The sequence below is a fragment of the Meriones unguiculatus genome, chromosome 5 (assembly GCF_030254825.1).
Source record: "Meriones unguiculatus strain TT.TT164.6M chromosome 5, Bangor_MerUng_6.1, whole genome shotgun sequence".
Classification (NCBI taxonomy): domain Eukaryota; kingdom Metazoa; phylum Chordata; class Mammalia; order Rodentia; family Muridae; genus Meriones; species Meriones unguiculatus.
This window is the reverse complement of record NC_083353.1, coordinates 113,802,166-113,924,061: the sequence shown is the minus strand read 5'-3', so window position 1 is coordinate 113,924,061 and position 121,896 is coordinate 113,802,166. Positions and strand designations below refer to the sequence as shown.

The following is a 121,896-nucleotide window of genomic DNA, read 5'->3' as shown; positions in this document are numbered from 1 at the left end:
TCTTCTAAAGATTCATTTCGTGTGTGTGTGTTCTGCTCGCACATGCGCCTATGTGCCACTGTGTGCCTGGTGCCTGAAGAGGTCAGAAAAGGGCTTGAGAGCTCGGGAATTGGGTTCACAGACAATTTTGAGCCACCGTGTGGGCACTGGCAATCAAACCTCCGTCCTCTGCAAGAGCGACAGGGCTTTAAATGCTGAGCCGGCTCTCCAGCCCCCACCTTTTTCATGTTTTAAAATGATATTTTAGGTACTTACAGCAGTTTGTTTGTTAAAATACTATGATACAGCCGGTCATGGTGGCGCACGCCTTTGACCCCAGCACTTGCGGAGGCAGAGGCAGGCAGATCTCCGTGAGTTTGAGGCCAGCCTGGTCTACCAAGACAGCCTAAGGCTACACAGAGAAACCCTGTCTTGAAAACAAACAAATAAACAAACAAGCCTATGATACATTATTCTAAGGATCCAGAAAAGGAAAATATATTTATTCTCAAATATATGAACTAATAAATGTAATTTAAAAATATATTACAGCCAGGCGTGGTGGTGATCCCAGCACTCAGGGAGGCAGAGGCAGGCAGATCTCTGTGAGTTCGAGTCCAGCCTGGTCTACAAAGCAAGTCCAGGATGGCCAGGGCTACACAGAGAAACCCTGTCTCAAAAAAAAAAAAAAAAAAAAGAAAAAGAAAAAGAAAAAAGAAAAAAAAAAGAAAGAAAAGAAAAGAAAAAGAAAAAGAAAAAATATATTTCCTTTTTGTTTGGTTGGTCTGTTTTTTGAGACATGGTCTCAATATGTAGCCCAAACCAAATGACCTGGAACTTGAAGCAAGCCTGCTACCTCAAAGGATTATAGACAGGGGCCATTGTAATTGAAGTATATTCTAACTAGAATAGACATGGGGGGCGGGGGAGGCTTTTAGGTATGTTGAAGAATCTAGCTCTTTTCACATGGTGTAGATGTAGCCCTGGCCAACTAAACACAAAATAGAGCCTTCAGTGGCTCCCCACAGTGTCCAGGATCAAGCCCAAGTTCCTTGCTGGGCTCTAGCTCCGCTTTCCCTCCCATTGCACACGCCCCCGCACTGCCCCTCCTGCCCCAGCTAGGAGAACCACCTGCTCCCCACCAGCAGGCACTGAGCTCCTTCTTCAGGCCTGTGGTACAGGGACTGAAATCTGCCTCAAATCCATGATACTGAGTTTACACAAATGCTGTAAAATTACCTCCTTGGGCTTAGGATGTGGCTCAGTGGTGGAGTTGCTTAGGGTGTTTAGGGTCCTGGGTATCACCTCTAGCCTGGAAAACAGAAACAGATAGCAACAAGAATAACAGAACTCTCCTGCCGCTCAGTAAGAGCGGTTCTGCCCGTCAGCTTCACAATAGCAACTGTTTCCTTATACTGGCTGGACTAAGTACTTAACTGCAAACCCTTGAAGGTAGAGGCCGAACTAGACTATCCCTGGAGACTTGGCTCTCACAGCCTGGCCCAGGGTAAGAGTCTAACAAAGCATCCAATGTGCGTGCCCATTTCTTCTCAGATAAAACCACGCCCTTTCCCACCGATCACATCCTCCCCCGTGGGTCTTTCTCTTCCCCGTCGAATTCATCTCTTTGTTGTTGTTTTGAGACAAGGTCTCCCTGTGCAGCCCAGCCTAAGTAGAGATGGGGAGAGTATGGGGATGGGGGGAGCTAAAGTTCCCTCCCCCACCATCTGACCGATGTCTCTCTCTCACCAGCAGAGAAGTATCCTTACGCCTTGTTCAACACAGCTTGACAACATCCTCAGTGGAGAAGACCGCTCACACAGAGGTAACAAGTTCTGGGAATCTCCGACTGGACTGCTGGCTTGGTTGGCAGTACAGCTCCTTCACCTTCATCCCTGTGAGAGCGCATCTACGCAGTGGCTCAGGGGCCCCCAGGAAACACTGTTCCGCTTCCTTGTTAACCCTTTGAAGAAAATGGCTTCAAATCACCAACATTCTATATATGATTATGGTGACGATGGTGAAGGGAGGCTTTCTTGAAGAAGAGGTGGGGCTCTTGGCTGGGCTTCGTTTTCTTTCTTTCTTTTTTAAAGATTTATTTATTATTTACACAGCATTCTGCCTGCATGTGTGCCAGCAGGCCATAAGGGCACCAAGAAGATGGTTATGAGCCACCACGTGGTTGCCGGGAATTGAACTCAGGACCTTTAGAAGAATAGCCAGTGCTCTTAACCTCTGAACCATCTCTCCAGCTCCAAGCCAATGTTCTTAACCTCTGAGACATCTCTTTGGCCCCCTTAATTTTCTTTTAAAAACCTCTTAGCCAGTATGCTTAGAGTCCGTGCATGCATGGGTGCATGCGTGTGTGTGTGTGTGTGTGTGTGTGTGTGTGAGACAAGCAGAGGTTGACTTCCCTGTCTTTCACCTTTATTTTTTCACCTGGCTAGCCAGTGAACCCCCGTCTCTTCCGCCCCAGCCCTGAGGTTACAGGTGGACTCCGCAGCTGGACTTTGGCTTTTTAATGTGTGTGTTGGGGATCTGAACTTAGGTCCTTATTTATGTCCAGCAAGCCCGTTACCCTCTCAGCCATCTTTCCAGACCACAAAAAATGAAGTTTTTAATTTTTTTGGTTTTATGTTTTTGTTTTTTGTTTGTTTGTTTGTTTTGTTTTGTTTTTGTTTTACCTGCGTGCATGTTTCTATGTGTACCATTTCCACGCCTGGTACCCCAGGAGGCAAGAGGGGGGCAGTGGATACCTCACACTGCAGTTGTAGACGGCTGTGTGGGTGCTGGGAATCCAGCCTGCGTCCTCTGGAACAGTGGCTCTCAACCTTCCTTTTGCTGTGGCTCTTTAATACAGTTCCTCGTGTTGCAGTGGCCCCCAACCATAAGATTATTACGTTGCTACTTTATAACTGCAATTTGCTGCTGTTAAGGCTCATAATGTAACTACCTGATATGCAACCCCCTGGGCCGTTATGACCCACGGGTTGAGAGCGATTACTCTAGACGAATAGCCAGAGCTCTTAACTGCCGAGCCATTTCTCCAGCCATTCCCTCCCTCCAAATATCTTTTAGGAAAAAAAAAATTCCAACTCCGCTTCATACTGGCTAGCCCTGAGATTCTTTGTTTTTAAGTTAAGTTTTTATTTAATTAAAATATAATTACATGATATGTCCTTCTGTATCTCCTATGTCTCTTTTTCTAGTTATTCTTGTTATCTATCTATCTATCTATCTATATATATATATGTTTAGTGTTGCTTGTTCTTGTGTTTCTTGGGCTCACCGCCTGGCATTGGCTACCCGTTAGGAGTCCCCTCCCAGAGGAAGACTATTTCCTCTCAGTTTTTCATCTAGGGGCGGGGCCATGTGAGATGTAGTCATCGTTCAGTCCCTGCTTAATTTAAGCAGCCGTACTGTTGAGATTTCCTGAGGTAGCCTGAAATGACTTCCCTGTTGAGGCCCTGAATCCGGGGTTGCCCTGTGGTTCCTAAGGGATGAAGGGAATTCCTCAGACTTCTGAGGGTGACAGAATGGCTGAAAGTGGCTCTGTTCTTGTCCCCTTGACAGAGCTAATCATGAACTAGGGCTGGCTTAGGACTTACGGCAGTCCTCCTGCCTCAGCAGCCGAGTGTTGGGAAGACTGCATCTCCATGGCTGGTTTAACACACTCACTTCCACTAGCAAAGCACTTCACTTTCAGAGTACTTTTTCACTTACTCCTTTTGCCTCTAAATTCAGTGGTTGGGAGGCTGAGGCAAGGTTGCTGTGAGTTTGAGGCCAGCCTGGGCTACACATAGTGAATTCCAGGCCATCCAAAGCTACAGAACGACATTCCGTCTCAAAATATCATTTTTAATTCTTTTCCTCACAACAACGTCAGTACTGAGAATCCTGAGAGGAAGGGACAGAAATTTGTTTACTGAGGGTCAATGAAGTGCCCAAACATTTATATTGTTTTTGAAAACTCTCTAATCCTTTGAGGCAAATGTTGTTTCATTTTGAGCTAGCCTGGAACAGCCTCCTGCTTCAACTTCCAGAGACCTGCCATTTGCTGCTACGTGCCAGCCATGCACCATTCAGCAATATTGTTTTAGATAATGCAGGCCTGTGTGGCATAACCTGAAGAGCACACTGCTATTGGGGGACAGAGCTGTTTGGAACCCAGATATTCGTACTTTAACTATTTCCCCTGTTCCTTGACACCAAAGGAACAGATTTGCTTATTACTCCTCAAGCTAGATTGACCCAAAAAAACATTTCCTGAATTTCAGCCCACACATCTTCCATCAGACCCTTTGCAATCTTTAAAAAGATTTATTGAACTATATGTGTGTTGGGGGGTTATGTACATGAAGGCTATAGACACTGGATCCCCTGGAGTTAGACACAGTTATGAACCACCTTTTGCAGATGCTGAAAGCCAAACCTGAGTCCTCTGCAAGTGCTCTTAAACTATGGCGCCATCTCTCTGGCCTCCAACTTGCGTTTTATCTAAAGCATGTAAGAAGTTAATTAGTCCCATATCTTCCTGTGTTACTTAATTGTTCTATTTTCTTTTATTTTAAAGAGTAAGCACAGATATTCTGCCTGCATGTACACCTGCAGGCCAGAAGAGGGCCCCAGATCTCCTAATAGATGGTTGTGAGCCACGGTGTGGTTGCTGGGAACTGAACTCAGGACCTTTGGAAGAACAGCCAATGCGCCTAACGTCTGAGCCATCTCTCCAGCCCTTTTTCTATTTTCTTTAGATGGCACAAGATAGTATTAGCTGGGCATGGTAGCAGACACCCGTAATCTCAGCACGCAGAAAGCTGAGAAAGGAGGATAATGACCTCAAGACGGCCTGGCCTACATAGAGAGACTGCATAGAAAGAAATACAGCAACAGCAAAGACCCAGAGTAACTCAGCAGACTCCCGCCAGTTGTTAAAATTAAGTTTATTCTACAGAATCCTAGATAAATGCTTGTAGATCTGCCAAGACTCCAAGCTGGGCCTTTTCTTTTAACCTTATTTTTTAGATTTATTATTTTCTGTGTATGAGCAGTTTCCCGCATAGGTGTGCCCATCGTGTGCCAGCCCAGTGCGTGTGGAGATCAGAAGAGGGCAGGGCGTCAGCTCTCCCTAGATCCTGAGTTCGAGATGGTTTCTAGGAATGGAGCCCGGGGTCCTTTGGAAGAGCAGCCTGTGCTCTTAATCGCTGAGCCGTCTTGCCATCACTTGCAAGCGGGGATCGCAAGCCGGGACTGTAGACAGCTTGGCCCAGGCTTCTGCTCTGTCAGGCCACCTTCCGGGGTCTCCCAGGAAAGAACAAATGAGCCGAACCCAAGCAGCAACAGGTTCCATATCTTAGTATTTCTTGCTTCTCTTAGCGCCTTTCCCACTCATGTAGCCCCCTTCGCTTCTCAGGGATAGTCTTAAAGCACAATACCTTTGCACCGGGCATCTGGTCGCTTTAAAGGACTTCGTGGCCAGCCCGCCCCCTTCTCTGCGCTGCTGTTGTTAAGCGGACCATTGTTTTATGTCCGCCGACAGTTAACCCCGGGACTCCTTCCTTGCCTCCTCCAGGTTCCTGGGATTGGGAATGTGGCCTGGTAACCTGGCAACCACTGAACTACCCGCCGAGGGTGAATGTAGGGGCGTTGGGGTTTATGCTTTACGGTTGGGTTCCTCCTGGCTCTTAACGGAAGCTGGCTGCAAAGCCGAGCGTCCCCGCCCCCCCGTTGCCATAACAACAGTATACAACCCCCTGCAGCCTTGCTGCGTCTTCCCGGCCTCTCCTCACCAAGGTCGACTCTACAATTACTTCTAGAGGAACAGAGTCAGGGTCTGTGTCCCCTTCCGAAGCCAACCCCGTTCGTCTGGGAAGCGGTGTTAAGCAGAGAGGTCGAATTAGACCAGCAGGAATTGGGGGGTGGGAGGGGGAACCCGGGGATGAGGTGTGGGTAGGGGAGGAGAGGAGGATTCAGTAGGGGAGATTTTGGGAGAAGGCATAGAACTCTACCAAAGGGAATTCGGGAAGCAGGACACCAGGCTGCCGGGGCAGGGTTGGTGAGGGCAGGAGCAGGAGAGTGTCCTGAAGGAAGCAGGGGTCCTCCCAACAGAGACTGGGAACCCAAAGATGTCATCTAGGATGAGGACAGACTCCCGGGTGGGAGTTCAGACGTGACAGGGACTGCGGAGGGTACCTGTCAAGGGAGGTGAGGGCTGGGGTTGGGAGCCGAGGCCTCCCTCAGCACCAGGACTGAGTTTCACCTGACTCCAGAGCTCAGAGAGGAGAGAGATGTCGGACGAAGATGAGCTGGATGACATTGATGCAGATCAGTATGATCTGGAGAAAGAAGAAGATGAGAGGGAGATGGATGACTGGGAAGACTACAGAAAAGAAGGCGAAGAGGTCTCCGAGGAAGTGAGAGCCTGGAGGAGGAGGGGTCCCGGGACTTGGCGCTAGTGGGGGGAGCCGCAAATGCGTGTCTCTGTTACCCTCCTCTTGCAGTGGGTACCCACGCCCCTCACGGAGGCCATGATGAAGGAAGGGCTCTCTTTACTCTGCAAGACTGGCAATGGACTGGGCCATGCTTACATTAAGCTGGAGGCTAAGGACAGGTGAGGGCCTAGAGCCTTTCCCTCGCTCATTCCTGAGCACTCAGCTCTCTCTCATCATGATGTACTGGGAGAAGGACAGAATCTGCCTTTCAGAACTTCCGAGACTCACTCTCTGGTGGGCTGGGAGGGTAGCTCAGCGGGTAGAGCTTGTCTGGCATAGCCAACGCTCTGGATTCTTCCCCTGGTATGGTAAAACAGCACACCTAAGCTGCTCCGGGGCCTCTGAAATGTGTGTGAGAGTACTTTTGCTTCTGGTGCCCTTCATTGTGGGGTCTCTGCCCGGGCCTGGACGCGGAGCTTAGGGGTAAGGTGCTAGTTCCGATCCCTGCACTGAAGACCAAGAACAAAACTTCCCCTGCCCCTCTTCCCCCTCCCCCCCCCCCGTCAGCCCCTTACAAGCTCCTTCGGGGTTGCCCTCCGTTTGAGCACCTCTCCCCAGTTCTTGCTGGGTTCTTACCCTCCCTGGTGGACCTTGGCTCTGCCGTCTCCTAGGGACCTCACGGACATCAACATCCTGCGTGCCTTCATCCATCTCCGCTACGTGGATATCTCTGAGAACCACATCACAGACCTGTCACCACTCAACGGCCTCACTCACCTACTGTGGCTCAAGGCTGACAGCAATCAGCTCCGGAGTGCCCGGCTGAACGACCTGCCCTACCTGCAGATCGCCAGTTTTTCCTACAACCAGATCACGGACACTGAAGGCATCTCCCATCCCCGTCTGGGAAGCCTGGACCTTAAAGGTGCGTCCTTAGGAAGAGAAACCCCGAACGTTCCTTTCTAGCAGGGGGCGGCTGACAGAAGTAGGCGCTACATAATTCGCCCCCCCCCCCCCGGCTTAGCCACAAAGCCATCTCTCTGTATGCGTTCACTCATTTGCCAAGACATACGGAGGGCTAGTGATTGAATCCAGCAGTAAAGCCTCGCCTACACTCATACCAGGGTGTATGCCCGCCCCCCCCGCAAAGACACTTATTAAAATTCATCATAATATTATTTCTTAAATTTTATTTTTAATCAGATGTAGATAGATATGTGCAGGTGTCTGTGGAGACCCGAAAAAAAAAAAAGTGTTAGTTTCCCATGATCTGCCTGATGTGGTGGGTGCTGGGAACTGAACCCAGTTCTTCAGGCTGGAAATACGACAAGGAGAAAAGTCCAAAATCTCGATTTTAATGGAAAGTCCATTCTAGTTTAAGTTAACAGTGAGCATAATAAGTAAATGCAAGCCAGGCATGGAGGCTCACAACTGTAATCCCCACGTGCTGGAGGCTAGCACCTGATCGCTGAGGTTCAAGGCCAGCCTGGGCTTCACAGGGAGTTACAGGTCAGCTTGGCCTACAGAGGGACCCTGTCTAAAGCAGAACTCAAAGAGGAGAAAATGCTTTTGAAAAATAGATGGAGAAAGACCATTGTGAAAGGCACAGGTGACTGTCTGTGGCGTGTGTGTATGGCACAAGGGGTTGAACCTAGGGCCTTATGCATGCTAGTCAAGCACTCATCCACTGAGCCATATCCTCAGCTCTATTACAACTTCTTATTTTTCATAAGGTTTTTAAAGAGCTGGGCGCAGTGGCACACACCTGTAATCACTGCCCTTGGGGAGGCAGAGGCAGGCAGATCTCTGAGTTTGAGACCAGTCTGGTCTACACAGTGAGTTCAGAACAGTCAAGGCTATACAGAGAAACCCTGTCCCAAAACAAACAAACAAATGATTTAAAAATGTTTCTTTGTTTATGTGTTTTATGTATGAGCGCCTTGTATGTGTGCCCAGCATTGGATTCTATTATAGATGGACTGTGAGCCACCATGCAGTTTCCAAGAATGGAACTCAGTACCTCTGAGCAGTCAGTGTTCTGAGCCCCTAAGCCATCTTTCCAGTCCCGACTTACTTTTATTTATTTATTTATAAAATAATTTATTTATTTTTATTTTATGTGCATTGGTGTTTTGCCTGCATGGATGATCTTGGAGTTACAGACAGTTGTGAGCTGTCATGTGGGTGCTGGGAATTGAACCTGGTCCTCTAGGAAGAGCAGTCAATGCTCTTAACCACTGAGCCAGCTCTCCAGCCCCCTTATTATTTGCTTTTTAAATTTTATCCTCTGCATTGGTATGAAGGGGTCAGATCCATGGAACTGGAGTTCTAGACAGTTGTAAGCTGCCATGTGGTTGCTGGGAATTGAACCTGAGACCTTCAGAGGGGCAACTAGTGCTCTTAACCACTGAGCCATCTCTCCACACCCCCACCCGACTTACTTTGAATTTGGGGGCTTGAACTCACTTAGTGGTAGCCCAGGAAGGCTGTAGATTTGTGACTCTGCAGCTTTGGGCTCCTAGGTAGCTGGGACCATGGGTCTGAACCCCTGAGCCCAGCACAAATGACAATTTCAAACTGGTTTGAGGAAAACATCACCTGACCAAAGATGTGCAGGAGGGAAGGAGGTCGGCCTTGTGCATGGCCGAGGCATTACCAATTCATTCTCGAAACACAGATGGGCAAAGCCGGGCCCACTTGCCTCAGGGCTCCAAGGAGCTTCGTCTTGGGCTGTTCCTCTTCGCCTTCCACTCTGCGTTAGAAGGAGAGAAGATGCAGGGGAACACTGAACTTTGAGGAAGGACCTCTGAGCTCTCGATTCCCTCCTTTTCTGCAGGTAACCGCATCCGCTTTGTGACCGGGCTGGACCCTGAGAAGCTGGCTAACCTGCACACTCTGGAGCTTCGGGGGAACCAGATAGAAAGCACAGAGGGGATCAACCTTCCCAACCTAAAGAACCTCTACCTGGTAGCTCGCTGGGCCCTCGGGTGGCGCAGGGAAGGGAACGCGGCCTTGGCTTCTGGCAGGCTCAGCCACTAGTGGGCTTCATCACCATGGTGATTGGTGAGGAGCCCTCACGGGCCGTCTGAGGCTGTGGAAATAGAAAATTAAAACAGTAAGTACAGTGCTAGCCCTTGGGAGGCCGGTGAGGAGGGCTGCTGAGAGTGAGAGGCCAGCCTAGGTGACAGAATAACTCTTGTCTCTCAGAGGGAAAGGGTGAGAGAAAGGGGGGCTTCCAGCCTAGTAGGGCTATCATATATGATGCACGGAAAATGCAGAGGAGATGTTTTGATACAGGTTGTTGCAAAATGTGCTTTCCAGGTGCAGAGAGCAGGCTAAGGAGACCACTTAAATATTCATTTGTTCTTTTATTTATCAAGACAGGGTTGACCTGAAGTCACTATGTAGTTGAGAATGCCCTTGACTCCCCTGATCTTCCTGCCTCCCCCTCCCAAGTGCCAGGATTCCAGTATGTACCGTTATAATGCATTGTATTTTTTTGTTCGTTCGTTTGTTTTGTTTTTTTTGAGACAGGGTTTCTCTGTGTAGCCCTGGCTATCCGGGAACTCTATAAACCAAGCTGGCCTTGAACTCAGAGATCCAATGGCCTCTGCCTCCTGAGTTGTTTTTAAGGGTCAGACCAGGTAGCCCTGGCTGGCCTGGAAATCACAGTAATCTGCTTGCCTCAATCTCCCCAGCGCTGGGATTTGCAGGTGTGTGCCACCATATCTTGTTTTATTACTTTCAAAAAGTATTTATTTTAGCGAGGCAAGGTGGCACACACCTTTAATCCCAGCACTCGGGAGAGAGAGGCAGATGGATCTCTGTGAGTTCATGGCCAGCCTGATCTATGAGGCAAGTCCAGGACGGCCAGGCCTCTGTTACACAGAGAAACCTTATCTTGAAAAGCAAAAACAAAAATTATTTTTATGTCTGAGTGTTTCAGCTACATGTATGTATGTATGCATGTATGTATATAATATGTATGTACGTTTTTGTGTATGTGCGTGTATGTATGTTTGTGTAGCACCATGGGTGTGCCTAGTGCCCCTAGCTATCAGGAGGAAGTCAAATCCCCTGAAACTGGAGTTAGAGCTGGCTTTGAGCTGCCATGTGGTGCCGGGAACCGAACCTGGGTCTGCTAAAAGAACAGTAGGGTGCCTTTAACTGCTGAGCCACTGCTCTCACCCCAAGTCTACTTGATTTTTGAGACAGGATCTCCCTGTGTGGCATACACTGGCCTGACTCCTCGGTAGCTCAGACTTGTCCTCTTACCCATCCCCCACGTGAGCGCTGGGGTCACAGGTGAACCCTGCCCACCAGGCTCTAAGTGTCCATCCTTCTAGCCTGGGCCTGCTGAATTCTGGAATAGCACTGCAGCCACTTCTCACTTGGTGAGCGGGGCTCCTGGATCGAGGGCAGGTTCAAGCAGCTGTCCTGTAGGTCAAGGTGGCTTTGAGGGGACAAATAGCAGGAGCATACAGCCAAGCTTTTGTCGTGGTGGCAGCTTCTTTTTTCTTTTCCTTTTGTTTAACTTTTCTTTCTTCTTCTGTATGGGGGATTGAAATTAGTGCCTTATACGTGTTATAGGAGCGTTCTACCACCAAACTGCTTCCCTAGCCCAGGAACTATTACGTTTCTAGTTTCCAGTGACAGATTTATGTATACATTTATTATTACTGTTGTTGTTTTGGTTCTGGGAAATCTAGTCTTTGGGCTTCTCTCTCTCTCTCTCTCTCTCTCTCTCTCTCTCTAGCTAAAAATCACCCTACAATTATTTCTTATTGTATGTGGGGGCATGCACAGCAGGGCATGATCTGGAAGTCAGAGGATGAACAGCTGGCATTGGTTTATCCTCTACCATGTGGGTATGGGGGAATGAACTCAGGTTGTCAAGCCTGGCTGCGAGCACCTTTACTCACTGAGCAATCCTGCTGGCCCCTTTGTCTTGGTGTGTGTCTTGGGGCTGCGGGGTGGGGGTGTCATATTTGAGACAGGGTCTCACACTAGAGTCCAGGCAGGCCTAGAGACCCATGAGGTAGCCCAGACCGGCTTCTAGGTCATGAAAGTTCTCCTGCCTCTGTCTCCTCAATACTAGGATTTAGGATTTACCACATCTAGATTTGCACTTCCTTCTTTCTTTATTTTTTGAGAGAGGATTTCTCTGTGTAGCCTTGGCTGTCCTGGACTCGCTTTGTAGACCAGGCTGGCCTCAGACTGACAGAGATCCACCTGCCCCTGTCTCCCCGAGTGCTGCGATCCCAGGAGGGTGCCACCGTGCCCGGCCGTACTTCATTTATTTATCACCCTATCTCTCCCTATTCCCCTTCTCCACTCTCCCCACTTTATTTGGATTTCTTTGCCTCATCCTTTTCCAACCTCCCCTCTCTGCTCCCCTCTCTGGGCCAACGTACTGTACGCTGGGCGTAGGCTCAAAACATGCTGAAGAAGGTGCAAGGCCTGGAGAACCTGGGCAACTTGACCACCCTGCACCTGCGAGACAACCAGATTGAGACCCTGGATGGCTTCTCCAAGGAAATGAAGTCGCTGCAGTACCTCAACCTGAGGTATGGCTGTGCATCCTCTCTGAGACCCACCTCGCCCCCGCCCACCACCAGGAGCAGCGTCCGAGCCAGTCAGTGCTCCTCTCCCAGTACCTTGTCCTTCTGAATCCCATCCTCAGCCTCTCTTTCTTCAGCATTTGCTTTGAAGGGCAACACAGAGATCTTCTGGGGATCCCTGAATCCTTACAGTACTTCAATCTACGATGAATAAGAACATATTGTGTTTAGTAGGGCCTATGCTGTGCTTTAGGGACATCTTAAAGAATCAGAAGTAGTCCCTATTTCCTTCTTTTTCTTTTCTTTCTTCCTACCTTTCTTTCTTTCTTTCTTTCTCTTTTTCCCTTCCTTCCTTCCTTCCTTCCTTCCTTTTCTTGTTTTGATTTTCTCTCTCTGTCTTGCAATGTTCCCCTCCCCCCCTCCCACCAGCCCTTGGGTTGGCCCCAGCCTCCTGCCCCCTGGGTAGCTGAGGCTATAGGCATTCACCACTGTGTTGTTAGTTCCTGTTTTTAAGTGATTCACAGCCTCACTCCAATGCCCCTTCCCTGTCTGTATCCTACATGAATGCCCTTCTTTCTCCTTGGTCCCAATTACCCTTTCCATTTCTTGTGTCTTTTCTCCTGAGCTGAGTACTATCTGTGAAGGACAGTCCTTAACCTGTGATAATTAAACATAAGATGTAGCTGGCAGGGGGCAGTGGTGGCACACACCTTTAATCTCAGCACTCAGGGAGGCAGAGGCAGACAGACCTCTGAGTTCGAGGCCAGCCTGGTCTACAGAGGGAGTTTGAGGACAGCCAGGACTATACAGTGAAAGCCTGTCTCAAAAAACCAAAAACCAACCAAACAAAAAGCGTTAAGGCCAGATGTAGTATCACAACCCCGTAATCTGGGATTCAAAGGCAGGAGGATTGCTGCTGAGGGGGTAGCCAGATCCATACAGTAAATAGTTCTGTGCCAGCCAGGGGTACATAGTGAGACAGTAAAACAAACAAACAAATAAACATCAACAACAGAACAAACAAGGATCAAAACAAACCAAAACAATAACAGCAACAAAAATGTGGTGGCTCAAACTTACAATTCTAGCACCCGGGAAGCTGAGGCAAGAGGATTTCTTTGAGTTTGAGCCAGCCTGGGGTGCACAGCCATACCCTGTCCCCACCCCACTCCCACCCACAAGGAAGGCAGGAGAAAGAAGGAGATGGGTGGACACACCCAGGGTCAGGGGCATTTTTTCCTCAGCACCTCTTTCCTGATGGACAATTCTTTTAATTTTCTGATGGGTCTATCAGCCATACCCGGTGTGTGGAATATGTACTTTCTGACTGAGCCTAATAAAATGCCAGCAGAGCTCATGGAAATGCTTCATGAAGGCCAGAAACATCAGTTAAGATCAGGCTGGAACACTTAAAAATGGTTGCATAGATGTTTGAAAGCAGGAGCATACAGAGGCTTGGAAAGAAGTACGTCAGAAGACTGAGCTTTTTACTGTTTTTTTTTTCTTTTTCTTTTCTTTTTTTTTTTTTTTTTTTTGAGACAGGGTTTCTCTGTGCAGCCTTGGCTGTCCTGGAACTCACTTTATAGACCAGGCTGGCCTCAAACTCAGAGATCCACCTGCCTCTGCCTCCCAAGTGCTGGGCTTAAAGGTGAGCACCACCACATCAGGCTAAGACTGAGATTTTTATTCAAGCCGGTAGATCCCATCCATCCCCATCTCTGGGTTTCTTGCCAAAGGAAGCTCCACCACCACCACCCCCAGCACCCCATTCTTAGGTCCGATCTCCTCCTGCGCTGACCTGATCCTTCTAACACCTGTTGTGGTACAGCTGACACAGAAAGTGCTCCTCTCCAGATATAAGATGGGATGAGTGAGGCCTAGCTTTGCTGCTCCAGATTTTTAAGATGACACGTCACAGAGTTGGTGTTGGCATTTAGGGATTCCTTGAGGGATAGAGGGGCAATTGGGGGAATTGGGGAATCGGAAGGCTCCAAGCCTGGTCCTCAACCACCCTTGCTTCTAGGGCCCAGCGGGAGGCCTTTCTTAGGGAGCAAGCCCAGGGGAGCCAGCCCAGTCCCTAGCTGGCGATCAAAGCCCAGCTCCCTGGGTTAACCCCTTGTGTGACCCCATCCACAGGAATAATTTGATCAGTGACCTGGGGGAGCTGGCCAAACTTCAGGACCTGCCGAAGCTGCGAGCCTTGGTGCTGCTGGAAAACCCGTGTGCGGACGAGACTGACTACCGCCAGGAGGCCCTGGTGCAGATCGCACACCTGGAGCGCCTGGACAAAGAGTTTTTTGAGGAGGAGGACCGGGCGGAGGCCGACGAGATCCGCCAGAGGCTCAAGGAGGAGCAGGAGCAAGACCAAGAAGTAGACCATGACATGGAACCGTACTCGCCGACATTGGTTTAGTGGTTCTTTCCGCCTGCAGGGACAGTAAGGGTGATGCCAGGAAGGCCGCTGGGGGGATGGGGGAGGGAAGAGGTCAAAGGGGGGCACACAGGAGGAGAGGGCCAGGAGAACCCTTTGCAGAGACCAGAGTTAGGGGCCTGGAGCTACCTTAGGTATGGAAGAAAAGATCAGAGAGGTTCGGGAAGAGCGGATGAAAAGACGCAGGAGACCAGAAGAGCGAGAACCAGTGAGAACTGGGAGCGGTGGGCAGAGGACCCGCTGTGCGGCCGGGCCTGGCAGAGAGGCTGGGAAGGCCTGGAAAGGGTAGGCCATGGGAGCCCACCAGGGCAGGAGGTGGCCGGCGGTGTGTGGAGGACGTGGCTGAGCCAGGGAGAAGATCCCGCACTGAAAAGCTGAAGCTAAAAATAACAGAACAGCACGGGGTTGGGAGGCGAAAGGAGGGCAGAGAATCAGAGGGTCAGAGAGGCCTGGGGAAGGTGGGCATTTCGAGCGGTTCAGTCTTCACTTCTCTTCTTCCAGGAGGCCAAGGACACCAGCCTCCGGAACTGAGGAGAGCCATTCATTCCTAGCCCCGTCACAGGGAGTGGAGATGCTCCGTTTTGCCCTGGAAATCAAACCACATCCCAAAGGCCCAGGATCCGTGGCGGGTCCATCCCTATGTGGCTTGTTCTGTGTCCCTACACTCCTAAGCTCTCCCTGGAGTCTAGAACGGGGACGGCCGTCAGGCAGGTCAGGGGGGCATCCAGGAGGCGGACAGGGGCTGCCTGGAGAGGAGCTGAGGAGGTGGGCTGTGACGGGCCAGTTTGAGGTTTCAAATAAAAAGACGTTTCTATACTGTGTCTGCCTGAGCGAGTTCGTGAGCCCCCGGGGGCGGGCCTCTCCATCAGGCCGGGTCAGCACCTGCCGCAGTGCCTGGGCGAGGCGGCGCCTGCCCCCCTGGAGTTGGCCGGACTCGGGGTTTCCAGCTGGGGGGTGGGGGTGGGGGGCCTGGTCCTGGTTCCCCCCCACCCCGCTCCAGGACGCGCATCTCCGCCCGCGGCTCTTGACTCACGGGGGGCCCCCCGGGTCACATGCGACCGCCCGGCTCCATAGGCGCCGCCCCCTGCCCTCCCCTCCCCCCCCCCCGCCCGCGCTGGGAGCCGCAGCCGCCGCCGCCACTCCTGCTCTCTCTGCGCCGCCGCCGTCACCAGCGCCACCGCCGCCGGCTGAGCCCGCAGTCCTCGAGGTGAGGCCCGCAGCGGGCCGCATCCCCCCCCCCCCCCCCCCCGCTCGTTCCCTGCCGCGTCCGCTGCCCGCCGTTCCCGGCCTCGGCGCGCGGCGCGGGGGACACGCGACGTCCCTGCCCGTCACCCGCCTGCCTTCCCCGGCACCCTGCGTCCCCGGCCTCCCCGGGCAGCTCCCGGCTCTCCGGCTCTCACCTCCTCCCGGCTTAGGTACCAGCCCCCCCCCCCCCCCCCCCCCGACCCGCTTCTCTGCACGATTCCGCCCTCGCCTGCTCCTCCTCCCCAGGGTCCTGTCGATTTGCTCCTTAAGTTCGAGGTCCCCGTAGGCGGCGCGTGTTCTCCTGGCACCACCACCTTTTCGCTTTTGCGTTTGCGGAGATGCCCCCTCTCTTTTACCGTTCCTTGGCTGCCCCAGACTTGCTCTGGACTCACCCTTTGGTCTCCCCTTCTCTTCCCCCCTCTCTGACATCTTATTTTCTGCGATGGGGGAGGGCTGGGAGGAGTGAGAAATTGTCTGGGGGTAGGGAACTACCTCCCCACCTCCCCACCTCCCCACTGCAGCCGCCAGGGACTGGGGGGTCTGGTCCCCGGGACGCTGTCGAGGAAGAACTCCTGTTTGTGAGCGAGGTGACGACCCCCCGGTGTGTTTTACAGACCCTGCGGATATGGGTTGCCAAGTTGGGGCTCCGCCTGCCCAGACAACCCCTCTCCTTCGTGTTCCAAGATCCAAAGGGGGGGGGAGAAAAAGCCAGCCTGGCAGCCATCCCGCCTGGGGAAGTCTGGGGGAACCCCACTGGTCGGCGAAGCCGCTGAGGGGCGAGGAAATCGCCCTCCCCTCTTCACTGCGGTGCTCTCCCATCTTGTCGGGAGATGCACCCCGCCCCTACCGCAGTGACCTCCCCTTCCTCACTGCACTGACCTTCCCCCCCTCTCCACGGGAGAGGGAGAACCCCTTCCGCAGTGGCCGATTGCAGCTGCCCCTCCCCACCCGCTAACCCACTGCGGTAACCTCTCTCCCAGCCCTCCCAGCCTCTGGCCCCTCCCTCCAGCCCAAGGCTCCACCCTTCCAAGCCTCTCACCTCTCTCCTTCCTTCACTTCCACCCAAGGAGATCCCGGCCGTCATGTCTATAGAGAAGATCTGGGCCCGGGAGATCCTGGACTCCCGTGGGAATCCCACGGTGGAGGTGGACCTCCACACTGCCAAAGGTGATGGACTTTCCACAGCCCCCACTTGCCCTCTGCTGGGTCTGGCCAGGGCCGAGGGGTCTTCCTTCAAACCCAGAGACCAAGAGGTGCTAGACCAGGTTCCCAAGGCTGGATGGTGGGGTCTGATCTTCCTTGAGGCTTGGGGGGGTCCGTCTTCTCTTTGAGAGTGAGAAAGGCCCCATCTCTATGCCTGCCTGTGTGCCCGTGTGAGCACACAAGAGCACGTGGGCTCTGCCTCGCCTGGTGTGGTCTCTGTGGCCTCCCACTTGTGCCCGTGAGGCCTCAGTTGGGCAGATGAGGAGGCCCTCCGCGTGTAGATCTGTGTGTGGTGGTCGGGAACAGTCTGGGGAGGAGTCTGGATGTGGCAGGCAGGAGTTTAGGCTGGATGGCTCAAAGAGGAGTCCTTTTCCCCAGAGCGTCCTCCCTCCTCATCGTAAGCCTTCTTCCAGGTCTTTTCCGGGCGGCCGTCCCCAGTGGGGCGTCCACCGGCATCTATGAGGCCCTGGAACTACGGGATGGGGACAAACAGCGCTATTTAGGCAAAGGTGATGATGTCCCTCCCCTAGGCACCTTCCCCCTCCTCTCTCCGCTTACCTCCGGGCCTGACCAGTCTTCCTCTCTCTAGGTGTCCTGAAGGCAGTGGACCACATCAACAGCACCATTGCGCCAGCCCTCATCAGCTCAGTGAGGCCCGCTCTTCCCTGAGGGGTGGCTGCTAGGCCAGAATCCTCAAAGGAGTCTAGGTTCCAGGGAGGGACAAGGGGAGACATAAGAAAAAAAAAAAGCCCACTCTTTAGGAATCGTGGTTACAAAGGCGAAGGCGGGGCTTACCACCCCTGCATGAGTTTAAGGTCCCAAGGGCTGGCAGGGGAGGCCACGTCACAGGGATCCAGCGGGACCCTGCTCAGACAGGCGGTCTGTGGATGGAGGACCCTCTGTCTGAGCGCGCGGTCTCTGTCTTGGCTCTGGGTAATGGGGGCTCTGCCCACAGGGCCTCTCTGTGGTGGAGCAGGAGAAACTGGACAACCTGATGCTGGAGTTGGATGGGACCGAGAACAAATGTAAGCAGGGGCGGGGCTGGGAGGAATAGGTGAGCGGATGGAACCGAAGGGGCTGTCCCGGGGACACTCGGAGTGTCCAAGAGCCTTCTCCTCCCGGCCCAAAGCCACTGCAGAGGGAGGGGGTGACAGCAGACAGAAGGAAAAACTCCCTGAAGCCAAAAGACAGGCGTTGGCATGAAGCAGTCTGGAGGATGTTTAGGAAGAAGTGAGGCCTCCCCTTCCTTGCCACCTCCTCCCCACAACCCCAGTTTGTAGTAGAGGAGGAATGAATTGCTGCTGGGGGGGGTGGGAAGTCTCCTTGGGCTTTTCTGGGGAATGTAGGTGCAAGGTGAAGGATTTGCTCAGTGGCTTCCTCCTCGTGTAATCCCCCAGCCAAGTTTGGGGCCAATGCCATCCTGGGTGTGTCCCTGGCCGTGTGTAAGGCTGGAGCAGCTGAGAAGGACTTGCCCCTGTACCGCCACATCGCTCAGCTGGCTGGGAACTCAGACCTCATCCTGCCTGTGCCGGTGAGCGCAGCACTTGCCTAGCCTCTTCCGGGACGACCCAATGAGGGGTGAGGGCAAGAAGGGGGATGGGCAGCTGAGAAGAAAGGATGGGAATGTGAGACCTTGGGCCTGGCATACAGGGGGACCTCGGAGGCAGGAGGGAAAGGCTCTGACTACCCTGTGACTCCTTGACCATCTGTGGCTCCCCAGGCCTTTAATGTGATCAATGGCGGTTCTCACGCTGGGAACAAGTTGGCCATGCAGGAGTTCATGATCCTCCCAGTGGGTGCTGAGAGCTTTCGGGATGCCATGCGACTTGGGGCAGAGGTGTACCACACACTCAAGGGTGTCATCAAGGACAAGTACGGCAAGGACGCCACTAATGTGGGGGACGAAGGCGGCTTTGCCCCCAACATCCTGGAGAACAGCGAAGGTGAGGCCCGGAGCCCTTACTCCAGCTCTGTGTCTCACACTGGGAAAGGAGGTGCACACGGGTCCTGTGGGGTCCTCGAGCTTCTGAAAATCTCAAGAGGTGCCAGCTCTCAGGGTGGGGTCCAGGGAGCCTCCCGATTTCACACACTGGGGCTCAGTCTTTTGCCTGTCCAGCCAAAGCTGTTAGCCCTGGTCCCCACAGGAGCCGCTGACACTATCGGTAAGTGGTCTGGGTAAGGTCCACTTTGTGCTTTAATGCCACAGTCTCAGTTAGAAGACATCTACCATGCTCCAGGAAGGTAATTCCGCATTGGTACCATCCCCTTCCCAGCCCCTTAGGTAGCTAGGATCCCTACATTTCCTGTGCTGCGGGAGAATGGGAACTGTAAAGGTCAATGATTAAAAGTGCAGGCTCTGGCCAGGCAGTGGTGGTGTGAGCCTCTAATACCAGCAGAGGCAGGCTAATCTGTGAGTTCAAGGCCAGCCTGGCCTACAGAGTGAATTCCAGGACAGCCAGGACTGCACAATGAAAGCCTGTCTCAAAAAACAAACAAACAAACAAACAAACAAAAAGCAAAAGTGAAAGTACTAGCTGGGGGTTTGTCTCGGGTACAGCTCCTGCTCAGCCCATCTGAGGGCACCAAGCGACTAGCAAATGTACTCCTGTGTGCATGCACACACACGCACTGGAACACACGTGAATGTGCACACATGCAAACACATGCATATCCCTACGCCTTCGTACACAGACTCTGCTCTGGAATCAGATCACTTGCATTATTTGAGCCTCGAAGAGTTATTGGCTGAAATCCCCACCACTTGGGAGGCTGAAGCATAAGGGTTGCTATGAGGTTGGAGCCTGGGCTACATGAAACACTGAAAAAAAAAAAACATTATAAATGAAAGAAAGGGGAAGAAGAAAGAAGAGAGAATCATGATAAAGAATATACAGATGTGCTCTTTTTAAGGACCAAGCATTTGAGTAGGGCATGGAGGCGTAGAGCCTTCATCCCAGGTAGAGGCAGGTAGAGCCCTGAGTTCAAGGCCAGCCCTGGTTTACCCACAGAGTTCCAAGCTACCTAGGGCTACATGGTAAGAACCAGTTTCAAAACAAAACAAGATGAAACAAAAAGAAATAATCCAGGCTCTACAAGTGTCATTGAAGATTAAATGAGATAGTTATATGTAAAATGCTAACATGAAGCGGCAGCGAAGAGAGTTGCAATGAGGGGCTGGAGAGATAGCTCAGTGGTTAAGGACACTTGCTGCTCTCGCGGAGGACTCAGGTTTGGTTCTCAGCACCCGTATGGTTCCAGGGGAATCCAACGTGGGAACTAGCATGCGTACGGAGCATCTACATACGTGCAGGCAGTAAAACACTTAATACATATTAGACAAAAATAAATAAATAAACCTTTAAAGAACACACACACACGCTAGCCAGGCCTGGTGGTGCAGGTGTGCCTAAGCTACAGAGTGAGTTCAAGGCCAGTCTTGGCAACTTAGACTCTTTCTCAAAATGATAAGAGAAAAAGGGACACGATTTGGTCCAGTGGCAGAGAACTTGCCTTCAATGAATGAGGCCTTAGGTTCAAGTCCCTAGCACCAGGATGAGGTGTGGTGGAGTGTGAGTGTGGGGGAGGGGGCCAACACCCCTAGTAACAGAATTCCACTCCTCCATTCCTGGATAGCCTTTCTTCGCAGCCCCTAGCTGCACCTCCTCTACAACGATGCTCTTCTTTCCACGCTGCATTTCTTTTCTCTCCTTCTTTCCTTCCTACCTGTGTCTCCTGCTTGTAACCTCGCTGTGTTCGCCTCTAGCCTTGGAGCTGGTGAAGGAAGCCATCGACAAGGCTGGCTACACGGAAAAGATCGTGATTGGCATGGATGTGGCTGCCTCTGAGTTTTACCGCGATGGCAAATATGACTTGGATTTCAAGTCACCCGCTAATCCCTCCCGATACATCACTGGGGACCAGCTGGGGTCGCTCTACCAGGACTTCGTCCGGAACTATCCTGGTGAGAGCAAGGGATGTGGGAGACAGGAAAGGGAAAGAACCCAGACAGGTGGGGACCCTGCAGGGCAATAGTGAACTTCAGAGCTGAAGCCAGGTCATGTCCTAAGGAGCCTGAGAAGCAGGGAGACCGGGAGGGAGGTCCCTGCTGAGCAATGCTTTGGGTGTCATGTAAAGCACACGTAGCTGGGATGGGTCTCCTGAATCCGTTTCAGAACCTGGGCTCTAAGAGTTACTGGGTCCTAGGGAAGGGCTCTGAAAGGAGCCAGGGATGGGAGGAACGTGAACGGATGTAGCAGAACAGTGGCGGGCTTTTAGTATCTTTGGTTGGTGAAGGTAGGTACTGAATGAAGTTGGCACTGCTGCCCGGAAAGGCTCACTGAGGAACAGAGTTTCCATATCGACCAAGGAAGGCCTCCTGTCCCATTCCATGGTCCCCATCTTCCTGAGACAGAGCAAGGGGACATAGGTACCACTTGGGAAGGAAGGGCTTCCCAGCAGGAAGAACTACACGAAGGCGTGGGGGAAGTTTCGTGAAACGATGGGAATCCGAGCAGGCTTCCTTGGGAAGGTGGGGAAGGAGGCCGAGGAGTCGTTTCAGCTGGGAAGTCAAAGGAGGGCGTGCGTCCCTCCAGAGATCAAGCAGCTCCTCTCTGCTCCCTCCGCAGTGGTCTCCATTGAAGACCCGTTTGACCAGGATGACTGGGCAGCCTGGTCCAAGTTCACAGCCAACGTGGGCATCCAGATCGTGGGCGATGACCTGACGGTGACCAACCCGAAGCGCATCGAGCGGGCGGTGGAGGAAAAGGCCTGCAACTGTTTGCTGCTCAAGGTTAACCAGATCGGCTCGGTCACGGAAGCCATACAAGCGTGAGTGGCCCCCGGGCCTTCTCCCACCTGGCCCTCATCGCTTCGGAAAGTCCCCCTAGCTCCATTCTGCCCTGGAACGCTGAGGAAAGCTGGGTCCCTTCACCATTCTCTCACTTCTGTTCCCTCCGTGCTTTTCACGTTCTGCCCGCATTTGCCCCCGCGGTCATCGTTCCCCAGGTGTTTCTTGACCTAGACCAAGCCTGGGGCTGGGAGGAAACCGCTGCGCCTCGGGGCATGGGGTCAGGACTGGGTGTGTGCTGCAGGTGCAAACTGGCCCAGGAGAACGGCTGGGGGGTCATGGTGAGTCATCGCTCTGGAGAAACAGAGGACACGTTCATCGCTGACCTGGTAGTCGGACTGTGCACGGGCCAGGTGAGTAGAGCCAGTGTGGTGGGTCAGGAGTGGTCTTTGTGGGGTCAGTGGGTTTTAGGCTCACAGGGCTCCTCTCCTGACAGAAGATGAAGAGTCAGAGAACGGTCGAGAGTAGAAGTTTTGCCAGGCTCGGTGTCCCACACCTTTAACCCCACCCTTCAGGAAGCAGAGGCAGGTGGATCTCTGTGAGTCTGAGGCCAGCCTGGGCTACATAGTGAGTTCTAGGACAACCAGGGCTACGCAGAGACGCTCTGTCTTGACAAAGTAACAGGAAAAAAAAAAAGATAGAAGTTTTGAGCTGGTGAGATGGCTCAGCAGGTAGAGGGACCTGGTGCCAAGTCTGACTGACAGTTTGACCCCTGGGACCCCCATGTTGGAAGGAGGGAACCAGCTCCCACCAGTTGTCTTCTGACCTCCACGTGCACAGCATAGCACGGCGTGAGCAGACCCTCGGACGTATACACAGACACAAAATAAAGCATTAGTTTTTACAAATACAGAGTAGGAGTTTGAGGCTGGACGTTTAGCTCAGTTACAGAGTACTTGCCTAGTGTACATGCAAAGCCCTGGGTGCCATTAAAAAAAAAAAAGGTAGGGTATGATGGTGCACGCCTTTAGTCCCAGCCTGCAGGAGGCGGAGACAGGGGGGTTTCTGTAAGTTCAAGACCAGCCTGCTATACATAGCAAGTCCCAGAACATCCCAGGCTAGAGTAAAACCCTGTCTAATAAAACAAATAAACGAAAGACCCGGACTCGGTGGCACATGCCTATAATCCCAACACTTGGGGAGCAGAGACAGGATCAGGAGTTCAAGGTTAGCCTGTCACTTCGAAGCCAACCTTCATGAAACGATCTCAAAATTAAAAAACAAACAAAACAAAACAACAACAACAAAAACAGGCAGTGGTTAAGGTTGGGGGGAGTAGGGTTGTCCCGTCAGATGAGGGAAATCTTTTAAGCCGCATATCTCCTGGCATGTTTCAGATCAAGACTGGTGCCCCATGCAGATCTGAACGCCTGGCAAAGTACAACCAACTCATGAGGTGAGGAGGGTCCCTGAAGAACAAGAAATGGGCATCTGGGGCTAAACATCCCGGTAGGCCACCATTCCACGTCTAGCATCCAGGACCTGCTAGTAGCTGATGCCAAGAAAATGGTTTTGCTTAGTGGGTTCAGGGATGGTCTGACTGACAGATCACTGAGTCCCACAAAATCCAGGGAATGTTCACCTCCGGGCAGTCCTCAAAGGAGCCTGGAGGGACCCAGAGAAAGAGGCAGGTCCCTTCTGCTCCCCTGACCACTACCCTTCTGGATCATCTCTCAGAATTGAAGAGGAGCTGGGGGATGAAGCTCGCTTCGCGGGACATAATTTCCGAAATCCCAGTGTGCTGTGAGCTCTCTGCTTGCCTGAAGACTGGAACCTCCATCTCATCCTCCCGGAGCTGCCTTCCTGCTGTCCCGACCTGCCATAGTTCACCCTGACACCTCGAGCCCAAAGTCACCCAGAACGCCTCGGCTCGCCTGCTCCAGCTGCTCTTGGCTTCCACAACCCCTCGCTTGCCCCTGTTCTTCCTCTTCTCTGGGCCCCATTTCTGGGGATTCTTTCTTCTCACTTTCCCATCTATTCTCTCCTTCTTAAAAACAAACAAACAAACACAACAACAAAAAACAAAACAAAAAACTGGACATGAGAATGCAGACTAGAAGGGGGGTCCACAGAAGGGCCATCAGCTTCTGATAGGAGCTTCGGGATTGGTGTATTGGGGTGTCTAGACTGGAGCCATGTGGCACGTGTGCTTTACCGTTGTTTTTCTATGTTGTGAAGAAGCTTTGAACTATGCATAGAACTGGTGTTCGGGGAGTGCTTGGTTAAGTTGTGTGTGTGTGTATATATGTGCACTTATTTATTTATTTATTTATTTATTTATTTATTTATTTATTTATCTATTATTTCTCAAGCTGGTTAATCAGCCATCTCCCCGTAGCTCTACAGTCGGAAAGTGAGTGACCTTACTTGTCAGGGCTAGGCACCTGCGTTTTCACGTGGCTGCATCCCTCGATGACCTGGGATGGGAAGCTTTGCTAACATGGGACAGGCAGCAGAAAAGGGACTGAGCAAGTGTTTCATTTAGTGCACTGACTGAAGCTGGGTATTTTACGGGATGGGGCTGTGTGCCTAGGGGCGGGGGGGGGCTTTTCTCCTACAATTCTCTCCCCAGCCCTAGGTTTTCCTCGTCACTCTCCAGCAGCACCAGAACACCGCCTCACTCCCCCATGCCATGTTCCACACTCCTCGCCACCGTCTCTGTGGCTTTGAAATGAGCACCGCCATTAAAGTCTGAATCACAGCGCACCACACCGTGTCTGAGGAGTTTTACTCTCTACTCCGTAAGAGGGGAGAAGACAAAGGACTGGCAGAGGATTGGTGGAGCTAGATAGCAGAGCTGGGAAGGGCACCAAAAGAAAAAAAAAAAGGAAAGCCACTGAACACATGACCAGTTTGTGGGTTTGCTGGCTAGGTGGGGTCCATGTTGATTTTGGCTTTTTTGTTGTTTTGCTTTTCAAGACTAGTGTAGTCCTGGCTGTCCTAGAACTCACTCTTTAGACCAGACTGGCTTCGAACTTACAGAGATTCGTCTGCCTCAGCCTTTGAGTGCTGGGACTAAGGGCATGTGCCACCAAGCCCGGCTGAACTAAGGACTCTTAACCTGTGGTCCAGGAGTCCCTCAGATGTCAGGGGTAGAGTGTACCCGGGGAGAGGAGGAAGGTGTTCCTTTGACCGAAGAAGGAATAAAGCGGTGGTAGACTAAAAAGGAAAGTATTCCTGTACTGGGTGGCCTCAACAGAATCCTGGGTGGCTTTGAAATGACACAGGACTTCATGGAGGAAAGGGAGGGAAGTATGGCTTCAGGGCCCTGAGGAGTCTGACTTCTTCAGTAAAATGGATGCAGTGCCTGAAGTGCTCAACAGCCTCCCGGACTGTGCAGACTGTGAGGAAGACGTCAGCGAGCGGCAAGAGACCTCTAACTCTTCGGCTCCAGTGGGGCTGTGGTGTTGAACGGCTTAGCCTACCTTGGGGGACAATCCCCCTTACGTTGTTACGCTTCGGGTACTAGGGCTGGCATCTGCCCATGGGTAGAGGTGGCCACTAGGGGGAGCCCAAGTTCTGCAGGACGCCATACTAGATGCCAAGGTGAGGTTGGGGTAGGAAGAATTTCAAGGTTACACACACACACACACACACCCTCTCTCTCTCTCTCTCTCTCGCCTCTCACTGATCCCCTCAAGTTCTGGTCCCAAGCTCCCTCAGCCTTCCTTCCCACTCTAGGGCTAACAGAAACTTTCACTGGTGAATGGGCAGGGGCCAAATCTCTATTCCCACCCTTTGCCCTCCTGTATCCCTCAGCTGCTTTCAGTTCAAAGAACTTCTTGCCCCCTCTCCTGCCCTGTGCCTCTAGTTTCTGCGTAACCATCCTAACCATCCGTTGTTACCTTCTCTCCTAGCACCCCTTTATGCCTCGGATGGGGCTTGCTACACTTCTCTCTGCGGCTGCTTTCTCAGAAACACCCAGGCTGGCCAGGGCTATTGTAGCTGCAGCCACCTTTCCTAACCCTTGCCTTTTCTTCCCTCCATCCTAGCTAGGTGTCTTTCTCTGACAGCACTCCTACCCCCATCCAGGTACTGAGCTGGATTGGGTTACAGCTAGCTCTGCCTGGGCCTCCAAAGGCCCCTCTCTACTTTCCTTTTGTGCCGTTGCCTGGAGACCAGCGGATTGTGGGGGGCTGGGGCCAGAGAGGGAGCTGGGGTGAGGGATGGGGGTGGGGTGTATATATATGATGCTCCCAGCAGCTGAGCTATGAGGCTGGCCTTGGGTACCAGAAGGCCTAGAAGGTGTGAGGCTGGCTTCCTTTCCCAGTCTCATCCCGTCCTTACCAAGGCCTACATTTTTCTTTTAGGCTTATGTAAATTACCATCTAGGCTGTTTGCCCTCATGGTTTAAACAAGGAGAAAAGCCCAGTCTAAAGAAGATTTGGAAAGGGCTTGGGCCAGGCCCAGTGGGAAACTAAAGGAAAGAGAGAAAATGCAATGGGAAGGGGAAGAGGGAGGGGAAGGAGAGGCGGAGTCTCAGAGCAAAATGAGTTGGTGGAGGGAAGGAACATAGAGGAAAGGAAGCAAGGGTACAAGAGGACAGGGAGCTGGCCTGGTCTCTTGGAGGCCCTGGAAGGGGCCAAGATGGGCATGGGGGTAAAGTGAGTCCCTGCAGAGGAAAGGGATTTCGGCGTGGGTGATGGTGGGGAGGGTATTCGTTCCTAGATGGAGCAAGCATTCTTTCTGTTTCCCTAGTGCTTTGGAATCTGTGTAGAGCTTTTGGGTAAGTTCAAGAACTTGGCTGAATCTGGCCTAGGGAATGGGGACACAGGATCTACTAGGTTGCTACAGGGCCAGCCTTTCTCCCTCCTCCCCCAAAGGTAGCGAGCCCATTGGGTGTCTCCCACTCCACCATTGGGTTTGCAGCTAGACTGGCCCCACAACTACCCTACCCCCACTCCAAATCTAGCGAACTAGTAAGGGCTCCCAATCCAGACTCCAGCTCCGGCTCTTCCCATTTCCCAGCCTGTCTCCCTCCCTTTCTCTAGCCTTCCCAATTTCAGCTGCCAAAAATCACCCTGTCTCTAGTGTCCTTTGTCCTGAGAGATGTCGCTGCTGGTGTGGGGCCAGACAGGGAGCCCAGGAGAAGGCACTGGTGGGCTGATGGGGGTGCTGGACTCGTAGCTGTAGAGTGGGCATGGCTGGCAGACAGGAGAGTTAGGAAGAGTGTGCTAGGGAAGTGCCTCCATATTCCAACAATTGTTGTAGGAGACTAGGGCACCTATGGGTGTCTGTAGGCCCTTTCCATCTAATCCCCCCACTCCATCCCTTCCGGGACCACGACCAAAGATGCTAACAGACTTGAGGAAACCGGATACGGTAGCTCTCCTCAGTTACCTCTTACAAACCACGGCCTGCCGACCCCATTCTGTCACCTCTCCACAGTGCCCTCCTTTTCCATCTTCAGCCCTTCTCTTCTGCCATCCCTGACCCTCCCTCCACGATGCCACGAAGACCCTATTTATCGTGTATATTCCCTCCCAGGCTGCTCTAATTCATTCTCCTCCACTTCATTTGTCAAAGGAAACAGTTCTTAGTTGCACTGCAAGTCCCTACCCTCGGGCTTTACCAACCCACCCCAAACCAGTCTCCCTCTAGAATAAGCATCTGGTCCCACCTTTCCCCACCCCGCACCCCTCTTCTGACACCTCACATGCTTCCTCTCCCACGGAGGTGTCTGTGGGCTTCCCTCCACCATTCCCAAATTCTTGTGGTTTGCACAACACCAATCACCCCCTTCCTTAAACTCTCATCTCTTCCAGGAACACCATTCCTTTAGTACGTCTTCATCTTTTCATTCTTTTCCGCTCAGGTCCCCAAACTTCCATCGTGTTCTCTTCGAAATAGACCCTAAGCCTCCAGCCCCTCCTCTCCATCTTTCCAGTAAGCCCCATTATCCCAGTCTCTACTTCAGTATTCCCCAAACTCCTCCCACCTCACCCCTGCCACAGCCCCTCTCGTCCCCAAACTTCTTCAGCCTTCCCATGTCTGCCTTCCCAGTCCACAGCCCCTCCCACCCAGCCCTCTCCCGCGCGGGGCCCGCGAGCTCCCCACGCTCGGCGCCGCGAGGCCCTCTCTCTCCGCGCCCCGGCCGGCTCCGGCCAACTCGCCCGGCGCCTCCCCTTCCCCGATCCTCCGCCCCCGACCGCCGCGCGCTCCCTCCCTCGCGTCTCCTCCGGGCCCCTCTCTCCTCCGTTCCTCCGCGCTCCCTCCTTCTCCCTCTTCCTCCCTGCTCCCATCCCCCTCTCCCGAGCGCCCTCCCTCCGCCGTCCGCTTTCCTGTGCGAGTCGCCGGACGCGCCGCCCAGCCCGTCCGCCCGCCCGCAGCCGGGCGCCGGGCCGGGGCCTCGGGCCAGGACGCGTTTCGGGGCTGCTGGCTCCGGGGCGGGCTAGGGGCGCGGGGCGCGAGCGGCGGGAGGGCCGGGGGGTCGCGGGCCCCGCCGGGGCCGCGAGTGCGGGCGGCGGCGGGCGCGGAGGCGGGCGGCGCAGCGGGGGCGGGCGGCGCGTTCCGGGCGGGCGGGCGGCCGGGAGGGGAGCGCGAGAGAGCCGATCGGGGCTGCGCGGGGGAGCGGGGCATGGGGGCCGCCCTCCGGGGGGACCGGGGCCGCCCGCGCCGCCGCGGCGACGGCGACTGAAGCCGCGCGGCGAGGAGGGGCGGGGAGTGGCCGCCGCGGTCTCCGGGAGACGCCGGAGCCCGACCGCACTCGCAGCCAGCCAGCCAGCCGTCCGGAGCCGCTCGCAGGTAAGGTCCGCTGCCGCCGGCCCGGGCCGCCCGGTGGCTCCCCGCCCCCACCACCCGCCCCTCCCGGCCCCCCCTCCCGCCGCCGCCGCCGCCTCCATTTGTTATTTTCCCGGTCGCCTTCCCTCACTGCGGGCACGACCGGGCCCGAGCCTGGGGGCTCAGGGGGTGGGGCCGCCCGGAGGAGGGACGCGGGCCCGGGAGTCGCGAGCTCGGGAGGTGGGAGGAGGGGGGGAAGGGTCTCGGGAGGAGGGCTGACGGGCCGAGCGTCGCCACGACCAGAGCCTAAAGGGGAGGAACGCCGAGGTGGAGACTTGGCGGAGGTAAAACGGGGACTGCCGTGCGGGGTGGTTCGTGGAGATCGGAGAGATGGCAGCGAGGTGGGGCGTGAAGGCTCCTGAAGCCCCACAGGCCCAGAACCCGGGCTCCAGAACCCGGGGTTGCAGATCTTAGGGACAGAAGGGAAGTGGGAAAGGGGTGTGGTAGGTGCCGAGAAGAGGATTGTAGCAGGGGGTTGAACCTGGGGGATAAGGACCAGGAGAGGCCCTTCTTTGAGAAGCTGGACCTTTTCTGGGGTGGAAACGGGAAGGCCGAATCTTTTGTGACTCAGTTTTCTTTTCCCCATTCCAGGTCACCCCTGACCCTGTTTTCCTAATCTCAGACCTAGTTACTTCGTGCGGGGGTGGGGTGGGGGGTGGCACTGAGGCTTGGCAGTGTGAGTCGTCCTGACACTAACAAGAAAGGCAGGAATCCTGAAGGAAGAATTGGAAAGGTTGGGAGGATGGGAAAGAAGAGGGAATTGGGCAATCGTGTAGGCATTCCGAGGAACTGTGACCTCCACCCTCATCCCCAGAGCACTGGCAGCCCCACAGCTGGGCGCTATCCGGGAGGCCTTCGTTACTGCTTTGATCTCAGAGATCTCCCTTTGTGCCTGGGGCAGGTTACCCTAAAGCTCCCTTCCCTGAGGGTACTGTAAGAAGGTCGGAGTTGCTTTGGCAACTAAGGTGGTAATAGCGCCTGCCAGTTGGACCCCTGGGATGGTCTCTTGAGGGGCACTTTTTTCCTTTTTTTTTTTTACCCATGTTGTTGCCATGGCAGTGATCCAGTGGGAAGTCCAATAGTATGTAGATTGGGTCTCAGCCTGTAGCCATGTTCGAGGGGCCCTTGGTGGGGTTCTGAGAGCTGTCTAAGGGGATACACCCCTTCTCCCCCAGAAGTATGTTGGAAGAGGTAGCCCTGTTGCTTTCAGGTCATGCCTGCAAGCTTCCACCTGGCTATGGTGGGAAGATGAAAATATTGCTGTTTAAACTATGTGGTCTTGGGGTAGCTCAGTAGTATTGTTATTTCCTAGTATGCATACATAGGGCCTGGGTTTGAGTTTCAGAACCAAACAATTAAAAAACCAAGTTATATCATCATCATTCTTGTGTCCTCTGCCACCTGTATGTCTTGCAAATGGTTGACTCTTTGAACTGTTTCATTTTCTTGAATTCCTCTTTAGATCTCCTGTCTGTTCTCAGGGTGACCCCTTCATTCAGCTAACCCTTGGCCTTTTACTTTTCTGAACTTGCAGAAATGGCAGGGCTCTCCAGGTGTGTCTCAGGTGAGGGTGGCCCAAGGGAGAGGGCTGTGAAAGAGCCTAGAGCAGAGCAGGATGCTGTGGAACAGGAGCCAGGAGACTGAGGTGTGCTTCTGGCTGGACCTGTATGACCTTGGGCAAGCCATTTCTCTCGTCTTTGAGCTTCACCTTCGCTGTACGGTGAGATGGCCTCTGTGGCTCCTTCAGCAGTCCTGGGTTCCAGCAAGGCTCAGGATACCGCATTGTTGTTGCTGGTCTGTGCTTCCGCTGTTGGGCTGGCAGGTCTAAAATGATAGAGGCTTGTCGTTGATGCTCAAGTCCACCCCATGAGCTCTTCCCAGGGAGTCTGTGATGTGGTCTTTTTCTGACATTCTTGCTTATTTGGGAAAAAAAATTTATGCTTATTTTGTGTATGCAGTGATGCACAAGTGGAAGTCAAAGGGTAACTTGTGTTGAGTTGCTTCTCTTCCACCATGTGGGTCCCATGGTTCCACTCAGGTCATTCATTTTGAACTGGCTACGTAGGGAAATGACCTTGAACTTGTGATCTCCTTGCCTGTACCTCTGAAATCCTGAGATTGCAGGCATGTACCACACCCTGTTTTATAAGGTCCTGGGGATCTAACACAGGGCTTCGTGCATGCTAGACTCGAACCACTGATCTACATCCCTTTCCTCTGCTCACGATGGGCTCTTTCTCTGCCTTACGAGTTTGGTCTTCCTTGCTTTTCTTTTGCAATAAGGTAATGAAGGCCAGTGTGTGCAATGTGTGCTGTTGTTGTTGTATGTGGCAGATGCTTTGTAAGAGTTAGCGACAGCCTCTAGGCAAGATGGAGTGCCACTCGGTGTTAGAATACCACCTTACCTATCTATGTTCAGACTTAACTATGATCTGACCCCAACCTCAACTCCATCCCTTCCTCTCCCACTGATGACTGCTTTTCTCTTCCAGAGCTACTCATTGCAAAATTTATCAGATTTCAGCTGATTAAAAAGAAAGGCACACAGTGATTGCTCTGTTCTCCAAGGAACTTTGGTGTGTTTTTGACCTTTCGGATCTTTTAGGATCCAAACTGACTTGGCGAACAGGTTCTGTGATGGGAGGGGGCGGGGCACCCTGCTCAAGGGGGCTGATAAAGAGATCAGCCCCAGGAAGTCACTGCTGGTGCCGTTCTTGTTAAGTTTCTTCTGCTTGGTGCTGTTCTTTATTTCCCCTCCACCTCATTTTCCATTTGCAGTTTTATTTTTTGAGAGCGGGTTTCATGAAACTTAGACTGGCCTTGAAATTGCTATTTGCCAAGGGTGGCTGGTGCTGCCTTTACCTGCCAACTGATGGATTTACAGATATGTGTCACCAGGCCTGGTAATGTGTACCATTCTAAACCCAGTACACAAAACAGCTAGAAAGTGTGGTTATAGCTGTAGTTGAAGTAAACAGCTCTACTGGACAAAGCAGCAGTTGAGAGTTTAGACTTAGGACTCTGTCCCATCCATTTTGTGGAAAGGCTAGACTCACTCATTCCTCACTGCCTACCTCCATATGGTTCAGGGAGTTGGGCAAAAAGTAATTACTCTGTATTCCTTAGGGAAAATACATGTAGAAATGTCATTTACATTCACCTTCCAACTTAGAATGAGTGGGTAAGTTGAGTCTGTTCTCATGGTTGGTATGAGGTGATTCAGAGGACCTGCTGAGTCCCGGGGTATGCCTGTAATGCCAGCACTTGACCTCTTCCTACCTCAACCAAACAGTAACAACCAAGAAGACCGGCTGGCATTCACTTGGTTTAAAGGTCACTGACAACAGGACACTTGACTGGGTGAGGTGCTCCTGCAGAAGCTGAGATGGAAGGATCCCGAGTTTGAGGCTTGTACATGGTGTACTGTGTGACCCTGTCTCAAATAACGACAACAACAGACCCCATATGTGTGTGTACACGATACCAGAAAAAAGTATGAAAAGGAAAACTATGAAAATAGCTTTTTTTTAATTTGTATTTTTTGTTCTTAAAATATCTTACAGGCTAGGGCATGGTGGCACATACTTTTAATCCTAGCTCTCACGAGGCAGAGGTAAGCAGATATCTGTGAGTTCAAGGCCAGCCTGATCTACATAGTGGGACCCTGTCTCAGAGAAAGGGATGAAGAGAGGGAAAGGGGAGAGAAAGGGGGCTGGAGAGATGGCCTAGTGGTTTAGAGTACTTGTTCATGCAGAGACCAAAGTTCTATTCTCAGCTCCCACATGATAGTCATACCATCCTAACTCTAGTTGCAGGGTATCTGCTATCCTCTTCTGATTTCCACAGGGACCAGACACACACATGGCACATATACATGCATTCAGGCAAAACATCCATACATAGAAAATGAAATTTGAAAAATGTATGGGTAGTATTATGGAGTGGTTTGACTCTTAGCAAGAACTATAAACAAGTACAAGGGCCTGGAAATACAGTTCAGGCTACTTGCTTGAGGTCAAGTAAGCCTGTAATCCTAGCGCTCGGGGAGTGGAGGCAGGAGGATAAGGAGCTAAAGTGCAGCTAAAAATGGCTGGCTATGGAGACACAGATAGATGGCGATATCCATGTTTGTACTGCTAGACACAGGCTATTGATGCCAAGTGAGAGGACAGGTTTAAAATTTGTAAATCTTTTTGTAGTTTTAAATTATTTTGAGTTGGGCCAGGCGGTGGTGAAGCACACCTTTCATCCCAGCACTTGGGAGGCAGGCAGTTCTCTGTGAGTTCGAGGCCAGCTTGGTCTTCAGAGTGAATTCTAGGACACAGAAAACCTTGTTGGGAAATGCCCCCCCCCCAAAAAAAAAATTGAGTTCTGGTGCAATGGCTCCCTGGGAAAGGCACTAGCCATAAAGCCTGACAACTTGAGTTTGGTCTTGAGGTCCCAGAGAGAAAGGAGAGAACTGATGCCCACAAGTTGACCCCTGACCTCCACACATCATGGCATGTACATACCCTTCCCCTCAATCAGTCAGTCAATTTTGGTTCTGGCCATTGTGAAAGCTTTGACATTCCTTTTAAGCACAAGAAACAGCCATGTAGTCATCCCTTGGTATCTGGGGAATTTGTTCCAGTGCACTCCCCATCAAAATGAACATGTACTCAGGTCCCCCTGTCTGTTTATACCTCACATACTCTAACATGTTTTTTGAATCATCTGTAGATCAGGTACAGTAATCAATTCCATGTAAATGTTTGATAAAGTTTACCTATTCAAAGCCAAGGTTACAAACCATTGTCGCCCTAACTACCTGCCGGGCAGAGAAGGTAAACAATGGTTGGATGGTGAAAGCTGAAGAGGGGCAGAGGGCCTGTGAAAAGGCTGCACCCACACTTCATTTCATGCTTGTAGATGGAGCCAGGTAGTGGCAATGTAGCAGATTCAAATTTTGTTTGGAACTTTCTGCAATTTTTCTTCCAAAATCTTGTCAATCCAGATTGGCTGACTCTATGGGCAAAAACCTGGTTAAGTGGAGCCAGGCAGTGGAGGCACACACCTTTTATCCCAGCACGGGGAGGCAGAGGCAGGTGAATTTTTAGGTTCCAGGCTAGCCTGGTTTACAGTAGGAGTCCAGGACAGCCAGGGCTACACAGAGTGGAAAAGGACAATGACTAGATAATGCATCCTTCTGGGGCTGTCTAAATGTTCTGCAGTTTTGAAGATACCCAGGTTTGGGGTTGACGTTGGTGAGGCTGTGCTGCTCCTTACTGTAGATGGGACAGGTTTCTGCATCATCTGATGTGAAAAAAAGACTCTTATCTGTGTGACTAATCTAGGCCTTCTTAGAATTCTCTCTTGACTTCTGAGGAAAGGTTAGAAGAGCGAGCCTGGCCTTTGAAGTCGGATTGCTGAGGGCTTGGCTCTGGGGTTGTTGTCAGTGTTCTTCCCTGTGGAAGGTGGGGAAGGTTACGATTCTGAGCCTTGGGTCCCTTTCCTTTTAATGCCCACCTTAGAGTATGTTGGAGATGTTACATAAAATCATTATGTGAAGGCCTTGACACAAAGGAGATATTCAGTAAACTAACACTTCAGCCTCATTTCTTCCTGCTTCTTTGGAATTTGTAAGGCTCTGGAATTCATGAGTACACAAAGGTTTTGTTTTGTGTTTTGAGACAGGACTTGCTGTCTAATTCAGCCTGGCTCTGAATGTGTGATGCCTATGCTACAGCCGTCTGAGTGCTGGCATTACAGGCACCTACTGCCGCACCAGGCCACAGATCCCCTTTAGGGCTTGTGAAGGGCAGAATCCTGCTGTGTGTTAGGTCGGGCTCACAGGTACATCTGAATTTTCTGTCTTCCCTAGAGATAAAAGCGAGTATACTGTAAGATTTTTCCTTCCCTTAGCTGATGTAGCCTGTGCAACATGTCACAGCCTCTTGTGGTCCATGCCTCCTGACCCCAGTGCAGCTGACTGTCCCTACTGTTTCTGCTATTGGTGGTTTTCCCTAACAGATTTCACTGAAAACACCCTGCAAGAACCACGTGCCTACAACTGCTTCCAGCTTCCCAGGTCACAACTGCGGGGAGCCTGGAGTAGAGCAGATACGTTTCTGTATTCAGCTGCCCAGGCAGAGGAGAATGGGGTCTCCACAGCCTGAAGAATGAAGACACGACAGAATAAAGACTCAGTGAGTAGAAGCTACCGTAAGCAGTATGGCAGCTGCAGGACAGCGGCAGAGAAGCTAGGAGGAAGGACTTAGAGTGGAGTACAGACACAGTGTGTAGCCTGAAGTTAGGTGCAGCGTAAAAACACTACTTGCAGCTGGGTGTTGTGGTGAATGCCTGTGTGATCCCAGGAGTCTGGGAGGCAGAGGCAGATCTCTGAGAGTTCAAGGCCAGCCTGGTCTATAAAACAAGTCCAGGACAGCCAAGGCTACACAGAGAAACCCTGTCTTGAAAAAACAAAACCAAAAAACACTATTTGCATCCATCCTGCCCTCAGATGTCAATGAGGAGTGGACGGAAGAAAGAGGCCCCCGGGCCCCGGGAAGAGCTGAGATCAAGGGGCCGGGCCTCCCCTGGAGGGGTCAGCACATCCAGCAGTGATGGCAAAGCTGAGAAGTCCAGGCAGACAGCCAAGGTATTTTGTCCTCTGGCCCCGTGGGGTAAACAGCAGTGCAACTGATGGGGTACTCTGGGGGCTTCAGGTCTGGCAGAGACCTGAGGTAGAACGAGGTAGAACACAGGAGTGTTCTCTCTAACAGAAGGCCCGAATAGAGGAAACCTCTACCCCCAAGGCCAACAAGCAGGGCCGGAGTGAGGAGATCTCAGAGAGTGAAAGTGAGGAGACCAGCGCACCCAAAAAGACCAAAACTGAGGTGAGAGACCTTGTAGCTGCTGTGACTGTTTTCTGTCCATTCTTTCTTCAAACTTCTTTTGTGCACCACTCCTGCTCTGATCTCTGCCTAGATAGAAAAGTCCTGTCTTGGTGCTTGAGTGACCCTGTCTATAATATGGCAGACAGCTCGTTTCACGGTAGGGCGGTAGGTGACAAGGCGGAGCCAAAGGGGACTGGCTGGGTAGGGAAGGTATCCTAGCCTCCTTTGTGGAAGGAACAGGTAAGCTGTAAGGATGCAAAAATGGGGCTGGTGGCTTTACCTAGTGCTAGTGCTGAGTCCAAGCACATCTAAAAGCTGAGCATGGTATTGAACGAACATCTCTTATGCTAGCATTAGAAGGCAGAGGTAGAAAGATAAAAAATTCAAAGTCAAGCTGTACAACAGGGAGCAGGCCTTTAATCCCAGTACTCAGGAGGCAGAGGCAGGTGGATCTCTGAGTTCAAGGCCAGCCTGGTCTACAGAGTGAGTTCCAGGAGAGCCAGGGCTACACAGAGATACCCTATTTCAAAAAAATCAACCCCCTCCCCTCAAATAATCCACACTCATCCTGTGCTAAATGGTGAGTTGGAGGTCAGCTGGGCTGTCTGAAACCGTATTTAAGAGGTGGGGTGGGGTGGGGGTGGAGGGCTTGGAAAGATGGCTCGTGGGTTGAGTGCATTGGCTGCTCTTCCAGAGGAACCTGGTTCAATTCCCAGCACCCACGTGGCAGCTTATAACTGTCTGCAGCTCCAGTTATAGGGGCTCCAACACCCTCACACAGATATGCATGCAGGCAAAACACCAGTGCACATAAAATAAAAATAAGTCTTTACCCCCCCCCCAAAAAAAAAGAAAAGAAAAGGAAGCCTAGCATTTGGAAAAAGCTAAAGGAGGCCTGAGGTGAGTGTGTACATGTGAGGTGGCGAGGGTCTGCAGTTAGTGGTGAAGGGACAGAGTTTGAGATGGGCACTTGAGAAGGAAATATGCTGACTATTAGGGAGCACCTGAGATGTGGGGAGGGAGATGACAGGCTTTGAGCAAGCCTCCCCATCACACTAGCACATCAGTACCGTGAGGAGGAAATGATTGTGGGAGGTAAGTTCGAATCCTGGGAAACCAGGAAAGGAAAGGAAAGTCAGCTCTCTTCCCTGACAGCAGGAGCTCCCTCGACCACAGTCTCCCTCGGATCTGGACAGCTTGGACGGGCGAAGCATTAACGACGACGGCAGCAGTGACCCTCGAGATATAGATCAGGACAACCGAAGCACATCCCCCAGCATCTACAGCCCTGGAAGTGTGGAGAATGACTCCGATTCATCTTCTGGCCTGTCCCAGGGCCCGGCTCGGCCCTACCACCCGCCTCCACTCTTTCCTCCTTCCCCTCCACCACCACCAGACAGCACTCCCCGGCAGCCAGAGTCTGGCTTTGAACCCCACCCTTCTGTGACACCGACTGGATACCATGCTCCGATGGAGCCCCCTACATCTCGATTATTCCAGGGCCCACCTTCTGGAGCCCCTCCCCCACACCCACAGCTCTATCCAGGGAATGCTGGTGGAGGTGTTCTATCTGGACCCCCCATGGGTCCCAAAGGGGGAGCAGCTGCCTCCTCAGTGGGTGCCCCTAGTGGAGGCAAGCAGCACCCCCCACCCACCACCCCAATTCCAATATCAAGCTCTGGAGCCAGTGGTGCTCCTCCAACAAAGCCACCCAGTGCGCCAGTGGGTGGTGGGAACTTGCCTTCTGCTCCGCCGCCAGCCACTTTTCCCCACGTGACACCAAACCTGCCTCCTCCGCCTGCCCTGAGACCCCTCAACAATGCCTCGGCCTCCCCTCCTGGCATGGGGGCTCAGCCAATCCCTGGGCATCTGCCCTCTCCCCATACCATGGGGCAGGGCATGAGTGGACTTCCTCCTGGCCCAGAGAAGGGGCCAACCCTGGCTCCCTCACCCCACCCTTTGCCCCCAGCTTCTTCCTCTGCCCCTGGGCCCCCAATGCGGTATCCGTATTCAGCCTCCAGTAGCTCGGCAGCAGCTGCTTCTAGTTCCTCCTCCTCCGCCTCCCAGTACCCAGCTTCCCAGGCCCTGCCCAGTTATCCTCATTCCTTCCCTCCACCAACAAGTATGTCTGTCGCTAACCAGCCGCCCAAGTATACCCAGCCCTCTCTCCCATCCCAGGCCGTGTGGAGCCAGGGTCCACCGCCGCCTCCTCCCTATGGCCGCCTCTTGGCCAACACCACCACCCATCCAGGCCCTTTCCCTCCTACTGGGGGTCAGTCCACAGCCCACCCGCCAGCCCCCGCACATCATCATCACCAGCAGCAGCAGCAGCAGCAGCAACATCATGGAAACTCTGGGCCCCCTCCACCTGGAGCGTATCCTCATCCCCTAGAGAGCAGTAGCTCCCATCATGCGCACCCTTACAACATGTCACCATCCCTGGGGTCTTTGAGGCCCTACCCACCAGGACCAGCACACCTGCCCCCACCTCATGGCCAGGTGTCCTACAGCCAAGCAGGTCCCAATGGTCCCCCGGTTTCCTCCTCTTCCAACTCCTCCGGCTCTTCCTCTCAAGCCTCCTATTCATGCTCACACCCCTCCTCCTCCTCCCAGGGGCCCCAAGGGTCATCCTACCCCTTCCCACCAGTTCCTCCAGTCACCACCTCTTCAGCTACTCTTTCCACTGTCATCGCCACCGTGGCTTCCTCGCCAGCAGGCTACAAGACGGCCTCACCACCTGGGCCCCCTCAGTACAGCAAGAGAGCCCCGTCCCCAGGGTCCTACAAGACAGCCACCCCGCCTGGATACAAACCAGGGTCACCACCGTCCTTCAGAACAGGGACCCCACCTGGCTATCGAGGCACCTCTCCGCCAGCAGGCCCAGGGACCTTCAAACCAGGCTCGCCCACCGTGGGGCCCGGGCCCCTGCCACCTGCGGGGCCTTCGAGTTTGTCGTCTCTGCCTCCACCAACCGCGGCCCCGGCTACAGGGCCGCCCCTGACTGCCACGCAGATCAAGCAGGAGCCGGCCGAAGAGTATGAAGCGCCCGAGAGCCCGGTGCCTCCGGCTCGAAGCCCCTCGCCCCCTCCCAAGGTGGTGGACGTGCCCAGCCACGCCAGCCAGTCAGCCAGGTGAGCACCCGCGGGCCCGGGGGCGGGTGGGTCTAGAAGCGGAAGACGGAAGGGGGCGGCAGGGGCCTTGCGTTCGTGTTTCACCGCGCTACTAGACTCGGAGGCTGGCAGGGGCCTGCTTTCGAGGCTCGGCCTCACAGTTCCGCCCCCGGCAGGTTCAACAAGCACCTGGACCGTGGCTTCAACTCGTGCGCGCGCAGCGACCTGTACTTCGTGCCGCTGGAGGGCTCCAAGCTGGCCAAGAAGCGCGCCGACCTGGTGGAGAAAGTGCGGCGCGAGGCCGAGCAGCGCGCGCGCGAGGAGAAGGAGCGCGAGCGCGAGCGGGAACGCGAAAAGGAGCGCGAGCGCGAGAAAGAGCGCGAGCTGGAGCGCAGCGTGGTGAGTGCGTCACAAGGTGCGCCGCGCGCCTCTCCCGCTGCCGGGCTGAGCGGCGCCCGGCGCTTCGCCACCTGGCGGAGGGGAGGAGCCACTGCAGCCCAGGAAGCTCAGGTTTCCAGGCAGAAGGAAAAGAAAGCCGGGGTGGGGTGGGGTGGGGTGGGGTGGGGTGAGGTGAGGCATTTTGGTTTTGGACCACTGACTGACACAGAGGGGGGTGGGGTGGGGTGGGGTGGGGTGGGGTGAGGTGAGGCATTTTGGTTTTGGACCACTGACTGACACAGAGGGGCAACCTGGGGCCAGCAACTGTTTCTGTATCTGCTATTTTGACTCCACTTCTTTCTGTATCCCGCAGAAGTTGGCCCAGGAGGGCCGTGCTCCAGTGGAGTGCCCTTCTCTGGGTCCAGTGCCCCATCGGCCTCCCTTTGAGCCTGGCAGCGCTGTGGCTACGGTGCCCCCCTACCTGGGTCCTGATACTCCAGCCCTGCGTACTCTCAGTGAATATGCTCGACCTCATGTCATGTCTCCTGGCAATCGCAACCACCCATTCTATGTGCCCTTGGGGGCAGTGGACCCGGGGCTTCTGGGTTACAATGTCCCAGCCCTGTACAGCAGCGACCCGGCTGCCCGAGAACGGGAGCGGGAAGCCCGTGAACGTGACCTCCGTGACAGGCTCAAGCCTGGCTTTGAGGTGAAGCCCAGTGAGCTGGAACCCCTACATGGGGTCCCGGGGCCAGGCCTGGATCCCTTCCCCAGACACGGGGGCCTGGCTCTACAGCCAGGGCCTCCTGGCCTGCATCCTTTCCCTTTTCATCCGAGCCTGGGACCCCTGGAGCGAGAACGGCTAGCGCTGGCAGCCGGGCCAGCCCTGCGTCCTGACATGTCTTATGCTGAGCGGCTGGCAGCTGAAAGGCAGCATGCAGAAAGGGTGGCGGCCCTCGGCAATGACCCACTGGCCCGGCTGCAGATGCTCAACGTGACTCCCCATCACCACCAGCACTCCCATATCCACTCTCACCTTCACCTGCACCAGCAGGACGCCATCCATGCAGGTAAGACACTCCTGCTTTGGACTATGGCTCCACCGTATCCCTTAACGTTCTTCCGTTCCTCTGGCCAGAGCTTCCCCCTCCTAGTCTGACCTCAGTCACACTCTCCTGAGAATACTTTTCTGATCTTTGCTTCCTTGACTTTTCCTTCAAACCAAGCTGGAGCCTTTTGAAGGACGACCACCTTCTCTGTCTTCCTATCCTCGTTCTCCCAGCTGCTCGCATATCAAAGTTCTTGTTTCTCTGTGCCAATCTTGTTTGTTGCCAGCATCTCCTTTCCTCATCTCTAGGGGTCTTCTGTGTTTCTGTCCATCTGTAGATTTCAGAACCTTTTAGGAAAGCCCATATAATTTTGGTTTGGGTGCCATAGGCAATATTGAACTTTATGCACTGTCTTACTAGCTCAGAACACTTATAGCTCAGAACACTTCCTGGTTGGCCTCAGACTTGTTCGTTTTGAGTTCTTTGTTTCTTCTCATCTTCCTCCCTCGTTAGAGCATTTATTTATTTACTAAATATACAAAACAACAGGCTTTTGCTATTTTTGCTTTTGTTTTTGAGACAGGGTTTCTCTGTGTAGTCTTGGCTGTCCTGGACTTGCTTTGAAGACCAGGCTGGTCTCGAACTCAGAGATCCACCTGCCTCTGCCTCCCAGAGTGCTGGGATTACAGGTGTGCACCACCATGACTGGATGGCTTTTGGCATTTTTATACATTGTCCTCTGTTTATATTCAACCCACTTCTTAGTATTTCTTCCTGTTTCACTTCTTAAACTTTAAAGAAAGTTTTCCTAAATTTATTCTTCATCCCTTCAGAGTAATCCACTCTTTTCTTTGTTCGTAAGAGCTGTCTGCTAACTGTAACCTCCTGTCTTCCTCATCTGTGGCTCCAGAGTTTCTTCTGTCCATCTCGGAGGGTCTCTATCCCTTCTGTCCTGTCTTCGTTCTGCTTTGGATCCCTAGTGTCTGTCTCTTCGCAGGGGGAATCCCTCCACCCCGATGCATGCTTGTCCCTACCCCTGCCTCCTGGTGACACCATCCTCTTCTCTGCTCTCCAGCCTCCGCCTCGGTGCACCCTCTCATTGACCCCCTGGCCTCAGGGTCTCACCTTACCCGGATCCCCTACCCAGCTGGGACCCTCCCTAATCCCCTTCTTCCTCACCCTCTGCACGAGAACGAAGTTCTTCGTCACCAGCTCTTTGGTAAGGATGGAGGTTGGGGTGGAGAGGCTCAAGTGAGGGAAGGCCAGAACAGAGGGACGTGGGTGGTGGAACGGGCTGAGTGGAGTTTGGAGAGAGGCGTGTGCAGCTAAGCTAGAAACAGAGAAGCTGAGGTCTCTGTCCAAGAGCCTCGAGTTCTAGGGCCAGGCAAAGCGGCTGGACTTCTGATTTCGTCCCACCACTGGCAGACTGGGAATAGGTGGTGAGGCTTGACGTTTTAGCCTTAGCTTCCTCTGTCTGCCCCTGCCCGGAGAGTGGCCGGCTGGCCCCGCCCAGCAGTCATACTCCTGTGCTTTCTTCTCACAGCTGCCCCTTACCGGGACCTGCCGGCCTCCCTTTCTGCTCCCATGTCAGCAGCTCATCAGCTGCAGGCCATGCACGCACAGTCAGCAGAGCTGCAGCGCTTGGCGCTGGAACAGCAGCAGTGGCTACACGCCCATCACCCCTTGCACAGCGTGCCGCTTCCTGCCCAGGAAGACTACTACAGGTACTGGGGTTACCCCTGGAGCACAAGGGGAGGTGGGTGCACCATGGCACGGCCCTTTCTCCGTCTCATCTCTGTGATGTGCTGCCTCTTGCCTAGTCACCTGAAGAAGGAAAGCGACAAGCCGCTGTAGAGCCTGCCATCCAGAGAGCACCCGCTGCTCCTTCATCCAGACCTTGGAGGACCCTCCCCCAACCTTTTGACCTACCCCCACCCACCCCAGCCGAGGAGAGGGTGCTGCCCGCCTGCAGAGTGTCTGCAGCTGAGCAGAGGGAGGGAGGGAAGAAGGGACAGACAGGGTCAAGGCCCTGGGTTGTGTGCAGAGGTGGGAAGTGGCAAGGGTGGGGACGGAAAGTGCACAGTATCTTGGACCGGATCCCTCTTCCCATCCCCTGCCTTTCTTCTCCTCTATGCCCGATCGTCGGTGGCCACCGCGCCTCCCCTAACCCGTTGGTGTGATTATTTCATCTGTTAGATGTGGCTGTTTTGCGTAGCATTGTGTGCCGCTCCTACCCCATCCCTGTGTGTGCACCCCTCGGCGATGCGTGCCCCCTGCCCGCCCCACATTAATAATTTATATATATAAATATCTATATGATGCTCTTTAAAAAAAAACATCCTGACCAAAACCAAACAAACAAAAGCATCCTCACGGTTCCCCAGGAGTGTGTCTGTGGCTTGTTTTTTGGGGGGTGTGGATCTGGCGGGGTGGGAAGGGCGAGAGAGCTCTGGTTGTCATGGGGGAAGTGGGGAGGGATGGGGTTTTCTGATGGGAACTGAAGAGCTGGATCCTCAGCTGTGCTTATGGGGGTGCCCCATACTAGGCCCTTGATTTCTACCCAGATGGCGAAGGGAAGGCAGCTGAGGTCTTTCAGGCCCACAACAAGCATGGCCAAATCTAAACACTGCTCAGACCGCGGAAGTACTTACGTCCCTGAGCTAACGTGCCACCAGAGTGCCCCGGAAACAAAAGTTTCAGGAATCTGACTCCATTTCCACGGCATCGCTAGATAAATGGTTTTGAAACAGTTGAATTTGCATCATTTCAAGTAGGCCAATATAAGATTAATACTCCTTTTGTCTTCCAAGATTTATTTTTAATTATGTGTATGGGTCCGTATCTGTACTCATGAATGCAAGGGCCCAACGGAGGCCACAAGAAGGTGTGGGATCCCCTGAGGCCTGAATTACAGCAGTTGAGAATTGCCAGGCAGGGTGGTTCATTTTTGCAACTCTTTTTCTTCTCGTATTTCGAGACAGGGTTTGTCTCTGTGGCCCTGGCTGTCCAGGACTCGCTTTGTAGAATAGGCTGGCCTCGAACTCACGTAAATCCGCCTGCCTCTGCCTCTGCCTCCCCGAGGGCTGGGATTGAAGGCGTGCATGCCCGACTCCCTTGATTTTTAATGAGGTGGGGGGTGGCCCTCAGAGCATTGAACTTGAAGTGGTTCAAGGCCTGACGTTCTGGAGTCCTCGCAGTTTGCGGAGGAGATGGGTGGGTGACGAGAGCCGGTAAGGATAAGAACAAGAACATGGGGCACCGGGCCTCACCGCCCACGACTCCAAGCTTTCATTACCGCGAAGCCTTACTTTCTCCCTGAACAACGCGGCAACTGCGATTGGCTGCTCTCGGCCAATCAAGCGCCGGCTCATTTGCATAGCCTCCATCCCGGGGTCGCAAACTCAAGAAACGACCGGTTTTAGCAGTCTTCCAGGATATCATCCACCGGGCCGGGTACCAAAGTGTGCCTCGTCGCTCACACGTTAGCAGGAGACTGGGGAGACGCCCCCCCGGGTCTCACCCTCACCGAAAGTGGAGTCCGGGTCGGCCCCGGGCTCGCCCGCAGCGCCACTTCCGCAAAGTGTTACAGCTCTTTTAGAATTTGTCCAGCAGGTTTTCTGACTCGCGTCGGAAAACCCCTCCACCTCCCTGTGTTCAAAAAGCAGCCAAGGGGTGCGCAGCCGGCCTGGGCCTCCCCGGGGTCCTCGGGGAAGCGCGTGTGTATGAATGTTGTGTGTGTGTGCGCGCGTGTCAGGGCCGCGCTCGCCCAGCCACTTCCGCCTCCCTCCTTTCCGGCAGCCGCTCCGGTGTTCCCACGACCCGACCAGCATCCCATGGCGTCTGCCTCGGCCCAGCCCGTGGCCCTGAGCGCAGAGCAGGCCAAGGGTGAGGAGCCCAGCCTGGGCGTGGGCCGCCTCTAGGGGGAGGGCGCAGTACTGTGCTTCCCTTCTCCAAGTGGGGTCCCCTCGCCCAGCAGGGACAAGGGTCGGGAGGACGAGCTTTTCGGGTTGCGGGCGAGGCCTCGGGCCGCTAACCTCCAACCCACCCCTTCCCTCCTCCCGCCCGCGGCCCTCTCCGGGATGCTCCCGTCTCGCAGTGGTCCTGGCGGAGGTGATCCAGGCGTTCTCGGCCCCGGAGAACGCCGCGCGCATGGACGAGGCCAGAGACAATGCGTGCAACGATATGGGCAAGATGCTGCAGTTCGTGCTGCCCGTGGCCACGCAGATCCAGCAGGAAGTTATTAAAGCCTACGGCTTCAGCTGCGACGGGGAAGGTGGGTCCCGCATGGCATGGCGGAGGGACGCACTGGGGGTGGGGCGCGTGATTGGGGGGAGGAGGGGACCCTGAGTCGATCTCTCTCTCGCCACAGGGCGGCAGTCACAGCAAACGCTGGCACTCGGAGCCTAACCTGAGCATTTTTTTTTTCTTCCCTCTTTTAAAGTTCTGCCTCTGAACCCAAAGCCTTCCGTCGGGCAAGCTCTCCACGACGGAGCTACATCTATCTACCTAGCTTTTGAGACAGTGTCTCACTAAGTTGCCCAGACTGGCCTTGAACCAGACACTCTCCTTTATCTGCCTTTTGAGTAGGTACTGTTACAGGCTTGACTCACCAAGCCCCGGCTCTAACCTGAACTCTTGTCTGCCTGTCAGCAGGCTTCTGCAAGGAATTTTGGTTAGTAGTTTTGGTAGTGGAGGTTGAGTTCTCTCTTCCCGAGGACATGTGTTCATTGGTTGATTTGGCCTAGCTAGCCAGGGGCTGCTTGGGACTACCTGGGAATCTCCTTCAGATTCAGACCGCTGTGACTAAACTGCTAAACATGGTTCACCTGAGAGTGAAAATCGTAATTTTTTTTTTTTTGTCCGAGACAGAATTTCTCTGTGTAGCCCTGGCTGTCCTGGAACTCGCTCTGGAGACCAGGCTGGCCCTGAACTCACAGAGATGCACCTGTCTCTGTCTCTCAAGTGCTGGGATTAAAGGCGTGTGTCACCAAGCCCTGCCGCTTTAGGGCATTTACACATTGTGCTCAGATGTGCCTAGTGAAAACTGGAGAGGGGTTGACCGAAGTCACGCAGGACAGCGGTGTGGACTGTCTTCTTTTGCAGATGGCCGCCTGGTTAAGAGACGTACTCTGGGAGCCGGAGAAATGGTTCAGTGGTTAAGAGCACTGCCTGCTCTTCCAGAGGACCCGGGTTCAATTCCCAGTCACCCTCATGGCAGCTCACAACTGTCTGTAACTCTAAGAGCTGACACCCTCATACAGACATACATGCAGGCTAAACACCAATGCACCTTAAGTAAAAATAAATAAGTAAAAAGAGAGAGCGAGAGAGAGAGATGTACTCTGAGGAACGTTCCTTGCCTTGGGACGCTGGTCTGCCCCAGCGTGGGTTGACTTGCTTCCTCTTGCAGGTGTCCTTAAGTTTGCCCGCCTGGTCAAGTCTTACGAAGCCCAGGATCCTGAGATTGCCAGCCTGTCCGGCAAGCTGAAAGCCCTGTTCCTGCCTCCCATGACACTGCCGCCCCACGGGCCTGCTTCTGGCAGCAGTGTGGCTGCCTCCTGACCTGGTCCTCCGAGTGCCTCTGCTAGGGAAGAAGCCCCTGTGTCCCCAAGGACAATAAACACAAACCTGCTTGTGACTAAGCTTCCGTGTCAGTCATTTGTAGTCCCGACTACCCCCGCTGGTGGCCGCCAGAGTCCCTTTGACCTTTCCCCTCCTTCAGGTCCTTGGTAAATACTCTGCTGGGATCCACCGCTCTTATGAGCCCCAGACTCCTCTCCGTGTGGGAGGCTAAATGGGCCCCTTGGCACCCTGGGAGGTTTGCTCGCAAAGGTGGTACCTCCTACAAGCAGTGGGCTTCAAGCGTTTTTCTTTGGGCCTTCTGCTCTCCAGGCGCTCTGCTGGGGGCGGTCCCTTGGCTAGGGTTACTTCCTGGTCTCTGCCTCTACCCGCCCTCCTGCTGCTCTGTCAGGTTGAACTCCAGGTGGAGCAGCAGGGGGCCCCTCCCTTCCCAGAGAAGTAGGCCCTGGCAGGCCTCTGGGGAATCTGGCTATGGTGGGCCGTCTCCGGCCAGCCCCGCCCCGGCTGTCCTTCCCTCAGAGACCCGCTGTCTAGGGGCTTGCCCTCAAAGTGCCATTGGTTGGACAGACTACTGGACAGAGGAGGAAGTGGCTGAGCACCGGAATATTCTTCCTGAAGGTCTGGATCCCTGAACAGCTGTGCCACTCCAGCGGCCCCGCCCCCCACCGCCCTCAGCCTGCGACTTCCCCCACTCCTCCCGGGAGATGCTGTCCCGAGGGTAAGTCCCCTGCACCACCTGTGTCCTCCAGACTCCTGTTAGTCTGGGTGGAAGGGCATTCATTATTCACACTCTCCACCAGCATGCCGCCATAAACATTCTGCCACCACCGTCACCCCCTGCCCTGAGTCGACTTCCTGTCCCTGCAACCTCTCTATACCACAAGATACGGGACCTCCAGGCCCATTCATATCCCTCTGCCTCGTCTTTCTCCCTCCTGCCCTCAACCCTGGATGTGTATCTTTTCTCACTTTTAGCCACTGGCCTGTGGTCTTCTGCTTCTGCCTCCTGCCTAGGACCTGTCCCGGCCCTGGTTAGTTGGCATCACCTCAGACATGACAAGTCTGAAGGCATATCTGAGGAAGTTCTCCCACTCGCAGGCAAACCCCCTCCCTAACTTCTGAGCCTTGGTTCTGTTGTGTCCCTTCAGGGAGCAGGCTTTGCAAGACAAATGGTGAGCATCCACGGGTGGGTGGTACTGATGATAAGATGTTGGTATATGAGCCTGGATGAGGCAGACATCTCTGTTCAGAGAGCTCACGCTCTAGCCGGAGATGACAGAATGAATAAATAGGCAATCAATAACTAGGATTATTGTAGCTGGCTGAAGTATTAACTAACGCTCAGAAAAGGAAACGGCTTAAGGCGCTAGTAAGGGATGTATGCTGGAGATGTAACTGGCTGAAGGTGGCAGGGAGGGCTTCCAGAGGAGGTGCCATTTGAGCTGAGGCCTAGGGCTGACACAGAGGCAGCCATGTTGTGCTCAACAGTCAAGCACCACCCCAGGCAGAAATAGCAAGCGTGAAGCCTTGACTTGGGGCTGAATTGGCAAAGGACGGTGTGTTTACTCCAGAGGGAAGCCGTGGGGATAAAAGAGAGCCGTGACGGCCTAGACTTTGGTGAGGTTTTGATATTGTAGTGATTCCGTGGGTTGTTTGCATGGGAGACTGCTCGAGTGACCCTTTCTGTTTGCACTCTTCCTCCACTGTATACCTTGTCGCTGTCATCCTTCGGGGGTGGTCCTGAGTCTTCCCATCTGGCTTGGCATCTCCCAGTATGGAGCCTTTCTTGGTTCTTCAGCCTAGACTTGCAGGACCTCTGCGGCTGGGGTCCACTCCCCTTGTATGATTTGGTTCAGCTGCATTGATCGGCTCCCACTGAGCAAACCAAGTGCATGTTATGCATGCCACCTGCCCATGGGGGTTACCGGCTCCCTCCATCTCCCAGCATGCTTTGCTGGGCCAGACATCCCCTTTCAACCTGCTCTGGCAGGGCTGGAGAGATGGCTCAGCGATTAAGACCACTGGCTGGTCTTCCTAGAGGTCCTGAGTTCAATTCCCAGCATCCACACAGTGGCTCACAACCATCTGTAATGGAATCTGAATCCTTCTTCTGCTGTGCATGGAAACAGTGTTCATATATATAAAATAAATAAATCTTAAACAAAACAAAACAAAAACCTGCTGTGACAGACAAATCTCTGGCCCCAGACAGCTTTGGCTTTTTTTTTTTTTTTTTCACCTTCCCACTCACCACTCACTCAAAGCTTGTGACTTTGGACAAGTTACTTAACTTGTCTGAGTTTTCACTTTTGTTTCTAAAAATGGTATAGTAACAAGCAGTATTGTCGTGAAAATGAACAATAATACAATTGTCTCAGCTGGGTGTAGTGGCACATGACAATACTAGGGAGGCTGAGTTTGAGGAGCTTGAGTTTGAGGCTAGCCTGGGCCACATAGAAGCTCCTGTCTAAATAAACAAATAACAAAGACAAAGATTAGGGTTATTGCCTAACAGGCAAAAGTCCTGAGTTTGATAGGGCAGTGGTGTGCACACCTGTAATCCCAGCACTTGGGAGGCAGAGGCCGGCGGATCTTTGAGTTCGAGGCCAGCCTGGTCTTAAGAAAGAGTTCCAGGACAGCCACAGCTACCTAGAGAAAGAAAACAGTCATTTGTCAGTCTCCATGGGGGACTGATACCAGATCGAAAGCAAACTGTCCAGATGTATTTGCATGGGACCTGCACATGTATTAATGCACATTTCCTCATCTCTGCATGCCTAATACAATGTAAACGCTATGCAAATAATTACATTGTCTTATTGAGGAAATTATGGTGAGGAAGAAAGGTCTGCACCTGTCCGGTAGAAGTATGCTTTTTGTCTGTAGTTGGCCGAACCTGCAGAGGCAAAATCAGAAGTCATGCGATACTGTAAACGTTAAAGCTGAGGACATGAGACCATCCCACTTAAAAGTTACCTTAGGTGGGGGTGAGCTCACAGTGCCGGCATGGGCCACATTTGGCCTTTTGTCCCAGGGTTTAGCCTCCTGAATACTGGGGTTATAGGCCTGAGCCACCACACCTGGTTGCATTACTAGCTCTTTAGGACTGAATTTAGGAAATCTTGTGACGCCCACTGGTCAGGTGGCAATTGCAAGGCTCAGAGCAGTCTAATAGCTGTATAATGGTTGTATGTCATCTTCGGTAACCCAGGACCTGTCTTCCCTGCATCAGGATTGATCTCGATGTATTCTTTTATCTTTTGCTTCCCAAAGGAATTTCTTTCTCTTATACACACCAGGCATTTGTGTTTAGGACTCTCTGCCTCCTTGAGCCTGCTTAAAACAAAGACAGAAATCCTTACACCCATAGGTGGTGAAAGGCTCAATCGGGATTGTTGTGTATGTTGTCCTAATGTTCTGACGATTCCTAATGCTCGAGCCTCACCTCTTGGAGGGTTGTCATTATTTTCCTGCCAGAGGGCAGGAAGAGTGCTCCATCATATTGGAGCACCTCGCTTTCTGGCTTGACACCCTTTAGATACACTTCAAGGGTCGGGAGTTTGAGGTGCCACCATGAAGGCTTAACTCTGGTGTGAGGGTCCTGGTCTCCTGCAGTCAGTGGGGTGCTAAGCGGCTCTCTGAGACTTCCTGTGGTCCCTGTTGTGCTGGGGTTCTGCCCCAGCAAGGCGTACATACGAGTGGACTCAGAGGATGGGGTGCTTGGGAGTTGTGCTTCTCTAACAGGTCATGCTTACGTGTGTCTGTGTGCAGGGCAGACCTGGAAACATACACGTAGCCAGGCCTGTGTAAGTGTACATGTGAGTGGTTCACCGGGCGCTTCTCTGGATTGGACCCTGAGGGTTGGGATGGGGTCAAGCTAGGGTGCTGATGATCTCCCCTGCTGGCACCAACTGTGCCTGTGTGCCTCCTGACCCTCAGGGTGATCTGAGTCCATGGCGTTCCAGATATTTTATAGTGTAATATCCAAGCATACAAATTCCCCGATGGTATTAGCAAGAAGAAAAAGCCTAAAGGGGGGGAGGGTGAGAGGGAGGGAGGGAGATAGATTAAGAGATATTTGATGTTTTCAAGAATGATAAAGTATTTGTCGTGGAGTGTTAAATTTTAAAATAATAAGGATAGTAAAAACCCACCAGGGTCTTGCTGTGTATCCCTGGCTGGCCCAGAACTCTTTATGAAGCCCAGGCTGGCTTCAAACATGTACTCATTCTTTTGCCTCTGTCTTCAAGTGCCACTGAACCCAGCAAGACTGTTGGGATGAAGCCCAGGGCTTCCTAAGAACTAAGGAAGAACTTTACTCAGAGCCGCACTGTAGCCCTTGCCGGGTTTTTATATTCTCTTGGTTTTCCTATTTTTGTTTGTTTGTCCTATTTTTTTGAGATATGACATACATATACACTGTGAATAAATATTAAGCATACTACTAACTATACACTTACTCATGAATTTACTGGGTTTGTTGCAGAGACAGAACCAAGGGCTTTATGCTACCCCTGAGCTACACCTCAGGCATCATACAGTTTTTAAAAGGGGTAAGGGAGCCAGATGTGGTGGCAATGCCTATACTCCCAGCTACTGGAGAGGCCGAGGCAGGAGGATTACAGGTGCAAGGCTACAGAGCGGGTTCCAGATTAGCCTGAGCAACTTAGCAAGACCCTGTCTCAAAATGAAAAAGGAAAGAAAGAGATGGAGATGGAGCTCAGTGGTAGAGCATTAGCCCAGCATGTTTGAGGTCCTCGGTTCAGGCCCTAGGACTGCAAAAATCTAAAGGGAGTAAAATGAATAAGAAAAAGAAATAGGATGGAAGGTGTGCCTCAAGTGGTGCTTGCCATGCATGTTTAAGGGACTGGGTGCTCTCTCTTTGGAAACAGGGTTTCACACTATGTAGCCCTGGCTGCCCTCCTGGAACTCACTCTGTAGACCAGGCTGGCCTCAGACACACAGAGATCTGCCTGCCTCTGCCTCCCAAGTACTAGAACTAAAGGCATGCACCATCACACCTGGCTAGGACCAGGGTTCTGATTCTAGTATGACAAAAATATCAAAAAACCCTAAAGGCTATAAGGGACTCTGTCTTAGCTCTGTTCTCCAGCAACCAACGTTCCTCCCTAAGGAAGACACGGACAGGAGTTTTGAGAGTCTTCTGTGGGGCGGCTTGTTTTCCCGCCGGTCTTGGCCTGGTAGTGTTTGCAGTTTTTGTATCCATACTGGGGATTACATACACAGGGCATCTTTGGCCTTTGGGGGCTGAGAGCTGCTAAAGGCTACCATCCCTGTGAGCATCTGCCATTGTTGCAATCTTGGCCACCAACCCTGACCTCCAGGAGATAACCCTCAGCTCCACCCCCACCTCCACCCTTCACCCCAACTCAGGAGTCAAGAGTATAGGAAAGAGGCCTATAAACAGCTAGTCCTACAAGTGAAAAAGGCCCACAACTGACAATGCCATGTGAGTTGTGTTGTAGGGGCCCTCTGCTGTGTTAGTATCTCCTTTGGACAAGGAGTCTATTGACTACTGTTCTTTGGGTCCCCAGGATTATCAGGCAGTCCTTAAAGATCATTGGCTTTGAAACTATTTAGGTCTGAATACTGCACCTTACTAAGTGTAAGGCTTCTGGGGGGGCAATTCCTCAAACTTCTCAGCCTCAGTTTCCTTGCCTGTAAAATAGGGATAAAGACAGTGCCTGCGTAATGGTAAGGAGGCTGTGGTGAGGCGGTGTGTGGCACAGGAGGCATGCAAATGACCTTGTAACAATGAGTCTGGCATGTGGCAACACTCCATTAAATGACAGTGTCCCTGCACGCCACCGTTGTCAGATCGTGCCAAAGGATGCTGAGTAGAAGCAGCTGGTGGAGGAGGAAGGGATGACCTGATGACCGTGGAGATTCATGGGGTGCGAATCTTGACCTGGAGGGGCCGAGAGGCACACGCAAGTGTCCTTGCTTCTTGAGTGGCGAATGTACAGTACCACGCTCCTGTGCCTTTGATGGCACACTGTGGGAAGTGGACCCTCCCCCACCCTGCCACCCTTCTGCTTCTCTTCCCTTGCTCTGAAAAGAGAAGTACATGAGTGAGTTCCCCCAAGGGGTCGGCCGCGCCCCTTCCTGTCTCCGCCCTGCTGGCTGCCCCAGGCCAGTAGACTGGTAGCCCGGGAGCAGGACAGCAGGTTGGCGCTGAAGGAGGCCTGGGCTCTGAGAGCCTTCCTTGAGGCTCAGCCCTAGAGTTTTTCGTGTGCCTGCCCAGACCAGGCTGTTCCCTCCACATTTTCTGCAGCCAACCCAGCAAGAGCCCCAGGATGGTGAGGTAAGGGTCGGGGACCCCTGGAAGGTAGGAAGCAAGGGTGGCCTGGAGCCCAGGGGACATTACCTCATCACCCTGTGCACCCATAGGTGGTTTCACCGCGACCTCAGTGGGCCTGATGCAGAGACCTTGCTCAAGGGCCGGGGAGTCCCTGGGAGCTTCCTGGCCCGTCCCAGTCGCAAGAATCAGGGGGACTTCTCCCTCTCAGTCAGGTGTGTACCCCTCCCTGCGCTCCGGCAGCTCATCGCGTGGGTCCTGAGCATTCTTGGGGTCCCCGGGGTTGTGTTGCCTCCTCGTGTTGTATTGCTTCCCTTCTGTCCCTTGCCTGTAGCCCTGGCATGTCCCCGTGACTGCCTATGCCCACCCCATGCCTTGGTGCCCTCATGTTCAGGCCCCTGTCCCCAGCCCACCCCATGTATGCTCCTGGGCCTGTTACCTTTCAGGGTGGATGACCAGGTGACCCATATTCGGATCCAGAACTCGGGGGACTTCTATGACCTCTACGGAGGGGAGAAGTTTGCGACGCTGACAGAACTGGTGGAGTATTACACCCAGCAGCAGGGCATCCTGCAGGATCGCGACGGCACCATCATCCACCTCAAGTACCCGCTGAACTGCTCGGACCCCACCAGCGAGAGGTGAGGGGCATTGCAGGCTGGCCCTCTCCTTTGAGATAAGTGTAAAGGAGGTGAGCGCTCAACCCGGGTGACCTTCTGCTCACAGTCCGTTCCTCATCACCTCTTTTCCACTCCTGTTCTAGCCCAGGCTCTGAGCCTTTTTTCCTCCATAGCCTGATGACTCCCGTAACTAACCAATCCCCTGTCCCCTTGAGGAAGCAAGGGAAGGGCACCCCTTTGCTTTTCTGCAGGGTTCCTGCTGCCTAGCAACTTGGTCCTGAGAGTGACAGAGGCACCCCTTGTGGCTGGTGTTCCCCATCAGGTTGGCCCTATTACTAGAAAGCTCTTTCTTCTCTGGAACCCTGTTTCCTTCCTCCAGCTCTCCACACAGTCTGGGGCTCCAGGTGCCTGACATTAATAGTTAATAAGGTCTCAGAGGCCCTCTGTTCCTGGGACCCTCAGGGGCTTATCTCAGCAACACGCTGAAGTGGGGCTGGACAGAGCTTGGTTGAAGCAAGGTCCCTGCTGTGGTCACAGGGATAGAGGGACCCAGGCTTACCTGGCTCAAGGAAACAGGACACCCCCCCACCAGTGCTACAAAGACATAATCCCTGTAGCTGGGCAGGCTGTTCTCATGTAGTCTCCTCAGAGCATGAAGGAGGGGTAGGCACTTAGATAGAAGTCCCTCCTTCCACTGAGGCTCGTCTGTGCAGCCTGGTGACTGACAGCTCCTGTTAAAGTGAAGGGCGGTGGGACGACGCTGGGGCTTTTTTAATGGGCTCCTGAGGGCCCATGCCAACGTGTTCTCGTCCTGTATTTATGTATTTATTGCTGAAATGATTCTAAACCTCCATCTCCCCAATCCCTTAGGCCTTCGCTGGGGCCGTGCTTTGCCACTGAGTTTCCAGGTTTTTGTTTGTTTGTTTGAGATCCATGCCTACAAGCTTAGCTCAGTATTTTTGTTCACACGTTACTGACTGAAACTTAGAACCGAAGGTCTGTGGACCGTGGCCCAGTTGGGAGAATGCTTGCCTACCGTGCATTAAACACTGGGGTCCATCCCTGAAATGCAGAAACCTGGGGTGGTGGTGCACGCCTGTAATCCCAGGCGGAGGCAGAAAGACCAGAAAAAGGTCAAGTTCATCACCAACTACACAGCGAGTTTGAGGCTAAATTGGGCTACGTGAGGAGACCCTGCCTCAAAAAACTAAAACAAAAAAGGATGGTGGTGGCGCATGCACTTAATCTCAGCACTTGGGAGGCAGAGGCAGGAGGATCTCTGTGAGTTTGAGGCCAGCCTGGTCTATAGAGAAAGTTCTAAGACAGCCAGGGCTACTCAGAGAAACTGTCTCAATAAACCAAAACTAAGCTGGGTGTGATGGCACAGCATTTGGGAGGCAGAGGCAGGTGGATCTCTGTGAGTTCAAGGCCAGCCTGATCTACAAAATGAGTTCCAGGACAGCCAGCCAGGGCTATGTAGAGAAACCCTGTCTCCAAAAATCAAAACAAACCAAAAGAGCAAAAAAAGCAAAACCAAACAAACAGAAACAAAACAAAACAAAAAAAAACAGCCGGGCCTGGTAGCACACACTGGTAATCCCAGTGCTCTGGGAGGCAGAGGTGGGTAGATATCTGTGAGTTCGAGGCCAGCCTGGTCTACAAAGTTAATCCATCTGGGACAGCCAGGGCTATACAGAGAAACCCTCTCTCGGGGGGCCGGGGGAGAAAAAATGTAGAACATGAAAGACTGAGGCAAAGACCCCGTGGTTCACTTTTGGAGACCCCTTTCCAGCCAACATGAAGAAGCTGTTTTACACTTCCTCAGAGGCTCTCCTCTTCTGTTGGTGAAAGGGGAGGGAAGGCACTCCTCATACTGCTGCTTCTTCCCCACCTCCTACCTGCAACCACCCCAGGGCGGTTTGGCCCCTCAGATTCTCCTTTACCTCCCTCTTTTCCCATTGTTGCTGTTGCTGTCCCCAGGCAGGATCCATCCTGCTGGAGGGGACAGGCTGTGGAGGTAGGGCAGAATGGAAGCTGGTGGGGGTGTTCCCTGTGATAGGGGCAGGAGGCGAGGCAGGAGCTGAGCAGCTGTCAGGAGAACAGGATAGAGCAGCTGGGGAAGCTGAGGTTATGGGGAGGTTATGGTACACTACCTGGACGATCCGCCACTGACGGGGTTGTGAGTGACTCTGAGAGGCACTTTGGATAACCAGTTAGGAAGCTCAGTTTCACTAGGGATGAGACTGAGGTGGGTGGGTGGGTGGGTGGAAGCCATGACCCAACTCTCCTTGTGTCCTGGCCCCTCCTCTGCTGGGAAATTTGCATTCGTCCCCTCCATGGTGAAGCCTCTCTGCCTGTGGTCAGTTAACATTTGCATGGAGACTTCCTCATCCTGTCCCTGAGGGAAGGAGCCGAGCCCCCTCACATTGCTGGGGGGCCCTGGCTTATCCCTGAGATAGGCCGGGGTGGCCCAGGAGGCGTGGGTTTGTTTAGGGTAGGAACCTCTGAAGGACCCTGAGCTATGCTGCCCAATGGACAGAGTTGAGAAGGCTCAGGAGGACTGAGCCCCGCTCCCCCCCACCATCCTTGCGGTTGGAAAATGCTGTCCCCCCCCTTCCCTGAGCTGAGGAAACCTCACTTCTCACTCTCTCCCCAGAAGGAGTTTTGTGTTTTTTCCATCACGTGGTTTCCTGTGAGGCTAGGCATTGTGGGGCTACGGTTTCCTCTTGGGAAGGGGGTGCTTCACGGAAAGGTCCCTAGTTCTGCTTTCTGCCCTGCAACCTCTCAGAACCCCTTGGAACCCCTGCTGCCCCTGGATCCCTGAAACTAGTCTCTCCTCCTCCAAGTGTCTGTGCCCCGCCTCCCTGAGGCCGTTTCCATCAGTCTGTCCTGACTTCTGTCTCTTCTGGTGCCCACTGCCTTCCATGGTTTGGGTCCGTTATTCTGTCCCTCCCAGTCTGTTTCATGGGACACCTCATTTTGTCCCCCCTCAGATATTCTGGATATTGACTTTCTTTTTGCCCTGAATGATCAGGAAAGGCTTCAGGTTTTGATTAGAACGAACCCACCCTCCCTCCCTCCCTCCCTCCTTCCTTCCCTCCCTTCCTTCCTTCCGTTTCTTCCTTCCTTCTTTCTTTCTTTCCTCCCTCCCTCCTTCTTTTAGTTCTTTCCTTTCTTTCTTTCTTTTTTGGAGATAGAATCTTACTATGTAGCTCAGGCTGGCTTGGCACTCAGTATGTAGACTAGGCTAGCCTCAAACCTACAGTGATCCTCTTGCTTCTGCCAACCCAGGGCTGGAATTTCAGGTACGTGTTACCATGCCTGGCTGTTGTTTTGTTTTTGAGATAGGGTCTCACTGTGTAGCTCAGGCTAGCCTAAAACTTACCATGTAGAGCAAGCAGGCTGGTCTCATCAAAGCAGTCCTTCCGCTCAGCATACTGAATGCTGGGATTATCAAAGTGAGCCGTCATACCTTAGATGTGTGCTTCTTCATTTATTTATTTTTACAAGAGGGTGAAGCCTTAAAGCTGTGTTCATGCAGATCATGCTGGCCTCAAGTTCACTATTATCCTCGTGTCTCCTGAGGAGCTGGGATTCTCGCTCCAAACTGGGATTCTAACACTAAGTCTGGCTTTTTCCTGTCAGCGTTTTTGTGAGACAGTAATGGATCTGATTGTAGTGGTGGAATTGAAAGCTTGTAGCTCAAGCCTGGCAGGTGGCAGGCTTCAGTGCTTACTCTGGGACCTTTCAATGTGCCTTCTCTAGGTGGTACCATGGCCACATGTCTGGAGGACAGGCAGAGACACTGCTGCAGGCCAAGGGCGAGCCCTGGACGTTTCTTGTGCGTGAGAGTCTCAGCCAGCCTGGCGATTTCGTACTCTCTGTGCTCAATGATCAGCCGAAGGCCGGCCCCGGCTCCCCACTCAGGGTCACTCACATTAAGGTTATGTGTGAGGTAAGTCAACTGGGCTGTGGGGAAGTTCTCACGCCAGAGCCGTCGGGAAGGTTTTCTCGGATTGGCTTTCAGGATAGGGGTGCCAGCTCGGGGGATTCAGCTCTGAGGGGTGGCCCTATTTGGTGTCCTTCAGGGTGGACGCTACACCGTGGGCGGCTCAGAGACCTTTGACAGCCTCACAGACCTGGTGGAGCACTTCAGGAAGACGGGGATCGAGGAGGCCTCGGGGGCCTTTGTCTACCTGCGGCAGGTGAGAGGCCAACCTGCTTGCTTCTTCCCTTCCCCTGAGCCAGCGGAGGTGTGGCCTTCTGAGGTCTTTCAGCCACTGACTTCCTGCCCTCCCTCACCCCAGCCTTACTATGCCACTCGGGTAAATGCAGCAGACATTGAGAACCGGGTCTTGGAACTCAACAAGAAGCAGGAGTCAGAGGACACGGCCAAGGCTGGCTTCTGGGAGGAGTTTGAGGTGTGTGCCCAGGACAGCAGGACTGGGATAGATGGGGTGGCCTGCTCTCTTTCTGTGCCTCTGGGCATGCGCCCTGGGGCAGGGGGCTCAATTCTCTCACGTTTCAGAGTCTGCAAAAGCAGGAGGTCAAGAATTTGCACCAGCGCCTGGAAGGCCAGCGGCCGGAGAACAAGAGCAAGAACCGCTATAAGAACATTCTCCCCTGTGAGCACCAGCAGCCCGGCCCCTCCGCCTCCCACAGGCTCCCACCCCAACCCACCCCCACTGCCCAGAAGAGCTCAACTCCCCCAGGGAAGCCTCTGCCCTTCCCAAGAACCTCCCTATAACTACTAGGCAATAATCCCCACCTTGCCCGCTCCTGCTCCGGAAGCCTCTGCCCCAACCTTAGCTACACCTGTCCCTGCTGGCTGTCCTGGAGGCAAGAATGGCTGTTAGCTTGGGGAGGGTCTGCCCCGGGAGTGGCCCAAGCCAGTCCTTCTCTATCTAACCCATGCCAGTCGACCACAGCCGAGTGATCCTGCAAGGACGCGACAGTAACATCCCTGGGTCTGACTACATCAATGCCAACTATGTTAAGGTGAGTTGGGTCAGCCGTGTGGGAGCAGATGCTGCTCTCCGAGAGCTCCCAGTGTCTTGGGGTCCCTGGGTACCTATGCCTCTGGGGAAAGTTGGAGCTGGTATTTTACGTGGGGCTGACAGTAGGTGGTTCGGGCACGCCCCACGCCCAAAGATTCACAGCCCTGGGTTTGAATCTCTCTGTGCTTATCCCCAGAACCAACTGCTAGGTCCGGATGAGAACTGTAAGACCTACATCGCCAGCCAGGGCTGCCTGGAGGCCACGGTCAATGACTTCTGGCAAATGGTCTGGCAGGAGAACACCCGCATCATCGTCATGACTACCAGGGAGGTGGAGAAAGGCCGGGTAAGGTGGAGCCCCACCTTCCAGAGCTCCTACATTTCCCTCCTCAGTCCTTGCTCACCTCCAGACACGAGGAAGATCAGGGGCTTCGAGGGTTAAACGTGCTTGCCTCCAAGCCTGACATCGTGAGTTCAATCCCTGGCCCCTCATGATAGAAGGCGCGAGCTGACTTCTGCAAGTTATCCTCTGACTGTCACGTGCATGCTACAACACATGTGTATTCATACACATGCATTCATATAGAAATAAATCTAATCTTATGTGCACATACACACACATACACACACAAAATGTAATTTTTTTTCTTTTCTTTTCTTTTTTTTTTTTTTTTTTGAGACAAGGTTTCTCTGTGTAGCCTTGGCTGTCCTGGACTCACTTTGTAGACCAGGCTGACCTTGAACGCACATAGAAATCTGCCTGCCCCTGCCTCCCAGAGTGCTGGGATTACAGGCATGCACTACCATGCCAGGCTCTGTAATTTATTATTATTATTATTTTTTCAAAGCAAAGAGCAGGTGCCAGTATAGACTAGGACCTCAGTGACAAAGGCCCAGTGCCTGCTGGGAAACTAAGGCCTGAGATAAAGTCTCCACTGTACACCAAGACTCCTGGACGCCCAACCCCCCTGAGTGACATTTACTCAGCTGTGATGATCTAGCCTAGTGGTGGAGCACTTGCTCAGTACGTGAACCCTGGTCCGATCCTCAGCGTCACAAAAGTCTCTAATGCGTGCGTCCCAGGGCAAACATTCCTCATAAGTCCTCCCGGACCCTCCTCTTGTCTGCCTCCAGCCTCCTGCCAGCAGCCCCTTCCCACCAGGCTTCCCCTCGCTCAGCCCCCTTGTGCAGTGTGAAGCTATCGGAAGCTCACAGCATCTGGCTGCTGTCTGTGAAAACCCTCCTGTGGCTCCCGGATGAAGAGCTGTTCCTTCAAGCCTGGTGGCCTCCCTCCAGTCCTCATGCTTCTCCAAACTGCACGTCGCCTCTGCTGGGCAGTTAGCTTCTGAAGGCGCTAGCTGAGGTTTTGCTGGGAACTGGCCTTCCTGGGCCTCCGTGCTTCACAGAGCCTGCGGTTTGGATGCTGCTTTCTCTGTGAAGCTAGCTTGCATTGCTTGCATTGCTTCCATAGCCCCGGGGGGAGAACTGGCTTCTTCCCTAACTCGGCTCCTCAGATGTGCTCTGTCTGTCCACGTCACCTGCCTGTGTGTCACCCTGTATTCTATGACATGGACAGTGTCTGACTTAGTCTTCTGGGTTTTCTTGTTTTTGGTTTTTCGAGATAAGGTTTCTCTGTGTTGCCTTGACTGTCCTGGACTTGATTTGTAGGTCTTGAACTCACAAAGGTCTGCCTGCCTTTGCCTTCCAGAGTGCAGGGATTACAGGTGTGTGCCATGGTTCCTGGCTGTAGTGCTAGGGATGGACCTCTGGGCTTTGCTCATGCCCAGCTCAGCTCTCTTACTGGACTGTGCCCATCTTCTCTGCCTTGAGTTTGAAGCACAGCTTGTTGGGTACAGCTTCAGTGGTCACTGAATGGACTGTGTGGTTAGATGGTTGATCAGGTCCTACGTAGTCGTGGTCAGCCGGAGGCCAGATCCCAGGTCTGATTATCAGCTGACTCATCTATTCTTATGACAAACGCCCAGACCAGGGATGGGAAAAAAGCTCAGTAGTTAAACATTTGCCATGACTAGAGTCGGCATCCTCAGAAACCCTTGTACATTCTGGGTGGGCACAGGACCTTGTGCCCACAAGTCCAGCTTTGGAAGAGGGTGCATGGGACCCTGGCGAGGACTGGCCAGCAAGATTTGCCCTGTCTATGAGCTCGGGCTTTGACTGAGACACCTGCCTCAAGGAATAAGGTGGAGGAGAGCTCCCAGCATCATCCTCATGCTGCCATGCACACACGTATGCCCCATGTATGTATACACACACGTGCACACATCCCCCATGTATGTATACACACCCATGCGCAGCGTCCCCATGTATGCATATACACACATGCACACCATCCCATGTATGCATACACATTCACACATGGTACACGCATGCACACCATCCCCCGTGTATGTATCTACACACACGTACACCATCCCTCCTACGTATGCATCTATACACACCTTCAGAAACAAAAGCGAAGCGTTTGGGGGCTCAGAAAGAGCCGGGAGCCCGCGTCCGTGCTTCATCCTCCCCTCTCTGCTTGCAGAACAAGTGTGTCCCATACTGGCCAGAGGCGGGCACGCAGCGCGTCTACGGGCTCTACTCCGTGACCAACAGCAAAGAGCACGACACCGCGGAGTACAAACTTCGCACCCTGCACATCTCCCCGCTGGACAACGTGAGTGTCGCAGCCCTGCCCACCGGGAGACTCTCCTTGATCTCTTTCCCAGCTGGGTGGGTGGGGCAAGCAGCAGGCACTGACTCCGAGTCCTCGGTCCTCGGCCTAGGGCGACCTGGTTCGGGAGATCTGGCACTACCAGTACCTGAGCTGGCCTGACCATGGGGTCCCCAGTGAGCCCGGCGGTGTCCTCAGCTTCCTGGACCAGATCAACCAGCGGCAGGAAAGTTTGCCTCACGCGGGGCCCATCATTGTGCATTGCAGGTGAGAGCCCGGGTGCAGGTTAAAAGCAGCAGCTGGGGCTAGTGATGGCTCAGAGGATAGGAGCCTTGGCTGCCCTTCCGGGGGATCTCGTTTGATTCCCAGCACCTCCATAGTGACTCATATCCTCTGTGACTCCACTCCCAGGGCATTCAATACCCTCTTGTTGCCTACACATGTAAAATTAAAATAACAGCCACCGACAGAAGAACAGTGCTGAGTCAGCACCTTCAGTCACACGAATAGGGACTCAGTGACTGGGCCCCCTGACCCCAGTTTCCGGGCTCGCTCATGGGTCCAGGCCTGGGGGCAGGCCTGGCTTGAAATAGCCTCATTGCCAGCCCTTGGCCTGGTGTGCCTTTCCCAGAAGCCTCTCTAGCGCAGCCATCTAGTCCCTGCTGCCCGGTAGAGGTGCAGAGACTGCCCCACAGCTGACCTGGTCATAAGTGGTTAGCAGGGCCCAGATATGGCCGCTGTTTTCTTCCTCAGCCAGCTTTTCACAACTTCCATCTGGGGTCACTGTGGGTCTACCACCTCCCCTTTCGACTCTTGTGGCTAGGTAGGAGGAGGTGGGCAGGGAAGTCAGCACGGGAGAGCTCCTCCATAAGCCTCGCCAGGTGGCCTTGCCTTGGTAGGTGGGAGACAACAGGTAAAGGGGTCTTAGACAAGAGGCTGCTTGCCTTTACCAGCTGTGTGTCTGGTCCTTGGGATTCTCCTCTTACTGCTCATCACTGGGTATGGTGGCATAAGCCTCTAGTGCCAATATTTGGGAAGCTGAGACAGGACGATCATGACTTCCGGACCATGCAAGTGAGACCTTGTCTTTGTTTGTTTGTTTTTCTTCTTTGAGACAGGGCATCTCTTTGTAACAGCCCTGGCTGTCCTGGAACTTGCTTTGTAGGCCAAACTGGCCTTGAACTCACAGAGATCTGCCTCCCTAGTACTGGGATTAAAGAGCTTATCTTAAAAAAAAAAAAAAAAAAAAGATAGGTGTTTGTGTGTCTCTGTGTATGTCCGTGTGTGTTTTCTGTGTGTGCACCATTGATGGCTCCTTATGGTCAACGTGGGGAAACAGGAACCAGTTTGGTCCTCCTCCTACCGCAGGCCTGTGGGAGCTTCAGACTTCCTCCTCCCTGCTACTAACCTATGACTGGGTTGGAAGTGCCGCCCTATACTCTCTTGGGGGGTCAAATTGTGTGCTCTGCCATCTTGGAGACACCTCATCTCCGAGACCCTGTCTGCCACCCCTCCCCCACTGCACACTTCTTGAAATCCCCATGGCCTTTATTTAGAAATTACAGGAAGGAAGTGGTATGGGGGGTTTTATTTTTGACAATCTGGGTTTGAAATTAGACAGCTCAGCTTATGGTCCCAGCCACATGGACTAGGCTATAGGGGGTCTGGGGTCTGCACCATCTGTTTGCCCAGGGGTGGTGGTAAAGGACATGGGCAAAGGGAGGAGGAGCAATACTGTATGTTCTCCACTGTGTGTGTCCTGGACCAGCCCCTTCCTGCCATGTTGAAGAGAAATGAAGTTCCACAGGAAGGCCAAATACCACCTCCTCTGGGTGTGTGGGTGGGTATGTATGTGTCCCAGTGGCCTGGAACTTGCTAGGTAGACCAGGCTGGCCTTGAATTCACAGATGTCTACTGTGCCTGCCTCCTCAGTGCCGGGATTGACAGCATATACCACACAAGACTTCCCACCTTCTTTTTTGAGATGGGGTCTCTCAGTGGTCCTGGAGTTTATCATTTCAGCTAAGCTGGCTGGCTGGCAGTGAGCTACAGGGATCCTGTTTCCACCTCCCCCAGCCCCCTGATGATAGGGTTATATGGCTACTGTGCCTGGCTTTTTTTGTATTCTGGGGATCTGATATTAGGTTCTCATGCTTGCATGATAGTCATTGAGCCATCTAGCCCATCCTGAATGTAACCTTTTTTTTTTTTTTTTTTGGCTCCATGTCGACAAGGCTGATCTGAGTGCAGAGATTAAAATCACATGCCACCATGCCTGGCTCCAATTATAACTCTTTTTGTTGTTGTTTTGTTTGTCATTTGAGACAAGGTTTCTCTTTGCAGCTTTGGCTGTCCTGAAACTCATTCTATAGACCAGGCTGGCCCCAAACTCACAAAGACCTGCCTGCCTCTGCCTTATGAGTGATGAGATTAAAGGTGGACGCTACCATTACCCAGCTCCAAATGTAACTCTTGAAGGCAGGATTGAGGGGTGGGGAGCCCAGGTACCCCAGGGACAGGCAGGACAATGGCTGGGTGTAAAGTGCTGTCTCCAAGGGCTCGGGGTAGCCATCAGTTGGGAGGAGTGAGAAGTAGGGGCAGGAAGTGGAGGACAGATGCTGGGGAGGAGGGAAATGGTGTCTGCACCCCAAAACAGACCCTGCTTGTACATCTGTGACTACGCGCAGGGCTGGGTACAACCCGCCTTTGCTGGCCAATGACCTGTGCACATTACTCACTCCTGTGGCTGGAGCTTTGCCTGGTGTTGGGTTTAACCCCAGAACTCGCCATTTCCTGGGGAGGGCCAGGCCTCTGACGGTGCTGCCTTCTCTCCACAGCGCTGGCATCGGCCGTACAGGTACCATCATCGTCATTGACATGCTCATGGAGAGCATCTCTACCAAGGGTGAGGAGTCCTGGGGAGGGCAGGGTCACGTGGGAGAGGGAGGCAAGCAGTCCCTTGGCCGTGGCCTAACCCTCAAGTTCCATCACCACCCTCGTCCAGGGCTAGACTGTGACATTGACATCCAGAAGACCATCCAGATGGTACGGGCACAGCGCTCTGGCATGGTGCAGACAGAGGCACAGTACAAGTTCATTTACGTGGCCATCGCCCAGTTCATTGAAACAACCAAGAAGAAGCTGGAGATCATACAAGTGTGTCCAGAGTGGGGCTGATGGGGGGTAGGGGAGAGTGGGCATCGTTGAGTCTTGCTGGTACCACCATCTTCCCACCACACCTTTGCCCACAGTCCCAGAAGGGCCAGGAGTCGGAGTATGGGAATATCACCTACCCTCCCGCTATGAGGAGTGCCCACGCCAAGGCCTCGCGTACATCCTCCAAGTGAGTGCTCCTGCTTGCTCTCCCAGGATCTTCCCTCTCCTGCCTAGCCTCAACTGTCCTTTCTGGAGAGGGCTACTGTGGAGGTTGGAGAGACCCTGGTTCGAGGCCAAGCTTCCTCCCTCTCTCCTTAATTTTTTTTTTTTTTTTCTGAAATGCCCATTATGACCATGTATGGGCCTGTGCTATGGACAGCTATGGACAGCTGTGTGAGATGAGGTGTCCGTCCCTGGGACCTTTGGGTCTAGTGTATGGACAGTGAGCTTTTTATCCTGCTCTCCTGGCTTCGCACAGCCAGAGTCTGGCAGGGCTGCCAGGGTGCTGGGTTACCCTGCACAGTCTCCAGATTGTCTTCTCACCCCTGCCATCCCAGACACAAAGAGGAGGTGTATGAAAATGTGCACAGCAAGAACAAGAAGGAAGAGAAAGTGAAGAAGCAGCGGTCCGCAGACAAGGAGAAGAACAAAGGTTCCCTCAAGAGGAAGTGACCTGGGCATTCGTCCACAAGTGGCCACGGTGCGGCCCCTTCTGCGTGGTCTTTCCACGCCCCCACCTCCCCCCCACTCCAGTTGAGACGTGCATGGCATGGTCACGGTCTCATCCTACCCTGTCTGGGTGTTCCTGGATCTTTTGTCCCCTCCCCAGGCCCCAGATAGCCTCTGACCCACTTCCTCTCTTTTATTGCAGCATCAGCCTTAACCCCTGCAGAGGCCTCCACTGGACAGATCAAGACCTGCCGCCCACACCAGAACCTAGGACCACCCCCATCCTCTTGTAATTTAAGTGACTATGGTCCTCTGAACCTGTATATAGCTCAGCAAGTCCTCAGGCAGAGCCAGACCCTCCTATTTTTGTAAATAAAGCCCCCGGACCACCGTGTGTTGCCTCCAACTCTGTGCCCTGTGTTTCTGGGGACTCTGGACAGGGCAGGCTGGGAGGTCATGTCTGGTTTCATAAAAGTCAGCCTTCTGGGTCAGACGGACCTGATTCTGGATGCCACCTCACACAGCTAGCTGCCTGTGGCAGTCCTGGGGCTTAGATTGCTCCGAGTTCTCTCTCTCTCTCATCCATGCTGGGGACAGAACCTAGGCAAGTGCTCCAGTCTTCTTACAGCAGAGGGTGACCTGGGCTCCTTTGCCCTCCTTGGCTTGGTAGTGAAGATCGTTGAGATAGTGAGTGCCAATAACAATGGCCCCTGCTACATTACGCACTGGCAACAGGCCCAGGTACTATTTGAGAGACTACAGAATTAATTCTAGGCAATGTAGGTTCTGCTTTATTTATTTATTTATTTATTTATTTATTTATTTATTTATTTATTTCTGTGGTGCTTGGGACAAAGCTCAGGGCCTCTCACCTGCTCCGTAGGGAACAGGTCTCTCAATGAGCTACCACCCCTAGCTCTCAGTCTGGATAGCTTTGTCATTGTTACTGGACAGTGGAGAAAACCGAGGCAGAGATCAAATTAACTTGCTCAAGGTCACAGGACTACTGGCCTTCAGAGCCCACCTCCTCATGACCCAACAGATTCAGCATGGTCCACCCCAGAAGGATTTCACCACACAACAGGGCGGATCTTTATGAGGATCCAGTCCAGCCTTCCCCGCTCTACAGTTCCCAAAGCACGGGGGAGCATCCCACGGAGGCTGCTGAGGCTCTCATCCTCCACTGGAGAGCATTTTATTACTCTGCCCCCCTTCCTACCTCTGTGCCTAGACTTGGGTTCTTCATATATAACCTGAGTCTCCTCACAGTGGACGGTACCAGCCATACCTTGGGAATGGCTGGCTCCCACCATGGGAAAGGCTAAGGATTGTACTTTGGCCTAAATGCCCGCTGTGTTCCGGGTCCTGGGGCCGTGCTGGGGGTAGCTGAGGGTGACAAATGAGTTTATCCTACTCAGGAGATGTTGGAGAGACCAGGCCACAAAAAAAAAAAAAAAAAAAAAAAAAAATTAACTGCAACGGAAAAGTAAGGAGAACAAAGAGGAGGAAGAAAGGTACAGCTCGGGGATTGAGCAATACGATCGCTCCCTGGAGCTATGGCCCTCCAGGGGGTGTATGGGTGGGGCCGTCACCTGTGTGCCTCAAGGGCCCCTCTCCCAGCAACACAGAACCACACAGAAGAAAGGCAGGGCCTGCTCCTCTAACCGCCGAGAGGCCACCTGAGAAGAGGGCTCGCTCGGCTGAGAGGTGGGTGGAAAGCACCATCCATCCCTCCAGGCCTAACAGCAGGAGGGCTAGACCCCGAGGGGGGTGGGGGTGGGAGTTAGGTGGGCAGGAGAGGGGTGACTGTTTTGACCCGGACAGGCACTCCAACGTCAGGGTAAAAACAAAGATCCGGAGGGCGTTGGGGATCCACAGGTCTGGTAGGGCTTCTTCTCTTCCCAGTTCTCAAGGGGTTGCCCAGTTCCGGCTGAGGAGAACACGGGGACACAGACCGGTGCCTGCCTAGCTGACCCCACACTGACCTCAGGGATGATCCTCTGACTCTGGCGGTGGGCATGGTTGGAGAGGCCTCAGAGAGGCCTGAGGAGAGGGGTTTTTAGCTTGGGGAAGGAGCCGCAGGAAGGAGATCCAAAGATGGCCTCTCTCTTTATTCCTTTAGAGACAGGGAAAGACTAGGTTGGAGAAGAAAGGCCGAAAGAAAGGGCGGGAGGACTGGCGGGGTGGCCAGGCCTCAAGAGGAGGCGCCCAGGGCTGGTGCTGGGAGGGAAGGAGTTAAGGCGGAGAGGGGGGCAGCCTATGGCAGGAGGACACACCTGTGCGCAGGGCAGCAGGCGGGCGGGGCCCAGGTGAGGCGCCAGCGCTGCCCGGCAGGTGAAGAAGGAAGAGCAGGAGTGGAGGCCAGGCTGGCGCGAGGCGGCTGAATCCGGGGCGTTGACACCCTTTTTTTTTTCTTCTTCTTCTTCTTAACTTCTGCACCACTCTAGGGGTCAGGCGGGTCTGGTACCAGGTAAAGGCCGCCGATCGAGAGGGGTCCTGGGGCTGCGCTAGGAACCGCAGAGCGCAGTGAATTGGCGTGTTGGGGCCTGGGACAGGCTGTGGGACGGTAGGGGGCTGGTTCGCGGGCGGACAGTAGAGGAGTAAGGGAGGCTGCTGAAGCTGGTTTCGGCCTCAGTGATGGGCAACTCAGGGTACGCCTGGTGGTGGGCAGCAAGGCTCACCCGGAAGTGTCCCAAATGACGCGGAGGTGGGGGATGGGGGCCCGGAGATCTGCGGCGTCTCCACCGGGCTTGGGCTTAGCCAGGACTGAACTTGGAGGTGGACTGGTTGGGTAGGGGCCCTCGTCTTACCCAGCAGTGTTTGGGTGCTGCTTGGGACTCTCTAATACTGCCGGGTAATGATGGAGGCCCTGTCCCTATGTCAGCGTCGTCCACTGCTTCAGGCCCTTTGGCAGCAAGCCCCTTCCTCCCCCACATTACCTGAAAGCCCCTTTTGCTGAGTTACGGGTGCTGTAGAAGTGCCTCTCCACTTGGCCGCTTGCCTACCGGAGGAACACAATGGCCCCAGCCCCTCCCCCAACCCAGTGTGATTTGTCATCTGGTAGATCCAGATCCTACCAGAAGGAGACCTTGGCCTTGGGGTTGTCTACGAACGCAGGAGGCCTCAGCCAGCCAGCCAGCCAGCCAGCCAGCCAGCGGCGGCTTCCCTCTAGCACTTCATCAGCGGCCGTCCGGTGTTATGTTGGCTGGCTCTGGGTCCATCTTCCAGTGCAGTGTTGGATGGTTGAAGTAGGAAGCCCCTAACACTGTCTGGTAAAGATGGCCCCCGGGTCAGTTCCCTCAGCAGACCCTGTTGGAGCTTTGAAGACCATGGAGGCCTCCGGACCAACAACCTCTGACCTTTAACCCTCTGGATGGGGTGTGTATGTGTGAATCACTTGGCAAAGGGAAACAATGGGAAAGAGACAAGATGGCTGCCTTCAGAACCACGGCAAGGTTTGGAAACACATTTGGTCCCAGGGCACTTCCGTTGGGCCAGGAATGCCGGTGGAAACACGGGGTACTGACTCAGGGCCATTGGCTTGTCTATCTTAGGCTTCCTAGACATCAGGAGAGATCAATCTACTTCCTTCAAGAACCCTGAAGCTTTGCCACACCCTCTAGCCCAGTTACAGTTCACCTCTTCCCCTACTGCATTGTGTGTTTCATGGTTCCATTTCTTGGCTACCCAGAAAAGGAAAAAGATGGCAAAGGTTCTGGTTAGCTACACACATGAACAGTGGCTTAATTTTCTCAGCACCTGACACTCAGTGTCTTTGGAAGAATGAGGTAATCTGTGGAAAAATAGGTTCTTGCTTAGTTGGACTCCCGGGACCCCACCTCCATAGGGAGAACCCTCCATGCAACTAGCTCGTTGCACCTGGTGGCAGTGTGGGGCTTTGGAACACTGCCCTAGGGAGGAGCACACACATCTCCCATCGCTACCCAGAAGCTGGTTACCAAGGAAGCAGCTCCCGTCGGGGTCATCACATTTTTAGTTTGGCTCAGCAAAGCCACAGCTGCTCAGCTTTACAAAAGATGTTATTAAATCAGCTGGTTCACTTGGTAGACGTGTGGGTGGGGTGGAGGGCGCAGTTGAGCCTTTGGTTCTTAAGTCTACTGCTCTCAGTTTAGTCCTGTAGCTACAGCCAGTCTGCTTATGCCCTCTGCTGGCAGAGACCCAAGGGTGCATGTGAACAACTGCCTCCCTGTAACCTATCTGATGATAAACACACTCAGATGCAAAACCTGGTTTCAGTTTAAGTAATAAAAATTATTTATTGAGAATTCCTGGGATGGTGGTTATCTCGCCCCCATTCTGAGAGAGGGACAACACTAGGAAATCACAAAGAAATCACTGTCCTGGCCCCCCTGAGCCAATACAGGGAGGGGGAGAACCCTGTGAAAGGGCTGGTCTTCAGGCTTCCTAATCCCAGAGGGCAGATACAGAGGAATCCATCGCGTGATGCTTGGGTCAGGGTGGTGTGCTTGACCCCTCGCTGGCTCCTTCTTCCCTAGTGGAGAAGGAGATGCCCCTCCTCTGGTGGTATTCTTGCCGTCCACTCACTTCTTGCCCTTTATGAGGCTGTCACTGTACAACAAAGAAAAAACCCCTCATGTTATTAGGGATGTAGTGTGAGATGCAGAACACCCCAAACCATCCCTTCTTCCCAGATGAAGTTCTGACTATGGGGAGGTAAGAAGGGGAGGTTTAGGATAGGTCCAGGGAGCAGACAAGCCCCAGGACCCTATAGCAAGGATGTAGTGACTTACCTTCCCCTGTGGCCAGCATGTTGAGAAGTGAGCAGGAAACAGAAGAGAAATATGTGTTACTGATTAGTCAGCTTCAGGCCCCAGCTGCTCTAGACCCTTCTCTGACCCCCAGTGCCGATGAAGGCTCTCTTGGCCACCATTTCTGCGGTTCTAACACACTGTCATTACCAGCGAAGCAGCAGTTCTCAAGCAAGGACACCATCAGCCATCACTTTTCACTTAATTATTTAAAATAAAGTGCCTTTTCCATAAGACAACCTATTTTGTTTCATACAGTCCTAGAGAATATAAGAAGGAACTACCAAAAAGCCAGACACCCATTTTTCTGATTTTAGTGGTCAGAGAAACTGTCAAGGGCCCAGTGACTATTGCAAGAGAATCCAGAGCCTGGGGAACAGTTGTAGCTGCTCTGCTGTCTGCACAGCGGCACCTCTTACCGAGTGAAGCTTTCATCCTGTAGATTTAGCACAAGGTTGTCAGCAGTGAGATAGATGCGGTTCTGTGATGTGGCAATCTGCATGACAAGGAATGGATGCTTGTGTTAGCAGAGCCCTTGAGTCTCTGCGATCCAGTGGGCAACCCAGGAATGAACAAGAGGACCCTGCTCTGAAACAACGATCCAGGCACTGAGAAGCCTTGGTGTTACAGTTCCATACAGCCACAAACGTGGTCTGGTGAACACTGCGGGGTCACTCTGGGGGAAGAAGGGTACCAGAGGAAGCTGCCATGGTGTAACTAGAGCCGAATACTTCAATCCCAACGGGAAGCCCTACTGAGTGAGACCCTCCACTCACCGTCTTAGAGATGTTCTGAGCCGCCCGGATCTTTCGGAGTTTGATATAGCCAGGATTTTTGCTCAGTGCTTCTCCAAGGTGAGCAGCCAGGGTTAAGGGTTTATCTAGGCCAGGTTAGATCTGTGAGCAGAACACCCTTACCCCACCACGCCTCACCAAGAAGTCCTCCAGGCTGTCAGATTCAAGGTTGCGCTCACATGGCTACTCACACTTTGGCCACCCACTGTGGGCCTCCCTGCAGGATGCTGCCAGAACTATGGTGACAGCAGACATGAAGGCAAGGCCAGCAATGCTGTTGATCTGGCCTTACAGTAGGGAGCCAGGCCTCAGGCACCCCCACCAAGATTTCAGATCTCATCAGTCAACCCCTCACCCCAGCCAAGAGTCAGTAGGCAGTCGCATTCGCCTTAGCCTCATCAGCCAGCCCATGAGGGAGGGAGGGAAACAGGGTGTCCCAGGGGCTAGGCCAAGCTCTGCAACAGAAGGATATCATCTTGGCAGCCTCAGCCTCCCCCTCAGCCTGAACAATCTTCTGTCGCTGCTCCTGCTTTGCTTTCTCCACCAAAAACTGGGCCCGCTGGGCTTCTTGCTGGGCTGTGGTGGCAAGTGAACCGATGTAAGACTTGAACACATGCAGTGACCCCTTCTCCCGTCTCCAGAAGCCCAAAGGCCCCACCTCCTGGGACTTACCCACTTGTTTGGCTTCTACAGCAGCTGTGTACTCTCGGCTGAAGCTCAGCTCTGTGATAGCTACGTCATCCAGGATGAGGCTGAAGTCCTTGGCTCGCTCTGTCAGCTCCCTTCGGATCAAAAGGGACACCTGGCGGCAAGGGTGGGGAGGGGAAGGGATGGGTGGTTTGAGGGGGTCAGAGAACTGGAAGGAAGGTGATGTTGTTGTAACTATCAGAGTACCAGAGCTCCTGAGAATGGGAAGCAAGCCTGGCACTTAAGTCCTCAAACATTCACTAGAGAAAACTTGGTTCAATCTCTTCGTGTGACAGATGAGGCAGCACCAAACGGGTGGCATGGCCGCCACATGTCACAATGACACCTAATCTTCCCTTTTGTAAATGCAATATGTATCTCCTTAGCCTCCTACCAAGCAAGGAAAGAACTTCTTTAGAGATGTGGGTAAGATTATATTGCCATTGTTTTCTGCTGCACTTCCTTCTTAACACCGACTGGCATCAAGTTCTACAGTTGTTTCTCCATATTTCCCACAGTGACAGTACGGCTTTCCCACGTCAAACTGGCTATACAGCCAAGGATAACCTTAAACTTCTGATCCTCTTGTGTCTACTTCTTGAGTGCTGAGATTACAGGCATGTGCCATACCTGGTATAAATAATGCTTGGGAATAAAGGCAGGGCTGTACTTGCTAGGCAAGCACTTACCAACTGAACTACAGTGGACCCCCTCATCTTAAAATGCCTTTTTTAGGACCCAGGACCCTGGACCAGGGGAAGCCATGCAGACAGGGACGGGAGTCAGACCTGAGCCCGCTGGGTAATCAGCTGCGAGGCATTGAACTTGGCCACCACACTCTTGAGCACCTCATTGACGATGGACGGCAGCACTCGCTCCTCATAGTCCAGCCCGAGGCGCTGGTACATGCTGGGGAGCTCCTGGGCATTAGGTCGAGACAGCACACGCAGGGAGATGTTCACCATCTGCAGGTCTGAGGGAGAGGTCAGCAGTGGCTGGCTCAGGCCAACCCCCCTTTCTAAGCATTATCTAGGAGTGCTCCCCACCATGGCAAGCCTTACTGAAGGGCAGCCCAGCACTTCTCTGGGAACAGGGGACAGCAGAGGCCAAACAGATCCTGTTCACTGTGAAATCTTTCCTACAGGCCTTTCACTAGTATAGTTGCCTTCCCCCCCGCCCCCCATCTTGCTACTAGACTTGATGTGACCTCCAAAGTGGACTCCACCAACAATCATGGGTTTTCCTCCAGACTCTACGGGCTTGAGAACCAGAATGGTTTCTTTTCAAGGCCTATGGCTTAGTGAATGGATAAAGAACACCTCCTGGAAACAGCACAGAGAAGGACATCACAGTGGCTACTGGGCTACCTGCCTCAGTGTGTACATGTGAAAGAGGCAGAGGCCTGGGGAAATTCAAAGACAGGCTTCTGAGATTGGTCTACAAGGAAACAGCTAGTGAAGAGGAGGAACCTTCTCCAGAGTACAGATGTAATCAACAAGCTAGCAGAAAAAAGGGCCTAAGAAACGCTTAAATCTAGGCAATAGGGAAGCTCACGAAGGCAATTCTGATTCCAGAGAGAAACATGAAAATGTGCAGGCACACCAAGTGCTGGAACGCTCTGCTTTAAGGCACGAGGCATGCTCCAGGTGTAGAAACAAAGACTACCATTCCTGGCGGCCTCGTCAGGTTCCTTTTACGTCTGCTTGTTTCCCCACCTACCACGCTGCTCTCGTTGCCCACACTTACCTTTGGAGCCTGTGGGGGAGGAGATTTTTCGGGGTCTGGCCCGAATGTCATAGATGATGGGGTACTGGAACCAGGGGATCCTGGAGAGGAGAGGTAGGGGACAGGAATTGGGAAACTGCAGTTTCACTGATTTTGCAAAGTTTCCCTCACCACTCGTCCTTGGGCCTGTTCCTCCCTATGACGACTACGGACAAGGAGAACAGCCCTTTATGCAAGGCTGGAGTTTCGGAGCAGCAGGAGTGAGGAAGGGGAAAAAGCAGCACTGGAATCCTGCTGAAAGTCTGGCTCCAGCCGTCAAGGGTGAAAGGTTAGGGCCCGTTTGCGCGGCCCGCCATTACCTGAAGTGAAGGCCTTCGGCCAGGATTGTATCTTGTTGCACGCCACCGATACGATTAAAGAAGATGGCTCTATGACCACCTTCCACTGTGGAGAGAGGAGTGGGAATGAGGACAGGCTACTGCTCGAAGCACTGCTCGGCGCAGTGGCCCGGGGACGAGCGAGCAGGTAGGCGGGGACACCTGGGGGAGGCAGGCCAGTGGGTCTGGGGGCTGCGAGGTCCGGCCAGGGGAAGGCGGTTTCTCACCGGTGAACACGGATTCGCGGACGCCGTAGGCCACGGCCCCGGCCCCCAGCAGCAGCTTCAGCGCCGTGCCCATGCCCCGAGGCCCAGCGGGCAGGCGTCCCGCTAAGTCCTTCAAATTCTGGGCCATGTCTGATCCTCCTGAAGGCAGCGGCACCAGCGGTCAGGAGGGGTGTGCCCGCCAGCTTCTACCCCACTCCAGCTTCCAGACCTCGCCTTGCACACGAGGATTGGGGGCCGTGGTGCTCCCGGGAGAAAGGGCACCGGAAGTGCGCTTTCTTCTGAGCCCTCCCCCTTGCCTAGGCGGATCTGAACTCCGCGCACAGGAATGGCGCGTCCGGAAGTCCCGCCTCTTCTGGAAGGAGGCCATCCTGGAGAGGCTTCGGTAGTTCAGGACCACGGGTATCGCCATTTCCAAGCGCCCTCTTTCAAAATGGCAGCTAGAAGGAAGTTTGCAGTGAGGGCGGACGCGAAGTTCTTACTTAAGGACCTCAGCGCCATTTCCGGTCTGCTTACAAGATGGCTGCGCCCAGTGGCGATTTCCAACCTCGTGAGCGGCGTTTTGCAGTGCAGGAACAGGACTGGGAAACTGAGCCGCCTAAGAGGCCCCGGCTTGGGGCAGGAAGCAGGAGCGGAGGCCGTAGGCTCATTGTGGTGCTGGAAGGGGCCAGTCTGGAGACAGTCAAGGTAGCTTGGACAGAGAGTGTGGAAGTAGTAAATTGATTAGATCTTGGGGGGACCAGGGATACAGAATGAGTGGAAAACTGAGCAGTAAAATTTCTTTTGAAGGATGAACTGCTTTTGTAGGATATTGGCATCCTGGGTTGGATGCTCTTGACTCTCATTCCCATAGTTAGAAAACCTGTTTCCCCCTCCCCCCCATCTATTTTCACTAACTGATCAATTAATCAGATTTCTGATTTTCTGAAGTAATTGATATTTCCAGCCTAACTGCAGGCTTTATGTATTTCTAAGCGGTTGCCTATCATCATCGTTATTGTTTAAATATTTATTTTTTTAAATGTGCATTGGTGTTTTGCCTGTATGTATGTCTCTGTAAGATGCTAGATTCCCCTGGAACTGGAGTTAAAGACAGTTGTGAGCTGCTCTGTGGGTACTGAGAATTGAACCCCGTTCCTCTGGGAGAGCAGCCAGTGCTCTTAATTGCTGAGCTCTTAACTGCTTAATCTATCCAGCCCCTATTATTATTATTATTCTTCCACTGATATCTGCTTATCTCTACCTTCTTAGTGCTGGATTAAAGGCATGCACCACTACACCTAGCTGCCTATTAACCCTTGAGTGTTGATTTTGACATTATCAGACTAGCAATCCCAGAATAACTTGCAAGTGTGAAAACCTTCTTTGTATCAGTGTTTGAGAACGCAGATACACTGGCTTGCTTCCTATATGCCAGTTGTGACATAGGCAGATCAGTTCACTTAACTGAAATGGTGGAAGGAGTAAAGGAGTTACTATATTTGTTTAGAATAATGTCTAGTACTTGAAATAAATTAATATTACTTATTCCAGGTTATTTATTGAGACATCAAAAAGGCTATGGCCAATTAAAATTCCTAGAGCAAGACTAGAGAGATGGCTTGGTTAACAGCACTTGCTCTTGCAGAGGAGTTCTCAAATCTAGTTTTGGTTCCTAGCACCCACACTATGGCACCCAGTTTTCTGTAAGTCCAGGTCCAGGGGATCTGATAAACTCTTGGCCTTCATAGGCACTGCACCCAGGTGGCACATACATAACAGGCAAGCAATACACCCATACATATAAAGTTATAAAAAATATAGGGTCTGGAGAGATGGCTCAGCTGGGCCCAGGTTCAATTCCCAGCACCCACATGACAGTTGACATCTGTCTGTAACTCCTATTCCAGGGTATCCAACACCTTCACAGACATACATGCAGGCAAAACACCAGTGTACATAAAAATAAATTAAAAAAAAAATAGCTGTGTGCAGTGGCACACACCTGTAATCCCAGTACTCAGGGAGGCAGAGATAGGTAGGTCTCCATAGTTCGAGGCCAGCCTGGTCTACAAAATGAGTCCAGGACAGTCAAGGCTATACAGAGAAACTTTTTCTTGAATAAAACTAAAATTAAAAAATGTTTGTGTGAATATATACGTATTTATACATATATTTGTATACACATCATATATAACATATAGTGCATATACACATACATATATTCTAGCACCTGCCTTTCATCCCAGCACTTGGGAGGCAGAGTCAGGCAGATCAAGGTAAGCCTTGAGTTCAAGGCCAGCTAGGTCTGCATAATGAGTTCCAGGACAGCCAGGTCTCTATGAATTTGTCTCAACAAATATACACACACAAATATGTATTAAAAATTATTTGCTGGGCATGGTAGTGCACACCTTTGATCCCAGCACTTGGGAGGCAGAGGCAGGTGGAACTCTTGAGTTTGAGGCCAGCCTGGTCTACAGAGTGAGTTCCAGGACAGCCAGGGCTATAGGGAAAACCCTGTGTCAAAAAAACAAAAAAAGAAAAATGGGGTGAAGGGGAGAGGAAAAAAAAAAAAGGAAAGAAAAATTCTTGGAGCATATATATTCCAGAATTTTAGCCCAGGTTATCATCAGTGGTATTTCAAAGCTGATCAAAAGATAGCTGGTTGAGATTTTCATCAGACTATATTATCTTTCCTTTTTTTCCCCGTCAGTACTGGGGATTAAATAAGTATTCTATCACTGAGCTACATCCCCAGCCTCTTTTTACTTTAATTTTGATATTCAGGGTCTGTCTTTGTTGTCAAGGCTGTCCTTGGCTTCCTCTGTAGCTCAGGTTGACCTTGAATTGATACTCTACCTCCTGGGTGGCTGGGATCACAGGTCTCCAGTCAGTCCCAGCTCTAGTGTTCTGTCTTCTTTGTCCTGGCTCTGGTTGTTTTGGCCAGTCTTACTTGGGTCCACTCTGCATTATTCTTACACTCTGCCTCCTTTAATTTCTTTTGAAAACTTTGTATGTGTGGGGTCTTGTCTGCATATGTGTGTTTCTGCACTGTGTGCATGCCCGATACCCAGGGAGGCTAGAAGAAGTTGTTAGATCCCGTGGGATCAGAGTTACAGGTGTTTGGGAGCCACAGTGTGGAATCTTGGGAATGTACTGAGGTGCTCTGGAAGAGCCGCCTGTGCTGTGCTGACCATTGAACCATCTTTCCAGCCCATTAAGTTCTCTTATCCCTTAAGGCCATTGAATATTATTAACTGCAAGCCCTCCTTAGAGTGTTTTTGTATTGCTAGCCACTACTTGTTTGTTCATTATTTTCTGAGACAGGGTCTTATCGCACAATCTAGGCTTGTCTAGTACTTGCCATCCTTCTGCCTTTCCCTTAGCCTCCTGAGTGCTGGAATTGTGTTGAATATCTGTTGCTGTTCTGTTTACTCACCCTATACGTCATACTGGCTTGGCACTTGGTGGCCTCCTAAAGGTGTGAGCCCCCACATCCAACTTGGGATGCTGCTTCCGAGACACTGGTTGTCCCGGAACTCACTTTGTAGACCAGGCTGGCCTCAAACTCACAGAGATCCACCTGCCTCTGCCTCCCGAGCACCGGGATTAAAGGCATGGGCCACCATGCCCTATCGATAAAGAACTCTTATCTCAGAAAATAAGAGAGTAATGGACACCAGACATCAGCCTCACATGAAAGCACATGCTCGTGCGCGCGCGCACACACACCGCGCACACACACAATTGTACCTATACATGCACGCTACACGCGCACACAGGAATGCACACACACAAGCCGATGTAGACATATAGAGAGGTGACAATGGTATGACTTCCTGTATGCTTCCTGCTCATCTATTAACCATTTCCTGTTCATCATAGTTTGTAGAATCATGTGATGTTTTACTGTTTCTATAAGATATCAAAACTTCTATATTAATAATTTCCAATAACTGTTAGTAATAGTTTTCATTCTGGTCATTCTAGAGTGTGGTTTTCAGATCAGTACACATATTCCTGTTTCACAAACCGTCATCACTATTATTGTTCACCATTACTGTTGTTTTCTGTTGTGGTTCTGGGCTGGGCATGGTGGTGCGCACTTTTAATTGGAGGATTTGGGAGGCAGAGGCAGGTGGATCTCTGAGTTCAAGGCCAGCCTGGTTTACAAATCGAGTCCTCCTGGACAGCCAGTGCTGTTACACAGAGAATCTCCAAAACTCCAAAAACCTGGGTCTGGAGAGATGGCTTAGTGGTTAAGAGCACTTGTTCTTGCAGAGGACTCAAGTTCAGTTCTGAGCACCCATATGATGGCTCATGATCATATGTCAGTTGAGTTCAACAGGATCTGATGCCTTCCTTTCATCTCTGCAGGCACCAGGCATATATGTGGTGCATATGTATACATGCAGGCCAAACACTCAGACATGTAAAATTAAGTAACTCTTAAAAAAAAAATAAAGAGCACAAAACCTCCAGTTTTATACTACTAATGGGTTGAAATTGGATCATTAAAAAGCTCATTTTCTCTTATGATTAAGGGTGTCCTAAGGACTTAGTTTTTTGATCATTTGCTTTATTCTGACATTCTTTTTTTAAGATTTATTTTTGTTTATGTGTATGTGTGTTATACCTGCATGAGTGTATATGTATCAAGAATTCAGGTGTCTGAGCAGGTCAGAATTCTCCTGGAGCTGGAGTTACAGTTGTGAGCCACCATGTGGGTGCCGGGAACTGAACCTGGTCCTCTGAAGAGCAGTCTGTGCTCCTAACTGCCGAGTCATCTCTCCGGCCCCTACTCCATTTATATGGGGCTGGAGAGATATGATGGCTCAGAGGAAGAGCACTGGCTGTTCTTCCAGAGGACCAGGTCCAGTTGCCAGCCACCTGCATGGTAGCTCACAGCTGTAACTCCAGCTCCAGAGATCTTTTAGCTGCCACCGGCACTGCATGCATTTGGTCAGACATACATGCAGGCGCATATGCCCATAAGATTAAATAAAGGTATTTATTTGTGACTGTGTGTGTGTGTGTGTACCGTGTGTCTGGATGCCCTTGGCAGCCAGTTTTCAGATCCCCTAGAGATGGAGTTCTAGACCACCTGACATGGGTGCTGGGAAATCAAGTCTGGGTCCTCTGCAAGAGTAGTATCTCTCTCTTTTTCTGAGACAGGGCTTCTCTGTGTAGCCTTGACTGTTTTGGACTCACTTTGTAGACCAGGCTGTCCTTGAACTCACAGAGACCCGCCTGCCTCTGCCTCCTGAGTGCTGGGATCACAGGCATGTGCTACTGGGCCCTGGCTGAGTAATCTCTTAACCACTGTGCCATTTCTTGAGCTTCTTGATATTCTTGTTTCAGCTGTTTGGTTAATCCCAAAATTTACATCCCCCAAATATCTTGAAGTGCTACTGTCACTTTGTCTCTAGACATAAAAAGTTCTAGTGATACACAAAACAGACTTTGAAAACCTGTGTGCACATAACACTATCGTTTTACACTTAAAAATGTTCCTAGCATATGTGTTCATTCAACCTGAGGCGGCAGGGGTGGGTTCTCTCCTACCACGTGCATTCTGGGGACTGATGTCAGGTCAGGCTTGGCAGCTAGTGCCTTTACCTGCTGACCTACCTCTGAGGCCATGTTTATAGACTTCTGTGTGTGCTGTGTGTACTTGGGTATGGGTGTGCAGGTCAAAGGACAGCTTGTTGGTTCCCTCCTTTCTCCATAAGTCATGGGAATTGAACTCTAATGTCCCTTGAGATCTGAAGTTGCAAACGAGTTATTTCAGGGTGCAGCCCTGAGCACACCTCACTTGCCGTTTATGGAATACATAACCCTGTCAGAGTACTTCTCAGATGTCGAGTTCTTCTGACACTAGATCTTTGGCTCTTTGCTTATGAGGATTCTTAGGTTAGAAGGCAATTTCATAGATAATCCTAGTCCTCTAGTGCCCCCCTTTTTATTCCGACTGACTGTTCATGTCTTCATTTTGTAGTACTGGGGAATAATCCCTCTGCCACCGAGTTGCACAGTCCACCTGCTTTTTCTCAGTGGTTTGCTTATGCCAAATTCCTTTGTTTGAGGCAGGTTCTTGCTGTTTCCTAGAATGGCATTTCCTTAGCATACTGCTCTTGTGACTAGTCTTGTTCATGACCCCCTATCTGATTTGAGAACTTCTGTGACCTTGCTTGATAGTTGTAGACCTTAAAAACTAAATGTGCTGACTTGTGCCCTCCTTTTTTGCTGTAAGGTAGTTATTCTATGTGTAAATGTGGTCTTATGGTAATCCCCTGAAAAGCTTTCTGGCCCCCACTTAGTGTTTCTGGCTTAGGTGTCAAGTGGGCTTGCATTTGTTGTGATGTTTGTTCAGGCATTGCTGTCATCATGTTCTGTTCTTCAGGTAGGGAAAACTTACGAGCTACTCAACTGTGACAAGCACAAGTCCATGTTATTGAAGAATGGACGGGACCCAGGGGAAGTCAGACCAGACATCACCCACCAGGTATTTGTGGGGGCAGAGCTAGTGACTCTGAAGGCAGCAGGTGCTGTTTGTCAGGCTTCACTGTGCTTGTTCTCTCTCTGTCTCTCAGAGCTTACTGATGCTGATGGACAGCCCCCTGAACAGAGCTGGATTGCTACAGGTTTATATCCACACACAGAAGAATGTGCTGATTGAAGTGAACCCCCAGACTCGGATTCCTAGAACCTTTGACCGCTTTTGTGGCCTCATGGGTGAGAAACCTTAGGACCTTTAGGTTCTGAATGAACTGGCAAAGTGAAGAGAGGAAAAGTGATTCTCAACATACCCAGTCCTTCAGTGGTAGGGAGTAACCGCCAGGACAGACTCCTGGTGTTGCTTCGTGTTCACAGAAATTCAGTTCCCCTGTTCTCTTATGTTTCTGTGTGAGGGCAAGGCTGTCTTGATCTTGTCAGTGGTATCAGTGATGTACTCGACAGGGTTCCTGTGAGGCATCTTAGAGAATAGTGTGATCTAAAGGACACAGAGCCCAGTTTCCTCAGGGGTTGTTCTGCTTAGGTCACTGGGCAGAAGAATGTTGTCTCTTCTTACTACTGAAGTCCTTTATCCCCCTTTAGTTCAGCTTTTACACAAACTCAGCGTCCGAGCAGCTGACGGCCCTCAGAAGCTTTTGAAGGTGAGCTGGTGAGACCTGTTGGTGGGCCCTGGGGCCAGTTCTGAGGCTGACTTTTCTTTCTGTCTTTAGGTAATTAAGAACCCAGTGTCTGACCACTTTCCCGTTGGCTGTATGAAGATTGGCACTTCCTTTTCTGTCACAGATGTCAGTGATGTGCGAGACTTGGTGCCCAGTAGTGACCCAGTTGTTTTCGTGGTGGGGGCGTTTGCCCACGGCAAGGTACAGTCTGGGCTCTGTGCGTAGTTCTTCATGGCAGGGTTCCAGGAGCTGATAGCATCTTGAAAATCTCTGTTCTTGCAAACTGGAAGTGCAGGGCATGAAACAAGTGGGAGCTGCACTCCCGCCTCAGCGTGCATTCTCTGAGGACTCTGCCATGTCTTTAGCAGTTTTGTAGGATCTGATAATGAATCACACGCTGCTCAGAGATGAGCTCTCCCATGCTTTTCTGCCCTCGAAGTCTGAACCTGGCACAGGGTGAGGGTGGCCTGAGCAAATCCTTCTCTTCTCAGGTCAGTGTGGAGTACACAGAAAAGATGGTGTCCATCAGCAACTACCCGCTCTCTGCTGCCCTCACCTGTGCTAAACTTACCACAGCCTTTGAGGAAGTTTGGGGCGTCATTTGAGAAGAGCAGAGCCTGGTTCTCAAAGAGGACTCTTGAGTCTGTTGGCTCCTAAGCTGTGCTGGAAGATAATCTTCTGTAGCAAGACGGCCGAGCAGGGAGCCCACACTGTATATTAGTTATTTGTTTTTTTCCTATAAAGACTGTTTTGTTTTCAAACCTGATTGTTTTGAGTTCTTAAACTCAGCAGTACATGGTAGTGTAAACTGTCCCCCTTAGACTCTGGTGTTGCAGACTTTGAAGGTTCCTGATTTCCTAGATTCCTGTGCTCTCAAGGAGAGGCCCTGATGACCTCAGCTTTAGCAAGCACAGAGCACATGTATGAAAGAAAGCAGTCTGGGATGCTAGCAGTGAAAAACTGAATAAACAGAAGTGACTTTATCTGGTAATAGTTCCAAGATAGAAAAAGTGGAGCAGGCAGGGCCTTGTACCCTTCCCTCCCCCCCATAGGGGGGGTGGTGGTATCGGCACATATACAATCGTAGTAGATTGGCAGAAGAAAAACAACAGATTCCTGGCTAGAGGGAAGAGATAAGGCAACGTGCATGGGGGAGTCCAGGGGTGCAGCCCCTCTGCTCCTCCCACAAGAGCTTCCCCTTTGGCCTGGTGAAGACTTGGCTGTGGCAGAGGCGCAGCTGGGGGCGCGGACTTCCAGCTCCTGGCGTCTCTGCTCTGGGGTGAGGAGTGCTGTGAGAAGGGAGACAAGTAGTTTCTGCACCAGTCCAGCTCTCGGCCACCTACAAGGCAAGCGTGTGCTTAGAAGGCTGGCCAGAGCAGCACCCCACAACGCAATGCACCCCACAACCCCGAGGGCCAGGCTACGTTGAAATCCACCTGAATTTCCAGTGCCATTTCTTCCCCTCGACTGTGGTTCTAGCCCATAACCTGTAGCTATTTACTCACCAGGGAAAGAGATCATTCCCTTTTCTTTAACTTTTCTTTTCTTGGCACCATTGCTTTGTGAATATAAGGCAACACGAATAGTAGGCTCAAGAAGAAGACGTGCCCGAGGAAATAGACGGATCTGTACACCTGTGGAGAGGCAGAGACCACTGAAACAGATGTAAGGCGCAGGTTATCTCATGCTATTGAGGCTGTAGTGACCCCCCGGCAGCCCAGCAAGCAGGGCTTCATTACCTTCAGCCATTTGTCCCATGTGAAGAGGCAGAAAGCGGTCATGGAGTAACCCATGAAAAGCCAGTGGATGGTCTGTTGCACCAGGTAGTAGAAGGGCTGCAGGGCAGTGATGGAGGCCAGGTTGCTCAGGGTCGGGCTCTCCTGGATTAGGCTGGTGACCTGGGGAGGAAGGAGAGGCCATCAGTGTTGTCCTCCTCCCCATTCCCCCTTTCCTACCACCTTTGAGCCATACCTGCTTTTCCACAATCACAATGAGGAACTCCATTTGGAAGCAAATCAGGTATCCTGAGTGCAGGCCGTGCCAGAGGGCCAAGAACAGCAAGGAGAGACCTTGTGAGAGTTCTTTATTTCCAAGAAACTTGAGGCGTTTGAAGATGTAACTAGAGAAGAGGGTGGGTAAGGATGAATCTCACACTTGACTCCTGCTTCTGGGTCTCTGCCCTGAGGAGTGGAGTGCTGACTGGCTCCCACTTGTGGCCACTGAGGGTACAGGATGCAGCGCTAATAGGACGGCTTGAGAGGGAGGAAAACTGTCGGAGTTCAGACACAACAGAGACTCCAGGCTTAGATGGGTAAGTGGCTCAGCAGCCTGCCTCCGCAGGCAGAAAGTACCTGCTGAGTGTCTGGCAGCAAAGGTGCTATGGTGCGAGGATACGTTCTCAGGCTGCTTACGTGCCAGCCTTGTAAACAGCACACGAGGGTGACCTAGACAATGGCAAGACGGGGCTTGCAGCCAAGGCTTGAGGCTCTTTTACAGATTGTGTGTGTGTGTGTGTGTGTGTGTGTGTGTGGTGGTGAGAACAAAAGCTTAGAGTGATGAGGAGGAAACAGACAGAGGTGACGGAACATTCTTGCCCTCAAATGTAGTGCAGGAGGAGCCCGGGCCTCAGTGCTTACCGGGATACCCAGGCATTGGTATTGATGTTGAAAGAGGCAATGGTGCCATTGAAGCGAGGAGTTGTTTCAAAGAGCCACACTTTCATGTTGGCACAGGCATCCCATTTCGCGGTCCCATCTTCTTTAAAGCCATTAAAGCCCAGCCCCGACAAAATGCACACTCCTTCCTGAGGAGAGGGACGCCTTAGGGTTCTTGCCACTCCGCCCTCCCAGCCTCCCCAGCTTGTCTAAATGACTTTCCTACTTACCGTGACCAGCCAACAGGTGACGTATTTGTACAGCACAAACTTGCCCCAGACTAGCATGTACATGCAGCGGAACCAGAATGGGTGGTTCTTGAGAAGAGAACACACAAGCATTAGGGATGCACACGGGCATGGCACGAGTCTCTAGACGTTATTCTCAAACTTGTAGCTGGCTCCTTCCCTCCTATCAATTCCTGATGTTGCAGGTGCCATGACAGTGCAGCCTTACTCGTCTGTAACCAGCCAAGAGGTGCCAACATCCATCTACCTCCTCCTTTGCAAAGTCTGTGCGTCTGTACGGTTAATCCAGAGGGGCCCTGCATATCCACAGTCTGTGTTAATTTTCAGAGGAGTCTGCCCAGAATGGCTATGAAACCACTGTAAGCTTTTCAGCGGGACTGGAGCAAAAGCCAGCTTTCTCTTCCCTCTTGAATCATGAACTAATTCATGAGTGATTCCCTAATTCACTCAGTTAAAAGAAGCAGGCTTCAGCGGGCTTCAGAGCCACAGTTCCTGCACTCCAAGAAGTCACCTACCTGGCACAAAGCAAGGAAAGCTGTTTTTTTTGTTTGTTTGTTTTTGGGGGGTGTCAGGGAGTGCTAAAATGTACCTGGCCCTGTTCTGCACCCAAGATTTGTTCGTGCAGGTGATGGTCTGAGTGGCACATGCCACTTCTCATAGACCAGAACAAAATCCACATGCATCTGTAGATTGCACGGCCTACTTCTCTGTCATCTGTAGGGCTCTTTGCTTATCTCTGAGATAGCAGCACACTGCTGACAGCCACTCACATCATAGTCTTCAGTGAGGAGATAGTCTTCTGTGATGTGAGGGCTCAGCACGGTGTAGCCCACCAGGTAGACCAGGCCCAGACTCAGGCGCTTGAGAGCAGGGACAGTGCTGGAAAGGAACAAGTAGGGTCAGAGACAGCAGGGCCTCACCCTAACCCTCTGACCTGCAGTCACGGAGAGGAGCGTTTCAGGGTGTGGAGACTGTGTGCAGTGGCACAGGAGGCCTCTGCCTAGAGCTATTTCCCAGAAAGATGGCTCTGTGTGCTTGACTACTTGCAAACTCAAGTTACAGGATCGAGGGCAGGAGGGAGCAGTGTGTGGGAGGCCTTAACCCTCAGCATGCTACTGAGTTCAGAATCTCTCCAGGATTCTCAATCAGTGGTAAGGCTAAAAACCCCACAGTTAGCACATGCCTTTAATCCCAAGGCAGAGGCAGGCAAAGAATCTCTGAGTTCAAGGCCAGCTTGGTCTACAAATTAAGTCCAGGACAGCCAGGTCTGTTACACAGAGAAACTGTCTTGAAAAACTAAACCAACCAACCAACCAACCAACCAACCAACCAACCAACCAACCCAACCCCATGTACAGAAAGAACTAGCAATTTCAACTCATGTTGAAACTCAGGGTACCAAGTTCCTAGTGAGGGAATTGCAGTGGCTTTTGAATTATCTCCTGTTAAGTACATATTTTTGTATATTGAACAGGGTCTCTATATGAGAGGTGGCTTTGAAGAGAGGGGCACAACTGAGGCATAAAAGTGAGTCTTTACATTTGTTTGTACTTCAGGGTCAGCATGAATGGCTGGGGCCGTCTAGGCTGAGGAGCACGTCGACTTGTCCACATGACACTGTGCCGGTCAGGCCGGGGTGCAAGGGTTGGCCTTCAGGGAAGTCACTTCAGAAGTGGCAGTGCTGGGTGGGCTGCGTACACAGAGGTGTTGGCTGGGAGGGGCGGTTACCTGTTTGGCATCCTCCCTGGTGTGTCAGTCAGCTGTCCCTGCACCAGCTTCATGTAGTGGTTCATTGAGAACTGGGGTCCTACCAAGAAGGCTCCATAGAAGTAGGAGAAGCCAGCAACTTCCAGCAGGGAAGGGACACCCCGTATGGCATATTTCTGTTGCTCAGTGGTCAGGGAGTTCTATGCCGGGAGAGAATGCACAGTTCAGGATCGCCTTGACTCAAGAGCCAGTCTGAGGGCTCCCAACCTGTGCCCCACTGCCTGGAGCTCTTTGGTTTGGCTTCTGTTTGGTGGGGGTGAAGGGTGGAAAGTGGCTTCATGTGAGAATGTGTGGGGTAGCTTAGCCAACAGCTGCCCGTGGCTTCGTGACAAATGCCTTGCTGGCACTGGTCTCTGAGCTTTGTGCAAGAGCTGGACCTGGACAAGTCACCCTGGTTCGTCCTTGCTCGGTTGCTATCTGCTTTTAGATAGCTCATGGAGTAGGGGATGAGGCAGAGGCTACGCCCTGGTGGCACAGCCGGTCTTTTGGTAACAGGTTTTCTCCTTCCCCCTGGTTAATCCTTAGCCTCTGCCACAGAGTGAGTCCTTACCCAGTCTTTGCCTCCATCGTAGTAGTCAATACACAGACCTAAGCAAAGAGAGAAGGGGAGGGGAAGGTAGACATGAGGATGTGCTCTGCTGGTGGACTGTAGCCAGGAGCGTGACAGGAGCACAGTATGGTTTATTTTGGCGCAGTGGGGGAGACCCAGCTGTAAAGGAGGAAGCAGTACCCTTCCACTTACCAATTAGCTTCAACGTCAGGACACAATGTGGCATTGTCCACTTGATGTCATAGTCACCAGTGGCTGTGTAGTAATATCCAGCAAGAAGGTAGGCCTAGGAGAAGGGGTGTCTTCACCATCATCATACCCTTCTTCCTCCCCCCCATTGGTGGTCTATGGTTTCCCACTCATAATCCTGTCTTAGCCTTCCAAGCCTGTGCCAGCATGCCTGACTTCTTGATTTCCCCCTTTTAGTGAAATCCCTTGTATTCATCTTTCATTTTCCCTTTCTTCTGGTCCCATCACTTAAGGCCTTAAGTAGTTCCTACGAGCCAGGCTTGCTAGTGCAGACCTAGAATCCTGGAACCTGAGACAGACTAAAGCCAGCTTGAGCTACAGAGTTCAAAGGTGCCTCAGCTACATAGTGAGACCCGTCTCAGTAAATAAATAAATCCTACAAATGGGGCATTAACACCTAAGCAAGGAGTGGTTTGCTTAGGGCCTCAGATGGACACTTACGAGCTTAGCTTCCTCAGCGTGTTCTAAGTTGGTTTTCTGCCTTACTTTTGAGTGACTGCCCTCATGGGCAGTTGGGCTAACCACGGTGAGAACCAGGGAGCCCTGCTGACACAGTCCAGAGGCAAGTAACGAGTTACCGCTACAGTCTGCCTAGGGCCTGTGATGAACTGCCCGGCCACAGGCAGGCAGCTGTGTGTTGGCACCCCTGCCTTGCCCCTCCCACACCTGCTGTCAGATGTGACCTGAGCTGCTACGAGAAGAATTTACCATCTGGAAGCAAAGGGTAGTGAGAATGGCAGTGATGGTGCGGCCCGCGAGTCGCAGGATGAGGAACTGAAGCACAACACAGAGCAAGGAGTGGTAGAACTGGTGGCCTGGGTGCAGAGAAGAGAGCAGCGTTTAGGACCTGTGTGCCCATCCTCCTGAGCTTCCCAACCACAAAAAGGAGAACAAAACCAGTGAGCAACGTTGGAGGGTGGGGTGCCATTCAGCCGGTAGAGTGCCTGCCCAGTTCAGTCCCCAGCTATACAGGAACAGGCACAGTGTGCCATGCCTGCCATCCAGAACTTGGGAAGTAGAGGCAGGAGGATCAAGGCTGCCTTCTTCTGTACAGCTCAAGGGCAGCCTGGGCTACACGAGACTGTCTCAAAACAAACAAATATGTGTGGGTGGGTATACCATGGTAAGTGTGGAGGTCAAAGGGCAGTGAGAGGGATTTTGCTACCTTCATCCACCACGTGGGAAGAGCATCAGACTTGGCAGCATGTGTTCTCACCTGCTGAAGCATCCTGACAGCTCCTAAATAACCCTAATTATTATCATTGTTCTTAACTCTGTGACAGGGTCTCACTCTGTCGCCCTGATTAGCCTGGAACTCACTACATAGACCATGCTGGCCCTTCTCTGCCTCCTGAGTGCTAGGATTAAAGGTGTGCGCCACAATGCCTAGCACTAATTTACTCCTTAGCTCGTACATAAAAATATACATGCTTATGGGGTACCAAGTAATGTTTTGATGTTACCTTATTTTGAATTATTTAATACACTGTTTTCAACATGTTTAAAAATATTTGTCGTTATTTCTGTGTGAATATATGTGGGTGTGTGCATGTGTGTGCCCATGTAGCCAGAGGAGGGCATCAGATCCCCTAGAAATGGGGTTACATCTGGTTTTGAGTCACCTGGCATGAGTGTTGGACTGAACTTGGGTCCTCTGGAAGAGAAAACACTTTTAGCTGCTGTGCCACCTTTCCTGACTCTCAAATATTTTTTTTTCATCAGTAGGGGAATGTAAAGGAAAACAATAAAAAATTAAGCATGTTCCTATTGATTCAGTCCTCTTTTTATTTAACATTTTTATTTATGTGTAAGAGCACTCTATTTGCATGCATGTACACCCGCACGCCAGAAGAGGGCATCAGATCCCATTATAGATGGTTGTGAGCCACCATGTGGTTGCAGGAATTAAACTCAGGACATCTGAACGAGCAGCCAGTGCTCTGAACCACTGAGTCATCTCTCCAGCCCTCGATCCTTTTATTGTAAAGATGAAAACGTTTTAAAAACTAAAACTTATTAATCTGTGAGTTTCTTTCAGGGGAATTTTGTTCTGGTCTGTTGCTCCGTAGGTTTCTTATAGCAGTGTCCTTGCTCAATCCACTCACTTACCAAAATTGAAATAAGCAATTGAGAGGCCTGTCAAAGCGTGGAAGAGATGGATGAGGTAGCTGTCCTTGTAGAAAAGGTAATGCCGGTAAAATAGAGCCAACGGATAGCCTAGATGGGAAAAAAATAGAAAGAAGGTTACTTGTGCCTTGTGTCAGAAAAGGGAAAACATAGGATTAAAAGAAACTGATTATTTTGTGTGTGTGATGTATACATGTGTGTACATTTGTGTTACAGTGAACATAGTGCTGGAGCACAACTTTTGTGGAGTCTGCCTTCTCTGTCCACCGTATGTGGGACTCAGGGAGCAAACTTTGGTCTTCAGGCTTACTTTCAAGTGTTCTTTATCCCCTGAATCATCTCACTGGCCCTCCAAAAAATAAATACACTCTATGGATGCTAACAGAGAGGACAAAATAGTGCCCCTACAAAGCAAGGTTTTGTTTTTCTGTTTTTGTAAATGCACAGTTAGAACTGCAAGTATTTTTAAGTAAGGAAGGCAACATAAAACCAAATCCTTTCCTTTATATCTACCAACTGTGGAGGAAATGGTGTAGTGATGAACACTTGCAATCTCAGCACTCAAGATGCTGAGGCAGGAGAATCTTAAAGTCTGAGGCCAGCCTGCACTACACAGTGAGTACCTGGCAGGCCTGAGCTCCATGGCAGATTCTGTTTCAAAAAACCTAACAAGGTCTAGGGAATCTCCCTCAGTCAGTGGAGTGCTTGCCAGTATTCTAGAAGCCCTGGCTTTGATCCCCAGTACCACATGAAACCGGACACAGTGGTATACACTTGTAATCCCAGCACTTGGGAGGTGCAATCAGGAGGATCAGAAGTCCAAGGTTACCGTCTATATACAAAACGAGGCCAGCAGGTGATGCACAGGACCCTGTATCAAGCAAAACAACTACTGCTAGGACGTTTTCTCTTCACAGTATAATAATAAATAAAGACACAAGTCTTGGCATGGTGGCACAGGCCTCTAGTCTTATCATTTGAGAAGCCAAGAAAAGAGATCTTGAGTTTGAGGCCAGACAAGCACCTATGTAGAAAGAAACCTGCGTAAACAAAGCAGATGCAAACAAAACAAAAACCCAAAGAAAAGAAAACATTCACTGTGCTCAGAAACGGTGCTTTACTCTTTGTGATCCATCCCGTGAGGACAGCAACCTCAGATTTCTGAGAAGTGAGATGTCTTCCAAACTTAGTTCAGGGCATGATCCAAGGGCCATGAGCAAACTCTTTGGGGAGCTCGGGGCCACTGAGGTCTACATGGCCAAGCGTTGCTCACTTAATCAGAAAGGGCCAGTGCATTTGGTATCCCTGAGTCAAAAACAGCACAGGCAGAGGCTTTGGCTCAGACTCAACGCTCTATTAGTGTCGAGTGTCACATGCCTGCACTTGGGTACGTGTGGAGAGCCAGTCTTCCTCTTGGCTTTCTGGAAGGAAGCCTTACCTATCCTGTCACTGTAGTGGTTTTGAGCTGGTCCTGGTTTATAGTGGCTGTGTTTCTTGCTCTTAAAATATAAAACATAGGGTGAGGGAGATGGCTGAACTGGTAAGGGCACTTGCCACCAAGCCTGAGAGTGTGATCTCTGAGGCCTACATGGTGGAAAGGGAACAAACTCCTGCCAGCTGTCCTCTGGCCTGCACAGGCATGTGTGGCCGCGTGCACACACAAATAATCAAATGTAATAAAGGAATTAAAATACAAAATGCAGTTAGTTTATCAAGCTTTGAGCTTGTAGTAATTGCTTTTTATTGTTGTTGGTTGTTTTTTGAGACAGGGTTTCTCTGTGTAGCCCTGACTATCTTAGAACTCACTTTGTAGACCAGGTTGGCCTTGAACTCACAGAAATATCTACCTGCCTCTGCCTCCTGACTGCTGGCATTAAAGGCATGCACCACAACAGCCTGGTGGTAATGGCAATATATTTTTTATACTTTGTTTATTTATATTTTATGTATGAGTGCTCTGCATGTATGCCTGCTGGGAGTTGAACTCAGGACCTCTGGAAGAGAAGCCAGTGCTCTTAACCACGGAGCCATCCCTCCAGCATCCGGTAACTGCAGTATTTTTAAAGAGCATCAATCCGGGAAAGAAGCTGCTTGGTTATGTTTTCATTTGCAGTATAAGTGGCTGAATGAACCTAGAGCCTCACACATGCTCGAAAAATACTACAGCACTGAGTTATAACCCAGTCCTGTTTTTACATTTCATTGTTCTGAGACTGGGTCTCAGAAAGCTGCCCAAATTGACCCTAAGTCTCTACAGCTTAGATAGGCTTTGACCTTGTAAGCCTTAGCCCCAGAGCGGCTTCACCACCACTAGTTGTCTTTTTTTTTGGACAGTCTCTATGTAGCTCTGGCTTCGAACTCACAAAGATACTCCTGCCTCTGCCTCCAAAGTGCTGGAATTAAAGGCGGCGCCACCATGCCTGGCTCCGGGTAGTTGTGTTTATACAGCCTAGGCTAGCCTGGAGCTCACTTTCTCGCTTTGATTTCCTGGAACCACATAAACCAGACGTGGTGGTACATACATTGCAGCACTTAGGATGCGGAGATAGGAGGGTCAGGAATTCAAGGACATTTCTGGCTATTCAGCAAGTTCAAGGCCAGTCTGTGCTGCATGGAATGTGCCCCTCCCCCAACAAACAAACAACACTTTAAACTTTAAAAATGTATTTACTTGGGGGCTGGAGAGATGGCTCAGTGGTTAAGAGCACTGTCTGCTCTTTGAAAGGACCCGGGTTCAATTCCCAGCACCCACATGGTAGCACACAACTGTCTGTATCACCAATTCCAAGGAGATCTGACACCTTCACATTAATGTACATAAAATAAAATTAAATAAAATTATTAAAAAAAGGTATTTACTTGTGTGTGTATGCATGCTACGTATGGGCGTGAGTGCCACAGTGAGTGTGTGGCGGTCAGATGGCTGCTCTGTGGAAACCGCTCTCTTCCACCATTACACAGATCCTCAGGGTTGCACTCATGCAGGAGGCTGAGCCAGGAGATTTTAGTTGTCAGGGAGTGCTCGGAAATCCTGGATACGGAGGATTTATCTTTCTGAGTACTAAAACCTTTAATCATGTGGGATGTCCTACAACTAAAGAACATAATTACTCTGCCCCCTACAGTTGAGAATTTAAAATTTTCTTCTTTTTTAAAGCTAGCACTTCATGTATCCCAGGCTGCCCAAGTTTGCTCTGTTGCCTTGAATTCCTAATCCTCTGCCTCCACCTCCTGACTGCCAGGATCACCACCATGCCTGGATCACACCCAGGGCTTGTATTCTCTCCAGCCCTAATTTAGCACTTCTTGATATTTCAGAGTTGAGTCATGGTGACTCCTTGGCCTCTGGGGTGTGAGAAGCTGCCTGGACTCTACAGGACTTACACTGTCCTGAATCCTGAGTTCTTGTATCCACTTCTTACAGTTTTTCCTGTCCTTTCCCTGGCTATTCTAGGATCGATAGTTACTTCTTGAGCCTTCTACAGGGCTGCCAAGAATAGTTCCTCTCTGTATTTCTAACTCTCCACAGAATTTAGAACGTATAATTTTGTAAGACCAAGAAAAGATGCATGACAAGAGCCAGGGTCCTGGCTGTGTTCTTGCAGATTTAGCATACAGGCCTGTAGCTCTGGTTCTGGCTGCTTCAGGGGCCCTGTCTGCTCCCTCCTGGTTTGGGAACTTTGGAGGACTGCAGGTTGTTCAGTCCCACACAGGTCAAACTGAGAGAGTGTCAAGAAGGAACGGAGCAAGCCCGTTTACCAAGAACACTGAGACCACACTCAGAAGGGCACAGTCTGAGGAAGCCGCTGAAGGAAACGGGATGAAATGTGCCGGTTGAGTTGCTGTGACAACCCAGGCCTGTGGTGGGTATGTAAACAACGAACCTTGCCCTTGGCTGCTGCCCAGCTCAGCATGCTTCGGAGCCTAGTGGCTAGGTCAACCCTTCCCAGAGGAGCTGTTTTTAGGGAGAGTGGTATCCTGCAAGCTGCTTCCCAGTCTTAACTCCTTCTTTGTGGGAACTGGTGCTTGCCAGAGTGGCAACCCTCACCTGCGAATGTCAGAAGCATCAAGCATCTCGCACCCACTTGCCCAGCCGTCTAACTGCCAAGGGTGTGTACTTTGAAAAGGCGCTACAATTCTGTGAGCAGCTAGGCTTCAGTACCACCTTGCTAAAATCCTGAGGGTGAGCCCCGAGAATGGAATGCTCGGCTCAACAGATCACTGTCTTTCTTCAGTCGCACCAAACAGGTTGTAATGCTGTCGACCCAGGGAGTCTGAGAACCGTGGCCGTGCCCAGTCCTCCTCCTTTGTGATCGTTAGAGGAGGTCCTCAGCAGGCCAAGGGAAAGGGGAGTAAAGTCCAGGATGTGCTTGGGCTGTGACAGGCCGCAGCTCCGCACAGGGTATGAGGGTACAGCATGTGAACAGCACTGGGAGGCGGATTCCCTGTGGTCTGTGTGCTTCAGACTGAGCTGTGTCGAGACCAGGGATGTCACACTGTGGGTGCTTCCTTAGCTCCTTCTTTCCTGCACACTCAGACAGTTACTTATTAACCTTAAAGTTGCAAGGCTTCACTTGAAGAAAACAGAAGTGAACTGTTTCCATTAAAATCTGATGCATTTTGTCTTTCGTCCCTGTGGCCATTTGTGAACTCTGCAGGATTATGATATGGCTCCATTTGGTCAGTAGATCACATGACCTAGGTCAAGGAAAATAAGCTGTGTTTCTCAAGTGTGAGGAGGAAGGTGAAACTCCAAGTGCTGCTGGGCCAGCTGTTAATATCAATTTTACAGAACATCCCCCAACCCCCGGGGTCATCAACCTAGGGCCTCCCTCCCTCATTCTAGGCAAGTGCTGTATTACCCCACATCCACACTGTCTCCTAAAACACCCAAACTTGTTTCTCTGTTTCTGCTATATTGCCTCTGTGGAAACTCCTCAATGCTCACTCAACTTAATATGAACTTTTCCTATTTTAGTCCCATATCCCCTGGCTCCTCCCTGGATATTTTTAGTGTGATATTTCATACTATCTCAAATGCCATATAACTAAACCACTCTTTTCTTTTTTTTTTTTCCTTTTTTTTTATACAGGGTTTCTCTTTGTGTCCTTGGCTGTCATAGACTTGCTTTGTAGACTAGGCTGGCCTCGAACTCACAGCGATCCCCCTGCCTCCCTGAGTGCTGGGATTACAGGCATGTGGCACCAGCCTGGCTTTACCTTATTTTATTTTTTAAAAAGATGATTTATTTTCTATAGTGAGTGTATTGCCTACATGTATGTATGTGTAGCATGTATCTGCTTGGTGCTCACGAAGGCCAGAAGAATGTCGATCCCCTGGAAACAGAGTCACAGACAGTTGTAAACTGCCATGTGAGTGCCAGGAATCAAACCCTCGAAAGAGCAACAAGGGCTTTTAACAGCTGATTCATCTCTGCAGCCCCTGTGTAAGGCATGTGTGCTATGCATTTTCAGCCCTATATCTCACCCTTAAGCCCTGGCAATGGCCTCCTACTGGGAACTGCTTACAGCCACACACTACAGCAATTCTGCATCACAGAAACCCTCCTTCAAAACCGCGGACACAGAAGCAGTCAATTTGCTGTGAGTTCCAGGTCAGCAGGGGATACACAGGGAGACCCTGTCTCAAAAACAGAAGTAGCAACAAAACAAAAACTCCCAGGCCCCAGCGATACCAAGGGCTCCCAGCCACCCACTAGCCAGCGCCGCAATTCCTAACTCTCAGCACTGTTTCTATGTGGGGAGTGGGGTGGGACCTATGGCTTCTTCCGCATGCCAGGCAAGTGCTCTAGCCCTGAGTGATGGCTCTAGTCTCTTCTTTTGTTATCTGTGTGTGTTGTATGCGGGCCCCATGATGTGTGTGAGTGCGGGCACATGTGGCGGCCAAGAACATCTGTGTGTAATCAGTTCTCCTCTTCTACCTTTATGTGGGTTCTGGGACTCAAGCTCAGGTCGCCAGGCTTACGCTGCAAGTACCTGTACCTGCTAAGCCACTACACCAGCCTTCTGTTTGTTCATTTTGTTTTTTGAGACAGGGCTTCTCTGTGTGTAGCTTTGGCTGTCCTGGAACTCACAGAGATCCACCTGCCTCTGCCTCTTTGGAGCCATCACGCCCAGCTACACCAGCCATTAAAAAAATAAATAAATAAATAAATAAATAAACAGATGAAAAAATTTGAGACAAGTCCTCACTGAGTTATCTAGGCTATCCTTGAACTTGTGATCCTCCTGCCTCAGCCTTCCACATAGCTGGGATTTCAGGTCTCTGCCATTAAAGCCTCAGATCAAAACAATTATTATTATTTTTTTTTTGGTACATTCTGTGCTAGCTAGTTCTGTGCTGGCTATGTCAACTTAACACAAGCTAGTCATCAGAGTAAGGGGGCCTCAGTTGAGAGAACACCCATATAAGATCAGACTAGAGGCGAGTCCATAGGGTATTTTGTTTTGTTTTCTTCAAGACAGGGTTTCCTCTGTGTGGCCTTGGCTGTCCTGGAACTCAGAGATCTCCTGCCTCTGCCTTCCAGAGTGCTGGGACCACAGGCGTGTTCTACAGTGCGTGGTAGCACTTTCTTACCTAGTGATTGACTTGGTGGAGGCCAGCCTGTTGTGGGTGGTGCTACCCCTTGCCTGGTGGACCTGAGTTCTCTAAGAAACCCGGCTGAGCAAGCCATGGGGAACAAGCCAGTGAGGAGAAGCCCTGTGTGGCCTCTGCATCAGCTTCTGCCTCTAGGATTCTGTCCTGTTTCAGTTCCTGCTCTGACTTCCTTTGATGATGGAGTGTAGGCAAATAAACCCTTTCCTCCCCCAGCTGCTTTGATCATGGTGTTTCATCATAGCAATGACAACCCTGGGTTGCATCTATGTGCTGCATGTGTAGAGGTCAGAGGACAGCTTGTGGGAGTTGTGCTCTCCCTCCAGTACGTGGGGCCCAGGGACTGACTCAGGTGGTGCTAAGTGCATTACCCACTGGGCCACCATGCCGGCCCCAAGACCTCAGATTTAAGGACTGTTTTCTAAACTGCATTTTTAGTGTCCCCCTCCCCCCTTATTTTGCTTCACCGAACACAGGCCTGTCTGGTTTCACTCACACCAACATGCTCTAGGTCTTTTGCAGCTGTGCCCGAGCCCCTGGCAGCTCCTTTGTGTGGAACGGCTCCCCTCAGAATCTCTACCCAGGAAACTCCTGGCCATTCCTCACTATTCAGCGAAGTGTCTCCCTCAGACTATAGTGAACTCATGTCTTAACGTACTATGACGTATGACTTAACTGTCTGGCACACAGAGCTGAGAATCTCATCTGGCAAGTCTGCATGTCCCTGCCTACCTGATAGTGCGCTCTCCCTTTAAAAAGATTTCATGCAAATGAGGGTTTTGCCTGAATGTTTGTGCACCGTGTGTGTGCCTGATGCCTGCAGAGTTCAGAAGAGGACATATGATCCTCTGGAACTGTAGTTAGGGCTGGCTGTGAGCCACCTTGTGAGTGCTAGGAACCAAACCTATGCCCTCTGCAAGAGCGGCAAGCCCACTGGACTGCTGAGGCAACCCTCCAGCCCTCTAGACTTTATACTTTGTGTGTTTGGACAACAGTTACTGACCTTCAGTAGCTGTTCCAAACAGTGTCCCATTTTCCTCATACACACACACATACACACTGGGAATAACAGGACCAGATGTACACCAACCACTGCATCTGGCTGTTTACCTGGGTTCAAGGGATGGAGGTCATACAGCAAGGGCTTTATCTTCAGAGCCATCTCCTAGCTCCTTCCTGCAATTTTATTATACCTTTCCCCCTTCCTAGCTACCAGAGTCTGTAGCTGGGGCCTCAAGGTGCGGGGCAAGCACTTTAACAAAGCACTCTTATCACTATTGTGTTGAGTGTGAGTGTGGGCACTTGTGTGCCCAGTGCACACGCAGAGGTCAGAGGCCTCCACTCTCTCCTTCTACTTTGATATAGGTTTTGAGAATTGAACTCAGGTTGTCAGGCTTGTGGGCCGAGTGCTTTTACCCACTGAGTCATCTGGCCAGCACCCCAACAACCCTGTTTTATTTCTGAAACACAGTCCACTATGCTGCCCAGGCTGGCCTTGGACTTATGACCCTGTTGCTTCAGCCTTGGAGTTTCTGAGGTTGCAGATGTGTTTCATGCCTCACATAAGTTAAGGCACTGCACTGGCAGAAGATCTGGGGACACCGGAGTAAAAGAGATTGGTCTGAATGCTTGCCCTGCAGCTTCCCTGTCAGTCCAGGCTGCCTGGAGTCAGTCTTTTTGAGTGAAATGGGTGTTTATTGTAGCTTTGTCACCTCTGCCTAAACAGTGATGTGTCCAGTGATCACAACTAGTTATGTAGAATCCATCCATGTGCTGATATTTACCCACAGATGCTTTCTCTAGCTTAGACCCCTCTCCTGATTCCCACATTTGATACCTGCTTGACATCTTGTATGGGTGCCTGCCCAAGGGACAGCTTGAAACTACCAGGTGCAAGCTAAGTTGCTGCATGGCAAAAGCTGCCCCTCTCGGGGCCTCCCTTGTTTCATTTGATCTCGATTAAAAGCCAGGCGTGATGCACACCTATAATCCCAACACTCAGGGAAGCAGAGGCAGACGGATCTCTGTGAGTTCAAGGCCAGCCTGGTCTACAAAGTGAGTCCAGGATAGCCAAGGCTACACAGAGAAACCCTGTTTTGAACCTCCACTCCCAACTCCCCCACAAAACAAAACAAACAAAAATGGTACACCACCATGCCTGGCCCCTTCCACATTCCTGACTGCAACTTACTTTCCTGTTTGTCAGAACTAGTACCCTGCCCACCATCATTGTTAGCTTCCTTCCTTTTCACAATCAGTAAATTCTGTAGGTCCTACCTTCAAAGTAGCAGGACCTCGCTCACCCTTCTTCATCTTTACTGCTTCCCCTGGTCAGCTCTCCATTATAATCATAGGCATCTCCTGACTGGTCTCCCCGTGTTCTTGACTCCCATTGCAGCATCCAGCAGTTCAATTCTGTGTCAGGCAGTACAGTCTTATGCTTGAAACCCTCTGAAGGCCAATCTCAGGGCAAAGGCTCATGTCCAAGCAGAACAGGCAGTACCTGGTCACCCTCTCTGCCCCACTTTTCTCTGATTCATCTTTTCCCCCAGTCTTTGCCTGTCTGCCCTGGATGTAAACTCTCCCTTCCTGGATTGTTCCAAAGGGCAGCCTTAAAGCCTCCACAGCAAGAGTTCTCTTCATGGAACGATCTCTCCATGCGGCTCCTCGAGCACCTCAAATGTTTGGTAAAATGTCACTTTAACAGTGAGGTCTTCCCTGACAGCTTGTTAAGATGCTGCTTCCCCTAACCATCCCAGCAATGCACATGCCACTCCACCTGAGCGCTGTCTAATTTTCCCTTTGGTGGCAACTGCTCTTTAACATACTGCAGATTTTATTTATCAGTCTTTGAAGGAAGAGATTGTTGCCTATTTTGTTCCCTACTGTATAGCTTACTGTTGGATGGTTGAAAACAAACGCTGTATTCTCTGCACAGCAAATAGATAACCATTAGGCATCTATCACGTGGCTAGCATTGCACTAGGCACTAACAGAAATATGGCAGGACTGCTAAGAGCACTTTTACTCTTAAGGAGCCTGCAGCTTGCCCTTTAGCTAGAGATAAAAGAAATGTCAAGTATATGCCCTATGCAAGTGCTAATTGTGGGGAAGTCAATCCTGTAGGGTTTGGAGAAGAGAGACCAGTCGTGGCCAGAGCAGGAGGGGACACAGCACTTCCAGAGAGGAAGAGGTAAAGACATGAAATGGGGAAGTGCATGAAGCATGCACTCATAATCTCACAGACTCCCCAACACAAAACCCAAAAAGACCTTGTTGGGGTACAAGAGCAACTGGAACAAGGGCTGGCACAGGACCTCAGGGCAGAGCTGGTGTCCCTGGGGGCCACCTGGCCACCTTTCACTTCCACACGCCTGCCGCTTTGTGCAAAGAAATCTGGTATCAGGCTTTTTTGTTTGTTTGTTTGTCTGATGAGACAGGGTTTCTCTGTGTAGCCTAGGCTGTCCCGGATTCACCTTGCAGAGCAGGCTGGCCTCAGACTCAGAGATCTGTCTGCCTCTGCCTCCCTCCCTGTGTGCCAAGGAGCTGGCTCTGGAATCACTCTTACAAGGCCAGCCACTGCCCCGGGACGTGGTTGACCCAGCCCAGGGCAACACCGAGGAGAAGGTGGTCAGCTAGCTCACTTTACTGAGTCCTGGAGCTCCTTGCTTGGAGGGGCCTCAAACAGATCTGTCTGTACGCAGCAGACAATGCACGTGAAAACAGTATCAGGACGAGAGCGCTAACAGGCCACTAACAGTCGTGATAATATTCCCTCACCCTTCTGGGGCTGGAAAGATGCCCAGTGGTGAAGGAAACGTGCTTGCTCTTCCTGCAAAGGACCCAGGTTCAGTCCCCAGAACCCACATGGTGGTTCACAACCATTTCTAACTCCAGTTCCAGGACTCTGGTGGCTTCTTCTGGCCTCAGTGGGCACCAGGTATGCACACAGTACACACACATACATGCAGGCAAAACACTTCGCAAAAAAAAAAAAAAAAAAAAATCACTCTTCCTGTGTTTGCTGCGTTATTCTATCTCATAGGATGAAGTGTTCCCTGATCTTTAAAGTTTTTTTTTTTTAATTTTATGATTATTGTGTGTAAACATGTGCATGTGAATGTGTGTTTGTGTGGTGTGTGCTGAGATGGCTGGTGTGCTTGTGTGGTGCTCAGAGGAAAGTTTGTCATTATTTCTCTGCTTCTTCCACTACTTGGACTCCAGGGAGCTCACGAAGGTTTCCAGGCTTGAGCTCTCAAGGGCTTTCATGTGCTGAGCCACCTTGCCAGCCCTTCTACAAATTTAACCTTCATTATTAACTTGCTCCATAGACCAGGCTGGCCTCAAACTCCCAGAGACCTGCTTGCCCCTGCCTCCTGACTGCTGAGATTGAAGCCATCCATGTTAGCTGCCACCTGACGCCTAGCCCTTTTTCTTTTAAAGAGGACGGGGGAATCGTGAGAGAAATGAGAATGGACTCCACAGTGCAGACATTAACGCAGCAGGTTTAGGGAAAGGCACAGGTAGAATCGATTTCTTGAGCTCTCTGTACCCAAGAGTCCCCTGCAGGTCTCAGTACCAATGAGGTACTTGTTCCCTGACTCGAAGCTGCTTATCTCAAGGTCCCCTGTTGCAAGACTTGGAGGTTAAGAAGGTGGTGCCACCCAAGCTGACATGGAGATTGGCTGCTGCGGTGGCATTGTCAGTGACAGATAAAACCAGGAAGAAAGACAAACACAAAGGCGGATCATAAAAAGGGCAGACCAAAGGCTGAATGCTGGCAAATGCTTACATTTAAGGGAGTGGAAGCCAAAGAGCCAGAGAAAAAACAAAACCCACAGAAAAAGAAGGAGGCAATTCCAGGCTACTAGATATGTGAAGGAGGAAGACCACTTCAGGTGGAAAAAAAAGTGTATTCACATCAAATGTTGCAGGTTCCAGCGAGAAGGCTCAGCGGGTAACCTTGAGGACCTGAGTGGGATCCTGGGCCCACATGGAAGGAGAGAGCCAACTCCTATAAGTTGTCCCGAGCTCCACGTGTGCCATGCCACTCGAATGTCCACATATGTCCATGTACACAGCAAATAATAAGATGTAACGAAATTATAGCAACTGGCAAATGTTACCAACGGTGAAAGCCAGTGAGAACTGAATCATTTTTGAGCACCATGATAAGCTCTCAGCAGCAATTTGGGCACAGAACCTGCTGGCCACTGAAGGCAAGTGACAGAGTAGAAAGGCAGACTGCAAATGGAAGGCTACTCCTTTAAGGGCCTGCCAAGGAGGAAATGAAACCAACCTTCCTTCCTTCCTTCCTTCCTTCCTTCCTTCCTTCCTTCCTTCCTTCCTCCCCCCCCCTTCCCCTAAGGGAAGGTTTCTTTGGAACTCATGCTACAGGGTCACACTGGTCTCAAACTCAGATCCACAGCGCTGGGATTAAAGGCTTGCAACCATCACTGCCCGACTGAAAGGAAACTTTCTAAGACAGAAGTTGTATGCTATATGCTTCAAGTAAGAAGAAAAGCAGAGCAGGAAAAGAGTACCTGAGCTACAGGAAGGAGGAAAACCTGACCTTTCCCTGAGACTGGAAAAATCAAGTGGATTGGTGGAAAACTGTGGCTGGACTGTGGCTGGGACAGCAGGACATCCAATAGAAGCACACTCACCTCCAGGGCAGTGGGAGAGGACAGGGCAGGAGAGGCAGCAGCCCTCACGGAGCTGTTTGCCCAGAGCCCATTTCTCTCTTTGGGAAGGGTGCCGGAAACAGAAGCAGGCTATTTCCTCAGCCCTTCCTTCCTTCCTTCCTTCCTTCCTTCCTTCCTTCCTTCCTTCCTTCCTTCCTTCCTCAGAAGCTGATATGGCATAGGGAACCACAACCGAACCAAGTACTGCTGCCAATCACATGTCTGCGGAGCAGCAGGGGAAGCGGCCGAGCAACGCAGCTCACTGGTGACTAGGCTTGATTTATTTACTTACGTGTTTACAGGCAGGGTCTCATGCAGCCCAGGCTGGTCTGGAACTTACCACGTGGCCGAGGATGATTTTGAACTCCTGATCTCCTTGCCTCTAGCTGCTGAATGCTGGAACTCCAAAGGCATACAACACAATAACCCAGCTTTTTCTTTCTCTCTTCTTTTTTTGACAAGATCTTACTATGCAGTGCTGGCTGACCTGGAACTAGACAGACATCCTCCCCACCCCCGCCAGGGCTTCCTGAGTTCTAGGCACACCTTTTATTTTATTTTTGATAGTGTCTCCAAAATGTTGTCCAGGTTGGCCTCAAACTATTGGCCATTCTCCTGCCTCCATCTTCTTTATGCTATGTACTCCTGAACTTGTTTATTTTTTAATGTGTCTGTGTGTGGAGTAGATGCATGTCAGTGCAGATGCCCTGGAGCTGGAACTGGAGTCAGTCCTCTGTTAGAGCACTGTGTCCCTCCCAACCATGGAACCATCATTCCACGCTGGCCCAGAGCTCACAAAGATCTACCTGCCTCTGCCTCCTGGGTGCTGGAATTAAAGGCCTGAGCCACTTAGGCCTGGCTTTTTCTTTCTTGAAAGAGAGTCAGCCATTCTTCTGCCTTCACCTCCTAAATGCTGAGTCTAGAGGTGCGCGCCACCACACATGCACAGATGGACTGCATTCAGTGTGACTTATTTTCACTTTGCTTTTGTCAAATACTTTCATATGATAATTTTAACATTTTTTTTAACTCTGAAGACATGTTACTTAGTCTTTTTCCCTCTTCTATTCTTTCACCAGAAAATGGAAGTTCCTTGTATAAGAGAACTGATAGAAAAGGGAGACAAACACGATGAGCTGGCTGTGCCTGCTCTCGTGTCCAGATGAGTTCCCATTAAGCACTCCGTGCTGGGACTTCATTACTGATCCACTCCAGAGCTGCAAGGCTCATAGACCATAGGCACACGGGAGGGGCCATGGCCCATCTCTGGACAGGCTCAGGAGAGAGTCTTTTTGATTTCTGATCACTGGATTAGGCCTGCCTGGCAGTCTTGGCAGAGGGCCACACTACCTTCTGTGTTCCAGCAACATTGTGTATCTTCACGAAGCTGAGTCACATTCCTCGAACTGAAAAAACCTTAGAAATCACATACTGTAACCCTTAGTGAGGCAGATAAGGAACTGAGCCCCAAAGGGGATGACTGGTGGACAGGGCTCAAATTAGACTCCGCCCCGCCTTGCTGCTTTCCACTACTCTTGCCACATGCCTTGAACCTGGCGGTGACCCGGGAGTGGTGACATTAATAACTAACTGTTTCCTTTGAAAACTGCAGCTATATTCTCTGGTCTTCAGATAACAACCTAAGCCAGTCTTTGTGCGCATGCACACGCACACCCGTTTTTATGCCTGTTTATCCTTGTTTAAAAACATTGAAAAAAATCTTATTTTAAGGTGGGCACAGTGTTGGTGGCACGTGACTGCAGTCCCAGCTAGTTGGGAAGTTAAATGGTTTGAGTCCAGGAATTCAGCACCAGCTTTGGCAACATTTACAGTGACACACAATCTTAAAACAAACCCACTTCATTTTAATGCGACATATAAGAGCGTCCCTGTACTTTGTTAGTCTAATCACTGGGCACTCAATTGCCTTCTCTTCAGCTTTTTGATAACAGTGATAAGGGCTAAGGATACTAGGACAAGTGATCAAAAATGTCCAGGGGATGTATTGTTATTATACGTATTATATATTGTTATTACTATTTTTGTAGTACTGGGGATTGAAACCAGGGCCTCATGCACGCTAGGACAACAGCTAGCTTTACCCCTGACTTACAGCTCTGGGCTGGAGGGTTTAATGGTGGTTTAATGGTGGTTTATTCATTTTTGTGACAGGATCTTGGTATGTAGCCCATGCTGGCTTGGGACTTACCATGTAGCCAAGGCTCTCCCTAAACTCTTCAGACTCCTCACCCTTCTGCCTCTCTAGAGCTGAGGCTGTTGGGACTGGTGATATGCACTGGCACAGGGAGTGCTGGGGATATTTTGAAGATGAACTAATGGATAGTGAGAAAGAAAAAAAAAAAGCATTTCTGTGGATTTCAGAAGTATTTCTTAAAGCCAGAGATTGATGGTATACATCTGTGAATCCCAGCACTTGGGAGGTGAGAGAGGATCAGGAGTTTCAGGCCAGCCTCGGCCACAGCCTGGGCCACACGAGACCCTGCTTCAAACAAGAACAACTACAGAAACTACAGAAAGTACTTCTCTTTTAGCTCCTCAACGCATCAAAACAAACTAACCCTAACTTCCCCAGAGCCCCGCCAAGACTATTTCTTTACTTTCTCCATCCAAGCCAAGCACTAGGAAGCCAGTCTTTCCACTTCAATGCTAACGGCTGATCTATGAAACGTGGTGACCTGACCAGTATCAATAAAAGCTGAATGAGAAAACCAAGCTGATGCAGGAATTGGGCTCTCCCATCACCAGCTTACTCTTAAATTAGTCCAGTAAAAAGTCATCCTGAGGGCTGCCCTCAGGTGCACTTCCTGGCTGACCAGATGGCAAAGGCCACGTCAAGAACACTGCCCCCATGCCTGGCATCTAGACTGTAGTGTTTCTCCAGAGCAGTAATGTATTTAAGGAGTAACACGATGTCATTTCTCCGTCTTAGTAGGAGAGGGGCAGCAGACACTCAGACTTGATTTTGAGGCACCGAGAGACCCTATTTGCCTCCTGTGGCTACTAACCGGGGCATTTAATCACATTTTGATTCTCTGCAAATTACTACAGCAGTGGTAGCCAGATTATCTGGCTCTGGAATTGGAGTGGTCCAGTCAAGATTCAGATCTACAGCCTGAGAAAGTTGCCCACATTCCTTGTCCCTTACCATATCCACTTCTGCACTAGGGAAAATGCCAGCCATTGTGCAGGCCACTCTGCAGATGAATAGAAAACACTTGAGCTGAAGAGATGACTGGGCGAGGAAAGGCCTTGTTGCCCTAGCTTGATGACCTAAGTTCAGTCCCTAGAATCCACATAAAACAGGTGGCAGAACAGACGCCGCAAAGTTGTTCTCTGACCTCCACAGGGATACCATGCCTACCCTCCCACACTAATAACCCTCCCACACTAATAATAAAGAAAAAATAACTTGGAAAAGCACCATACAATGCATAAGTCCTTTATCTCAGCTTTTACTGATTTCAGTTACTACACAAAATTTTGCCACCCAAAAATACTGAATGGAAAATTTGAAGAATAAACAAGTCCTGTGATTACACAGCACTCTGAGGAGTGTGACTAAATCTTGCACTGACGGGGCCCCTGCCTTTTATTCGGTTATCCCCGCTGTATATGTTACCCACCTATTGGTCACACTTGGCCATCACACTAGTGTTTCTGTATGAGTAACCTTCCTTTACGAAATAATAGCCCCAAAGTGAGCCAGCACTGATGCCGGCAACTCCAACAGGCTGGAGAAGCCATAAAAGGCTTCCTTTCGGTGAAAAGCTGTAGGCTTTGTTATTTGTTTGTCTGTTTATTTGAGGCTGCGTCTCATGCCATGCCCCTGGCTGGTCTAGAATTCACTATGTAGCCAAGGCTGCCTTAAACTCACAGAAGTCCTCCTGTCTCAGTCTGCCAAGTATTGGCATTACCGATAGGTGGCTGAAAAAGAGTTACAGGACAATACTGTGTATGTATGCATACATGCATGTATGAACCTACCACATGTATGGCGTAATTTTTATTACAGTACTATCTTATAATTGTTCCTTAATTATTCATTACTGCTGATCTTTGCTGTAGCTAATTTAGCAATTAAGCCTCATTACCAGTGTGTGTGTGTGTGTGTGTGTGTGTGTGTGTGTAGGAAGAAGTCAGAGGGCTGTCAGATTGCCTAGAGTTGAGGTTACAGGCAGTTGTGAACTTCCTGATGTGGGCACTAGGAATCAAACTAGGATTCTCTGCAAAATCACTATGGACTTTTAACCACTGAGCTATTTTTCCAGCCTCTGCTGCATGAATGGAATTAAAGGTGTGTGCCACCATGCCAGGTGACTTTTTTTTCCTTAGAAAACAAAAACAAAGAAAACAAAGAAAAAAAAAATTAAAACCATTCCAAGAATCCAAAAAAAAAACAAAAAACAAAAACAAACAAACAGAAAGCCCCCAAGACTGTTATGTGTAATCTTCAGGTACCACAAATCCTGTATTCAAAAGAAAAAAATCGCCTACCACACAACAAATCTGTACTGTCAGTCAGGGAAGGATGCTGGCCACCTGTGCCAGTATCAGGCCGGAGGAGAGGCCCGCCTGAGAAGACTCTCCAGGGTGTGACTCCTAGGGAAGCCAGCCGGGACGTGGGAGGCACTTCCCAAGGAGATCTGAAGGGAGAGGCAGCAGGATGATTAGTCTGCACTGTGGAATAGACAGTCACTTCTAGTTCACTGGGCTTACTGCGGGGGAGTTTCATAGTCTGGGGAACCTCCTCCTTAGTCCTTAACATGGTTATATGCAGAGCTCAGGTCTGGGTGCATCCAGATACCTGCGGCAAGAAAGCAGGCGGGGAGAAGGCACCCAGGTGAGGGGTCTGGGGAACCTACATTTTCTAGACTAATGTCACGCAAATCAGCAGCAGGGAACTGTGGAAGGCCAGGAGTGGAAAGTCTGGTAGACGCCATGAAGTCTAGAAATTGCTCACCGGGGAAAAGGGGCCACCAGTGGCACAGAGAGAAGCAAGTCTACTTCCACTTGCTCATCTTTCTCTCATATTTTATTTTATTTATTTATTATGTATACAATGTTCTATCTGCATATACACTTGCATGCCAGAAGACACTAGATCTTATTATAGATGGTTGTGAGCCACCATGTGGTTGGTGGGAATTGAAGTCTGAACCTCTGGAAGAGCAGGTAGTGCTCTTAACCTCTGAGCCATCTCTCCAGCCCCACTCTCATATTTTATTGTTCCTGCCTTTCTTCTTGGAATTGCTTTATCCCGTTTAAAAAAGACTTCTATTATTTTTAATTGTGTGTCTTTGTTTGTGTTTGTGTGCGGGAATGTTCACAATGAGCAGATACCTGAGGATACTCCTGGAACCAGAGTTAGAGGCACTTATCAGCTGCCTGGTGTGGGTGCTGGCAACTGAACTTAGGTCCTTTGGAAGAGCAAGAACTCTTGGCAGCTGAACCGCCTCTGGCCCTATGCCCAATGCTTGCTTACTAGGTTGTACAAGGAATGGTCCTCTCTCAAGGAAGTCTAAGGCCTTGCTCCCTTCTTCATGGCCCTGATTTCCAGGGGATAGAAAGTCCATTCTTGTCTTATCTGGTCTGCTCAGGGCTAGGACTGCTCAAGGTTTGTTTGGCCTCGCTGCCTGTAATTTACCTGGTTTCTTTCCAACCTTCCCTAGCACTACTTCCTTGCCATTACTGGGGCAAAACCTCGGTAGGTAAGACTTCTTTGCTCAACAAATAAAATAGGCTCTGTGCTGCCCAGCTATGGTGCTAACAGGAGAAAAAGTAGCCTGAACTATTCTTGTCAACCTGAGTATGTGTGATTGTTGGATCCTTGCTCTCCTTTGCATCTTTAATGGAAAACACAAAGACAGCCAGCAGTAGTGGTGGTGGTGGTGGTGGTGGCCTTGGTGGCAGTGGTGGGTGGAGGAGAGGGGCATAACCTTAATCCCAGCACCCAGGAGGCAGAGGCAGGTGGATCTGAGTTCAAAGCCAGCCTGGTGTACAGAGTGAATTCCAAGACAGTCAGGGCTACACAGAGAAACCCTGTATTGAAAAACAAATAAAAAACAAATAAAAATAAAAAGAAGAGCTAGGCAGTGTGGTGGTATAGGCCTGTAATCATAGCCTATAGGGAGGCTGAGACAGGAGGGTTTCTAGTGTAAGTCCAGTTCTATAGAAGTATCTTCTGGTGGGGGGGTGGGGCTTCAGTTCAGTTAGTGGAGCGCTTGCCTGCTCTAGGTTCAAACCCCAGTACTGCCTAAGACGGCATGGCATGAAAGCTCATGCTGGTAATTCTGACTCCAATAATGGAGACAGTAAGAACAGAGTTTAAGGCCAGCCTCGCCTACACAGTGAGCTCCAGACCAGCCTGAGGTCCAGTGAGATCATGTTTTTTAAAAAAAAAAAAAAAAAGGTAAAACAGGGCCCCTGGAGAGATGGCTCATTGGTTAAGGGCACTGACTGCTCTTCCAGAGGACCCACCAGATTCAAATCCCAACTCACAACTGTCCGTTGTCTCCAAAATCTGACAATCTCACATATATATATGTGCAGGCAAAACACCAATGCACATAAAATAAGGGTAAATAAATATATATATAAAAGAAATCCTCCCAATCTAGGTTTTTATCTTAAAAAAAAAAAGTGATACAAAAAATGTGAACAAACGGGGCTGGAGAGAGACAGCTCAGAGGTTAAGAGCACTGGCTGTTCTTCCAAAGGTCCTGAGTTCAGTTCCCAGCAACCACATGGTGGCTCACAACCATCTATAATGAGATCTAGTGCCCTCTTCCAGCATGCAGGCATACATGCAGACAGAATACTGTATAAATAATAAAATCAATAAATCTTTTTAAAAAATGTGAACAAACTATGGACTTTAGTAAAACAATCAAACAAACAAACAAAGCTTTGGGCCAGAGGGTCAGCTCAGCAGTTTAAGAGTGGTTGCTGTTCTCCCAGAAGATCCGAGTTTGGTTCCCAGAACCCACATCAGGTGGCTCACAACCACCTGTGACTGCAGCTCCAAAGGAGCCCATCCTTTCTTCTGGTCTCTGTGGCACCTCCATGCTTATGCAAACATGCACATAAATAAAACCTTTTTTAAAAGAGATGGCTCAGCCGGGCAAAGACATGTGCAGCCAAGTCCTCAGAGTTCAACCCTCAGGCCCCACGTGGTGGACAGAGAGGACCAACTCCACAAAGCTGTCCTCTGCCCCAAAGTGCTGGTGAGTGCTAGGGCTGTGAGTTGGTGCTTTAAGCCAGGCAGAAGCACCAGAGACACCCCCTACTACCATTGTTAGGAGTCCCACGAGAACACCTCCCCACACAGCCATAAGGGACAAGCAGAGGCCTTAGCTTCAGGCCCATACAGGGTCCGTGTTTGTCACTTCAGTCTCTGCAAGGCACTACAAGCCTGCTTGGTTCATTCTGTGGGCTGTGTTCTCATGGTATCCTGACATTTGCGCTTTTTATTACTGAATTAAAAAAACACACACACACACACACCTGCATACTAGACACATTTTCTCCTATCTTGTGTTATTTTTTCATTTTCATGATAGTACCCTTTGATGTACAAGAGTTATTAAGTTAGTCTGTCAAACTGATCACTGGCCACTCCAGTAAGAAGTGACTTGGTCCTTTCTACATTGATGATTCAATATTGGAATGGGAAGAAAATTTGAAAACATAATAAAAGTCTTTATTTTAGAAGTAAAATAACATTTTGATATAAATGAGAAAGTTGGGAAGACCAGTCTGGTCTACAGAGTGAGTTTCAGGATAGCCAAGGTTACACAGGGAAACCCTGTCTCTAAAAACAAACCAAACTAACCAACCAAACAAACAAAAAAGCAAAAGGTTGGGATGTAGCTCAGTGGCAGGGGGGCCTCCTGGCACAGGCGGGCCTGCATTCAACCCCCTACACCAGAAAGGTCCCAAATTCAAAACAAAATGACCAAACCCTCAGACCCAATGCACTCTGGAGGTTCTGATGAGATGATGACTTGGGGACCCCTGACGATCTTAGGGTCTTCATATTCTAAATGGAAAGGAAGTACTGACCTATGGCACTTCTGCTGTATGACAGCACCAACAAATGAAGGACAAATATGTCACTTTGGCTGGCAGTATGGTGCTTGCCTCCCCAGAATTCAAGAGGTCAGGCGGGAGGCTTTTAGTGAGCCTGAGGGCCCTTAAACCTCATAGGGAGTTCAAGGTCAGCCTGGGCTGCATAACAAAACAGTCTCACAACAAAAGCCACAAGGACTGGGGTGTGGCTCAGCGGCAGTGAACTTGTCCAGCAGACTCTGGATTCTCTTCTCAGGCCACAAACTCAAACAACTCACCAGTCGCTTCCTAGAATTCCTGTGTTTGCTTTTAATTCCAGATGGGCGATGTCTTAGTCACTGTTCTATTGCTGTGAAGAGACACTATGACCATGACAACTCTTATAAAGGGAAGCATTTAATTGGGGCTGGCTTACAGTTCAGAGGTTTAGTCCATTGTCATCATGGTGGGAAGCATGTCTGCCTGCCGCCAAGGTGCTGGAGAAGCTGAGTTCTACATTTGGATCTGCAGGCAGTAGGAGGAGACTGAGACACACTTCCTCCAACAAGGCCACACCTCCTATCCATGCCACTCCCTATGGGGTTATGGGGGCCTTTTTTATTCTAGCCACCTCAGGCAGTCAATAAAGAGTTTTAAAAATGGAGTCAATCGGGTTTGGTGATGCATGTCTATAATCCCAGCTACCTGGAAGGCTGATGAAGGAGCAAACTGCATGTTTGTGGCTAGACTAGGCAAGACAGTGAGTTTCAGGTCAGTCTGGGTAATTTAGCAAGAGCCTGTCTTAAAAGGAAATCTAAATCAAAACCAACAAACAGCCTGTCCTTTAACTAAAGAATGTGGACTGAAAACAAGAACGGACATTTCTAGTGGTGCCAACAGTTTGGTGTTTCCGCTCAGGTCCCGTGTCTACATTCAAACTTGAATCAATCTTGTCCGCTTTTGTCTGGGTGTATGCCAGGAGCCTTAAGGGGCACTATTCCAGTTGGCTTCTGTGTGCTGGCTTGGGGACAGCAGTTTCCTATTTACAGACTGTAATCTAGAGTGCTGTCCAGTCGACCTGAGGTTAGAATTGCTGTCACAGCAAAGTGAGAACCTCAGGAGCTAGAAAGCATTCACCACGGCTACAAGCCTGCCACTTCTCAGGGTAGCATGCAAATGAGAGATCCAGCATAATGCCAAGAGCTGCATATGTGGATAGATCCTTTATTTTTACGGTGAATTCTTTATTACTTCCAAAATTACCACATCACTTTATATAAATTTTATGTTATAGATAGAACCACATATGGGTTTGTTTGTTTTGAGACAGGGTCTCACTGTATAGCCCTGGCTGGTCTGGAACTCAATATATAGAACAGGCTGGCCTCAAATTCACATTGATCCTGACTGCCACTGACTCCCGAGGTTCACAGCAACACCCTCCCCTTCCCAGTTTATGGTATTCTTATGAAAATGCCATAGCAATATGATAATTTGGTAATGAAAACATCTTTAATTGATAAAAGCTTTTAAATGTTTTCTTTTTCTTTTTTTGAGATAGAGTCTCACTATGTAGCTCTGGCTGTCTTGGAACTCACCATGTAGACAGAGATAGCTTATGCCTCCCAAGTACTGGGACCACCAAGCCTGGCATAGAGTTTTATACTCTCAATTTACACTTAGTATGCAGTTAGAGTGAGACATTTAGCTAGTCTATTTAAGGCTTTTCAAGCTGGGTGTAGTGTCACATACCTTTAAACAGAGTCAGGTGGATCTCTGAGTTTGGGGCCAGCCTGAGTTTCAGGACAGCCAGGGCTACACAGCGAAACCCTGTCTCAAAAACAAAAACCACCCTTTTCCTGTCAGGGCTGACGATATGGCACAGTGCTTGAGAACCCTTGCTGCTCTTGCTGAAGATCCAAGTTCAGTTCCCAGCACCCACAAAGAAGCTCACAGCCACCTAGCTCTAGGGGATCCCATGATCTCTGAGTACTTGCCAGTACACACACACACACACACATACATACACACACCACAAACCCTGACAGTCAGGGTTGTTTTTCAGAGGAAAGAATTATGAAAGCAGGAGGTAAAAACTGTTAAGAAAGTAAAAATACCCCATTCTCCCCGCCAAAAAGGAGCCACTTTTTTTTTTTTTTTTTTTTTTTTTTGCCTAAAAGCCAAAAGGTTCTTTGGCTTCTTGGCAGTCTCTCCCTTGCCAGAGAGGCCACAAGGATCTAGGGGCTCTGATCTCTGATCAGATCCCTAAATGATTTTAGGGTTATCTCTTAAGAGTGTGTGTGTAAGCGGTCAGGGTGTTAAGAGTAGCAAGAAGGGTCTGTTAAGTCCTTCTAGTCAAGAGAGGGGACATCTATCTGCTCTGGGTGGAGCCCTGGAAACTGTGATAAGACTATCTTATTTGCTAGGTGTGGTGACACAGGCCTGTAATTCCAGCATTCTGGGGGTGGAGGCAGGTGGATCTCTATAACTCCAGACAAGACAGGGCTACTCTGTGAGACCCTGTCTCAAAAAACACTTCATGTGTTGAGTCCCAAGTCAAGCCTGAGTATGCCTATTTTCAGCTTTAGTTGGCCCCCTCTGACGAACCTTCCCTCTAGCAATGTCACACGTATCAAAGCCTTTCTTATTAACATTTACTGTACACGTGATTCTTCTACAGAACAGTTCATTCAAGGTGCCCAGAGCTCATTCTTCTGACTGATCTTCAAAGCTATGATTTGAATGGAGAGGAAATGAGATCTTAAAAACAGTTCATTTCAAGCCAGAAGAAAATTCTCAGCCAGAAATTACTTTTTTCCAGTGCTCTATTCTCTATATGCCTTTCTTGGCTTGAAAACAGGGAGAGAAAAACAACACATATGACACTCTCTGATAAACAAGATGCAGGCAAGGTGTGGTGTCTTGTGCTTGCTATCCCAGCAGAAGCTGAGGGGTGAGCGAAGTTCCAGGCCTTTCGGCTACAACAGTGAGTTCCAGGCCAGTCTGTGTTACAATACGAGACCCTAGCGGGTGCAGTGGTACACACCTGTATGTAATTCCAGAACTCAGGGAGGCAGAGGCAGGCGTATCTCTGTGAGTTCAAGGCCAGCCTGGTCTACAAAGTGAGTCTAGGACAGCCAAGACTACACAAAGAAACCCTGTCTTCAAAAAACAAAAACAAAAACAAATCTGTTTGTTGTCTCAAAACAACAACAAACAGATAAGCTTTCATGGTCTCCAAGGAGCTATTACTGTTTCACCAAGAGAACTCCTCCTGTGCCTTAAACCTCCTGGTCTTTAATTTCTTAACTACTGGGAATGTGCACACACATACACAATTTAAAACTTTAGGCATGAGAACAAATAGCAGGTGCAACTGGGATCTAATTCTTGTTAAAGCCCCAAGCCAGCCTCATTAATTGCATTAATAAATGTAACATCAGTTAAGTTACGAGTTGAGTGATGATTCCGTTCTCCAGGATTTGAAGAATGACAGGACATTGCTCTAAGTTCAAGGCAAGCCTATATATAAGCTACATGAGTTCCAAGCTTGAACCACAGAGAGAGACCCTCCCTCAGAAAAACAAACAAACAAAACAGAAATGCTATACTACTCAAAGTGGCTAATTTGATACAAAAAGCGAAGTTGGCAACATTGGTGCAATCCTGTTATCAGAAGTTTTGTAACTGACCCTCTCATTTGAAGTTCCTGTAATGACAATGGTTACAATACCTAGGATCATGATCTTTTTAACAAAATGGTTAATGAGGAATGGCAAGGCATGCTAGCCAGCGGGAGGGGCACTAACCCACAAAGAACCTAAGAGTTGTTTTGCCAAAGATCGTAGCATACAGTGAACATTTCAAAAAGTTTGAGCCTATCCAGACATCAAGTATTACAAAACAGATGATGAAATACTTTGAACAGCCCACCTTTAAGCTCTAGGGCAGCAAGGGTAACCTGAAGGCTTTCGAACAGACAGAGCATGGCAGGGCGTGGTGAGGAGACCTGGGACCCCAGCACCTGGAAGGCGAGGCAAGAGTGAGTGTCACTCTTGGGCTGGAGACAAGACCCAGTCTCAAACAACAGGTGGCAGATTACTCCACTGATGGGTGGTGTAGGCGTGGGTACCAGATACTCCAGAGGCCGAGGCCAGAGAAGAACAAACTCAAAGCCTTCCTGATAATGAGACTATAACCTACGGGCTATTGAGCAAGGCTGGTTTCAAACAAAACAAAAAGCGGGAGAGGCGAGCTAGGTGTGACAAGTAGCTGAGGTAGGAGGATTCTGTGTGTTTTGTGCCAGCCTGGGCTACAAGGTGAATTCCAGGCCAGCCTAAGGTACAACGAAACATCTAATCAGCCTATATATCACCAGTCAGTCCAGAGTCCAGTGTATCTCACAGCAGCCTTCCCAGCACCTGGGAGATGGAGGCTGCAGGATCAGCAGTTCAAGGTTACCCTCGGTCACTCACAAATAAATCTCAAACCCAGAAGCATCAGATGCTAAGAATGCCTCTGTGGCTATGAATTAGCATAAAGCCCAAGAACACAGATGTAAAATATACCTAGACTTCTAGAATTGGAGGGGCCTGTGAAAGTCATTCAGGAGATGTCCCAGTGTGTTACAGTATGGTTCACAGTCAGAAATTCCAGTTGTTTAGTTAATGTGATTCAATTTTAAGTTCCATTAAGTTAGCTTTGATGTCTTTAGTTTGTGATTTCAATGCTACCCCAAGAAAGACTGCACTGAACAATGGCTTTTTCCTGTGACTGGTTTACAAGGAGTTAACCCACGGGCCTTGTTTGATTTTTATTTTAAAAGTCACTAACATTAATGATACCAATTCTACACCTTCAAGGAAGGAATTCCTACTCCTAACTGTAATTTTAGAGCAGCCAGTCAAGTAAGTTATGGCCATGGCTAAGCCCACAGAACCCCATGCTAGGCAGAGTGGCCATCTGCTCCATTTGGCCAGTTCTGGCTTTGGATGCTGAGGTACTATGTGCTGATTACACCTTGGTTAACCACAGAGCCAACAGGGAGGATTATGGAGAACATTTGGATTTTGCTCCTTTCCTGGCTCCACCCAAACCCAATATGCTCCTGAGCTCAGGTAAGTGTTATCTTAACCTTTCTAGTTCCCAGTTATCAGAAAAACAGTACAAGGGAAATTACAACAGCGCTGTAATCATCTTAGGAGAACTGGCAGGCTTCAGAGAATTACCTGAGAATCATTTGGAACAAGTCTGGTACATAGCCTTAATAAATGGCAGCTAGGAAGCCCAGTATAGTTTTGTTCACTTGTAATCCCAGCGTTGGCTCGGGAGCTGGAGGTAGAAAGACCAAGTGAAATGGAAGTTTTGGTGTCTTAAAAAACTCAGTTATGTCTTAATCCCAAGTGTGGGATATGGGACTACCTTAGTTTATCCGGAGCTGGTAACTGCCTTGTGTGGGGCGTGGTCTTTGCCAGCTGCAGATAGTGAAATTCTGAGGACTCTGAGAGGATATAAATACGAGAACCTAGAGAAAGGCTTGAAGGAGACACATGGAAGAGGAAGAAGGCTCCTTGTTTGTTTGCCTGGCTGGACTGCTGGATATCCTGACAACTGAGACTGGTATTTTCCCAAAGAACCTGAAGACCCTAATCAGCCGGAAATACGTCTAAGGAGGTCTATGTCCCCTTTCCCTTCTAACCTTCTTTATCTCCTACTTAGGGTTGGGGGGGTAGCTTAGAAGGAAGGTAGACCCCAAATGAAGTAAAGTAAGAAAATAGCCCCTAAAATCAGACCAGCCTAGGTTCCCTGGGCTGCCATTTCACCAAAAACAAGCAGGAAAATAATGGTAAACAAGCAGGAAAATAATGGTTGCTATTTCTGTTATTAAGAAGGGGGTAGCCAGCCCATGGTCTAGGGTTCAGGCTGGCCTTGAGCTCATGATTGTTTTGCATGCTTATACAGGTGTACACCACCACGCCACTCCTCTTTTTTGAGGAGAAATTACTTTTATTTTACCAAATCATTCATTCATACATCCATTTAACCAACAACTACTTACAAAGTCAAATGCTATGCCATAAACTCTGGGCACGCTGTGGTGACCTAGTCATCATAATCAATGGTTGGAAGATTTCATTCAGCACAAGGGAATGTGAGAAGGGCCATGATTTCGAATGTGAGTCAGGAAAGGACGCTCGGAGGAAACAACAGCTTGTTGAGAGACAGGTGTGTTGAGTAGCTGAGCACAGAGCTTCCTGGGCAGTTGGGTCAGTGTACACAAAGGCTCAGGGGCAGGAAGGGCTCACTGCCTTCTCTGAGGAAAGAAAGGTCACGTGCCTGGAGGCCTCACACACACTTGTTTGAAACAAGGATGCAGGAGCAGTCGGCAGGCAGGGGCTCACCAGGTAGGCACGGAAGCCCATGAATGGTGCTGGGCTGGAGACACAGGACTGGATGACTCAGGCTGCTTTTGGAGAGGAGACTAAAAGGGGCAAGTACAAATTAAGAGACCAGTCAGGAGGCTGCTGGGGGCAGGTTTGTGCGCGCGTGCGCGTTTGTGTGACAGGTGGCTGGTGATGGAGAGAAGAACCGGAGACACAATTTGTTGGTTGCGCTGATAGGAACTGGGGTGCCTGGCAGTGAGGGACAGGGAGGTGACAAGGTGGAGTCTTTTGTTTCCCCCAAACACCAGCTCTATGGCTGAAAGCGCTTTCAGAATCCACCTTTCAAACACTTCTGCATTCCCTAGACCTCACAGACGGTTCCTTAGTGGATCCACCCTGCCTCCAAGTCATTTGGACTGAAATCAATGATCCTACTAGTTAGTTACCTCCCTCTTTTTTTTTTTTTTTTTTTTACCTCCCTCTTTTTAAATCACCTTTGTATCTTGTCTTTCCAGGTTTAGCCCCAGGCTCAGTATTCCCCATTCAGAAATCACACACCACCAAAATGTTTCTGTGAGACAGTAGCCCAAGCTGACCCTGAGTTAGTGGTTCTCCTGCAACAGGCTCCTAAGTGCTCATGTGCTCCCTAAGTTTTACCATCCAAGTCTAAGGAAGAAAACTTACTCTGTATTCAAAGCTCACTACTTATGAAATGCTCCATCTTTAAATCTCATAATGCTCTGCTCTGTAGTTCTTATAGCCTTTTATTGGGGTCAGTCCACTGAGCTCACACCCATTCCCTCCCACCACAGACCACCATGTCCTAGAGCATGGCTTTATTACACATGCTGCTCTCATTGCTTTTGCCCTTGTGGCGTCAAGAACACTATGTGTCCGAAACAGGTATTCCTTGTTGAATTCAAGAATTCATGTTATAAATTATGTTAAGGGGGAGGGGGATGTTACCCAGTAGGATTTGTCAGTACCAGAGCTCACAACAAAATTCATCTTCAGCACCCTTGCAATCCCACTTAACACGAATGTCCACATGAGCAGTGATCTGGCTGCTGGAAATGCTCCACTCCAGCACGCCACATAAGCTTACTCTTGCTTTATGTACTATTACAATTATAAGGTGGTGAGCTGGGTATGGTGGCAAACGCCTTCCCCCCAGCAGGCAGATCTCAGTGAACTGGAGGCCTGCCTGGTCTACCCAGTGAGTTTCCAGCCAGCCAGGGCTACACAGTGAGACCATGTCTCAACAAAATTAAAACAACAACAAAACAAGCTGGGGGTGGGCCCAGTGAAAGAGTGCTTGCTTAGCATGTGTGAAGCCCTGGGTTCCATTCCCAACACTCCCGACCTTCCTCTCTCAAATTATAATCTCTGAATTAGGCCTTTTCAGATGGCTTTCTATAACTCATGTGTAGGGGGCATAAATGATATGAAAAATAAGACAGTAAGGGCCATCCATCCTTGTTTCCCAAAACTTGTTTCTGATACATTTATACACTATGGGAAGTGGTCTTTCTCATCATAGGTCTTTAGCAAGGAGATCAGAAAGCCAGTGTTTTAATACTCTTCAGCCTACAGAGAAAGTAGAAAACTGTAGACCAGTCTGGCCTCGAACTCAAAGAGCCACTTGCCTCTGCCTCTCCGCTTGGATTTAAGGCACACATCACCACCCACCGACCAGCAGCACTGCTGTTTTCTTTAAGATTTATTTTTCTTTTTATTATTTTTAATTGTGTACTGGTGGGTGGGCATGTGCCAGATCCCCGAGAGCTGGAGTTACAGGCAGTTGAGAGCCCCATGATGAGGATGCTAGGGACTGAACTCTGCCTCCAGAAGACCAGCAAACCCTCTTAACCTGAGCTGCCTCTCTAGCCCCAGTTCTGTTTGCTTTTGTTTGGTTCCTTGAGGCAGGTCAAACCTGCTGTGCAAAGAAAGGATGACCTTGAACCCCTGCAGCCCTTGAACTCCACTGCCGAGTGCTGAAATTACAGGTTAACCACCTCCACAAGAAAAATGTAGTTACAAGCAAAACATACTCTTCACGTACAGGCCATCCTTATCAATTTGTATTTGCATGTATATATTTAACCTATGCCTAGAATCAGCATCATATGTAGACGTGTAATTGGGCAAGAAATGCAACTCCGAGCAAGAGTTAGGCCCCGGACATAAGCCCCCAGTACAGGCAAGAAATAAACCAGCCCAGAGTTGATTTGAAAACACCTATGTGAGATGATGCGAAGGGAGGCCATGGGGATGACAGAATGAATAGGCAAGGGCTTGGAAATGTGGCTGATGTACCCGGTACTTGTTACTTACTATGTGTAGTAATGACAGGTGAAAGAATTGTGATAGGATATGCAGAGGATGATTTCCTAGTCAGCCTATTTTTGTGACAGGACACAGCAGAACACAAAAGATGCTTTTAAGTCCCAATTTCAACCTTAGTTCCATTTAACAGGCTGACCTGACAATTTGTTGCTGCTTGCCTTAGACTTTCAATACACAGTTGAAAAAACAGCAGAGGGCCTCCTACCTAATGAATGTAAGCATTCTTAATTGCCAATCCCAACTCAACAAACTGGGTCAGGAGCAAGGTTCAAAGAGTAAGTAACAAGCTCAAAGCAGCTGTGGTCTATAGAGCCAGAGATGTGGGATGCTGATAAATTTGGGTAATGTTTAAGTGTTGAGCAAACTGCACAACCTAAGATCCCATCCATTTTAAAATCTTAGGACCCTTCCAAGGAAGAGGATAATCTTTATCAGAAAGGAGATCATCTTGGTATGATACGAAATAGGCAAGTAACAAAGGTGCTGGCGAGGAAATTGTTTAAATATGAATTAAAGCTCCTGCCATTATCTAGATTGGATTAACACCCTCTGGTGATATTATATCTCAATGTCTCTGATGACTCCTGGATAAATTCCAAATCTCTTTCTGGAAGTTAGATCCTTCCACACCAGCCCAATCTTATCTCAAACTTTTTTCTTTTCCTTCTTCAAAAAAAATAGGCTCTCACACCATTAGCCCAGGCTCAAAACTCAGGGTTCTCTTGCCTCGGCCCCTGAGTGTTAGGACAGACAGGCAGGCATAAGTTACCACACCCAGTAAACTTGCAGCAGCTGAGATCTGTTAGCCCTGCAGCCACGTCCCAGCCGTCTTTCCCGGAGCACTCGCTTTTCCTCACTCTCACCGAAGTTAAAGTTCTACAGCCTTCCACCAAAGTTCCAGCTCCTCAAAAGGATCTCCCGAATCGGAGTCCACCTCTGATCTTGACCCATGGATTCTTATGGTTTACAGCAGCCCTATGCTAAGCACAGCTGGCACGGGATTTCACACATAAGAAAATTAGATGCGGGGAGGTTAAACGGCTTGCCTAGGGTCCCACAGCGACAAGGGTGGTTCAGACTTGAACTTCAAAGTCCATGCTTTTTCATCATACCATGCTACATCTATATATTAAAAAAAAAAAACAAAAAAACAAAAAAAAAAACCTTTAAGAAGGTGGTTTTTACAAAGCCTATAAAATACTTATAATACAGCTTGGTGTGACATAAATTCGGACACATCACATCCTTTGAACCATACGAATAATAGTCACTTGGGACAAGCATGGAGTTTTAAGGGTGTTAATAGTCCTGTGTCCCAAGACCAGTATAAGAACGTGTCCCAGGGTCAATGACAGGTGGGCGGCTGAGGAGAAAACCAATATGGTATAAGAAAACATGAGACACAGGACGGAGGGATGAAAGTACAATATTCGTTGACAATGCGCAAAACAGAATGAGACGATATTGGAAGAGGGAGCAGAGGAAGGAGGGCCCGTAGGGCTAAAATATCCGAAGTTCGAGGCCCCGTGCATATCGTTGGAGGTGCTCCTGATAGGGGCTGTTAATAACAGATAACAGTATGCACGGTCAGAGTCGAACTCTGGAGAGCCACAGATAGACCCAGGTCGCCGGGGCACGGTCCGGAATACCGATGACAAAGATGACTGAGGGGCCAAAGGGCACAGCACGGGCCGAGAAGAATGGGAAAGAGGTCCAGAGGGTACAGAGTCCCCAGACTCGAGACAAGACTTGTGTCTTCCCCTGGAGGGCTGGCTGGTGTGCTTGAGGACCTACACCCGCACCCCAAAAGCCCTTCTGGGTGTTTCGGGGCAGACAGGCAGGTCCTGTCCCCAGTCCCCATCCTACCTATTTCCCTGGGACTCCGCGAGGGGGCAGAAGCCGGCAGGAGGGGGTCCTTACCCAGGAAGATGGAGATGATGAGCCGCAGCGCCTGTTCCGACGCGCCCAGGGACGTCGCCAACTTGTTAAGGCTCAGATCCTCGACACCCGGCCACAGCCCCCGCATCAGCTCCAGCGTCTCTCCCACGTCCCCGTCCGCTGCAGACGCCATCTTAACTGCGGGCGCCCCCCGGGGACCCCCAGCTCCGCGCCCCGAATGTGGGCAGTAAGCGGGTGGCTTCACCCCCAATTCCGGCCGGGGGCCCGCCCACGGCGTGCGCATTGGCTGCGGGCCCGCCCCGAGCCTCCAGACCCACGCGGTCATTGGTGGAGCCAGCCGGGGGCGGGGCCGAGCGCGGCAAGGTAGGAAGAGGGCGGGGCCGAGCGTTTGTAAGGCAAAGGTGACTCCCGTGAGGCCGGGAAACGGCCCGGGACGGCGGGGCGGGGCCTGCGGTCGCGACCTCGCCGCTATTGGAGCAGCCGCGGGAGCGCGAGGCCGGGCCACACTACCCCTCGGTCCGGCCGGCCCCCGGGAGGGAGTGGGTCGGCCGGCTGTCCGGCCGGCTCGCTCGCCGCCTTCCCATTGGCTGCGACGGGAGCAGGCGAGAGTCGGGGCGGGGAGGGGGGTGGTTGGCGGGGGCGTCACCAGACCGCGAGGTTACTCCCGGTCGCCGGCGCTGGGGTTACTGGGGCATGTAACGGAGAGGCGCGGAGGCCTCCTGCCCGCGCCCCGCGAGCGCCTCCTAACGGCCCTTTCGGGGAGGGGAGGGTCCCGCCGTTCTCAAGCCTTTTCCCGAGGGGTCCGGGGCGGGGGTGGGGGTGGGGGTGGGGGGAACCCAGGGATTCCCCCCCAGAACGCCGTCAGGCCCTGTTATGCTCCGGAGCCTCTCCCCTTGCGGGTAGCTTTCGGTTGTTCGCGTACTGGGGAATCGAACCCGCTTCGCGCGCGCGCGCGCTTTCCCGCCGGGAGCTCGCTCCAACGCCCGCCCTTAGGCAGATTCCCTTTTCTATAGTCAAACGCCTCTCTCCGGAGGCGATGAAATCAGGATATGCCTATTTATATGAAAGAGGGCCTATTTAACACTTGCTGTTTTAATTACCCATTAGACTAGTTTTGTCACTGCTTAAGTAATGCATGCCCGTGATGAAAGTTCAGACAGTGCACGCGTGAAACAGCCAAGGGTGAGGCCTTTCTTCCCGTGGAACTTTGCAGTCTTACTTCCCACCGGTGACCCCAGTCTACGGGAATGTGGAACAAAGGAATTCACGATTTCTCGTCATAAAGAGCTTGGCTATGGCTTCCATAACACTTTGTAACTCCCCCCCCCTTTTTTTTTTCCTTGAGCATTGAACCACTGAGCTATGTCTTCTGCCTTTTTATATATCCTATTTTTATTTTTACTTTAAAAAAATATTTTTTGAGACAGGGTTTCTCTGCGTGATAGCCCAAGCTGTCCTGGACTCACTTTGTAGCTGACCAGGCTGGCCTCGAACTCACAGAGATCCACCTGCCTCTGCCTCCCTCCCTGAGTGCTGGGACTATCGTCGCTACTTCATAACTGTAATTTTGCTACTGTTACCAATCATAATGTGAATATTTTTGGAGACAGAGGTTTACCGCAGGGGTCCAGATCCACAGGCTGAGAACCACTGACCTGTCTATCCGGCTGAAGTGCCTGATGGAACCCTTTCGGATGTCATCCTTCTTCCCTTTTTAATCTGAGACCGAAGATCTTAGTCAATCGCTAACATCCATCACCAAGTAGTTTTGTTTAAAGGTGTGATATTGGGCCTGTGCGATGGCGCAGCAGGTGAAAGGGCTTGTTGCAAAAGCATGGCTGACTTCTCTCTCTCTCACACACACACATACAAATGAAAATTTAAAAAGTGAATGGGTATAGTGGATTCAAGGCCAGCCTGGTGTACAGAGTGAGTTCCAGGACATACCTCCAGGGCTACAGAGAAACCCTGTCTCAAAAAACAAACAAAAAGACCATTTGCTTCTTTGGTAGAGGATTCAGGTTCTGTTCCGAGGACCCACATCAGGCTGCCCATATTCACCTACCTGTAACTCCAGCTCAAGGGATCTCGTGCTCCCTCTCTGACTTCTGTGGGCACCCACATATGGCACAAACACACAATACAAATGAATCTTAGAATTAGTAAGACCAGAGCTTGTGGTGGCACAGATTCTGTAATCCCAGACCTTGGGAAGCCGAGGCGGAAGGATCACTCTAAGCTGGAGCTCAGCCAGGGCTACGTACAGTAGAAACAGGAAAAAGCAAGCCAGGCCAAACATAGTGGCTCATGGAAGTGGGAGACCTTATGTATGGTCAATTCTGAGAGCTCCAGGCCAGCCCGGGCAACCCAGGGAGATTCTGTCTGTCTGTCTATCTATTTATGAAAAGAAGAAGGAGAAAGAAAGAAAGCAACATTAAAAACAAAAACAAAACAAAACAAAAAAACCCCGGGTGATTCATATTGGTATTCCAAATACTTGGGAGGTAGAAAGAGGCAGGAAGATTAGGAGTTCAGTGTCACCTTCAGCTACCTCACCAGTTCAAGGCCAGCCTGGGCTATATGAAACCCTATCTCAAAACAAACAAACAAACAAACAAACAAAAAACCATAAAAACATAACAGAAAACATGGCCAGTCATGGTGGTACATGACTTTAATCTCAATGCTTGGGAGACAGAATTAGGTAGATCTCTGTGAATTCCAGACCAGCCTGTGGTTCCAGCCTAGCCGGAGCTATACAGTGAGACCTTGTCTCAAAACAAAACAAGTTTATTTGACCAGATGTGTTGGCACATACCTGCAATCCTAACACTCAGGAGTAAGAGACAGGCAATATGCTGAGTTCCGGGCCGGCTGGGATACCTAGGGAGTTAGAGGGGCTAGCTACTGAGTGAAACTTTGTATCAAAACAAACAAACAAATAAAACTACCCCAGAGTGGGCTGACAGGATGTCTGGGGGAAGATATTTACTGCTCAGCCTGGTGACCCCAGAGCCCAGAACCACGACCTGAGAGTTGTCCCTGACCTGTGCTACCTCTGACATTTTTCTTTACAAAGACACAAAAACCTAAAGCTAGGAGAGCAGAGTCCTAGTCCAGTATGTGCAAGGCCGTGGGTTCCAGTTAAGCATGGCGAAGGAGAAGTAATGAACAAAAGAGAGAGAGAGAGGAAGAGAGGGGGAGAAGAGGGAGAGAAAGTGCCACCACACCTGGCTTTACTTTATTGACTCCAGGGCTTTTTGCTTTATACATCTGGGATAAGCACTCTACAAACTGAGCTCCAATTCCAACACTCCACTTCAGGATTTCGTCATCTCTAACAGGTCCAATCTGAGAGGCTCCTAGATCTCATGCTGGCCTAGAACTCAATATACTGTGGCCCAGGATGTCCCTGGACTCCTGGTCCTCATGCCTCCACCTCCCCCCTGCCAGAATTGCAGGCCTGGAATAACACACCTGGTTGGTGGTGAGGCCCCAGGCCTTCCCACATGCTAGGCAAGCGCCCTGTCAAATGAGCCACACCTTTAGCTCCAACCTCTAAATATGCTCACACTGATCATTAAGGTTCAACACACGAGTCTCGGGAAATACATTTAAGCTGCAGAACGTCATCTCAACGGCCCTTTGA

The 121,896-nt window shown here is 50.9% G+C and overlaps 8 protein-coding genes, 2 long non-coding RNA genes and 2 other non-coding genes across 25 annotated transcripts; 7 read left to right on the top strand and 5 right to left on the bottom strand.

Moving 5' to 3' along the window:
- Positions 1 to 1,218: 1,218 nt before the first annotated feature.
- Positions 1,219 to 5,570, bottom strand: LOC132654291 (uncharacterized). The gene is made up of 3 exons (XR_009591956.1): positions 5,415 to 5,570; positions 1,729 to 1,942; positions 1,219 to 1,291 (listed from the first exon to the last, which is right to left on the bottom strand). It is a non-coding gene; the product is annotated as an uncharacterized LOC132654291 (long non-coding RNA).
- A 131-nt stretch (positions 5,571 to 5,701) lies between these two features.
- On the top strand, positions 5,702 to 15,043 carry Lrrc23 (leucine rich repeat containing 23). Of its 3 annotated transcripts, none has more exons than XM_021636936.2 (8): positions 5,702 to 5,810; positions 6,249 to 6,380; positions 6,480 to 6,589; positions 7,082 to 7,335; positions 9,247 to 9,377; positions 11,841 to 11,977; positions 14,108 to 14,378; positions 14,904 to 15,043. In XM_021636936.2, the coding sequence occupies exons 2-8, from the start codon at positions 6,267 to 6,269 to the stop codon at positions 14,931 to 14,933; spliced, it is 1,047 nt and encodes a 348-aa protein (XP_021492611.1). In that variant the 5' UTR covers positions 5,702 to 5,810; positions 6,249 to 6,266; the 3' UTR covers positions 14,934 to 15,043. The 3 variants fall into 3 exon arrangements, with proteins under 3 accessions (XP_021492611.1, XP_021492610.1, XP_060240174.1); XM_021636935.2 differs by having other exon boundaries at positions 5,703 to 5,810; positions 6,249 to 6,392; XM_060384191.1 differs by having other exon boundaries at positions 5,755 to 5,869; positions 6,249 to 6,392.
- Positions 7,649 to 14,112, bottom strand: LOC132654290 (uncharacterized). 2 transcript variants are annotated; one of them, XR_009591955.1, is made up of 5 exons: positions 13,770 to 14,112; positions 12,068 to 12,172; positions 10,686 to 10,959; positions 9,375 to 9,501; positions 7,649 to 9,162 (listed from the first exon to the last, which is right to left on the bottom strand). It is a non-coding gene; the product is annotated as an uncharacterized LOC132654290 (long non-coding RNA). The 2 variants fall into 2 exon arrangements; XR_009591954.1 differs by having other exon boundaries at positions 9,375 to 10,959.
- A 414-nt stretch (positions 15,044 to 15,457) lies between the features above and the next one.
- Positions 15,458 to 24,402, top strand: Eno2 (enolase 2). 3 transcript variants are annotated; one of them, XM_060384186.1, is made up of 12 exons: positions 15,458 to 15,609; positions 16,715 to 16,814; positions 17,264 to 17,359; positions 17,440 to 17,498; positions 17,806 to 17,875; positions 18,248 to 18,381; positions 18,571 to 18,793; positions 20,614 to 20,811; positions 21,476 to 21,677; positions 21,941 to 22,049; positions 23,034 to 23,092; positions 23,374 to 24,402. In XM_060384186.1, exons 2-12 carry the CDS (start codon positions 16,730 to 16,732, stop codon positions 23,441 to 23,443), a joined length of 1,305 nt encoding a protein of 434 aa, XP_060240169.1. In that variant the 5' UTR covers positions 15,458 to 15,609; positions 16,715 to 16,729; the 3' UTR covers positions 23,444 to 24,402. The 3 variants fall into 3 exon arrangements, with proteins under 3 accessions (XP_060240169.1, XP_060240171.1, XP_060240172.1); XM_060384188.1 differs by lacking the exon at positions 15,458 to 15,609 and adding an exon at positions 15,635 to 15,817; XM_060384189.1 differs by lacking the exon at positions 15,458 to 15,609 and adding an exon at positions 16,230 to 16,248.
- A 3,828-nt stretch (positions 24,403 to 28,230) lies between these two features.
- On the top strand, positions 28,231 to 42,271 carry Atn1 (atrophin 1). 4 transcript variants are annotated; one of them, XM_021636964.2, is made up of 10 exons: positions 28,238 to 28,440; positions 34,486 to 34,661; positions 34,976 to 35,113; positions 35,238 to 35,351; positions 36,510 to 38,482; positions 38,638 to 38,860; positions 39,213 to 39,909; positions 40,964 to 41,107; positions 41,432 to 41,612; positions 41,709 to 42,271. In XM_021636964.2, the coding sequence occupies exons 2-10, from the start codon at positions 34,635 to 34,637 to the stop codon at positions 41,740 to 41,742; spliced, it is 3,531 nt and encodes a 1,176-aa protein (XP_021492639.1). In that variant the 5' UTR covers positions 28,238 to 28,440; positions 34,486 to 34,634; the 3' UTR covers positions 41,743 to 42,271. The 4 variants fall into 4 exon arrangements, with proteins under 4 accessions (XP_060240168.1, XP_021492639.1, XP_021492637.1 ...); XM_021636962.2 differs by having other exon boundaries at positions 28,240 to 28,440; positions 36,507 to 38,482; XM_021636963.2 differs by lacking the exon at positions 28,238 to 28,440 and adding an exon at positions 28,646 to 28,760 and having other exon boundaries at positions 36,507 to 38,482.
- A 1,120-nt stretch (positions 42,272 to 43,391) lies between these two features.
- On the top strand, positions 43,392 to 45,530 carry C5H12orf57 (chromosome 5 C12orf57 homolog). Its single transcript, XM_021637020.2, has 3 exons — positions 43,392 to 43,773; positions 43,985 to 44,161; positions 45,299 to 45,530. The coding sequence occupies exons 1-3, from the start codon at positions 43,611 to 43,613 to the stop codon at positions 45,448 to 45,450; spliced, it is 492 nt and encodes a 163-aa protein (XP_021492695.1). The 5' UTR covers positions 43,392 to 43,610; the 3' UTR covers positions 45,451 to 45,530.
- On the top strand, positions 43,467 to 43,528 carry LOC132654410 (U7 small nuclear RNA). The gene has a single exon (XR_009592063.1). It is a non-coding gene; the product is annotated as a U7 small nuclear RNA (small nuclear RNA).
- A 303-nt stretch (positions 45,531 to 45,833) lies between the features above and the next one.
- Positions 45,834 to 64,309, top strand: Ptpn6 (protein tyrosine phosphatase non-receptor type 6). Of its 4 annotated transcripts, none has more exons than XM_021636977.2 (16): positions 45,834 to 46,186; positions 51,880 to 52,002; positions 52,234 to 52,428; positions 56,173 to 56,362; positions 56,496 to 56,612; positions 56,715 to 56,828; positions 56,936 to 57,032; positions 57,326 to 57,405; positions 57,601 to 57,750; positions 59,950 to 60,081; positions 60,191 to 60,345; positions 62,916 to 62,983; positions 63,083 to 63,234; positions 63,330 to 63,421; positions 63,792 to 63,934; positions 64,106 to 64,309. In XM_021636977.2, exons 1-15 carry the CDS (start codon positions 46,173 to 46,175, stop codon positions 63,904 to 63,906), a joined length of 1,794 nt encoding a protein of 597 aa, XP_021492652.1. In that variant the 5' UTR covers positions 45,834 to 46,172; the 3' UTR covers positions 63,907 to 63,934; positions 64,106 to 64,309. The 4 variants fall into 4 exon arrangements, with proteins under 4 accessions (XP_021492652.1, XP_021492653.1, XP_021492655.1 ...); XM_021636978.2 differs by lacking the exon at positions 45,834 to 46,186 and adding an exon at positions 50,365 to 51,793; XM_021636980.2 differs by lacking the exons at positions 45,834 to 46,186; positions 51,880 to 52,002; positions 52,234 to 52,428 and adding an exon at positions 52,461 to 52,478.
- A 3,845-nt stretch (positions 64,310 to 68,154) lies between these two features.
- Phb2 (prohibitin 2) lies at positions 68,155 to 72,774 on the bottom strand. The gene is made up of 8 exons (XM_060384192.1): positions 72,504 to 72,774; positions 72,259 to 72,343; positions 71,921 to 72,000; positions 70,963 to 71,147; positions 70,160 to 70,289; positions 69,960 to 70,063; positions 69,470 to 69,547; positions 68,155 to 69,189 (listed from the first exon to the last, which is right to left on the bottom strand). The coding sequence occupies exons 1-8, from the start codon at positions 72,628 to 72,630 to the stop codon at positions 69,109 to 69,111; spliced, it is 870 nt and encodes a 289-aa protein (XP_060240175.1). The 5' UTR covers positions 72,631 to 72,774; the 3' UTR covers positions 68,155 to 69,108.
- Positions 69,643 to 69,893, bottom strand: LOC132654454 (small nucleolar RNA U89). Its single transcript, XR_009592096.1, has one exon. It is a non-coding gene; the product is annotated as a small nucleolar RNA U89 (small nucleolar RNA).
- A 113-nt stretch (positions 72,775 to 72,887) lies between the features above and the next one.
- Emg1 (EMG1 N1-specific pseudouridine methyltransferase) lies at positions 72,888 to 80,418 on the top strand. 2 transcript variants are annotated; one of them, XM_021637033.2, is made up of 6 exons: positions 72,888 to 73,187; positions 78,886 to 78,987; positions 79,076 to 79,217; positions 79,581 to 79,639; positions 79,782 to 79,858; positions 80,149 to 80,418. In XM_021637033.2, the coding sequence occupies exons 1-6, from the start codon at positions 73,020 to 73,022 to the stop codon at positions 80,312 to 80,314; spliced, it is 714 nt and encodes a 237-aa protein (XP_021492708.1). In that variant the 5' UTR covers positions 72,888 to 73,019; the 3' UTR covers positions 80,315 to 80,418. The 2 variants fall into 2 exon arrangements, with proteins under 2 accessions (XP_021492708.1, XP_021492707.1); XM_021637032.2 differs by having other exon boundaries at positions 79,709 to 79,858.
- Positions 80,419 to 80,610: 192 nt separating this feature from the next.
- On the bottom strand, positions 80,611 to 118,521 carry Lpcat3 (lysophosphatidylcholine acyltransferase 3). 2 transcript variants are annotated; one of them, XM_060384190.1, is made up of 13 exons: positions 118,269 to 118,521; positions 87,235 to 87,342; positions 85,834 to 85,940; positions 85,069 to 85,162; positions 84,877 to 84,914; positions 84,288 to 84,466; positions 83,330 to 83,438; positions 82,542 to 82,628; positions 82,294 to 82,460; positions 81,629 to 81,776; positions 81,397 to 81,555; positions 81,163 to 81,291; positions 80,611 to 80,946 (listed from the first exon to the last, which is right to left on the bottom strand). In XM_060384190.1, exons 1-12 carry the CDS (start codon positions 118,417 to 118,419, stop codon positions 81,175 to 81,177), a joined length of 1,464 nt encoding a protein of 487 aa, XP_060240173.1. In that variant the 5' UTR covers positions 118,420 to 118,521; the 3' UTR covers positions 80,611 to 80,946; positions 81,163 to 81,174. The 2 variants fall into 2 exon arrangements, with proteins under 2 accessions (XP_060240173.1, XP_021492704.1); XM_021637029.2 differs by having other exon boundaries at positions 80,611 to 80,996; positions 118,269 to 118,520.
- Between the last annotated feature and the right edge of the window lie 3,375 nt (positions 118,522 to 121,896).

Bases quoted from the DNA above. Each gene is read 5' to 3' on its own strand.
- Lrrc23 (XM_021636935.2), top strand. From the start codon at position 6,267: ATGTCGGACGAAGATGAGCTGGATGACATTGATGCAGATCAGTATGAT. The intron at 6,393-6,479 runs GTGAGAGCCTGG...CTCCTCTTGCAG, and splicing joins GCGAAGAGGTCTCCGAGGAA to TGGGTACCCACGCCCCTCAC. The intron at 7,336-9,246 runs GTGCGTCCTTAG...CCTTTTCTGCAG, and splicing joins GGGAAGCCTGGACCTTAAAG to GTAACCGCATCCGCTTTGTG.
- Eno2 (XM_060384186.1), top strand. From the start codon at position 16,730: ATGTCTATAGAGAAGATCTGGGCCCGGGAGATCCTGGACTCCCGTGGG. The intron at 20,812-21,475 runs GTGAGAGCAAGG...CTCCCTCCGCAG, and splicing joins CTTCGTCCGGAACTATCCTG to TGGTCTCCATTGAAGACCCG. The intron at 21,678-21,940 runs GTGAGTGGCCCC...TGTGTGCTGCAG, and splicing joins GTCACGGAAGCCATACAAGC to GTGCAAACTGGCCCAGGAGA.
- Atn1 (XM_021636962.2), top strand. From the start codon at position 34,635: ATGAAGACACGACAGAATAAAGACTCA. The intron at 35,352-36,506 runs GTGAGAGACCTT...CTTCCCTGACAG, and splicing joins CCAAAAAGACCAAAACTGAG to CAGGAGCTCCCTCGACCACA. The intron at 38,483-38,637 runs GTGAGCACCCGC...CGCCCCCGGCAG, and splicing joins CACGCCAGCCAGTCAGCCAG to GTTCAACAAGCACCTGGACC.
- C5H12orf57 (XM_021637020.2), top strand. From the start codon at position 43,611: ATGAATGTTGTGTGTGTGTGCGCGCGTGTCAGGGCCGCGCTCGCCCAG. The intron at 43,774-43,984 runs GTGAGGAGCCCA...CCCGTCTCGCAG, and splicing joins GAGCGCAGAGCAGGCCAAGG to TGGTCCTGGCGGAGGTGATC. The intron at 44,162-45,298 runs GTGGGTCCCGCA...TTCCTCTTGCAG, and splicing joins CTTCAGCTGCGACGGGGAAG to GTGTCCTTAAGTTTGCCCGC.
- Ptpn6 (XM_021636977.2), top strand. The intron at 52,429-56,172 runs GTGAGGGGCATT...TGCCTTCTCTAG, and splicing joins TCGGACCCCACCAGCGAGAG to GTGGTACCATGGCCACATGT. The intron at 63,422-63,791 runs GTGAGTGCTCCT...CTGCCATCCCAG, and splicing joins GCCTCGCGTACATCCTCCAA to ACACAAAGAGGAGGTGTATG.
- Phb2 (XM_060384192.1), bottom strand. From the start codon at position 72,630: ATGGCCCAGAATTTGAAGGACTTAGCGGGACGCCTGCCCGCTGGGCCT. The intron at 72,344-72,503 runs GTGAGAAACCGC...CTCTCTCCACAG, and splicing joins CCGCGAATCCGTGTTCACCG to TGGAAGGTGGTCATAGAGCC. The intron at 69,190-69,469 runs GTGAGTGGAGGG...CTTGTCATGCAG, and splicing joins CTCAGAACATCTCTAAGACG to ATTGCCACATCACAGAACCG.
- Emg1 (XM_021637032.2), top strand. From the start codon at position 73,020: ATGGCTGCGCCCAGTGGCGATTTCCAACCTCGTGAGCGGCGTTTTGCA. The intron at 73,188-78,885 runs GTAGCTTGGACA...TCTGTTCTTCAG, and splicing joins CCAGTCTGGAGACAGTCAAG to GTAGGGAAAACTTACGAGCT. The intron at 78,988-79,075 runs GTATTTGTGGGG...TCTGTCTCTCAG, and splicing joins GACCAGACATCACCCACCAG to AGCTTACTGATGCTGATGGA.
- Lpcat3 (XM_060384190.1), bottom strand. From the start codon at position 118,419: ATGGCGTCTGCAGCGGACGGGGACGTGGGAGAGACGCTGGAGCTGATG. The intron at 84,915-85,068 runs GTAAGTGGAAGG...CTCTTTGCTTAG, and splicing joins CCTGACGTTGAAGCTAATTG to GTCTGTGTATTGACTACTAC. The intron at 81,777-82,293 runs GTAAGCACTGAG...CCTCTTCTCTAG, and splicing joins ACCAATGCCTGGGTATCCCG to TTACATCTTCAAACGCCTCA.